The 118,379-nt window shown below is 36.5% G+C and overlaps 3 protein-coding genes and 1 pseudogene across 4 annotated transcripts; 1 reads left to right on the forward strand and 3 right to left on the reverse strand.

Annotated features, from left to right (window-relative positions):
* The first annotated feature begins 12,689 nt into the window (after positions 1-12,689).
* LOC121415589 lies at positions 12,690-17,430 on the forward strand (annotated as a pseudogene).
* Positions 17,431-19,126: 1,696 nt separating this feature from the next.
* LOC121414914 lies at positions 19,127-20,428 on the reverse strand. Its single transcript, XM_041607960.1, has one exon. The coding sequence runs from the start codon at positions 20,426-20,428 to the stop codon at positions 19,127-19,129; it is 1,302 nt and encodes a 433-aa protein (XP_041463894.1).
* A 1,011-nt stretch (positions 20,429-21,439) lies between these two features.
* Positions 21,440-27,843, reverse strand: LOC121414786. The gene is made up of 4 exons (XM_041607843.1): positions 27,536-27,843; positions 25,112-25,262; positions 23,241-23,356; positions 21,440-22,440 (listed from the first exon to the last, which is right to left on the reverse strand). The coding sequence occupies exons 1-4, from the start codon at positions 27,599-27,601 to the stop codon at positions 22,120-22,122; spliced, it is 654 nt and encodes a 217-aa protein (XP_041463777.1). The 5' UTR covers positions 27,602-27,843; the 3' UTR covers positions 21,440-22,119.
* A 2,742-nt stretch (positions 27,844-30,585) lies between these two features.
* LOC121415590 (semaphorin-2A-like) lies at positions 30,586-93,454 on the reverse strand. Of its 2 annotated transcripts, none has more exons than XM_041608858.1 (8): positions 93,189-93,454; positions 70,678-70,819; positions 64,766-64,908; positions 62,350-62,418; positions 56,706-56,819; positions 50,566-50,644; positions 33,417-33,566; positions 30,586-30,755 (listed from the first exon to the last, which is right to left on the reverse strand). In XM_041608858.1, exons 2-8 carry the CDS (start codon positions 70,790-70,792, stop codon positions 30,601-30,603), a joined length of 825 nt encoding a protein of 274 aa, XP_041464792.1. In that variant the 5' UTR covers positions 70,793-70,819; positions 93,189-93,454; the 3' UTR covers positions 30,586-30,600. The 2 variants fall into 2 exon arrangements, with proteins under 2 accessions (XP_041464792.1, XP_041464793.1); XM_041608859.1 differs by lacking the exon at positions 93,189-93,454 and adding an exon at positions 77,722-77,877.
* Positions 93,455-118,379: the final 24,925 nt, after the last annotated feature.

Here is a 118,379-nt window from a genome sequence, read left to right on the forward strand (position 1 = left end):
CAGAATAGAAGTCACAAACATCTCAGATGGGTGTGCGATCTATCAGGACATGTTTTAATATTGTTTTTACGGGTGAACAAGTTAAAATAGATTTGATATATACCTTTCGTTATGATATCTTGTTCTCCGTTAATAAATATTAAATATGTCTTTTCTCGACGATGTTGGAAACGTAAATAAAACAGAATAGAAGTCACAAACATTTCAGATGCGTGTGCGATCTATCAGGACATGTTTTAAAATTGTTTTTACGGGTGAACAAGTTAAAATAGATTTGATATACCTTTCGTTTGATCCCCTGTTCTCAGTAAAGAAATATTAAATACGTCTTTTCTCGACGATGTTCGAAACGTAAATAAAACATAATAGAAGTCATTGACATCTCAGATGCGTGTGCGATCTATCAGGACATGTTTTTATATATTTTTTTAAGGGTGAACAAGTTAAAATAGATTTGATATACCTTTCGTTATGATCCCCTGTTCGTAAAGAAATATTAAATACGTCTTTTCTCGACGATGTTGGAAACGTAAATAAAACATAATAGAAGTCACAAACATCTCAGATGGGTGTGCGATCTTTCAGGACATGTTTTAAAATTGTTTTTACGGGTGAACAAGTTAAAATAGATTTGATATACCTTTCGTTATGATCCCCTGTTCTCCGTAAAGAAATATTAAAGATGCATTTTCTCGACAAAGTTGGAAACGTAGATAAAACAAAGTAAAAGTTGGTAGCATCACATACTTATTTGCGATACATATTTTTCGAGGGGTCAATAAATTAAAATACATTTGATATACCTTTCGTTATGATCTCTTGTTCTCCGTTAAGAAATATTGAATATGTCTTTTCTCGACGATGTTGGAAACGTAAATAAAACATAATAGAAGTCACAAACATCTCAGATGGGTGTGCGATCTATCAGGACATGTTTTAAAATTGTTTTTACGGGTGAACAAGTTAAAATAGATTTTATATAACTTTCGTTATGATCCCCTGTTCGTAAAGAAATATTAAATACGTCTTTTGTCGACGATGTTGGAAACGTAAATAAAACAGAATAGAAGTCACAAACATTTCAGATGCGTGTGCGATCTATCAGGACAAGTTTTAAAATTGTTTTTACGGGTGAACACGTTAAAATAGATTTTATATAACTTTCGTTATGATCCCCTGTTCGTAAAGAAATATTAAATACGTCTTTTGTCGACGATGTTGGAAACGTAAATAAAACAGAATAGAAGTCACAAACATTTCAGATGCGTGTGCGATCTATCAGGACAAGTTTTAAAATTGTTTTTACGGGTGAACACGTTAAAATAGATTTGATATACCTTTCGTTATGATCTCTTGTTCTCCGTTAAGAAATATTAAATACGTCTTTTCTCCACGATGTTCGAAACGTAAATAAAACATAATAGAAGTCACAAACATCTCAGATGGGTGTGCGATCTTTCAGGACATGTTTTAAAATTGTTTTTACGGGTGAACAAGTTAAAATAGATTTTATATACCTTTCGTTATGATCCCCTGTTCTCCGTAAAGAAATATTGAAGATGCATTTTCTCGACAAAGTTGGAAACGTAGATAAAACAAAGTAGAAGTTGGTAGCATCACATACTAATTTGCGATACATATTTTTCGAGGGGTCAATAAATTAAAATACATTTGATATACCTTTCGTTATGATCTCTTGTTCTCCGTTAAGAAATATTGAATATGTCTTTTCTCGACGATGTTGGAAACGTAAATAGAACATAATAGAAGTCACAAACATCTCAGATGGGTGTGCGATCTATCAGGACATGTTTTAAAATTGTTTTTACGGGTGAACAAGTTAAAATACATTTGATATACCTTTCGTTATGATCTCTTGTTCTCCGTTAAGAAATATTGAATATGTCTTTTCTCGACGATGTTGGAAACGTAAATAAAACATAATAGAAGTCACAAACATCTCAGATGGGTGTGCGATCTATCAGGACATGTTTTAAAATTGTTTTTACGGGTGAACAAGTTAAAATACATTTGATATACCTTTCGTTATGATCTCTTGTTCTCCGTTAAGAAATATTAAATATGTCTTTTCTCGACGATGTTCGAAACGTAAATAAAACATAATAGAAGTCACAAACATCTCAGATGGGTGTGCGATCTATCAGGACATGTTTTAAAATTGTTTTTACGGGTGAACAAGTTAAAATAAATTTTATATACCTTTCGTTATGATCCCCTGTTCGTAAAGAAATATTAAATACGTCTTTTCTCGACGATGTTGGAAACGTAAATAAAACATAATAGAAGTCACAAACATCTCAGATGGGTGTGCGATCTATCAGGACATGTTTTAAAATTGTTTTTACGGGTGAACAAGTTAAAATAAATTTTATATACCTTTCGTTATGATCCCCTGTTCGTAAAGAAATATTAAATACGTCTTTTCTCGACGATGTTGGAAACGTAAATAAAACATAATAGAAGTCACAAACATCTCAGATGGGTGTGCGATCTATCAGGACATGTTTTAAAGTTGTTTTTACGGGTGAACAAGTTAAAATTGATTTATATATACCTTTCGTTATGATCCCCTGTTCGTAAAGAAATATTAAAGATGCATTTTCTCGACAAAGTTGGAAACGTAGATAAAACAAAATAGAAGTTGGTAGCATCTCATATTAATGTGCGATACATATTTTTCGAGGGGTCAATAAGTTAAAATACATTTGATATACCTTTCGTTATGATCCCCTGTTCTCAGTAAAGAAATATTAAATACGTCTTTTCTCGACGATGTTGGATCAGGGGCGGATCCAGCTTTCGCCAATAGGAGGAACGAATAATATTTTCATCAACATTTTTCTCGATTGGCTGCTATAATCTGATTTTTTTTTTCAGGGGGTAGTCCTAACTAAAGACTGAAGTTTTAAGTACGTGTTAGTTTTAATTGATATAAACAAGATAAGGGAGCTCATGTGGTCTTGATATATAATGCGAGCGCGAGCTCAAATTCTTTGATATTTTATGTCCTTAGACCTGAAGATTCTGATGAGATTTTATAATCATGAAAAAAAGAAAAATATCCAACAATGCGATCAAGTGCGAAGCGCGAGCCGAAATTTCATTACAACATGAAAAGGGGCTCAATTAGGACTGTGGTTTTCTTTTTAGTGATTAATGAAGAGGATACAAGTATCACCAATTAAATAATGAGAGTGCAAAGCGCGAGCTCAAATTTTTTTGATATTCCGACCTGAAATCTGGAAAAGTCTAAGCGTGTTTTTTATTTAAATAAAGACCAAGCTGTGTGTCTCAAACAATTTAATGCGAGCGCGAAGCACGAGCTTAGTTTTTTATATATACTGACATGATAAAGGAGCATTTTGACAAATTTTGGTTAGAATTTCCAAAGAGGATAGGTAACTCACAAATCAAACAATGCGAGCGCGCAGGGCGAGGTAAATATAAACAATTTGTGTAAAGCAAACAAATTAATAAAAGCTTGATGCGCGAGCTGAAATTTTGTGTGCAAATTGATTTCAGAACTTGATATATAAGCGCCATTTAATCCTCTTGAATGGGATTCATAACACAGGCAATGCAAGCGCAAAGTGCGAGCGATTTTTTTAAATATAAAATCTTTAAGTTCTTCCCCCCACCTTTTTCTTGTTTCCTTTGGGGTCGGGCCGACCGTTACGAGGCAGTAAATTACACATCATGGGTATGATACCTCTTCCTTACTTTTCTTTCAGTTTTTCATAGTTACTATCAAGTTAAAGAGGTTTTTTCTGCAGGTTGTCAAAAATAGGGGGCGGCTCGGCCCCCTCCTGGATCCGCCCCTGTTGATTATACAACAAACTACTTGAAATCCCCTTTTCATGACAGTTTATCAAAAAAAATTGGTTCACGGTTTGCGTTCGCATTAATGGTTAAAATATATTAACTTGATGCATCATATTTATAGTTACAAAGGTGCTTGAAAATGTACAGATTTCAGGCCAATATCATCAGATTTCGAGCCCTCATTATAGGCATTAATGAATAGTTAGATATTTCGGGTGATTTCATGCAACGGTCTAGAGTGGGCCATAATGTACCTGTACTATACATCTATCGGTAGGTCCATGGTTGAAGTCAACGACCCTATATAGCTATAACGACCCCTTGAACCTGACTTGGGTCAATTACGCCGTCTAGCACGTTTTGAGAACAATGGATGAAGGTGTGAAAATCACAAAGTAGCTAACAATAGGAAAATCCGTTCCAATTGAAGTTATGCTATAGATCTACTGCGTATAGCGGTTTGAATGTGAAACCCTGAACATGCTGAATGCCTCATTGTCTGTATGTTATAGACTCTATTATAGTTGCGTGCATGTCTTCTCCAAGTCGATTCATTGCTTGTCGGTGGCTTTAATTCACGTAAAATACAAATGTACATGTAACTCTATAGGTCCCATTATTTATAGGGCATTTTTAACGGAATCGCCGATGAGATAATTTTGACAAAACAAAAATGAATCACACTAATTATGCAGCAGCTATGTTCTTAACATTACCTGATCAAAGAAAAGACACGGGATGATATCTATTAAAATAGTTAATGGCGGCTGGTCTTCATGATAAAAACATAAGTCTATTTTATCTTTAAGACAAGATAAAAAAAATTAAATCAATTAAATAATGTGTGTGTTTTACTTTTTACAAAGTCAATCGAACATGACTACATGAAGAGTGCTGAGGTCCATTACATGATTTATTGGTATTAATGAGTTCTCAAATAATGGTACAAGATTTTAGAAAAGAAGTTTTGAGTGTCATCTCGTGTACATAAAATCTTAGCAAATGTTAAAAAGTTTCTGAAAAGTCAATACTGTGAAAGTATATGCAATTCATTAAACGTGGACATCAGCAGGGTGGTCTCCATAAAAAGGATTTTTTTGCCCTGTCGATGTGTACCTCTCGATGTATGAGGAGGCGAACGAGCTGCACCCTTTCCAAGGAAGAAAGTGATTACTCGAGATGGAGGGGAAAAGGAGGAAGAAGATCTGTAATGGAGGAAGAAACATAAATAGAACGGTAGGGCTGGAAGGAGAGGTTGGCCATATAAAATTATGAAAACATTCAGGTCACTGTATCAAAATCGAGTTCAAGTTTATTTATTCAGTTTAAAAAGAAACATCATATTATAATAAAAATAAATATAGGCATGCATGCGATGTAAATGACTACAGTAAAAGTATGTTATTGTTTTAATGAAATGTACTCTGGCTTCTCTCTTTTTTTCTCTTTTCATTTTCCTGATCACTTCGATCTTATGTAAATATTGGCCTAGTAAATATTATGAATTATCATTAATTGATTTGTAATTTTTAGTGAACATTTGATGTAAAGGATTTGTATGTGATTTGTATGTGATAATAAAACATAAAAAAGTATAGCATAGACAAATCGGTTCAAGGACCACTGCTGCCGATTCGTTATGTCATTCCATTGAAGGGGGGGGGGTCACATCCCTTCAAACATAGATTCACAACGAATTTAAATCGACTCCCATCGACCCCTTTAAAAGCGAGAGCGGGGCGGGCCTGGATTACACAACATAATTAATAACATAAAATACAGGATATGGATGCTAATCTACAAAATCCCCAAAAGAGAGAAAAAAAAGTTGATATAAGGTTAAGAATTCAGACTATACAGAACGGAATACCATTTACAAACACGAAATAGGCTATGCACAACCACGTCAACCCGTATGCAAATATTTTAATGAGGGTCTTCATCCGTCCATGACATGCAAAAAGTACAAAATTTCCCTTTGTGTACTTCCCTTCATTTTGTGGGTACCATTTTAATCCTTTTCCCCCAGTGTTGCAAATCTGGTCCGAACAGTTCGGTGATATTGAGTATTGGCCTGAGAATTTGCGACCCCCCCCCCCCCGGCGGGATGTATACGGGGAAAATAACCAAGGGGTACATTAAGCAAGACTACTCTGTCCATATTTGTATTCTTATGTAGAACGTGTTTTAATCCTGACAAAATGGCTTTATATTCTATTGTATTTTTTACCATGATTGTTCTCAATCTCGGCTATACTCTCTTCCGTCGTTCAGTTTTTTAGTTTCTTTTCAACGTTGACTCTGCCTCTATAGGGGGGGGGGGCAGGTCCGGGGGTACTTAGATTTGGTTTGGACGGGGGTGTGCAGCTGATGCGGGATCAACACCCATACCGATTACGGGTCATTTTGGCTAAAAGGTACCCATTGTTAATGCTTAAAACTTTACCAAAAAAAGGTTATCACCCCAAATTTGAGAATATGGACCCATGTTTAAGGCCATTATCTAAAAATTGGGGGCATGAACCCATGTAACTAAAAACAAGTATCTAAAAATTTGGGCCATGCATGTTTAGTGATTTTCCAGCATAAAACTATACCCCATGTTTAGAGATTTCTTCCAAAAGAGCGACCCATTTCAGCGGCACATGCCCGTATATCTTATTTTGTAGCCCCCCCCCCGGCTCTAAATGTATCAAAAATTTTCTGAACTTTAAGATATTTGACTTGCACGTAATTAATTTCCTCGTATTTTTTTTTTTATTATGGCTCGACTGTATTGATCTTTTATTTTCACTTTGCCGATACCATAATACGACTCGTGAAACGAAAATGAGATTATCCAGTACTGTATCTTAAACTAAGTCAAATCCGACTTGGAGCGAAGGCGAAGCGATTATCACATAAAGGGTCGTAATCAGTCATGCATTAAAGTTTTATATCTACCGGTATTAGAAATATGTATTTGTACCAGACTTTGTTACATTTCTAATGCTGGCTTCTAATCGTAAATTTTGTGAGTGGAATTGTTTTGCACAAGTCCGGCTGCCTCCGACTCGAGCCCCGTCATGCCCGTAGACTACCGGTTGATCCATGGCTAACCGTCGTCTCGACTCCAGTACCAGGACAGGGTCGAGTCACTTGTACAAGAACAAGTTCTGCATTCGCCTGACTTTTGAAAGAGCCTCTATTTTGAGGCTCGGGTTGTGGAGTAGGGATTTTCGTTTATTTGGTTCTCTGGTTATTTTATTATTTTTTCTTTTACGGGTATTATAACTATTCCCTTCTACTAACACAGTGCTCCCCCCCCAAAAAAATATATATATCACTTTGGGGGAAAGACTTAAAATGTTATGGAAGCCAATAAAATCAACTTTCATATGACACCAAAAAGTTGAAATACTATCACGTTTGAGTGAACACTGCCTACTGAAACAAAGCCAAAGGGTATGAAAATTAGGCTGGGCTGGAATTAACCTTCCATTTTTTGGTCAGTTTTTGAGGGGCAAATCATAAGGCTTTGGAACTTGCAATGTTAAGGGCGTTGTGATGAGTTACTGATCAGTCATGACCAGTTATGAATGTTTAAGAAAGTTTCGTAAATTATTAAATCGAACAAAAATTACACATTTTGGGCAACATTTCAACATTATCATGAGGCTCTCGGCAATGTGTTCATTGGAGTCAGGAAAATAGGGGTGAGATTGGGGAGAAGTAGGTTGATGGAATAAGGGTCAACAGAACATTTTAGCCCCTCCCGCCCTCCCCTTCTGTTGAGTTACTGATTTTTATTGTCATGTACGCTTGAAGTCCAGAGCAGAATGTTATAATTTGATTATAATGATAATTGGGGCATCAACTTTTTCAATCAACAATTTATCAATAAATCAACTATTTCAATGGGCAATGTAATAAATCAGGCATTCAGTGTTTCAATAAAGTATTTCATAAATTATAATCAAGTCAATTTCTTGGTAATCATTCAATAAAAAGAATTTTAAAAAATGACTATCAGCCACCGGTCACTTCAGCGGCAAATAAGTTTTGAATAGGCTACCATACTGAAAGTGATAGTGATCTGGGAAATATAGAGGGGGGTGGAGATACACAAGAATTTTTATTTTTAAAATGACAAAAAGAATAGGCTACACTAAATTTACATTTCCTGTTCACTCAACCATCATTCTTACAAGTTTTGAAAATCATATTTGTTGGGGAAAATCCAGCATAAGTGTTGCCTTCCCCTTAAAAATCCCAAACTTACGATTTATTTTAAAGAAGTCACCATGCAATCAAATTTTGCCTCATTGTATTTCAACCCCGGGTGTCAACCATACGATAAATAGACATAAGGAGAAAAATTCGTCTATAATTGACATCGTATATATTATGTTACCTGGTTATTGATCATTCGTTCTCTGTACACGAGATTCATGGGTCGAATCTCGAACCAAATGAAAAGAGTTGCAGCTCCGTAATTAGCTTGAAGTAGAAGTTTGCCTTGGTGAGAAACACTCGATGAAACTGTTCAGTCTACGACCTACCTTTAATTTTCAAATGAAATTCAAGACAAACATGTCCCTTCCCCCCACTGTCATGCCACCACAATCGCCATAATCATAATCATTGTAATCATCAAAACTAGGATTATTATCACAATTAATCTCGGCCCTTCATCACTGTCATTTTAATCTCAGCACCTTCATCACTGTCATTATCACCGTCATCATCATAAAACATTAATAAATCAACCCGGGCGGCGGAGCAGAGGACATATCCTTTGTTCATAGGGTGCATCATTATTGTCCACCACAGCAAAATATTATCCTCTGATCATCACTACTGCTTCCATAATCATCAATCTTGTCGTAATAAACATTCTCGTGATCAATTACGCTCATTATTACCATCACCATTATATCAACATTATAATCATTATTTTTACGATCATTATTACCAACACCATTATATCAACATAATTATTATTATTACGATCATTATTACCATCACCATTATATCAACATTATAATCATTATTATCACCATTCTTGTCATTGCCATCATCGTTGGGATTGCTATCATAATCATCACTATTATCATAATCAGCCATCATTACCTTTCTTTTCGATATCATCATCGCGATCATAATGTCTTGGTTTTTTTTTATTCACACATCAATATGTTTTAAAATTTTAAAACAAACAAAAATGTTATAATCGTTATCATCATTACAACCGCTTTACCCTCATACTCCTTATCCTTCATTATCACCAACATCATTATTACCATCACCATTATATCATCCTCATTCATCATTTCGTTTTCATAATTACTGACTATTTGTAGTAGTTCCGTGATTGGACAATGTGGTTTGGGAGGATTCATTGGGGGTAAAGAAAGCACAATTAGAGATTATCAGAGATCGTTGCGTAACTTCAGTTGAAACGGATTCTTCCTATTGTTAGTTGTTAATTGTGATTTTCACACCTTTGTTCGCAACACGTGCGAGACAGTATAGTTAATCGAACCCATTCAAGTCGCTCCGGGGCATTAACTTCAAAGCTTCAATGGGACTTTATAAGAGTTTTCTTTCCTAAAACGAAGTAAATCAAGTGCATTGGGGTCTTGAGAGTAATTTAAACAAAGTCTTGACCAATACGAACTAGGCTCAAAGAACGAATAACAAAGGAGATTGAGAACTGAACATGACTGGGAAACGGGAATGGATGAGGATTTCAATAAGTTGTATGCATAAATACGAATGCTAGTACCGATGAGTATTGGAGGATCCAGGGGGGGGGGGCACAGTCGGCCCGTGCCCCCCTGGCCTTTTGAGAAACAAAATAAAACTTTGTAATGTAAAAATGCAAGTCAATCTTCATCATTTCATATATATTTTCAAATTAATACTTTTTTCTTCCTCATTTTGAGTTATCTCAAAAAATATACAAGTAATTTGCTCAGCCATTTCATGATATTAAGAGAAGTCATAACAAACATTAAATAATGAACATTACTTTATCCAAGTTTCCATCCTCATAATTTTGCGTTGTAAATGCCTCGGTCATATTTGCTCTACGGCGGCCGTACGGTGAGTCGGAAACGCATGTTTTATCCATTTTTATTCAGACCACTTGTTTGTATAGCTATTACAAAAAAAAATGTTTTTGATGCGCCGTACGGCCGTCACAGAGCAAAAATGACGGAGGTAATGTTGCAGGAGTTCATCCCCCCCCCCCACACACACTTAGATAATTTTTTGCTTGTAATTTTTTTTTGTTATGAAAACACCTAATGAGGGGGGAACCTCTGTCAAATTTTCATTCAACTCGAACTCCACCTCGAGCATACGCTACTGCAAAAGCTATTGGAGATATTGGTACGTAGCGTAAAGAGAATTTTGTTTCATAGCGGCAAAGCTCTGCCTCAAGTTACCTTGTATATATGCTTGCACCTGCGCGCACATGTTATCAAACTGATATTGTTTGAGTGTGCGGGTATACAGCATGAACGATACGGAGTTGTGACTAAACTTTTCTGAGGACTAAATCGGGGCAATCACGGACAAGTGACAATGCTGTCGTATTTGTCAGCGCTTTGGGAATTATTATTAGGCATGGTTGTAATCACATCTGAGCGGACAGAGCTCTGCAAGCTGGTTCAGTGGGTCCAGCTCCTGTAGCGTTGTGCGCGGTCGCCGCGGTTGATCGAATGCTTTGACGGATCGCATTTTACTTCCGATGGTAGCCAAATCAAAATTTATTTCCCTTTCCATCTTTATAAGGAATTTACGAGAATTATACACATATTTTTGGAAGCTCACATCACCAGGTACTAACATTGGTCACATTTGCTCTAGGATGGCCGTACGGCGAGTTGAATACAGCCATTTCATTCATTTTTATACAAACCACATTATGTAGCTCGTACATAAAATGTTAAAACGGCTGCGCAGTTATTGACTCGCCGTACGACCGCCGTATAGCAAATGTGACCAAGGTATAAGCATGAATAAGCAATTCGCCGGACCAAAATTTTTGCGTCCAGGTTCTTGTCCCTTTGAATACTTGTCACGCCTACGCTTCCAACCAATTCATTACGGCACACATCGTCATTCATTATACTAGTAGTTGCACCCTCACAACATTTCACGGCAAACAATTGAGGTAAGGAACTCCTCCACACGCGCCAATAAATTCCTCATGGCTTGCCAGCCCAATGCCCGCGAACAATAGAAGTGCCAGAACGCGACTGCACGGGCTCGTTATGTCACTCCGCGATGATCGTAGGGGTGCTCTATTGATATGCAAATTCAACCTCATTAACTTCGTGGCGTGCAAGCGCGTGCATGAAAAGTAATGAGGGCGTGCAAACCCGTTTGCACACCCCTCCCGGATATTGACGTCACGCCTAAGAAAAGGGGTAATTATAGATAATTTCATCTATTTGATAATTATTAGGGCCTATTTTAAGGTCATCATGAGTGAAGTGGATGAAGGAAAGTTATTGAAATTTCCATGACTGTCACACTGCAATACTCAAAGATTTATGTATTGTATTGAGCTTGAAATGTCTAACTTAGGCCTTAGTAGTAGATCTATACTATATAAGACTTAGATCCAACATATTTCTTTAAAAAAATGGGTTATAAATTATGCCATGAAGCTATTTTAAGTCTTCAAATTACTTGATTGAAGTTGAACTTCGTGCCCTTTTAATTTTTTTGTTACCATGGCCACAGACGATTACCGAGAGTGGCAGTGTCGGCTGCTAGCTGTAGCCCCGCCGCGGGATGTAAAAGTGACGGTAAAGTGCTGTTTACTTATCGTTCATTTGTACAAACCATCGCTATTTTTGCTGTATTTAACCATTCAACCACCGAAATAGATCCAAATATTGACATGGTTTGTAATTCATATCTAGAAATACTACCTTAAATAAACTAAAATACAAAAAAAGTTTGCGATTCCTTATTTTAACGAAAGAACAGACTTGTACTCGGTTTACTTTTCAGGAGGAAAAAATTGATGGTCGTCGTTACGGCCCAGTCCCACACACTCAAAAAAAAGTTGGAACAGCGCATTCGATCACTTATCAAAATCAATCGACGATTGACATATCAATCTCACCTATGACAGCCAATATGTAAAATGAGAATTCTCAGTTAGTTTGTCACTTCATTAAACTGGTTGATGATTTGGGAAAGGGTGTAACCTTCAAATATTCTTTCCTTCCCGACCCGGCACAGCTCAGCTGACGAGTGAGCTCAGCCCTGTTTAATCAAACTACACCATGCATCATGATGGTCATGCATGCACTGAAATTCAGGAATTTTCGGCCAGTGGCAGTAGCTGTGCAAGTGCTATATAGCTAGGGCGCCAGCTCACAAGGGAAATCAATTTTGTGTGGGGGTTTTGTCACGGGTAATTTCAAGTTGACAGAGAATAAAATTGGGGGGGGGGGGGGAATATGAAGAACCATTGAAAGATCTTAAAAAAACATGATTAAAGATCTGTTTATTTCTTTAAAATTGATAACTCCTTGGGATGAAGCTGTCCAAGAACAATGACATACAAAATAAGAGATAGAAAAAGAGGGATAAATTAATAGGGGGTGGGGGTTTGTTTCCTGTGAACCCCCCTTAAAATGTCTCCTGCCCCCCCTAAAATTTAGGTTGATTACCTTTTTTTTGCTTGTCTAATATTTTTTTCATATGTCCATCACAAAATTTCAGGTAGACCCCCCCTAATTTTTTTGGGCATCCACCGACAATGATGACCAGTCAAATAGGGGTCGATGGGGGGGAGGGGGGGTCACCTTTAATTCATTCCAAAATTGTTTCAAAAGTCACACTACCCCTCCTCACTACCATTATCTAAAGTTCATGATAACATTTTGTAAAACCATATTTTCAATTTTTTGTTGCTATAAATTTCTTGGTAAAATTTTTAAAAATATATTTCTGAAATAGGCCTATCCACATTGGTAATTTTCATAAAACATTATAACATCAAAATATGAAACATTGTAAAATAATTACTGTAGAATCAAGTATAATAATTGATAACTGATTTCTCTTGCATAGATATGAAATCAGCTTCATTTTGGGAGATAAGATCCATTATTTTTTAATCTAGTTATTTTTGGCTTCCCAAAGTTCTCAGAACAAGCCTATGCAACCTCTTTGAGAAAATCATTCACAGAACCTTACATTTCAAACTCCCTTAAAACGCCCCTCTATATCCAATACTAAATCATGTAGAAATACCTTCAATATTATTCCCTCTGGAATATACTCCACTTTAATAATTTATGGATTCCATACTCATTCAAGTATTGGAAACTAAATGTAAAATAATTTCTGCTGAAGCTGTAGTTTATAGATCCCTTTTTTCATTTGTACCTTTTCTGCAATGTTATTTTAATTGCATGTAATTTTTTGTTTATAAAGTTTTTCATCATGATGCAATGCCCCTGTGTAAATCAGTTAAGTAACTGAAAGGGCTACCCTGCGCCGAATGAAACTAAAATAGATAATAAATCATAAACTCTCATGTTCCTTGACTCAATTTTCAAAATCATGCAGTCTTCATTTCATTCAGCTCAGCACACATGCACCCCCACTACCCTTAATGTTTTTTTCCCAAAAATTTCATTAAATGTACAGGTGATCAAGTTCCCCCAGTCAATGGAAGACATGAGAGAGCATCAAGTAGGCTTCTATGGACTGGCCCATTTCCTGAATGTGGTTGGTGCTGTGGATGGAACACATGTGAATCTGTTGGGGGCTCCACTTGGCGAGGGACGAGTACCTCTACGTTAACAGAAAGGGTCGCAAATCACTGAATGTTCAGTTAATTTGCGACCACACCTACAAACTACTGAATGTCGTCGCCAGATGGCCAGGAAGCACCCACGACAGCCGCATCTTGAGGGTAATTATATTCAAGAAATGTCCCCCCCCCCACCATCGTATATCAATGCAATATGATAGCTATATATCTATTGTACAGGGGGTGGGGGAATAACAATTCTAAAATGTTTCTTTTATGGGCCACTTACATCAATAAATAAATGTGGTATCGTATTCGTAGTATTTTCATAGAAGGGAGCCAACCTAAATGTGACTTTTTTCTCAATGAAATTAGCCACAACTCAAGACTTCTCTTTCTTAATACTCTCCTTTCTTTTTTGTATACCCATTCTCTCTCCCTTTCTCCTATTTCAAACAATTCAATTCTCAAATAATACATTTAAAATAATTTCATTTGCAATCCAAGATAATACAGGAAACTTATGATTTATTAAGAACAGTTATAAGTGATAGACCAAAGAACTCATTATAAATTTACAACTGAATTTGTAATCAAGTCATATTTTGAATTCAATGGTCACTGTATCAGAGCTGCCAAGTTGTATTTTGCATTTTCAGTATTCTTATCCCCCAAAATCAGTATTTTGACCAAAAAATCTGTATTTTTACCATGAGATAAATATGCATGCATACTGGCAAAGCTCGATCACTTCTTACATTATTTTGCGCCCCACACCGTCGCACACGAGACCGAAAGCTTCAGTCTAGATTTTGGTTGTTCCGCTGAACTGCGTTGGCTGACTCACCAATACATAGACTGAAGAATTTGGAGGCCCGTACGTACAGACAACGTATTAGCAGTAACGTTAGATCTAACATTCGACGGAAACCTGTTTTTTTCCGATCGTATTTTTGCACATAAAATCATAAAATGTCACATTATGAAAAAGAAATTGCATCCATATTTACGGAAAAATGTATGAAATTCAGAAATATCGTACCTTAGACCGCAGTTACGGCTAATTCGTTTCAAATTATGATTGAAACATCGTCATCTTCAATCCTTCCGTCGGACAACGTAAGTTGCCATCTTGGATGACGTCATCATCCTTACAGACGTATTTACCAGTCGCAAAATATCGCGATTTCAGCCGCTGCTTTGCGCTTGTAAACTACGTGCGTGCGCTCGGAACTTGTCACCCGCATTGATTCGCCAGGATATCGAAAATTCTAATCGGAAAGCCTTGATGAAAGCATAACTCATTGAACGTAGAGGGCAGCAACACACGGAATACCTTTTCTTCTCTAACTAATTTGTTTTTTCCCGTATTTTATCATGAAAAAGCGTACTGCCGTATTTTAAATTGATTTCCGTATGAAATACGGAAAAATCATACTACTTGGCAGCTCTGACTGTATCCCTTGTTTGTGTATTGAAATATGTAAGTGAATATTGACAAGGTCCCTTTTCTTTTAAATCAACAGAACAGTGCCATTGGACGACGGTTTGCTGATGGCGAGCTGCAAGGTATCCTGCTGGGTGATGCAGGATATCGCCTGGAGCCATGGCTCATGACACCAGTTCGAGAGCCACAAAACAATGCTGAAAGAGCATATAACAGGTGAATAAATTTTAATAATATTCAAGTATAAAATTATCAATGAATGCTCAGCAATCATGTGTCGTTTTGATAAACACATAGAATGTTTTTAAATTTACATATATACATATATACAGCAGATTAATAAATAAAATTTGGCATAACATATAAATCAGAGATGAATTAATTATTTAAGCACTAAACTGCATTCATCAATACACAAATAAAAGCATTTCTGAAATGATAAATATAATAGCCTATCACCCAACATTGATCAAATTTGCAGCGTAAAGGGCTCTCTCGAAAAGCAGTTTTTATGTACTGAAGAGACCACCCTGTCTAAAGAAAACAGAAATAAATAAATTTTTGCAGCTTAAAGGACAAGTTAACCCCAACAAAAAGCTGATTTGAATATAACGATGGAAATCATGCTTATAACGCTGAAAATTTGATCAGAAACAGATCTAAAATAAGAAATTTATGACATTTAAAAAATTTTGAAAATAAAATCACAAGACAGTTTTATGCACATCAAGGTTTGTATGAAAATAAGGGAACTGATGACATCACCCAATCACCATCTATTGTGTTTTTCGTTACATGAATATGAAATACTTCAATTTTCTACTCATTATCACGTGAAACAAAGTTTCATTCCTCCCTGAACATGGGGAATTCCATTGTCTTGTGTTCTTGTCTTCCATTTTGTGGTTCAAACAAGAGCGTTTTAATTGTCAAATCTGTGAAAAATAGAAATATTGTATAATTTAAATACAATACAAATAAAATAGCAAGCGATTAACATCATCAATTCTTTCATTTGCATAACACTGAGTTGAGCATAGAACTGTTATGTGAAAAATAAGCGAAACTTTAATATGTCACAACTTTCTTATATAATATACAATTTTGACCAAATTTTCAGCGTTATTCTGGTTTGAAATTTCTCTATTGATTTAAATCAACTTTTTTGTGAGTGGACTTGACATTTAAACTGAAGTGTCATGTCTTTCATTTCATTTCAATTTTGCATATACTATATGCAGGATATTGAGAATATTTCATTTTACATTATGTAGGAGGGGAAATCCTCACAAGGAATTTAAATCTGACTTTACATGTAACTTGCTCCCAAATCTACTTTTATTGCACACAGAGCACACTGTAAGACACGGGTTTTCATCGAGCAAGTCAATGGGCAGCTCAAGAATAAATTCAGATGCTTGTTGGGTGGTGGCATCAATATGTCCCCAGAAAGGGCCAGCGACATCATCATCGCTTGTTGTGTTCTCTTTAATATAAGCAAGGAGTTGAAAGAACCAGAACAAGAATACCACATGGAAGTTGATGAAGATGTCAATCCCCACGAGCCAGAAGGAAATGAGCCCACTGGTGCTGCCGTTAGACAGGCAATTATAAACGATTATTTTGCTTGAACCGATTTGGATTAACCATGCACATTTTCCCCATTGTCATTGCTCTGTTTAAGTTGAAAGCCATGTCCTGCTTTCGTTTTATTTTATATTGACATTTTTCAAAATATTTATTGGAAAGGTGTTACAGTTATTGTAACTAGTTTGATGGCATTGTATTTACAATTGCACTTTATTTCTGATTTATATCATTTCACGACAAATCATATTGTTTTGACCAGTTAAAAACTTCTGAATCATAAACCATTGATGTTCAAGGCACCAACTTTACTTCAACTTTGCTCTTAGGTTGTTGGTCTTTTCTAGCATAAGGCAAAACCTCCATATACACAATGATCTAATTATTATTTAACATGTGGTAGAGTTTGGGACTGGCTGAGTGACAAAACCCACACAAGTAAATGTGAATAGATATACATGTGCCTAAGATCTATGAAGAATGAGAGGTTGTAGCCACAAGCAATGCCCCATAATGATTGACAACAAATCTTACCAAAAAGTGCACCTTTGGAGACAATGAAAATAATTGTTATTCATACGTATACAAACATAGATGCATAAATGTTCTTGGAGTATATATATATATATACAGAAAGCACTTTTGCAAATACTGTATCCTTCTATGTCGTCTATTTTGATCCTGATTTTCATGGTGAAAGATTCACACAGTGAGCATCATATTGAATGGTTCTGTTACTGTATTGAATATTCCAATGATAGAGTAAATCATACCTCCAAATGGTTGATTATGAAATTAGGAAAGAAAAACATAAACCTGCATACCTATAAATCATCTTAATATATATTCCTTCATATATGCTGTGAGAATCAGATGCAACAGGCAAGGATCACATGGAATGTGGTCATGAATCCCATGAAAATTGGTTTATGCATCAACTCTAGAATCAATTTAATTCTCTTAGGATAACCCTAGAATATAAAGCATTGGTGTACATGATCAGAAGTAATTTGTGAAACATCACAATATAGCAAGTGTCACCTGGGTTCCTACGATATGCTAAACACAGATATCAAGATTGAGAGTGAAAGGATGGCTAATTTTTACTCACTCTGATTTACTTGAGCTTTTGTCTTGAGTGACACTGAAAATTTGATGCAGTCACACATTTTGGAACAAGATAATGGGAAAAAAAAAACATCAATGATGTTATAATATTGGAGGAAATGTTATTGTACTTGTCACTTCTTTAGTAAAAAAAAATATTTCAGAGTTGAATAATAGAGAAATTTACTAAGATTTGGATTATGAAAATGTATAAGTGAACATTGAACTATTCTTAGAGAGGGATTCTGATAAAGATTTCAGCACCAAAATGTTTGTGTTGCATCGCAAGGCAATGATTCAAATTGAATGAATTGAATGAATAACATTATCTTCTATCTACTGAGAGGAGAATAAAAGTTGAAGTTTAACATTCTCAACTCAGAAGAATGTATTCTTTGTCATTTTTTGTACTCATTTACATAATATTTGCTAAATGTATGTTTTTTTTTAATTTACCAAAGTTCAAGTTGACTTTACTACAAGTTCTAAACAATATTCATCAAGTTTTCAGTCTACTTATTTCTTCCATTGCTACAAAATCTCCAGATAATGAAAACATCTAAGGAAATAATTTCTATATTAATTCCTGAAAAAATGAAGTATTGAAGTTAAGAGTTGATAAGATGAATCATAAATACATTACATAGCACAGGTTAATCGCTAGACGGTATTCATTTGTCTCGCAATCTACTATGGTCAACAAGGAAATTCGTGATCACTCTCGCAAAAAGTGTTCACTGGCTTTCTAGGAAATTTGTGATCACTCTCGCAAAAAGTGTACACTAGCTTACAAGTTCACGAGCTTTCGAGTGCCACTGCAACTCTTTATCAAGTGACGAAAATTATCTGATATCGTACTCTATTTATACTAACCTCCAAGACCGTACAAACGAACGCGAGAACAATAGGTGGGCACTGATCCGTTGTGCGATTGGTCAGGAGTTATGCAAATAAGCCGGGGTATATGCAAATACGCCGTGGGTCGGCAATATGCAAATGAGACCAAAAAATTGGCGGGCTCGCTAGTTTCCTGTGGGCGGGGGTTGACTAGCTGAGCGGTCCCTTGATTGGGGCCGGGAACGATCGGGTCGGCGTGCACTGCCAGGTAAGGGGGTATTGTGCTGTCGGATGGTTCGCATCCAGAAATCGGGGATGTCGATCCCGCTGTCTCTGTTGAAGTTGTTGGGACAAAGATGTATACTAATAGCCTCCTTAATCCTGCGTGTATACCAATGTCTTTCTTTGGCAATGCAATGTACACCCTCCCAATCTGGGTGGTGTTGCTTCTCCCAAGCATGTTCTGCCACCGCGGATGTGTCGGTTCGCTGTAACCGAACATCGCGCTTGTGTTCAGAAATGCGTTCAACTATCGGTCAGGCTGTCTCTCCGATGTAAGACCCGTCACATCCCTGGCAAGGAATGTTGTATACTACGCCATCACGTCTGTGATCAGGGATAGGGTCTTTGGGGTGTACAAGCTGTTTGTGTATGGTGGTGTCCGAGCGGAAAACCGTTCGGATACCGTGACCTTCTAATCGGCGTTTAAGTTGTTGTGAAAGGCCATCTATGTTTTTGAAAACCTTCTGATCCCTTGGTGGTTGTTTTTTCTTGAAAGTGTTCTTGATAAAACGGCGTGGGTAGCCGTTGCTGTATAAGGGGACACGTATGTGTGCTCTTTCTTTCGGGAGTTCAGGCGGGTGAGTTATAATACGTGCTGCTCTGTCGAACAGGCATTTAACAAGACCCTTCTTGACCGATTTGTCGTGATGAGAATCATATGGTATGTATAGGTCTGTATGAGTGGGCTTGCGGTAGACAGAGGTGGAAAGTTTCCCGCCCTCGTGTCTTTGGACTAGCATATCAAGGAATGCTAATTTCCCTCCTTGTTCAGTCTCCAGAGTGAACTGGATGGACGGTTGCTGGCTGTTCATGTATGCGAGTAGGCTGTCTGCTTCGGAATTATTTACAATTATGAAAGTGTCATCGACGTATCTCTTCCACACCCGTGGGCGGCATGTGGAAGGACACTTGGGCAAAGCGTTCTGTTCAAAACCTTCCATATATAGGTTAGCCACAACCGCTGAGACTGGGCTACCCATTGCTGCTCCTTCTGTTTGCTCATAGAAAGAGCCTCTGTACAGAAAATATGTGGATCTGAGGACGAACTTGAGGAGATCGGCTATTTGTTCAGGCATAAGTGTGGTACGTTCTGATAATGTGGGGTCGGATTGCATGCGTTGCAGGGCCGTACTGCATGCGCCCTCTATCGGTACGTTATTGAAGAGGGAGACTACATCAAAAGAGATCATGGATTCTTGTTCGTTAATTGTCTGCTTCGATGTGAATTCAGCGAATTCACTGGAGTTGGAAACCGTGTGTTCTGAGCAGTTAGTGAGAGGGGACAGGATGTCCGCCAGGTACTTTGATAGGTTATAGGCAAATGAACCTATGCATGAAACTATTGGTCTGAGAGGTATCCCGGGTTTGTGTATTTTGGGCAACCCGTAAATTCTAGGTGGCTGTTTCTGTGTGGGCTTTATCTTTTTGTATGTAGCCTCATCTAGAACTTTGTCTTTCTTTAGTGCCAGTAACGTACTGGTCAGTTTGCGACACATTCGATCTGTGGGTCTTTCTTTAGCATTTTTATACAGACCACAGCTCAGAAGCTCGGTCATTTTGTCTTCGTAGGAGGTACTATCTAGAATGATTGTGGCACTGCCCTTATCCGCAGGAAGGATTGTGATGCTATCATCATTCTTGAGTGTCTTAAGAGCATCACGCATCTCGCTTGTGGTAATTCGGTTTCGGAGGACGTGCTCTCTGTAGAATAGAATCTACATCTTTTCGTGCGGCATCGGCCGAAACTGGATCAATAAGCTTGACCGCGGTTTCGACCTTAGCTACTATCTCGGTCATGGGCAATTGTTTGGGTGACACGGCAAAGGCGAGGCCTTTCTTAAGTAATTGCTCCTCGGTGGAGGTGATCTGTCTCGAGGATAGGTTAACAACCCATTTATCCTCATTCGCTAATGAGACGGTGACCTTCTTTGATTTGGGTTGTACCAACTTTTCAAATTTAGCCTGTTGCCTTTTCTTGTATTTAGCGAAAACATCTGCGTAGATATTTTCATTAACCTTCAGAATGTCTGTACTATGTTGGGCTTGCATAGTCTCTTTGATATCGGCTTTCAAAGTTTCGTATTCCGTCTTTGCCGAATCAATCGTGCATCTAGTAAGAAAGATGCGTTCTTTCAGAAAACGGAGGGCGGCCGTTTCTGCTATCTTTCTTGCTCCTTTGGTGTTCATAGGAGGTTTGACCCGCAGGTCTTTGGGAACCACTGACGCTTTAATGCAATGCACAAGAAAGGTCAAGTGGTTGGAAAATCGAGCTTTCTTTTTACTACATCGTTCGTATCTTTGAGTCAACTTTAGGGCGGGGCGCCCATATGTTCGTTCAATAATACTAAATAGGTTCATTATTGCGGATTGAAATAATCGCTAGCTCGTGAAATTGTAAGCTAGTGAACACTTTTTGCGAGAGTGATCACGAATTTCCTAGAAAGCCAGTGAACACTTTTTGCGAGAGTGATCACGAATTTCCTTGTTGACCATAGTAGATTGCGAGACAAATGAATACCCTCTAGCGAATATTTCAATCCGCAATAATGAACCTATTTAGTATAGCACAGGTTATTTTAAAATGTAAGATTTGCTTCTTTATAAAAAGAACAAATATTGTGAGACCAACAATATCCATGTTATGAAGATTGTTGTATGGATTTCTACCAATTAACATTAACATTTTGCATATGATAATACTGTATAGAGCTTTTAGCAGGAGGCCAAGAGAACAGCATAAGAAAAGGTGGAATACCAATAAAATGTTGATGTGTGCTGTAAACTTCAGCAAGAGTAACTCAAAAAACAGGCAAGCTATTGTAGTTGTTAATGGAATCAGTAGTTACATACAAACAAAAATGATTCAAAGACAAAGGCCCAAATTCACAAAGGTAAGTTATAAAACCATCGGATGAACCCATGGTTTACGCAGACTTCCTGTATAAATTACGTTTATTAAAAAAAGGTCCAAGGTTGAGACTCTCTATTGTCACAGTGTGCCAAATTAACGACAGTTGCCATGGTTATCCATGAGTCCACTCTTCAAATAGTGGACTCATGAATAAAAGTAGCGTCCTTAACCATGGTATTTAATTTGGCGCACTGTGACAAAAGCGCACATCAGCATAGAATATTTAGTACTATGCAGGGCAAATAAACATAATTCATACAAGAAACTTGCATCCATGGGTTCAACCGATGGTTTTAAAAACCACCTTTTTAATTTGGGCCTAGTTGTCCAGAATCACTACTGATGTCCATTAACAAACTGCTGCAAACTATTTCTTATGTCTTTAAAAACATCATGGATGTTATTAAATGTTTGCAGCATAGCTTGCTGCGTTCTGAGCGTCTCCTGCTGAACTTGCAACAGACGCTCCTGGTATTCTGTGTGCTGGTCATACCGCACAGAACACCTTCTCTTATGCTGGACGTCTTGGCGTCCTGCATGACCTCCTTGACTCCCCTCCTTGACCACAGTCTCCTCGACCACCTCCTCAACCTCCTCCTCTTCCTCCGGATTCCCCATCTCAGCGAGCATGGCACAGGCTGCCGTATTTTGTGATAGCTGCACATCAAGAAAAGAAAATTAAACTTGACTTAAATTACATATTTAAACATTTCGTATTGAACATTGGAATGGACTATGATTCAACATTTTTTTCATTTCAAAATCTTAACCCAATTCCAAGCTCATATAAATTGGTATTCCAGGATGAATTAATATGATTTGAACAGAGAAAGGAGAAAAATCAGATAAACAAACCCCTCTTTTTCCCCACTTTCTTTCTTCCCTTTATATTCCCCTATTCAGTTTTACACATCAATCCATAAGAACACTGAAATTTATAAAAACAATATCCTAGTGTCTTTCTCACGTTTTGTAAAGGAAAAGAAACACTATTCATATTAAAAATTCAAATAAAATATAGACATTTTATTGGCAAAGTGCATATAATAACTTTTTTTTCCCCTAAAATTTGAATATTTACACAATTAAATCATTATACATCATTTCATCTGGGGAGAAACAAATGCTCTTCTTATCTGAGTGTTTGAAATAACTGTGGTAATCCAGTGCATATGTCCCATTGCAAAAAAAATAAAAAGGTTTTACTATTGGTGACAATTTAAAATGACCTTGAAGCACCACCTTCCCTTTCCTTTCATTGTCCTCTTTAAAATAGATTCTCAAGTAGAGCCATGTGAGAAGAATCGTGGAGAATATCCAATCCAAATATGCTCATTGAATTAATGCCTGAATTCAAGAATAGCTGGAATTAAAATAAATGATCCTTCTTCAAGGCATGTATGTAATTTCACATAATGTCATCTATTTGATTGTTGAATCTTTTCTATTAAACTAACCGGTTTCTCTGATGCCCCTGTCTCGGTCTCCATGCCCCGGATCCCATAAACTGCTTTGTCCTGCATCGCTGCCAAGATCATTTCCATTTTTGGCTTAATTTTGCACGTTCCTCCTCCTGAAGATTTAACAAAAATCAATAACGTTACATAATTATAAATTGTAATTATTTGCTCTCAGATGGAACAAAAATAACCAAAATCAATCAACAAATAAGTAATTTCTGTGAGTTTTGAAAATATATGAATAAATAGCAGATTCAATGAGTTTCAAAATTCTATGTTTAAATTTTGTATCACCACATTGATGCTATCATATAAAGCAAACAAAATTTAAATTGATCAACAAATGAAGAATAAAAAACACTTTTTGTGATTTCTGAATAAATTTTGCATAAATTAGAATAATTTTCCAGATGAAATTTCAAAATTTTGTGTACAAGTTTGGTGAACCCCATGCAGTTCTACCAGATGGAAGAAAAAAAATCAAAATCTGTCAACAAATAAATGAGGCATTTTCTGTGATTTATGAATACATTTCGCATAAATTAGCATAAGTAATTTTCTACTGAAAATTGCAAAAACTGTGTATAAGTTTGGTGAACCTCATAAGGTTCTACAAGATGGAAGAAGAAAAAAAGTAAAAATCGGTCAACAATTGAAGAAGAAAAAGCATTTTATGTGAAATTTTGAAAATATGAATAAATTAATTTCGAATAAATTAGCATAAAAATTGTTCTAGTCAAAATTTCAAAATTCTGCGTACAAGATTGGTAAACCTCATGAAGCTCTACCAGATGGAAGCAAAAAACTCAAAATCAGTCAACAAATAAATAAGTAGCATTTTATGTGAATTTTGAAAAATGCGTATAAATTAGCATATTTAATGACTTTAAAAATTCTGAGTAGAATTTTTGACTGCCCCACCTAGTGCTATCATATAAAGCAAACAGAATTGAAATCGGACTTGAAATGGCGAAGGAGTAGCATTTTGAAATTGTGGACGGACGACAGACGACGGACGCCACGCCACGGCACAAGCTCATCTTGCCCTTTGGGCCGGATGAGCTAAAAATTAGAACTCCTATATACATTTGGCAAGTTTTAAGTTAAATCATTAATATAATAATACTAACTTAGTCTCATTTTATACACAGTAATGGTTTTCATGAAATCCATATTTCATAAACTATATCCATAAACTTTCAAAGTTATGACATCAATTTAACAATTATCCCCAACATGGCCAAAGTTTATTGACCATAGATGACCTTTGACCATTGTCGCTTGAACTGAAATTCACACAGGATGATCAGTGATACTTGATTACTCTATAGTTTTATGAACCAGGCCCATTTACTTTTAAGTTATGATGGTAATTCAACAAATACCCACCCCCATCAAAGTTTATTGACCCTAAATGACCTTTGACCTTAGTCATGTGACCTGAAACTCAGGCAGAATGTTCAGAAATATTTGATTACCCTTATTTCATTTTCATGAACTAGGTCCATATACTATCTAAGTTATGACATTGACATTTCAAAAACTTAACCTTTAACCTTGATATCTCCCATCCCCCCCAAAAAAAAAGACTGCCGGCTATATGCATACTTACAAAAAATTGGAAGTTAAAATTTCTTTTCTTATCACAATAAAGAAATCAACAAGGCCAGAAAAATGAGACAACCCAAAATCCAGCCCGCCTCCCTGCATCCACCTACAATTGACAGAGGCATAAAAATAGCTATTGAATGATTAGCATGACATATCTTCTAAAAAAAATAACTAGATGAACGGTCATAGATCTCTTAAAGCTTAAGTTGATATATTAAACTTAATTCTTTACTTTTAAAATGAATGAAAATACGTACCAGTCTTATTTCTTTGCCTGGCATATTCGTTGGCTTTTTTCTTCAAATCACTCCAGGACTGCCTGAGGTTGGAGGCTGTGCGGCCTGGACAGCCAAGAGCCGCTAGCTGCTCTGACAGCTCCTCCCATGCCTTTCTCCTTGTTTCAGCAACCTTTATTTGAAATGCAAACAGACCAAAAAATAGTTTTTCTTGCAGTAAACTAAATTGACACTCTTAAGTAAATATGTATTTTACAAGTGGAACATGTCAGACTGGCAGTCTCACCTCCAATATGTTACTCACTATACTGTAGCAGCAGTGCTGACTTCAAGGGGCTAGTCCAGGTTTTGCCATTAGGGAAGGGGTGGGGGTGGGGTATTTTACTCGACCAGCCTCACCTATGTTGAGTGAAGCACAATGTAGGTAAATTTCTTGCAGAAGGAAAACATGCCATGGCTGGGAATCAAACCCACATCTTTTAGTACTCAATCAAGATGAAACCATAATAAGGTGAGATTTAAAGGTGAAGTCCACCTCAGAAAAATGTTGATTTGAATCAATAGAGAAAAATCAGACCAGCACAATGCTAAAAATTTCATCGAAATCGGATATAAAATAAGAAAGTTACATTTCAAAGTTTCGCTCATTTTTAACAAAATAGTTATATGAACGAGCCAGCCACATCCAAATGAGAGAGTCGATGATGTCACTCACTCACTATTTCTTTTGATTTTTTATTGTTTGAATTAAACAATTTTTCAATTTCTATGAATTTGATGATTAGGACCTACTTGCCTGAAGCACAAAATGTTAAAATGATGGAATTCCACGTGTTCAGGGAGGAATGAAACTTCATTTCACGTGACAATGACAAGGAAATAAAAAATATTTCATATTTCACATAATAAAATACAAAAGAAATAGTGAGTGATGTCATCAGTTCCCTCATTTGCATAATTATACTTGCTTATATAGCGCTTAATACTTACTTTGTCAGAAGTCTCTAAGCGCTCTATAGTATATGCAGCATAATTACCCTGGCTTTAGCAGTGCAGCTGTTACGCGCACTGCGTTTCAAGGAATACAATCCTGCCAGGTACCAGGCATACTGACTGAGATGTGCATATAACTGTTTTGTGAAATGAAGAGAAACTTTAAAATGCCATAACTTTTTTATTTTAAATCTGATTTTGATGAAATTTTCAGTGTTATGCGTGTTGAATTTTTCTCGTTTCAATCACATTAAGTTGTTGTTGGGGTGGACTTGTCCTTTGATAGCATTTATTTGCCATTACATTCAAGGATGCCAAATATATTATGTTAGGTATAAAAAATAATAAAAGAAAATCTGCTAAGGGAAAGCTTCTTCTCTTTATCACAAATATTCATCAAAATGTGTTACAAAGAGTTGTGATTAATCCAATCAATCACAACTATGGACAGCCAGCAAATTCAGCATTTAAAATGCATGAATGTTCAAAATGTTTTCTAGATATGACAAAAATTACATAAATTCATTGCTTTCTTGACGATTTGGTGTGTTCACATTTGTTTACTAAGGACATTTTGAAAATTTTATGTAGAAATAATTATGATACTGATGGATTTCCATAGAGTTATCATTGATGGGATCAATCGTAACTATTAGTAAGACAGGATCCTGGGCCCTGTTGTACAAATACTCGCGATTGATCCGACCTATCGTAACTCTATGGAAATCCATCAGTGTCATATTTTTTTCTACAGGGAATTTGCAAAATGTCCTTTGTACAACACCCCATATTATCAATAAATCAATGAATTTATGGATATGGATTCATATCTAGAATTTTTTTTAACAAACATGCATTTCATATGTTGACTTTGCTGGCTTTCCATAGTTGTGATGGATTGGATTAATCATAACTCTTTGTACAACAGGGCCCTGAACCCCATCTTACAAAGAGTTGTGATTGATCCGATCGACCGCAATTATGGACAGCCAGCAATGTCGACATCCATTATTCATGTTTGTTCAAAACATTTTCTAGCTATGATGTATATTCAAGCATTCATTGTTTTCGTGAAAATTCACTGCGCTTCTCTTTGTATACAGAGGACATTGTGCACGTTTTTCATAGATTAATTAAGACACTGATGGATTTCCATAGAGTTACGATAGATCAAATCAATCCTAACTCTTTGTAAGACGGGGCCAAGGACTACCAAAAAAAAAAGCAATGAAACCCATCTCTAAATACAAACAAGAGTGTTGCTAAGGTGAACACATAATGCGCCATCCTGCAACATGGAACATGTAGTTACCACGTTACAAGGTAAAGTTAACAGACGGACAACGAGTGTGATACCGTGATACGTCCCGTCTAGGACAGGCATATAATAAAAATGGTAGCAATTAAAATTTGTGCAGTTTTTAAATTTAGCTTCCATACTGTATATCTTACCCTTTCACATGGCGACAAAGGTTGACCAAACAATCGTGTGTGATTGATCCGCACAAAGTCGCACATACATTGCAACTGCTCAAGAGTATATCTTGACTTTTTCAGCTGTAAGAAATTGAATGAGAAAATAATCTATTAGACGATCACAAAATTCCACTTAGAGATAAAGCCATACAAATATTTGCATTTAGTTTTCTTTCAATTTGAATGATTTAATGTTAAGTATTTTCTGTTTGGGGTGACTTTAACCATGGCTTTTATAAAGACTAGTTTGATGGTTGTAAACTTGGATCTAATTGTTGAACTTACATGTATGACCATGATTCAAACAGATAAAAACAATCTCAATGTAAACAAATATTTGCCCATGAAATTACATTTCAGATGATATATTACCTTAAAGGGATTCGTTCATTTCATCAAGGTCATTTTTATATGCTCATCAGTTTGTTTACTGTATTGTTATAATTTAATTTAGCTATAAAATGAGATCAAAATAAAAGGTGCCCTTTTGAAAACCAATGTAACTCATAGTGTCTATTTGACTAATAAAAATAACATTATGTACTTTGTTCCTTTGCAAGAATTTTTGGTGTGTTTTTTGTAAAGGATTTGTAAGAATTGCTAAGATGTACCGTATGGCCTATGGGCACTAGTATTCAACCCGGCATAATTCAAAGATTTTGAAATATTCCCGAAAATATTTAGAAATATGGAATTTATCTTAATTTCATACTTTTGTTATTTCAAGGGTAATCTGTTGTCGGTATTTTCTTTATCAATCTGTGGACTGTATGCGCGGAGGATTGAATTATGCGGCGATGGCCTTTTGCACTGAATGGCACTAATAGTAGTACTAGTAGGCCTACCGGTACCTGTATTCAACCTAGTGAGGATAGATAGCAAATCTCAAATTTTCAAAAGGGTTTAGATTGGTAAATTAGATCTAGATCTATGTAAGTCTCTGGCTTAGATTAATTCCCTGTTTGGTCTCATCTCAAATGGTGTAGTCCATTGTCAGATGGGACAAGGGCAGATTGAGAAACAGGGTCATCTTAAATCACTAGCCTAAAAGTAATGGCGTGCCGACGGATTGAATACTTATAATACTAGGCCTAGTGCCAAAAACCATCGCCAAATAATTTGATCCCCCGCGCACACAGTCGACTGGTTGAAGAAAAAAATAACGGAAAACGAATAACCAGCATTTGCTCTTCGAAATAGGAAGGGTCTGAAATTCAGGTAAATTCTATATTTCTATCTAGGCCTATTTGAGGAAACTCTCCAAAGACCAAACCGTCATTTCCAAACAGTTTAACCATTTCATCAACAATTCAATTTCATTCATTAAAAAAGGTATAGAATCTTTTTTTATGATATCAGTCATAAAGCAGAATATATGATCATAGCAATAGAAATACAGTGGCTAATACAATCAACCGACAGTTTCCAAATCAAATGTGCCGATGCAGACTGCAGAAAACGTAAGCTGCAGCTGCTCGAGCCGCAAGCGCAACCTGCAATCACATTACCATGCCGAAGCCCCATCGCGAGTGCTTGCGACACAAAACAAAACGAAAGAAACTTCTTTCAAAATATCGTGGGTCTAATTATTACGGTACCAATCGTGATTCAAAATAATATACAGATATTTTTGCAAATAATTTATCGACTTGGAATGATCAAATTGATAAATATCAATACATATGAATGAATAAAATAAGTCGTACTTACTTTCACTGGGGTTTCCATTTTTTCTTTAGCAGACAGCATATATGAGCGATATCGATCGCGATATCGGCTGATATCGGCTTGCATCCTCGTCCAAGTTTATTCAGTCTTAAAAAACTCTGGCAAAAGTTTGCCATAGTTTTTTGCCATGAAATTTTGACCGAATTTGAAACTCTGGCAAAAAACTAAGGTTTTTGCCATAGAAAAACTACTGTATGGCAAAAATAAGTCTGACAAAAGTTTTATGCGAAGGGCCCTGAAATGCCTAATTCTGAGAAGATATACTGTACATGGGTCACATAATATACACCACTACAGTGGAGTAACTATAAATCACAAACACACAGAACATCATGGCAACAGGCTGCAACAATACTGTGACATTACAGGCAAATGAATAAGGCAAGAACATTGAGAAATCCTGCATGGAAATTTCATTTCCACAGTTCCACTTGGTTGAATATATCCTATGAGACTTTTACAAATTTAGTTCTTAAACTGTTTAATTGCAAGTCTTTGATTCGATAAATTTCTAATGAATTTCTTTATATCAAATCTAACCCAGGGAACTCCCGCCCGCTACGCGAGCGGGAGCCCAGGACCTTACATGCAATTTGGCATACTCACCTGACAAGCGTGAAGTATGGTCAAAATAATTCTCCGAATAAATAGTTAAAACAGATGTCAAGCACTTACCACGATTATATGGATGATGGTCTAACGAGTGGCAGTTTTTCTGACATGTTGGCACAGACTGGAACCTCAAAAAACGAAAAGTTCTCTCCTACCCCCGTCTCGATCGGCCATTTTTGTTATGAATTGTAACAAAATGGCCGATCGAAACGGGGGTAGGAGAGAACTTTTCGTTTTTTGAGGTTCCAGTCTGTGCCCAGATGTCAGAAAAACTGCCACTCATCAGACCTTCATCCATATAATCGTGGTAAGTGCTTGATTTCTGTTTTAACTATTTATTCAGAGAATTATTTTGACCATACTTCACGCTTGTCAGGTGAGTATGCCTTTACACATAAGATCCTGGGCTCCCGCCCGCATAGCGGGCGGGAGTTCCCTGGGTTGTATCAAATCATGGTCCATCGATCCTCAGAAAATTTCACCTGTGACCTCCAGCATTGGTTGGGCACCAGTGGACCAGGCGTTTTGAATCCGCCCGACTATTCATTATTATAATTAGATGGGGGACCAACCTTAGCCACCTTCTATGACTTAAAAGAAGAACTAGACATAAAGACATTGCTAGATCAATATGCTTCAGAATTAACATGTCAAACCTACTTGGGATAGGACAACCATTTCAAGGTTAGATAACACTGTTTTTAACATAAATACAAAGTATAATCACCTACCTTGCAAACCCTTGCAACTCTGGAGTAGACAATATTCCCAATGTTTGAATATTCTCTGGCTTTCTCACGATAGAAGAAATAAATGAATTCATCATGCTCTATTGATCCCACGAAACTTGTTCGATCTGGTGAGGAATAATTCAATTCACATTTGATGCAAGAACAAGCAACTCAAAATCAGGGGTTAACACGAGAGGAAGTCATTACCACATTATATCAAATGCATGGACAGAACATGTATACAGTTGCTAGCTGAAATCAAACTTTAGAAATGCCATTTTGGATCATAAATCTATGTAATTCAATAGCAAGTGAATTGTACTAATGCCTGGTTTTAACACCAGCACCACTAATGCATGTACATGTATTAACTGAAATATGCTAAAACATAGATTGCACTAGATTTACTTTTTATGTTTTCAGTAAAAAAATCTCTTTGCATTTTATAAATTTAATCAGCATTCAATGCATTTGAGTCATGCTTTAATGAAGGTCAAGACAACACCAGAATAATGTTGATTCGACTCAATAGAGAAAAATCTAACTAGCCAATTGCTGAAAATTTCATCCAAATCGGATGTAAAATAAGAACTAAGTTTTGCTTATTTTTCACAAAATAGTTAGGGGACAAGTCCACCCCAACAAGCATAACACTGAAAATTTCATCAAAATTGGATGTTGTTAAATAAGAAAGTTATGACATTTTAAAATTTTGCTTAATTTCACAAAACAGTTATATGCACATGCTGGTCAGTATGCAAATGAGGAGACTGATGATGTCATCCACTCACTATTTCTTTTGTATTCTATCATATGAATATCAAATTTACTAATTTTCTCTTCATTGTCAAGTGAAACGACGATTAATTCATCCACGAACATGTGGAATTAGCATTGTTAGATACTACTTGTATATGGTTCGGTCAAGTTGGTCCTTATTGTAATGTAAAAAATGAAATATTGTAATTCATACAATAGAAAACAAGAAAAATAGTGAGTGAGGGACATCATCACCTGTCTCATTTGCATGTCACTGAGTTGTGCATATCACTGTTTTGTGAAAAAAATTAAAATGTCATAACTTTCTTCTTTTACACCCGATTTTGATGAAATTTCCAGCATTGTGCTTGTTTGATTTTTCTCTATTTATTCAAATCAACATCAACATTATTCTGGTGTGGACTTGACCAATCAGTGACATGCAAATGAGATAATCGATGTCCCTCACCCAATATTTCATGTTTTATTGTTTGAATCATACAATATTTCAATTTTTTACAAATCTGACAAACTTGACTAAACCACAAAATGCTATAACCATGGTAGTTCCACATACATGTACATGTATACAGGGAGGGATAAAGCTCCTTTCACATGATAGTGAGGAGAAAATTAGTAAATTTCACATTTCATTTAATAAAGTAAAAAAGAAATAGTAATGGATGATGTCATCACTTGCCTCATTTGCATACCGACTAGGATGTGCATTAAAACGAAATTAGAAAATGTCATAATTTTCTTATCTTACATCCGATTTTGACGAAATTTTCAGTGTTATACTTGTTGGATTTTCTCTATTTATTCCAATAAACTTTATGTTTTGAGTGTCCATTAAACAGAAAATTATTGCAAATGTTTCCCGCATCACCAGCAATAATTTAATCAAGCATTTTTCTCAAAATGTACAATGTTTGTCATATGAGCCTTTTAGTATTTAAGACAGAAATGTGCTGTTGTTTGCAAAGACTTCAATGGTCTAGCATGCATCATCATTCAGATCATGATAATAGCAATATGTCTTGTGCAAACAGTAAATTTCACCTGATTATTTTCAATAGCCTGTGAATCCTGGCACATGCGCATTGGCTGTGAATTGCACAAATATTGGCCACACTTTAAGCAACTGGACATTCGCATTTACATGTACATGATGAGGACTTCGCAACAATGATTTACAATTCCATTCTTGCTCAACATATCTTAAAGGAGAACTTCTTTGAACTTTGACAAACCAAGAAGATTCTATGACTGGAGTTCCAACAGGCAACAACTTTATTCAAGCAGCTGTTCATTTCTAAAGAAGCGTAAAAGAAAGAAGGACCTTTTAATGTCCACCTTCGAAGCTGCCAGTTTCAGTGAAGAAAGCAGAGGAGTGAAATTTTACGAATATCCATAAATTTTCCATCTTTCATATTAATAAACAAATTGAAATTTGAATGCATGACATAACATCAATATTAAACCAAACACTGTTACAATAAGATATTTGCCCAGATTATATCAATTAACCTGTAATTAGTGAAAAAGAATTTGACTTTTAATGAAACCAGTTTTTAACACTTTTCTGATCATTTCCGGCGAATGAAATTTAAAATGTGGTCTGTACAATATTGTTGTTCATTACTGTATATGCCAGATGAGTGCCCGCACATGCCCAGTCGAGCAAATTCGAGTCATAGTTTACGACATATTGCTTAGTTTATTTTCGCATGCCTCCGAATTATGTACTTCACATATAACCAGACCAAGATGAGGCGAAAAAGTTATTATCACAAAAGCATATTTCCCTTTATGTATGACCTATAGCTGCAGAGTCATGCGGGAATCATTTGTCTACACAATTGCAAGGGATGTTGAGCAAAGTGCATGCCTGACATACTGTCTGCTGGCGGCTTTTTAACCTTGTTCAAAGAGGTTTGATTTGCTGTTACTCCATCTCATTTGAAACCTCCTTGATTAAACTTCCTTTACACCCGTATCACTCACAAAGTGTGCTTAAAACTTACCCCAGATGTATCTGTCATTTGTAGTATCTGTTTTCACTTCAGCATCATATCTGTTCGCATCAAGGTTGACCTCAACTTTAGAAAATTGATAATCTTTATCATTAAATCTCCTAAGTGATCCAACATAATAGTAATCTGAGTCTATGTCACCTAATGTAGAGGGAAAAAGAGAGTAAAATGCATACTGTATTTTCATTGTAGATAAGGGATTGCTTTTGTAATATCAATGGTGATCTGGGGAGCACTTCATGAAACAAATAGTGATGAGCTCCTAAAATCCTCGAATCTGATTGGCAAAGAACAAACTACCGGTAGTCTATGAAAATCGATGACAATATTAAAACACTCCCCTGAAATACTTGATACCAAGGATTTATTGAAGAAATTTGTGATTTTTACTGACTAATAAGCTTCAAAACAATCACCTGCAAGGATTTCAGGAGCTTTTTAAAGGTGTCAGTGTACATCCAGGTACTACCAGGTATTTCTTTCAGGAAATGTTCAAGAGTACTTTGTCTGAGGAAATTCATTGACCAACTACAAAAAAAAAGTGGAGCGCATTTGGCAGTCTCACCTGCATCACACCATTCAACAAGGCATGAGCGATTTTGTGTCTCGCCCACTAGTGAAAATGACCAGAAATATCGTGATTTGCGAGGGCACGCAACAAAATTGTATCGAAACTTCATTGTGAAATGACTGGGATGATAACACTAGTCATAAGAGCCTTGCACCGTGCAAAGCTGCACGTAAGCTTAAATGTTGACCTGAAAATTACCTTTGATCTTACCATGTGACCTCTGACTGCAGCATAACATGCAAGTCCCCCAAGTCCATCTACCATCCAAGTTTGGTTGAAAAGCGACTTACGGTTGTGGAGTTAGGTGTCATAAGAGAGTCTTGCATGTAAACTTTAACGTTGACCTGAAAATGACCTTTGACCTTACCACATGACCTCAGACTGTAGCCTAACATGCAGGTTGACCAAGTCCATCTACCAACCAAGTTTGGTTGAAAAGCGACTTACGGTTTGGGAGTTATGTGTCATTACAAGTTTGTGACGGGCGGACGCCGGATGACATTTGGATCCCTAAGTCTCGCCTTCACCTCTGGTGGGCGAGACAAAAAAAGGAGCGAGTTTAGTTTTCTATCCTTTCGTTACCCCCCCCCCCAATAAAATGAAGGATGAAGGACAAAAAGAAAGAAGAAAGAAAGAATAAAAGAAAGGAAGGAATGAAGGAAGGAAGAAAGGAAGGAAGAAAAAAGAAGGGTAAAGAAAGGATAGATGTGAAAGAAGGAAAAGGGAAAAGAACTAAAGAAGGAAAGAATACAGAATGAACAAAAGAAAGAAAATAAAGGAAAAAAATTGAGCAAGCAATAAAGAAAGAAAAAAGAACAAGAGACAGAAAGTAGTGAAGGAAAGAAAGAAGCAATAAAAAAGAATAGGTAAAAGGAGAGATGGAAAGAAGGAAAAGGGAAAAAAGGAGAGGAAGGAAGGATTGAAAGAAAGAAGAAAGGAATTATGGAAGAAATAAAGGAAAGGTAAAATGATAGATATAAGGAAAGAAATAAAAAAAGGAAAGAAAGAAAGTAGGCAAGCAATATAAAAAAGAAAATGTAAAAGAATAGATGAAAAGAACAAAAAAGAAAGACCGAGAGACAAAGAAAGGAAGGAATGAAAGAAGAAAGGAGAGAAGAGAAGCAAGCAGTCAGAAAAAAGAAAGAAAGAAAAGGAAAAGGATAGACTGAACAACAGGAAAAAGGAAAGAACAAGACAGATCGAAGAAAGGAAGGAATGAATGAAAGAAAGAGAGAAAGGGATGAAAGAAGGAAGAAATAAAAAACCAAGAAAGGGTAAAGAAATGATGGATGGCAGGAAGAAACAAACAAAGAATGAAGGAAAGGGTAAAAAGAAGAAAGGAAAGAAAGGAGAGCGTGATCGGTTCATCACGGACGGACATTTGATAGATTTTGAAAGTTTTGAAGGCTTGTAAAAAATTAGGAATAAGATGAACAAGGTTCCTTTGTGTTTTATAGTGAAGGGTAGGACAAAATATGTTGAATGATGAAAAAAGTTTGTTGCCATGGTTACGTACAAACATAGGTATCCACTAAATGTGCCATATCACGGACGGACATGATAGAAATGTGGCTTTTAGAATTTTTGTACATTTTTATTGTTTCTATCTAAACAGCTTAACATGGACCAATAATTGTTAATGCAACTAACACTCGGATATGTTAGCTTCTATGTTAAGCATATTGAATTCTTAACCAATATCAAACTTCTGAGAGAATTTGCAAATATTTTTTATCACGGACGGACATCTCGGACGGACATCACAGACGGACACAGTCAAAATACATTGGAAGCACCCTGAAAGAAGTTCTTAATACTTTTTGGGGGGAACAAATGCTATTGTATTGATGATTTGTACATATTTTAATATTATGAAACCGTATTAGTTGCACAATCAAGTTGCTACAGCTTCAATCAAGTTGCTGCAACTTGATTTAAGATGTAGCAACTTGATTTCTATGCTAGACATACAGTATAATCTAGACATATGATTGCTCTAAACCTAAACACAGTTCTTGTCAAAATCGAATGTAAATAATATTGTCTTTTTAAATTGTAGATTACTAGTAGGTTCCAAATTAACAGCTAGTTGATCAATGATCATGTTGATACAAGTATTATTATGATCATGATAATTTTCCAAGAGCAAAAATTTTTTTTTTTAAGGTCCAAAAACTAAATTAAAAAGATCAACAGGTCGCTGATCCTTATGCTTGTTTGTTGGAAAAACACTTGTCAGGGGATCTCTTTAAATCCATCTTTTGCACATATCAAAGTGGAGACACCCCATAATATCAACAGCCCTCATGTATTTAGGCCCTGACCGAATCCAAAATTGAAATTGATATACCAATCCAAAGCTAATTAAAACTTCTAAACACTGCAGTGCAAGCTTTATGCATTTTCAGTTTACCAGATAAGCGATTTGCTTTCAAAATTAGCTCCAAAATGGTCTTCAAAAAAAGGTATTCATTCACAAGCCTCAAGACTGTGATGTCATGTTCTGTTAGAAGCATTGTGAATCCATAGGTTTGTACGTGGAAACATTTATTTTTCTGCTTATCAGATTATGCACTGCATTCTACTTTCTTCTTCTCCATCACTATCTGCAAGCTTGAATTGATGAAATCCACAGCTTTGGACTTGTTCTTGCCATATTCTATTACCTGCTTTTTTTGGCATATACATGTACATGTAGCTTTCCAACTCTATCTGCATTCCAATAATGTTTAACAATTTTTCCTGACAACAATATAGCCCCAAAAACGGCCAAACAAAGATATCCCCAAAATTGTGAAGAGTTGTAGGGTTATTCCATTTGAGTTCTGAATAATTCTCAGAGCCACTTTTCACTGCAATTAAAAGCTAAAATTAAATTCATAATCTGCTCAGCAAAGTTTCTCATTTGCATATAAATGAATCTTTCCACAGTATTTAACTCGTCCGTCCTTGATCATATTTGATTGATTTATTATATGCATAAAATGTATGGATTTTAGCTATGTTCGAATAAATGTCCAGTGAAATACTTCTACACACTTTTATTTCTGTTTCTATTCAAATAAAGAATAAAAAGCTGAATCATTAGACATTATCCTAATGAAAATGATCACGGACGGACATTAATTTCATCACAGATGGATGGAAATGTTAACATCTACAAGGAAAGCTTACTTACCATATTTTTTCCTACTAATTTATGTTTGATGATAGATTAATGTTCAGAGTGCAAGACCATTAAAAAAATTGGAGTAACTGTGAAAACACTAAAACTAGAGTGAATTGAATTTGAGTGAATTAACTTTGTCTGTCCGTGATGAAATAAATGTCCGTCCGTGATAATTTTTTATTGAGTTTATGATATGGATAAAATGTATGGATTTCAGCTATGTTCAAATAAAATGATGTACAGTGTTTAGAGAGATACCTCTACACCTTTTCATTTTTTATTTCTATTCTGATAAAGAATAAAAAAAACTTTTCATCTTTTTTCCATCACGGACGGAAATTTCAAAATGGAAATGTTCAGTTCAGTTCATTTATTTTCATAATCTCAATAAAATCATCAAATACAATCAAAATTTACCAAACAAGTACAAACAAGAGTATTCAAAATTTAAACAATAGCATGAACATAACAATTGAGAGTATGATGGAACTAGCAAAGGCCAAGGGCCTATCACGGGCTAGTCCCCGGAAGGATATCAGTAAAATTATTGAGTTACATGTATGAATTAATATTTTAAAGGAAATAGCAAAACAAAACAGACAAACGAACAAACAAGTAATTCAATATTTTTAGTTGGTTAAAAAAATCATTTAAGTGTATTGTTTTGAGATCGAGAGAAAAGGTACATTTTATAATTACGTTTGAAAGATGATAAAGTGGGCATATTTTTTATATCATTTTGTATGTCATTCCAACATTCCGTTCCTACAAAAGATATAGTTGTACAAGAAAATTGATATTTGTATAACGGCAAGCGTAAATGAATACTGGTCCTTGTACCATTAAAATGGAAAAAACTGTTAAGCCTATAAAAAGATTCATTGAAATTTGAAGGCAAGATGTTTTTAAAATATGAGAACATGAATATAGCAACCTGTAGTTCATACAATTCAGTGATCTTAAGAATCCTTAGATCTTTAAAAAGATTAGCAGTGTGCGAAAATGCTTTTTCATTGCTAATGATACGGACTGTTGTAATTTTAACACCTACCATGGCCTGAACATCCAAGAGGGGAACGACTGATTAATCCTTCTCATACACATATAATTTTTCCCTCAGCTTTTTTTAGATTTTATTAGTTACATTATAGTTTCTGCCTCTACTTTCCTCCCATATCTCATACCAGCTCAGCTCCAATTTTTCCTCCCTTATTCAGGCAATATAATAATTACTATATATTTATTTTTTTTCTCTCCACTCACCTCTTAGATTTACCACTTAATTATTTTGCTTATTTTCAAGCTCAGCTCCAATTTTTCCTCCCTTATTCAGGCAGCATAATAATTATCATATTTTTTTTCTCAACTCACCTCTTAGATTTACCACTTAATTATTTTTGCTTATTTTCATGTTTACTATGGTTTTTTTTCTTTAATAATACACCCCCTCTCTCATACAGCATCAGCTTCTTTTTTTTTTGCTTTTACCCTTTAGGCAATTTGCTTCCCTTCCATATATACAAATTTATTTTTTTTTCTTCTACTATATAGTCTTCTGTTTTTTCCCCTCAAACCCAGCGGATTACAATATCAGTTTACACCATTAGTCCGGGGGCTGGGAGAGTTTATTCAGCTGATCGGGTACAAAAGGTTTGATGGTCCCATCATGTCGGCATGAAGGCAGTGATCAAGGAAAAGTGTTCCTGCCGGGCCATATCCTGTACGGAAGGCCCTGATAGCCCCAAATAGGGGCCCTAAAAATTGGTTTATTCAGCTGAAAAGGTACATGGCTAATTCTTTTTGCAATGGACCGAGTATATTATTGAGATTTCCCAAAATACCCATGCCAGCAACTTTATCCTGTACGGAGACCCAGACAGTAGCCCCAAAGAGCCCATATATCCTGTATATGTCCCACAACTAATTTATTAAGCTAAAAATGTACATGGCTAATTCCTTTTGCAATGGAGGCAGTATACATTAGGATTTTCAAAAATACCCATGCCAGCAGCTTCATCCTGTACGAGGGCCCAGACAGTAGCCCCAAAGTGCCCATATATGTCCCACAACTAATTTATTCAGCTGAAAATGTACACGGATAATTCCTTTTGCAATGGAGGCAGCATACAATGCGATTTAAAAAGAAAACCCATGTCAGCAACTTTATCCTGTATAGGGGCTCAGACAGTAGGCCCAAAGGGCCCCCGAAAATGGGGTTATTTAGCTGAAAAGGCACATGGCTAAATTTTTTTAATGGAATCTGCATATTTTAAGGCTCACAAAACTACCCATGCCAGCAAATTTACCCTGTACGGGGGCCCAGACAGAAGCCCCAAAGTGCCCATATGGCCCACAACTAATTTATTCAGCTAAAAATGCACATGGATAATTCCTTTTGCAATTGAGGCAGTATACAATGGGATTTTCAAAAATACCAATGCCAGCAACTTTATCCTGTACGGGGTCCAGTCAGTAGGCCCGAAAGGCCCCTGAAAATAGGGTTATTCAGCTGAAAAGGTACATGGTCAATTTTTTTTTTAATGGAAACTGCATACTTTAAGGCCAACAAAAATACACATGCCAGCAACTTTATCCTATATTTTAGGCTGAAAACATCATGGATGATTGTTTTTGCAATAAAACTTGCATAAACTTTGGGGGTCATATAAATGTAAATTCCAGCAAATTAACCCTGTATGGGGGCCCAGATAGCAGCCAGTAGGCCTGGGACTTTCGGGTCTTTTTCTCTTCGGGTACCCGTGGTAATTTTCGGGCGGGTATCGGGTACACGAAAATCATGTCGCTCAAAATATGACTGGTGGAAAAACCCTATAAGTGACGTCATCAAGCCAATGCGATGCAAGCCAATTTATGAATGAAAATATAGTAAGCATGCACATTGCAAGCCTCCCATGCCCCACGCAGTATTCCATCAAAACAAGTCTGCAATACTCTGTCACCTCGTACCAAAATCGTCCTAGAATTCCACTTTTCTATATTTCATATGAATTATAAAAGGTATTCTCATAGGATCTGTTTTCTCACCGATACCGCACAGGTAAGAACATTTTTATTACTTCTTGCTTATCCGTCAAAATCTTATGAAGTAGCGTCGATATTACATCGTGTTCGTGAGTTTGTAGAATCTATCGCTACGTGAACAAAGTCAATTGGGTTTCGGAGCGTCAAATGCGCCAGCCAATCACGATCGTTTTACCATTTTCGGTTTATAATAAACTGAAAATGGTATCAAGAACGTGATTGGCTGGCGCCTTGTATGTTCTGAAACCCCCGGAAATCAATTGACTTTGTTCACGTAGCGGTAGATTCTACAAACTCACAAACACGATGCAATATCGACGCTACTTCGTAAGATTTTGACGGAAAAGCAAGAAGTAATAAAATTTGCTTACCTGCGTGGTATCAGTGAGAAAACAGATCCTCTGAGAATACCTTTCATAATTCATATAAAATAAAGGAAAGTGGAATTCTAGGTCAATTTCGGTACGAGGTGACAGAGTATTGGGAGTATTGCAGACTTGTTTTGACGGAATACTGCATGGGGCTGAGGCTTGCAATGCGCATGCTTACTATATTTTCATTCATAAATTTGCTTACGTCGCAGTGGCTGGATGACGTCACTGCGCTGCAAAAGAAACATGGCGACGATTGAACGATCTCAGTCATATCATCATCACTTGAAAAACTAGTATATTTATGGATATTTCGAAGGGTAATTGGTGAGATTCAAAATGAGACTTGTGTACTTTTGTGATGAGTTACAATCATGTCTTGCACTACGCGATACAAATCAAATGTACCTTGTACTGGTGAGCAATTTTTTGGGTATCGGGTATTGATTTTTCTACCCGGGTACTCGAGGCTTCCGGGCGGGACCCGGGTACCCGGGTTTTAGTCCCAGTCCTAGCAGCTAGAAAGGAAACAGATGTCTAACAACCACTTTGTTCGGCAGAAGTGAGGGATGGATATAACTTTTTTGGATGGAATTTGTATGCTCTCTTAACTAAGGTTTCTAAAAAAATACTAATGCCATCAAGTTTATTCGTATTCTGTATGAGGCCCAGACATGCAGTCGACCCCAAAAGCCCCAAGGATAATAAGATGTACATAGATAATTAATTTTCTAATGTAATCAGTATACCTTGGTCCTCATTTCCAGTAATATATGCCTGAAAGGGGCCCAGTGTGCAATATATAGGGTTATATAGTGCATATCAAAAAAAGTTTACACTTTGAAAACGCCCTAGGAATTAAAAAATATTTAACATGTCGGTATTTTTTTACATATAATCTTGGGTTTGGTTCTCGTCTATCCAATGAAAGTAAAAGTTTTGACAGAATGTTACACTTGAGTGAGCACTGTCCAGTTTTGTAAAGCTCGCAGAAATCTGTTTGCGCAGAAATGCTTGTTTTCACGCTGTGTCCAGGGGAAAGGGCAAAATAAAACTTACTCTGCAAAATTTCTCATACATTTCCCTTGCACTTTTAGTCACCTGAAATAAAACGGATACATTCAAGCATTTTGTAACAATTTTGCCACCCAAAGTGAAATTTCAACACTTAGTAAGCACAAACTTTACCCTTTCTTTTATATCAGACATCTCCAGCATTTTTTCACTAAGTTTCTATCATTTAAAGTGGGTTTACATTTCATTTTTCATTTAATACTTATTTCTCCAAACTTTTCCCAAGCTTACAATGATTAACAATATGAAAAACAAGCCTAAGCCATTTCATGTAAATCACAGCTCAGTGTAAAGGAAATATCGTCACGATGGCCGTGGTGTGTGGGGAGTGGGGTGGGGCAAGTGTTTTGGGCAAGGAAACAAGTTAAAAAAGGTTAAAGATATCTTCCAATCAATTTTACTAGCTAAACACCACGTGTTCTTCACGATTAAGGTTTACTTTTATTCGCATAACATTTCAAAGTTCTGCGCAAAATTATTTTTCACTAACTTTTCAAAAGTAAGTGGTGCTCACTCAAGCGGAAATATTTTTCGACAGTTTTATCGTCATTTGCTTAAATGGATCTATACCAATGTTAAAATGTGGAAAAATCTTCAGGATATTAGAAATGTATAATTTCACAGGACTTGTTCAAAGTGTAAACTTTTTTTTGATACGTACTGTAGTTTCAATTGGGGATAACAAATATATGCTTGGAACTGGCGGAAATACCAAACTTAATTTACTGGGCTGAAGACTTAGAGGAGTAAGAATTTACAGAACATTACAGGTGAGGGTTTAGATAAATTGAAACATGCATAATCTTTCTTGAACTGAAATACATGGCAGTAGCAGTAGCGAGCGAAGCGAGTGCGCAGAATGGCGTGTCCCCCAAACCTCTTTCAATTGGTTTGTAATTATCACAAGGGCTATGGATATGGGAGTATATTGCTGTGTGCCTAATACTAACATCTATAACTTTTGATGATTACAGTTAAAGGCCCGAGTATAGTAGAATAGTATTTTGAGTCATTACCCTAAAAGGTGTGATATTTGCCCATTTTCCTCTTCCTCTCATTTTGCTTACTTTTCTTTCCATTTCCACTTCTATGTATATTTTTTAAAAAAATTCCTCCTTTCTTGTTATTTTCCTCTTTTATCCCTCATAATCCTTTGTGTCCCCATGAAAGGTAGGAGGCTGCTTCAGCTTCCCAGATCCAACTACATCTTCCCATGTATTTCCCATTTCATTTTTTTTTATTTTGTACAAGACGGCAAGGGCTTTTGTTTGAAAAAAAATCATTTCTTCCATTTACTATTATCCCTTTCTCTTTCCCTATTATTATGATCGTCTCTATATCCTTCTGTTTCCTTAATCCAGTTTTCCTTTTTCTCATTTTCTCTATCTTTTTTTCTGTTCTTCCTCTATCTCTCTTAGTTTTAATATTTCCACTTTCCCTGCCTTTCCCCTTCTCTCTTTCAATCTCTCCTATTTTTTTCACTCTCCCCTTCCTTTTCTCTCCCTGCTTTTCTCTTTTCCCCTTCCTTTCCCTCCCTATCTATCTTCCCCTTCTTATTTTCTCTTTTACCATCCCTTCTTTTTCTCTCCCCTACCCTGTTCCCTTCTCATTTTCTATTTCCTCCCTTTCTTTCCCAACCCTTCACCATTTTCTCACAGCAAAAAATATGGTGTTAACCGTGTACATAGAGGACCACACCAGTTATTTTACACCGGTGTTAAATTGGTGGTGTTAGTTTTACACCTATAGGTGTTATTACAACACCTTTGGTTGTTAAATTTACACTCTTTGGTGTTATGTTCAATCTTTAGGGTGGAATTTTAACACCTCAGGGTGTGGTCCTCTATCAACACCAATTGATGAGTTTTAACACCAGTTTTTACAGTGCTCTCTTTTCCACCTCCTATCCTTTGCGGCTCTCTCTTTCGCTTCTTCCCCAGTCTCCTTCCCATTTCCATATTCTTCTTTCTATCCCCCCCCCCCTCTTTTTGAGGGGAGGAGGGGGGGGGGGCATCTGGCAAGTGAGGGCAGTTGTGATCATAAAATGTGCATGCAAAGAGGCATGTTGACTATTATACCACAATTAAAGCAATAAATGTTTGGAGAAAATTGGAATAAAAGAACATTTCATTTTGCATTTGGCCCTGCTGCCACCCTCAAGGTCATCCCTAAGTGCTCCTTTCCGGGGGCTGTAATCTTTTTATTACATGATCAACTGGTGTCACCATTTTAATCAGAATGCTCAGTAGTGAGCATATTATTTACTAACAAGCTATACTTACCTATACCATCTCATCAAATTGCTATTCGTTACCGACTCGAATAGCCACCGGTAAAAACTCCCCGAAAGTGGCTAACTGCAATCAGGTAGCCTGGGAAACCCGTCACGGGATAAGACCCATAAAACCGGCTCGCCACATATAAGCCTCCTCTTTCGTTGCCAAGGAGGGGCGAGGTCTGCTGGGGAGGACGGGTGGGGAGCTATAGGTAAGTATAGCTTGTTAGTTAATAATATGCTCACTACTGAGCATTCTGATTTACTACACTGCGCTATACTTACCTATACCATCTCATCAAATTGCTAGAATAGCACGGAAAAACTGGAGGAGGGGCAGAAACGAGACCCTTTCCAGACAAGTTAGCATAACAATGATAAAAAAAGTGATTTACTATAAAATGGAGTAGTCTCCCAACTGGAGAATCTACTCTAGGAATAAAGGGATAAGAATCATCAACCACGTTTATGAAATATATCAACTGGAAATAGCCTAGAAAAAAATTAGTACAAGACAGAACCGCCAAGGCAAAACCTGCGTCTTGGCTATTACATCAGATAAGTAATAAGATACAATGGTATTGGAATTGGTCCAATAGGTTGCCTGGAGGATCTCCTCCAAAGAGGTACCCTGAAAAAGCACCCAAGATGCTGCTATGCCCTGTGTATCATGGGCTCTAAAGGACCCTGATAAAATGGCATTTTCTCCACCCGACCTGATCCCCTGCACTAACCATCGAGAAATTGTAATTGGACTAACAGGGCTGTGAGGTTTTATTGAACAAATGAACAGTTGGTGGGAGGTGCGAATACACTTAGTCCAATCAATGTACCACTTTAAGGCACGTACGGGACAACATAACCTATCTTCGGAATCTGACGAGAGATTGTAAAATCATCTTGTTCACCCCAGGACTTGAACCTGGGACTCCAAGGACGCTAGTCAAGTGCGTTATCCATTCAGCCACGATATCCCCCTAAATGGCTGGAAGAACAACATCACAGGATTTATATGCTTCTTTTTGATTCTTAGCTAGGAAATCAGGTCTAGGGATCGAGCGGACTCTGTCCTTCTCCCAACGAATATGACCCAGTCTCACCGTGAGTGCATGAAGCAAACTACGTCTTTGACCTGAAGCTATAGTCAACAAGAAGGCTGTCTTAATGGAAAGATCAAGAAGGGAGCAATTATGTATGGGTTTCAAAGGGGGATTTGGCTTGGGCCCGAAGGACTCGTGGAAGGTTCCATTTGGGGAAGAGTCTTCGGCTGGGAGGATTCTGTTAAGAAGAAGGATCTTGTTAGTCTGGTAAGGACAACTGAATTGAGGTAGTCTCCCTATCCAGCGCTGCAAGCTGATAGTCCGCTGAGCGGTAACCAGTGCCGCAGAGAGGGTAACAGCCCGATCTAGACTTCCTCGCTCCCGCATCCCCAACACAGAAAGCAACGTTCGGGACTGAAGGGGTGCACAAAAAATTCCTCAAAGTCTTGAGCGGCAAACCGATAATCCTTCGAGACTTCTTTACTGATCGGTTTAAGCCGAGAGTGTTGCTTATCAAGGTCCGGACGTCCCGAAAGCAGGATTTATACGGAGCGTCAATCTTGATCGTCCGAACGATTAATAGAAGAGTTCAGGCGGAAGATTGACTTCTTTCGCTCAGCTCATTATTTCGCTATTGGTACTGTCTTCGGCCCGAAGTTGAGGGCAGTATTTAGTCAAGAGCAAGGCTGACTGATGCCTGTTCCCACTAGTCGCAGTATCGCGTTTGAGTAAGCCAGAACTCTCTCGTACCCCTAATGGTGATTTTCCTCGATCGAATCCCATTTGCTGGGCAGCTTGCAGGGAATGCAAGGAGCTGCTATTAGAATTTGATGGGGAGAAATCGCCCCCAATCTCTTCTGCGAGATGAATCGGGTCGGTGGTAATCGAATTCCGAATCAGATTCTCCCACGATGAAAAACTCCTTTTATCTACGGCTAGTACGAGGCAAGTTATCATTAGCCCCCACTCCGCGACCAGTACGAGGTGATCTAGACCTCTCTCTACGTCTAGAATGAGTCGAGTTTTCATTCGCCCGTTGTCTCGGGCAGCTAAGTCTACTACTTGCCGGCCTGGCGGTAAGCAAGTCCAATGGGTCGGGATGGGTCGATTGCAGCGCCCGCTGGGGGAGGATCGCCTGCAAGGCTTCCAAGATCCAACTACTACAACTATTATTATTATTTTATTTATTTATTTTTTAAACCGCACGTACGTAGAATAGATCTTAATTCCACAGCACTGTATAAATTCCTGCACAATTCTACAAGTACGATGATACACCAACCTGGTGGACTGTACTTTAGATCACGGATGATAATGATGATGATGACCCGTCTCGGCGGGGTCTGGCAATGAATGGACTGACCGGTCACAATCCCGGGCCAGTCGGCTCTTCTTCTGAATTACAGGGGTTGTAGTAGGTCGTTAATTTGAGCCTGATTGTCATTAGAACACGAGTGGTCATTGCGAGGCCTCTTCTTGCCCGCCCTACTCTTTGATGAGGAGCTACCCTGATCGGAAGGAGTGTAAACAGCCTCTTCCGATTTATCCGTACCCTTGTCTACTTCCCGCCTATGGGGTTGGGTGTCTGATTGTGTAGTGTCATTAGCCGGCGTTGTCTTGGCCGAGCTATAAGTGTTAGAGTTCTTGTTCTTCGGCTTCATCTTGGCCTTATCATCTTTGCCGTTATTATTTCTCAGCTTTGTCTTGACTGAGATAATGGCCTTGGCGTTGTCTTGACCGAGTTATTCTCCCCTTTATTGAGATCTATTGGGCTGGGGGAGGCTTGAGAATTATTAGTGTTTATGTCAGTTATTTCTTCAGACATCGTGATTCATAAAACAAGCGTGGTGGCCAAACGTTTCGAGTGTACTCAACGACGTCGCATTAACGAGCTTATATGTAGCGAGCCGGTTTTATGGGTCTCGTCCCGTGACGGGTTTCCCAGGCTACCTGATTGCAGTTAGCCTCTTTCGGGTAGTTTTTTACCGGTGGCTATTCGAGTCAGGGTAACGAATAGCAATTTGATGAGATGGTATAGGTAAGTATAGCGCAGTGTAGTAAATTGGTTGTTTTGAGCAACAAGTAATGATTGATTAATCATGAAGTATATAGACATTAATGAAATATGTACAAACTTCCATTGTTGATAACTAATGGATGATGCTTGATCATTATTATGTTCAACAGATTTAATCAGTCAAACCGGTTTGACTGAAATTATGAGTACAATTAACATTTCTCACCTGAGTTGTGGAAGTCATGATGTACAGTAGTCTTGAAGCACTGACAAGTAGTTCAAGGCAAATCAGAATAGGCGGCTGCTGCTATTACACAATATCAGGCAATGCCAATAAAAGAAGTTCAGGGCGTGGAGCTAGATTAGCCATAATAATCATTTCAGTGGCCATATTGTTTTAGCACATTAGTCGGCCTATCAAACTATTTTGTCTAATTCGACTGGATATTCCTGAACACTCCCATTCCTTACATTATTGTCGATGGAGGCCTCCATGTTCCCCCCCCCAAAAAAAATACATATATATATATATATATATATATATATACATATATTGATAAGGCACCATTCTAATGGGGCCCTGCATGAATTCTGTTTTGGACCCCACACAGGTAAAATGCTGCCCATAGCAGGGTAAAGTTGCTGGCATGGTTAGTTTTGTGAGCCTTAAAATATGCAGATTCCATTTTAAAAAGATTTAGCCATGGACCTTTTCAGCTGAATAACCCCATTTTCGGGGGCCCTTTGGGCCTACTGTCTGGGCCCCTATAAAGGATTTAGTTGCTGGCATGGGTTTGTTTCTTTTTGAATCGCATTGTATACTGCCTCCATTGCAAAAGGAATTATCCATGTACATTTTTGTGGGACATAATACAGGATATATGGGCACTTTGGGGCTACTGTCTGGGCCCCCGTACAGGATAAAATTTGCTGCCATCGGTATTTTGGGAAATCCCAATATATACTCGGTCCATTGAAAAAAAAAATAGTCATGTACCTTTTCAGCTGAATAAACCCATTTTCGGGGGGGGGGGGGGGGCCCTTCGGGCCTACTGTCTGGGCCCCCATACAGGATAAAGTTGCTGGCATGGGTATTTTTGAAAATACTAATGTATACTGCCTCCATTGCAAAAGGAATTATCCATGTACATTTTTAGCTTAATAAATTAGTTGTGGGACATATACAGGATATATGGTCACTTTGGGGCTACTGTCTGGGCCCCCGTACAGGATGAAGTTGCTGGCATGGGTAGTTTTGAAAATACTAATGTATACTGCCTCCATTGCAAAAGGAATTAGCCATGTACATTTTTAGCTTAATAAATTAGTTGTGGGACATATACAGGATATATGGGCACCTACAGGATAAAGTTGCTGGCATGGGTATTTTGGGAAATCTCAATGTATACTCGGTCCATTGCAAAAAGAATTAGCCATGTACCTTTTCAGCTGAATAAACCAATTTTTAGGGCCCCTATTTGGGGCTATCAGGGCCTTCCGTACAGGATATGGCCCGGCAGGAACACTTTTCCTTGATCACTGCCTTCATGCCGACATGATGGGCCCATCAAACCTTTTGTACCAGATCAGCTGAATAAACTCTCCCAGCCTCCAGACTACATATGTAGGGGAAGGCGAGGTAAGTTGAGCATAGGGGCAAGTTAAGCCACCACCCCCAGGCCAATAATGAATGAGTCAGACATTATGGTGGTGTCATGTATTGATGACCTGGCATTATATAACCCTTGACCCCACCACATTGTTTTCAACTTTGAAACAAATAGTACTTTTTTAGAGAGAAAAATGCCAATTTCAGCCAAAAAAGTAAAAAAGGGTATGAAATAGATCAATGCTTTTTTCACGCACACGTCTTTCAAGATAATAAAGAAATAAGAACAATGTTGTTAGTCCAGGTATAGATTCTCATTCTTGTCATGGTCTTTTACAAGACGGATGCATAAAAAATGTGTGGATGTCAAAATATTACATTAAGGTCGGAATGGGGTAAGTTGTGCCAAACAACATGGGGCAAGTTGAGCCATGGTAATTCTCATGGTAATGTATAATAAGAAAAACAAACAAACCTTAAAAAGTCATTGATATGCAGGCAGAAAGAAGCAATTTCACATGCCAGTTCTTTTACTTGAAGAGGATGTTAGTATTTACGGCAAATTAGCAAGTGAAAAGACTTAAAATAAAAAATTACATGCTGGTTCTTCCTGCATAGATTTTGTACATAGTTTTTGTGGCTCAGCTTACCCCACAGGGGGGCACAACTTACCCCATATATGGAGCAAGTTGAACCATTTGACATTGTTTTTTTTTCAAAGGTCACATTGACTTTAAATGCGGGTGTAGAAAGTTATATATTGGTGAAAAATATTTTCCAAGACTCAAATTTAAAGGCAAGGTACTTTTTTCTACAATATTATTGGTCATATCAATTATAACATGCAAAATGCAAAAAGTGTCACAATTTACCCCGCCTTCCCCTATATATTTTTTTATTCATATACATTCCTTTTTGGATATATTTATATACTTTTATACTTACAGATTTATTTTTACACTTACTTTCTTCTCTTAGTTTGTTTAATGCTCTATCATACATATTTTTGTCTTTTGCACATGATCAGTTGTTCCCCATTCTTTCCCTTTTTCCCCTTGCACCAGTTTATTATGCCTTTCTTTGTTACCTGTTTGACCCACCTCTCACTAATTCTCTTGTCATTCATCTCTTCCTCACACCCTCTATCACTGTTTTGTTCCAGATCCTGTTTGATGTTGCCTGCCTCATATCTTAATCCCTCTTGGCTTGAGGTCTTTCTTTGGCCTTACTTACACTAACTTCCCTTTGTGTCTGCCTATTCCTTTTCTTTCATCCCCTTCATTAACCTGATTGGTCATCTCTTCTCACTAATGCCCCTTTTGTCTTCTTGTTTCTAGTGTTGCTGTTGGATGTCTATGGTCTATATTATGGTTGTTCCACTTTATATGTTTGTCATTTTGCCTCCAATGAAGCTTCTGCTAGGATCGAAAGCTTAGGCCCCTTTTGACTCTCTAACCTACCAAAAAAATTACTTCCCAATATTTTTTTCTACTATATTATGTCTGATAATAGAGTAATGTTCAGAGTGCAAGAACACCCAAAACAAATTAGAGTAACTTTAAAAACAATAAAACTAGAGTGAATTTAATCTTAGTAGAAATGGCCGTCCATGATGAGAGGTAGCAGCACCCCCATGAATAAAATGGACTATTCCGGTACTTTCGGAATCATCGATCTTTATGAAACTAAGTTTTTTGAAACCTGAGATACCAAAGATTATTTTAAAAGCAAATTTGATAGAAGTACCTTAAAAAAAAATGTTCACCTCAATGCTAACCCTTAACCGATCATGCTCAGGAAGAAGAGAAGAGATAAGTATAGGATGGATGGACTCAAGAATTAAAGAAAGAAAGAAATCAAAAAAAAAGAAAGAAAAAAAAAGAGAAAAAACATTTTTTAAAAGGATAGAAAAAAAGGTTTAATGCATTATAACAGAAATAAAATATTGGCCTATGAAATATCAATTACTTACCTGCCACAGTCACTGTGAAGTTTGATGTTGGATATCTTGGCATAAAATTTACTACCATCTCCTTTTCACATTGCAGCATCTGGAGTGAAAAAAATTATAATAATAATTAAACAGTCAAGAATATAACACTGTAGCTCAGGTGTAAATATTCACAATTAGGTCTGTTCACACTGCTATACAAACTTAAGGGGTAAGTTCACCCCGAAGAAAAATTTGTTGTAAAAATAGCAGAAAAAATAATGGTGAAGGTTTGAAGAAAACCAATTGAAGATTAAGGTAGTTATTAGAATTTTAAGTTTTGGATATGTGACGTCATAAACGAGCACAGGTTTGCCCCAAATATAAAATGCATGCATGTAAACTTAAAATGGTTCGTGATGACTTATTTTTCTTTTCTTTTTTTAGGAACAGGTGTGAAATTCTTTGTCTATAAATAAACTGAATGTCACATTAAAAACTATTATCATTTTTCTGAGAAAATGGCATTTTTGATTGAGTTTTTATGATATGCAGAGCTGCCAGCCTATAAATTTAGTAAAATAGAGTAATCCAGAAGCTCAAAAATCCTAATTTTGAGATAAAAACAGTAATTTCAAACGTGCTATCATAAATTTTTTTGAGTTTAAGATAAAAAAGGTAATTTCATACGTGCCATGCAGTATAATAAATTTCTTTGAATTGGTATAGATGCAAAATGGAGCTACATGTAACATCTATTTGCAAATTCGTGTCCAGGAAATAGAAATGGCACAAAGGGATATGAACAGATACTTGATTTTAAAAGAAGTATTTTGAAGGATTACCATGTACAGTAGATCTAATGATAAGGCAGGGCCAAGGGCCAGGCCAGGGTGTGGGCTTTGATCGAAAAGCCAAGGTATACTCATGATTTCTTTCCTCAAAAGACTTTCCATTAATTCTTCAACATCACTGACATTAATCATATGGATGCGTGAAAGTTTGACAAACTTACTTCCTTGTCATCAATGCTACTTATTCTCCGTTTTTGGATTGTCCAGAGTAAAATTGCGTCTGTTACTCGCCCCTTTGTTTATGTATCCATTATAAATCCGAGATGAAAATATCAAATGTTCAAGCAAACACGCCATGAAATGCACAACACACAAATGAACCACGAACAACATGAAGCCAGCACACCCAGTCCAATCACGAGGCCGGCAGGTCATCTACGATAGGTACGCACCACAGTGTACAACGCTCATACTTTGCCCTGTCAACTACCAAAATCTTATCTGCTTGAATGGATATTACTCATGTGTAAAAAACAATTCTGTATAGACATTGTCAGCTGCGACTCTGTTTAGAACCAGCCAGTTTGTTGTCATGACAGTGACGTCACACTTCGGTACTCAGTATGTGTACACCACTGAGATCATAGGTGTATACACATGAAAAAATGGCTGCCTGTTTTTACATTCTGAGCTGCATGGTTATAATTTGAACAAGGTAGTAGTATGATTAAAATGACGTTGGCATATAAAACATGTCTATACAAAATAGAATAACATAAGAAGACATCTGTTTGTTTACAACAAAACACAAAATGATCCGGCACTTGGCCTACAAAAATAAACAAAGCAGTCTTCTGCTTTTATCGACTCTTTATGGTATTCAAAATGATGGCTACTTGCCAACATGCTTTTCTAATTTGCATTTTCTTTGTGCTATGGTATGTTCAACAGCTTCCAATGATAAAGGAAAATGAAAAAAGTGGGGGAGAGTAGGGTTTTTTTCATTGCAATGAAATCTAAAAATATATTATTTACCAGACAAGAGCCAAAAAGTTCAAAATGAATAAATTTCTGGGGCTTTGGGGCTTACAGATACCAAAGAGAGCATAGCTTTCTGAGAGGAAATGGGGAAGATCTAGTGAAGCAAAACATGTACCAACATTATTCCAAAATTGATGGACATGGCAAGAGAAAAAAAAAGCACAAAAGTTTCAGGCAAACTTTTCAAAATGCACATAGTGTATCTGTTACCCTGTGAATACGGAATAACCAAACCTTCGTAGGCATCAAATTATTAAGAATCTTAACTTGTAGAGCTTGAAGTCTCGTATATATAGTATAAACAGAGGTAGTTGTAAAAGTTCTCTTACTTCTTCTTGTTGAAAACCATAAGTATCATTTAATCGTGAAATATATTCAGAATTGATGGATTGTTTCCTCCATTAAAATGTGTATAGGATATACTTTGGTACATCTGTTACTTCTCTAGTGATGCCATCAATAGTTAAAAGTTGGGAACAATGAAATTTTATTGACAATGGGAAGAAAGTTTTGAGATAGATTAGAAAGAATGATTTCCATTTTGATGGCATAAACTCGAACAGTCAAGAAGCGAAAAGTATTCAACAAAACTTTATTTTTTTTAAACGCGTGCTAGCATAAATTGGTGTGAAAAGCGTAATAATTATGCTTTTCTTAATGGTTGGCAGCTCTGGATATGGATAAAATGTATGGATTTTTATAGCTATGTTCAAATAAATTGATGTAGTGTCTAGTGTGATACCTCTACACATTTTAATTTTTTATTTCATTCTGATTTTCATCCGGACCTAAATTTCAAAATGGAAATGTTAACCCCTACCAAAAAAATTTACTTCCCAATATTTTTTTGTCTACCAATTTATGTTTGATGATAGATAAATGTTCAGCTCATGCAAGAACATCCAAACTGAATTGGAGTAACTTTGAAAACAACAAGTGGAATGCCTCTGGCCGTCTCACCTGCATCACGTAGTTCAATATAGCAGCAGTGCTGACTTTGAAAACTACTCTTACTCGCACAAGATGTTCAGTGATACATGGTTACTCTTATGTCCACTTTTTATGAACTAGACCAATAAACTTACAGAGATATGATGGCTATTCAACAAAAAAACCCAACATGGCCAAAGTTCATTGACCTTACATGACCTTTGACCTTGATCATGTGACCTGAAACTCGCACAAGATGTTCAGTGATACTTGATTACTCTTATGTCCACCAAGTTTCATGAATCAGATCCATAAACTTTCAAAGTTATGATGGTAATTCAACAGATACACCCAATTCAGCCAAAGTTCATTGACCTTTGACCTTGGTCATGTGACCTGAAATGCGCACAGGATGTTCAGTGATACTTGATTACTCTAATGTCCAAGTTTAACGAACTAGACCAATAAACTTTCAAAGTTATGATGGTAATTCAACAGATACCCTCAATTCAACCAAAGTTCATTGACCCTAAATGACCTTTGACCTTAATCATGAGACCTGAAACTTGCACAAAATGTTCTGTGATGCTTGATTACTATTATGTCCAAGTTTCATGAATCAGATCCATTAACTTTCAAAGTTATGATGGGAATTCAAAAACTTAACCTCAGGTTAAGATTTTGATGTTGATTCCTCCAACATGGTCATTGACCCTAAATGATCTTTGACCTTGGTCATGTGACATGAAACTCTAATAGAATGTTCAGTAATACTTGATTAACCTTATGGCCAAGTTTCATGAACTAGGTCCATACACTTTCTAAGTTATGATGTCATTTCAAAAACTTAACCTTGGGTTAAGATTTGATGTTGACGCCGCCGCCGTCGGAAAAGCGGCGCCTATAGTCTCACTCTGCTATGCAGGTGAGACAATAAAACTAGAGTGAATTGAATTTGATTACAAATGTCCCTCCGTGATGAGAGGTAACAGCACCCCCATGAATAAAATGGTCTATTCCAGTACTTTCAGAATCATCAATCTTCATAAAACTGAAGTCTTTGAAACCCGAGACATCAATTATTTTAAAAGCAATTTTCACCTCAATGTTTAACCCTTAACCGATCATAATCCAGTAACACATTCTTTTAAAATCAGGATGAAAATAAGGCTGTTGTACCAATAGATTCTTTAACCCTTTGAACCCGATAGGCCTGCCAGTAAACACGCATATACCCGATATTCCGGCCTACAGCCATGTGACTTCAAAAACCTGGATTATAAATGTCAGATGATCTTTTAAAATGACGTCATCTATCTAGTACGTGTAGAAATATTTAGTCGATAATTTCAGTCAAGGACGGCAATGATTTCGGAAGGATTTAGCATAAAAAATGGCCAAAATATGCCACTTTTTTGTGGTTGCTCGTGTCATATGTGCAGTAACACACGGTGTAATACGCGGCGAGTCACGTGCTTACTATGGGGAAGCAATTGGTATATCTGACTTTGGTGAAAACAGTGATTTTGAGCCCAAAACAGACACTAAATTTGATATTTCTACTTGTAGACTAGGTCTACAAGAAGCTTAACAACTTCAGCTGGCCCAGTCCAGGTACTACCGGGGGAAGATTCCGCTGGTTCTCGAATCATGGGAGTTTGTAAATGTGTTCGGGGGGATCTCATTTTTATGTGCAAATAATTCAGGGTATAGGTCACCGCTGCCCAATAATTCAGGGTTCAAAGGGTTAAACCTTAAATGAGTCAAATATCTTTTGTTTGGGCTATAGCTGTTTATACCCAACTTCATTATTTTTGTTTAATTCCCTAAATAACATTTTCTGGTTAATGCCTATAAAGTCATATTGGCCAGGGGTAGGACATCCGCGGTAGCCAGCAGGGTGAGCAATTTCTTTTAGCATCAGTCCTCACCAAAAATAATCCTTAACACATAGCAAACACAAATGCCATTGTGCAGAGGCTGTCCATACATCTGAATTTGGGGGGGCCAGGGAGGCGGTGATTAACAGCAGGACATCGACCAGACATCTCATATTAATCCCCAATTATCCCTAAGGTGCTTGTGCGATAGCCAGACAGTGAACCAGACATCGTACGATGCCTGGGTGATTGTTGTTGTGTTGTGTAGTGCACAAACATGCTGAAAGTTGTACATGCAAATGATGCTATTTATAAAGGCCCCCTGATGCATCTGTAATCACCGACTGATGTATGGCCAATGTCAATCACATTGGCCATACATCGATCATACATAAATGTATACCCGTTGGACATCGGTCAGTTAGTGACTAATGTCCGAACAGACATTGGACGACAATTGGCTATAGTCTGACCGATGTCTGCTCTCAAGGACTTGACCTCCGATGCTAGGCATACCAGTTGATTCATGTTCGGACATAGGACGATTCCTAAACACTATGTCAAGGATGGGTGGGCAATTAAAAATATCGGTGGAGACAATCAGAAAATTTTAACTCCTGGTTAACTATGTCCGATCACCCCTGAGTGCCACGGCCATCATAGGATGACCACAGGGGCCTGTTGCATAAAACTTTTTACCTGAGAAAACTCTGGTAAAAACTGAAAACTAAGGTTAGTCTGATTTCTGCCATTGACTTTAACACAGGGCAAAAACTCCGGTAAAATCAACCTGAGTTTTCTCAGGTAAAAGTTTTATGCAATGGGCCCCAGGTGTCCAGCCAGCTACTATTCCAAAATGGCAATAAAAACACATCACAAATACATCGTAAACCTAATCGGACTGGAATGTGACTAAGGTATAGTCAGCGGTGGGATACAAAACTGGAAATTTAAACCAAAATATAACTATGGCATCCATGATGGAATTTTGTAGTAAGAATATTCTGTTGCAACTATTTTTTTTTTCAAACTAAAAATCAAATGTATAAACCGACTTAAATATTGGAATGCGAATGTTGACTATTCATCAATACGTTTATGTAATGTGAAAGTTTTACTACAGTATCGCTAACCCTAAAAAGATTAGGGTATTCTGGACATTGGAAAGATTGACAGGAGGGGGAAGGGTATATTTCCGGTGTTGATCTCACAATTGCAAAATAAGTAACATGCACGTCACCCATGGCCATGTAGTAATCTAAAATTTGTATATATTTGATTGTTCCAAATTCATTCACATTGAAATTCATAATTAATCATGCAAATCTATGCATTAAATTTGGTCTCAAAAGTTATGTAAGACTTCAAAGGAAAAAGCCATGCAGTGACTTGGCACCAACTTTCACATTGCGGATTTATTACAAACAATATCGAGGGTGGCCTATTAGCCACCACCCCAGCTCTTTCAGGGTTCAAATACTTTAGAAAGAATCTCGTAATGACAGCATTTTATACATATAAGGCTTGACATTCTTACCGTTTCGTTACATATCCAACATGTTGGATCAATTTTATTGTAGGTCCCGCACACACGGTATGATGAGCCAATGGGATGTGCGTATGTGATGTAGTTCTTGCACTGGAATTCAGCCTGTACAGGTGAGATTAACAGAAATGCTGAGAAAGCCTGTTTTCCAAGCAATCATCCTACATTAATTTCACGCTCTATTGCTTGTATTCAAGAGATTCAATTTTCCCATTGTCCAAAACCATGCAGATTTCTCATATCATTGCGCTTCAATTCTGTGCCCTTTAGCAAAAGCATGCATTTGTTACTTGGCTTTTCTTAGTGTATGTGATGAAACAAAACAGAATTAAAAATGTCCAAAAATCTGCATAGTACATGATTTTTTACCATGGTGCAAATGAAACCTCTTTTGAGAATACGGGCCAATCACTTTTTCCCCACAACCTAGAACCCCATGTGTCAATCCCAAGGGTACATCAACAGTACAATCCACAGTTTTACCATTTGCAAGATTTCACAACAGTACATGTAATGTATGTCTAGATGCAGAATTCAGAAGTATGGAAATGAAAAGACACTGAATGAATTTCACAATTTAAGCTGCTTTTTACATGTGGCCCAAATTACTCTACAGGTAAAGCCCATCTCACAAAACACGATTTGCAAAGAAAAAATTCAAACAAGCATAGCACAGAAATTATAAAAAAAATCAGAAATAATAAGAAAGCACAGCATTTTAAAATCAACCACTTAACAGTGCATTGTGATTTCATAATTTACAAATAACCTTTATAATGTTCAATTAGTGGTATTCCAATTATGAATATACTTTACTCTCCATGAACATTCAAGCGTATACAGTATGAGTTATCAATTCTGAGGCCCAAGCTTGAGGAAAAATTACTTCATAAAACAAGGCAAAAGCAATTTTGTGTCTCGCCCACTTATGAAAATAACCAGAAATATCGTGATTTCCGAGGGCACGCAAGAGAATTATATAGAGTTTCGTTGAAAAGTGACTTATGGTTGCGGAGTTAGGTGTCATAAGAGTCTTGCATGTAAACTTCAATGTTGACCTGAAATTACCTTTGACCTTCCCATGTGACCTCCGACTGCAGCATAACATGCATGTTCCACAAGTCTATCTAACATCCAAGTTTGGTTGAAAAGTGACTTCCGGTTGCGGAGTTAGGTGTCATAAGAGAATCTTGCATGTAAACTTTAACGTTGACCTGAAAATGACCTTTGAACTTACCATGTGACCTCAGACTGCAGCATAACATTCAGGTCCCCCAAGTCCATCTACCATCAAAGTTTGATTGAAAAGCGACTTACGGTTGCGGAGTTAGGTGTCATAAGAGAGTCTTGCATGTAAACTTTAACGTTGACCTGAAAATGACCTTTGACCTTACCATGTGACCTCAGACTACAGCATAACATGCAGGTCCCCCAAGTCCATCTACTAACTAAGTTTGGTTGAAAAAGCGACTTACGGTTGCGGAGTTAGGTGTCATAAGAGAGTCTTGCATGTGAACTTTAACGTTGACCTGAAAATGACCTTTGACCTTACCATGTGACCTCCGACTGCAGCATAACATGCAGGTCCCCCAAGTCCATCTACCATCCAAGTTTGGTTGAAAAGCAACTTACAGTTGTGGAGTTATGTGTCATTACAGGTTTGTGACGGACGGACGACATTTGGATCCCTAAGTCTCGCCTTCACCTCTGGTGGGCGAGACAATAACACTCTGACCTATGAGACGGCAGATTTGAGAATGTCACCAGCAATTCATTTCTATTTTGGCACTAAAGCAAAATTCAAAAATTTGTTTAATTTGCATGGAAAAATGTTAACAGAAAATTAATGATATAATTTTGAAAGTTTTGTTTAAATAGAAAAGAAAATCACAACGTAAAGAGTAATAAAAATTATTCATTTTAGCCTTGTGATGGCAGTGTTGCTGATTGAGTTGTATAATGAAATACTCGGAAAGGCTACAATTAATTCAGCTCTTGCAGGCCCTTTAGTTGTAGGTTCCAGGTTCTTGTAACAGGTGGAATATAAATTTAACATTCCAAGACCCACCTGAGGTCTAATGATTGTATAGTGCACCTAAATGCTGTGCACAGAAATTAGGATCACCTTGAGAGAGGTTGTGTTCTGAGGAGCAAAGGAGAAATGACCCTCAGTTTTTGTTAATTTTTTCCACCCACAATGGTGGGTCCTTTGGTCAGGGAGCCGTTACCCATGGACAGCCATACATCATTTTACCGACTATGTCATCGGTCTTCAAGGTCATCGGATATCCCCTATTTTAGTCAACTTGTCGCCATTTTCATTGACATCATATGGAATGCATCCATGATTAATTAGGAAAGTCTTTTAATCAAATAAACCCTTAATATTGTCTGGACATTATTTCTCCCAACCATTTTAATACTGAATTTTTTTTTTCCCATTCCAAATTTTCTGAAATTTTCAACCAATAAAATCAAACTTAATTTTTTTCATAATTTGAAAGTAAATGTTGCATTGATTGTGAAATCTTCATTGAAAGAAATCTGATCTTGAAAAAGTGATATAGTTGTGTTATTATGTGTACTTTGACTACATCATGGCTCTCTTCACTTTAAACAAGAGTGTCACTGGGGCGAACACATAATACTCCCACCTGTAACGTGGAAATTCTTTAAAGGTCAAGTCCACCTCAGAAAAATGTTGATTTGAATCAATAGAGAAAAATCAGACAAGCACAATGCTGAAGATTTCATCAAATTCGGATGTAAAATAAGAAAGTTATGACATTTCCAAGTTTCGCTTATTTTTAACAAAATAGTGTTATGAACGAACCAGGTACATTCAAATGAGAGAGTTGATGATGTCACTCACTCACTATTTCTTTTGTTTTTTATTGTTTGAATTATACAATATTTCAATTTTTACGAATTTGACGATTAGGACCTCCTTGCCTGAAGCACAAAATGTTAAAATAATGGAATTCCACGTGTTCAGGGAGGAATGAAACTTCATTTCACATGACAATGACGAGAAAATAAAAATATTTCATATTTCAAACAATAAAAAACAAAAGAAATAGTGAGTGAATGACATCATCGACTCCTTCATTTGGATGTAGCTGGCTCGTTCATATAACTGATTTTGTGAAATGAAGCGAAAATTTGAAATGTCATAACTTTCTTATTTTACGTCCGATTTTGATGAAATTTTCAGTGTTATGCTTGTTGAATTTTTCTCTTTTTAGTCAAATCAAGTTTTTGTTGGGGTAGACTTGTCCTTTAAGCAAGAAAAGTGGAAGCGCTTTCCATTTTCAATCGTCATTTATGAAAATGAATGCATAGACTACAAAAGCTTTTATAATCAAGGGTACTAAATATGAAAATATGCAACTGTGACCTTGACCTTTAACCTTTTGGCCTTTATAAATAATTTTCCAGGGATCCATGCTAGTATCAAACACATCAAATTATATGAGCCTAGGTTACATTAAACTGAAGTTATCGCATTTATAAGGACTTGATAAGGGTAAGATGAAAACTTGTCACTGTGACCTTAACCTTAGACCTTTGAACCGAACAAGTGGAACGCCTCTGGCAGTCTCGCCTGCATTACAAAATGAGATATAGCAGCATTATATTTTCATTTTATATTTTCCTTTAAAAATAGCTAATGAATATTATTCACAGAAGAAAACACTAATATGATAATAAAATATTATTGCCCATTGACCCAAAATGACCTTTGACCATGATCATGTGACCTAAGACATGTGCAAAACAATCATTCATACTTGATTATCCTTATGTCGATGTTTCATGAGCTAGATCCATAAACTTCCTCTAATAGTTATGATGCCAATTCAACATATACTCCCAACATGGTCAGAGTTCATTGACCTTTAAATGACCTTTGATCTTGGCCATGTTCCTGAAATGCATACAGGGGATTTAGGGATACACTGCTGCTCTTATGTCCAAGTTTCATGAACTAGATCCATAGACTTTTAAAGTTAGGATGACAATTCCACAAATAACCCCAACATGGCCAAAGCTCGTTGACCCTAAGTGACCTTTGACATTGGTCATGTGACCTGAAACTCACACATGATATTCAGGATACATGGTTGCTCTTATGTCCAAGTTTCATGAACTAGATCCGTAAAATTTAAAAGTTATGATAACAATTCCTCGAATAGCCTCAACATGGCCAAAGTTCATTGACCGTATGTGACCTTTGATCTTAATCATGTGACCTGAAACTCAGGCAGGATCTTCAGTGATACACTATTACCCTTATAACTACATTTTATGAACTAGGCCCATATACTTTCGAAGTTAAGACAACATTTCAAAAACTTAACCTTGGTTAAGATTTCGATATTGATTCCCCCAACATGGTCTAAGTTCATTGACCCTAAATGACCTTTGACCTTGGTCATGTGACATGAAACTCATGCAGGGTGTTGAGTGATACTTGATTAACCTTATGTACAAGTTTCATGAACTACATGTAGGTCCATATATTTTCTAAGTTATGATGACATTTCAAAAACTTAACCTCAGGTTAAGATTTTGATGTTGATTCCCACAAAATGGCCTAAGTTCATTGACCCTAAATGACCTTTGACCTTGGTCATGTGACATGAAACTCACGTAGGATGTTCAGTAATACTTGATTAACCTTATGGCCAAGTTTCTTGAACTAGGTCCATAAACTTTTTAAGTTATGATGTCATTTCAAAAACTTAACCTTAGGTTAAGATTTGATGTTGACGAAAAGCGGCCCCTATAGTCTCACTCTGCTATGCAGGTGAGACAACAAAAACCCAGGTTTATTCCCTGACAGAGAAAAATGAAAAAACAAATGGTCACATTGATCAAATACATGAAATTATTCAACACATGCAGCACCCTTTGTTTAATGGTTTTCATGACAGGCACAGTTCACACAAAATAGAATTAACAGCTGATGTGTACATGTATGCTCAATTAGAATTCAATGTTCTCAGATCCACCATCAGTTTAGGAAAGCATTAACCATGCTGATTTGTGGATATTTTATAGTAAAAAGAGATACAGTATGCACACTGTTATTCATTGGTTTGGCTGATGACGTCATGTCCCACTTTCCCTTTTTTATGTTATTGCATGAAATCATAGTTCTTTGATATTTTCATACATGAGTACATGATACATGTAGGCCTATGTCTCCCTTAAAGTTGCAGCTATGAATACATGTACCTTACGCATTTATATCAGATATCAATCCATTTTCTTTCATTCTTGGTGGACAAAATTTAAATGAAATTTCATAAAATCAAATAAGTGGGGATATGACACCATCAGCTTTATACTCGTTCGGAATCAGTCGTTCCATATTCATATAAGGACATGCATTTCACTGTTTTACCCAAATAATGCACTGTTTTACCCAAATAATGCAAAGCTTTAATACAATGTCATACTTTTTTATTCTTTCTCCAATTTTGAAGAAATTTTCAGTGTTGTGATTGTCTGATTTTACTTTATCTCTTCAAATCAAATTACATGTCATTTCAGCCTTGACTACCCCTCTAATTAAAAATTCCCTCATTAGTACCAAGTCCCTTTAAAGCAGAGGGGGTAAAATACGAACCTGATCTCCAAAAGTAGTCATACAATCTGTTAGATCAGCTGCAACAATTGGGATGGAATGAATGTATGTCTGAGGAGAGAACACATGTAGACATTTTTTAATGATAATAAAAATATAGTATATCATACACTATGGACCATATTCTGAAGTCTGCTTTAATTTCATAGCCCATGGTGTAACTCTGTACTGAAAATTAGAATAAGCCGAAAATGTACAAAATTTCATTAAAATTGTACCTGATATTTCATTGTGTTCTTTTTCAAAGCTTTAATGGTGAAGAAAATTATTTCATTCATCATTTCCATGTATGAATGAACCAAGCACCGAATGTGCTGTCACACTGATTTTTTTCCTGTTTGAGATTTCTATTATAATTGGCTCTTTACAGCTAACCACAGCTTTGACCAGAGTTTAATTTCAAACCTGAGTTCAGAATACTGACCTATGAAGTTAAGTACATGTATGGAATAAATTTTTCAAAATCATCAGCAAAAAAATAAGAAATAAACAGTATAGATGATCATTCCCAAAGTACATATAAAAGGCATGCATTCATTGGTCACGATGAATGAGTATTGGGCACATAAACACTCACATGCTAGTGTGTCTAACTCATTTCTCAGCTAGCAGGAATCTATGGAATATTTCATTTCATTTATCAAATCACAAACAAGAATATACTGTATAAGAAAATATGAAAACGTACAGTGTATTACAAATTGAAAGAGAGAGAAAAAGCTAAAGTGAACAAGTGGAACGCCTCTGGCAGTCTCGCCTGCATTACAAAATTCGATATAGCAGCAGTGCTTCCTTTGAAACAGCTAATGAATAATTATTCACAGCAGTAAACACCAATATGATAATGAAATATCATGTCCATTGACCCAAAATGACCTTTGACCATGTCATGTGACCTAAGGCATGTGCAAAACAATCATTCATACTTGATTACCTTGATATCGATGTTTCATGGTGCTTGATCCATAAACTTTAAGTTTTGATGCCAATTCAACACATACTCCCAACACGGCCAGATCTCATTGACTTTTAAATTACCTTTTAACTTGGCAATGTCCCTGAAATGCACATTGCTGCTTTTATGTCCAACTTTCATGCACTACATGTAGCTCTATAGACTTTTAAAGTTATAATGGCAATTCCACAAATACCCCAACATTACCAAAGTTTGTGGACCATAAATGACATTTGAGGCTTTGACCTTTGTCATGTGACCTGAAACTAGCACAGGATGTTCAAGGATACTTGTTTGCTCTTACTGTATGTCCAAGTTTCATGAAATATATCCATAAAGTTCAAAGCTATGACAATTCTCCAAATAACCCCAACATGGCCAAAGTTTGTTGACCCTAAGTGACCTTTGACCTTAATCAAGTGACCTCAAACTCAGGCAAGATCTTCAGTGATACACTATTACCCTTATGTCTAGGTTTTATGAACGAGGTCCATATACTTTCGAAGTTATGACAACATTTCAAAAAATTAACCCTGGTTAAGATTTTGTTCTTGATTCCCCCAACATGGCCAAGGTTTATTGACTCTAAGTGACTTTGACCTTGGTCATGTGACCTGAAACTCTGGCAGGATATTCAGTAATACTTGATTACCCTTATGTCCAAGTTTCATGAACTAGGTCCATATACTTACTAAGTTATGATGACATTTAAAAAACTAAACCTCGGTTAAGATTTCAATATTGACGATGCCACCACTATCGGAAAAGCGGCGCCTATAGTCTCGCTCCGCTATGCAGGCGAGACAAAAACTACATAAAAAATAAATATGGTGTAAACACCAAATGCCAGAGGATTTATTGAGGGTATTCCCATGCAATTAGTTATAAAAACAAATTAAACTGTTAAAGATGTCTAAGGTAAAGGAGAAAGAGAGGAAAAAAAGAGAAAAGACAAGGAAATGAAAATGAGATTGGATAGATGACAGATGTATTGATTTTCATTTTGCAAGTATTGAATTTTCTTTTGAATGATGATAAAGTAGGACATGATTGTAATTCAAGTGGTATTTACACTGTATAGAATAAATATGTCTTAAACGATAATTACAGGCTACAATTACCTGGTAATTGTAATATTTCTACTTGACCAAGGAGGCATCGTTACATATTTATGCCAATTGTCAATACTGCATCATCAGTAATAATAATAATAATTGGCATTTATATAGCGCTTTATCAATCTACAACTGTTCAGTATTTTTGTATTTTTCACTATAATATTTGTGATCATACAAATACAGTTCTTGTTTACATTCTTGTGTTATTTTATTTATCTGAGTGGAAACCAAAATTCCATATCAATGTTTACAGAGAGTCAGATGTCAAATGAACAATCTTGTACCTCCAGTTTCCTATTTGTGGGTGTGGGGGTGCCAAACTTACCAGATTCTCATCAAGGAAATACAGACATTCTGTGCTCCCAATGAGAATCCTGTTATCACTTCTGTAAAGCAGCTTGAAGACTTGCTGAAGGTTTGTGTTACAATTGCTGTCATTCATTGCCGTCCATGTAGTATAGTTATTTACTGTAATATTAATATTGAAATCATGAAATTTTGTTTTTACAAAGATACATGTACATGTATGTGGAATTTTACTGAATGGGCTCATTATAGAACTTAACTAACTATAGTAAATGCTGTTACTCACTGATGATTTACAGTGTACACATATTTATTCAGACCAAGTTATGAAAGCTTGCATTTATTTAATAGCATTTTGTACACAATCAGGAACCCAGAGTTCTCATATCCATCACCACTTGTTAAAAGAGCTTACAAACATACAATTTTGCGCTATACAAAACGTTTCATTATCATACCGCAATCCCCCCTTCAAAAACTTACAGCCTTGTAATTATTAGTTTTCTCCAATATATCTTTAAAATAAAAACTTGAATTATGACTTTAATATTAAGACAAATGCAAATAAAATATACAAATTAAAAAAAATCAGATGCATGTACATGTAGTACAGGGCAGGTCCAAGCTATTTGACTTGTGACGTACGGGACATTTAGAGACTTTGAAGTTGTGTAACATAAGAAATAAATGCACAACAGCGAATCTTTTATGGATTTTGGATGGCCAGTCATGCCCTCTTTATTCATGAAAAAAATTAGTGATCTACAATTCCATTAACGATGTAATATTTTAATTAATATGCACTGTGACATACAGGACCAGACGAAAGTTGATTTTTTTGAAAAAAAAGTTTGTCATTAAAACTCTGTGAATTGGAATAAGCTGGAAATCTTTCATTATCATGTTTTCATCTTGTATCTTATCAAGTTTCATTAGCCATAGAACTCATTGGTGTTTTTATGTAATAGCTCAAAATATAAACGACCACGCTGTGACATACGGGACATGTGACGTATGGGACATTTTGTCCATGTGCAAAACGAATGGGGAAAGTGAAATTTCATCAAAATTTATAATTAACTTGATGCAAACCAAAATAAGTTAATTTTTACATGGATTATCATGATTGATATATATTTCTTTAATAGCACACACTGAAATAAAACATAGCGAACACTTTACGACCTTATAAATAGTATGAAAGATATCTTGCAAATAATTCCATGTGTTAAACAAATGTGAAAATTGAAATTTCATCAAAATTTTATTACTGGATGTAAACCGAAGTAAGTAAGTTAAGTAAACCTCTCAGATTACATGGATCATTGTGATTTATATATATTTCTATTATAGTATATGATTAAACAAAACATAAAAACTTTTATTACTGGTCTTATAATTATGAAAGATTTAATTAATAACATAACTAATCAATTCTAATTAATGTTATTTAATACAAATTGTATGTTTATTATCAGCCTTTTACCAATATTCAACCACTGATATAATATTTATCTCAATTTACATTATATTTACTCCTTTATTGAAAAATAACCCTAATTAAATTTACATAGAAATCCCATGGTGTGTCCCGTACGTCACACATTTGTCTCGTACGTCACAAAACTTAATTAGCTGATATAATTAAACATGAAAATAATTAAGTAAATTCACTTTAATTTTTTGGATGTATAGTAATATAAATTAGAACTCTCAAAAGTTTGAAGAAAACTGTTAAACTTTTTCTTAATTAGAATCTAAAAAAAATATGCTAAATCTTGAAGTACGGGACACTGCCTGTTGGACACCAGACAATTAACTTAATTAATTAATTAGTTTTCAAAATAATTTTTTTCTCAAATGTTTGCATGAACTTAGCACAACAAGTCCCCACAGAAATATTTTCAAATATATAGTTTGCATTATCTGCAGATCAAAAAATGTGATGTCCCGTACGTCACGCTAATTAATGATTTCTTGGAATCGTGACCTTGGCATTCATTAACTTTACGTTTTCAGAAGAAAAAGATATAGGGCAAAAAAAATGACATACAATATGCTAGATTTAGGCAAAGATTTAATTTTGGCTTCAGAGGGGACAATAGCTTGGACCTGCCCTACAGCAAAAGTGCATGACTATTTATAGATTACTGGTACATGTATTTTATCAGTGACACCTGGTAAATATTTGTAGCCTTCTCCATGTACAGTAGCATCAGATATTTATAAAGTAATTGCTTGCATAAAAAGAAGTAGAACTAGAAGCTGTTTATAACTTATTTGTACAGTTTTATTTACACAGGGTACATTAAAATTTTGAAGACAATCACAAAGAATGCTTCCATTTTGATAAACTTGAAGGAGTTTTTATCATGTGAAAGTTGAAGGTAATTATGATCCCATATCATTGGTAGTCCGTAAAGCTACGGGAGGCATTAACCACATCTAAAATAGACTATCCTATTTTAAAGCCTCCTTTCTGTTTCTAGATTTCCCTGCCCCCCAAAAAAAAAAAAAAGAAAGAAAGATGTATTTAAGATGCATAAGATGCTTAATTATAGTCTCATTCAAACCATAAACATTTATGGTCTTAATCCAGGTATTGCATGTTTATAAATTAGAATTTAAATAAGTAAAACATGTAAAATCATCAGTATGTTAAAGTGTCAATAAAATAGCATATATCAATGTGTAGCTTATCCGGCATCTCGCAACAAAATTGAACACAATTTTAATTCAGCCCAGTTGACACTATAGTGAATTATACTGGTGACATAAATTGAGGTTATAGAATTAAAATTGATGAAGAAATGACATAGAAGCATATTTTTGTGATCTATGAATAAATTTCATATGAATTAAGTATCAATAATTATCTAGTCAAATTTCTTAACTCTGTGTAGAACCTTGGTGAACCTAATGTAGCTCTCAGATGGAATAAAAATAACCAAAATCAATCAACAAATAAATAAGTAATTTTTGTGAGTTTTGAAAATATATGAATAAATTAGCATATTTAATGAGTTTCAAAATTGTATGTTGAAATTTTGTATCACCACCTCGAGCTATCATATAAAGCAAACAAAATTGAATTGATCAACAAATGAAGAAAAAACATTATTTGTGATTTTTGAATAAATTTTGCATAAATTAGAATAAATAATTTTCCAGACAAAATTACAAAATTTTATGTACAGGTTTGGTGAACCTCGTGCAGCTCTACTATATGGAAGAAAAAATATCTGTCAACAAATAAAGAAGAATGACGGTATTTTCTGTGATTTCTGAATAAATTCGCATAAATTAAGTAATTTTCTACTGAAAATTTCAAAATTCTGTGTAGAAGTTTGGTGAACCCAATAAAGTTCTACAAGCTGGAAGAAGAAAAAAAGTAAAAATCGGTCAACAATTAAAGAAGAAAAAGCATTTTATGTGAATTTTTAAAAATATGCATACATTAATTTCGCATAAATTAGCATAAAAATTGTTCTGCATGTACTCCAAATTTCAAAATTCTGTGAAGATTGGTAAACCCATGAACCTCATTGGTGAACCTGCAGAGCGTTGTGGCCCAGTGGATTAGTCTTCGGACTTTGAAACAGAGGGTAGTGGGTTCAATTCCCAGCCATGGCATAATTTCCTTAAGCAAGAAACTGATCCACAATGTGCTGCACTCAACCCAGCTGAGGTAAATGGGTACCGGTAGGAAGTAATTCCTTAAAAAGCTGTGTGCGCTATGAGCGCCTAGCTTAGCCGGGTAATATAGGAGCCGAGCGCCTTGAACACCTAACAAGGTGGATATGTGCGCAATATAATAATAATAATAATATAGGGTATTTATATTGCGCTCATATCCACCTTGTTACATGTAGGTGCTCAAGGCGCTCCTATATTACCCGGCTAAGCTAGGCGTTCATAGCGCACACAGCTTTTTAAGGAATTACTTCCTACCGGTTCCCATATATATAGGGACAGTGATTTTCCGTTTCAAAAAATTGCCTTTTCCGTTTCAGAAAATCTCAAATTCCGTTTCAGCACGTCAGAAAACGGAAATTCCGTTTCCCCATTGACTTTGTACACACGGAAAAGTGACAATTCCGTTTCCTAATTGAATAGCAAAATGAACGTACACTCGCACTGGTCAAACTTTATATCTGCTACTGTACCAACAACACAATAGAATCCATTCTAATCGGATCTATGCGGGTGTAAATATTATTTTTACAAAGACATTTAGCATGCATACATCCTCACCTCTCACATCATTAGCATTATTTCACGGTGAAATGATTTTTCATCGATAATTTGGGGGGTTTTCTGACATCGTTATCATCAGTCAACGGCTTTTGCCAATCCGCCATCTTGGATTTTAAGACCACGATATCGTGCTGTTACATCTTCAAACGTAGAGGGCAGCAACACACGACCGTGCATAGTTGGAACAATATGTGTACAGTGCAGTGAAGCCCAACCCGGCCGGCGCGGCTGGCCGGGTACGGGCGTGGGATACTGTACAATCGAGTGTGCTGATGTCGGGTGCAGTCATTATTTGTGAATTGTCATGATTGTAGCGAAGTGAGATCGTGTTTTCTGGGGTTTTGTGGCCATTTAATATACTCATTTTGTTGTGATTTTGGAGTAATTTCTGTTGCTATTCTGTGTATTTTGAGGGAAAATGCATTTTCCGTGATTTTCCGTTTGAAATGCCACTTTCCGTTTCAAAAAGCATTTTCCGTGAATTCCGTCCGTTTTCCGCGATCGCGGAAAATCACTGTCCCTATATATATACCCTATATTATTATTATTATATTATTGTTATGAAGCTCTACCAGATGGAAGAAAAAAATCAAAATCGGTCAACAAATAAAGAAGCGTTTTATATGACTTTTTAAAATTATGCATAAATTAATTTCACGTAAATTAGCATAAAAATTGTTCTAGTCAAAATTTCAAAATTCTGTGAAAATTGGTGAACCTCATGAAGCTCTATAGATTGAAGAAAAAAAACAAAATCAGTCAACAAATAAAGAAGAAGCATTTTATGTAAATATTTAAAAATTAATTTCGCATAAACTAGCATAAAAATTGTTTTTTGTCAAAATTTCAAAATTCTGTGTAGAAAATGAATGAACCTCATGAAGCTCTACCAGATGGAAGAAAAAAAATCAAAATCAGTAAACAAATAAAGAAGCATTTTTTGTGAATTCCTTTTTGCGCATGATAAAAGATTCTATGCATGATCAGAGGAAGGTCATTTGTACTAAAGTGACATTGTGGTTTAAAATCTAATGAGATAAGCACCAACTTTGATGATGTCTTGATTATTCATATATTCTTTTGAATAGTGGTATTCCTTTACATCCGCAAAAAAACAACAATGCGTTCACTAACGACAGGTATTTCACAGTTTGCCAAGTACATTGTGCAACTGCATCATACTATGATATGCATTCACTGCAACATACTACATGTATGATATGCATTCAAAGTAGGAATGCAACAAAGACCTTTATAAAGTGTTCATTGGTGTGCTATTCTAGTCACCTGGTCTATTCAATTTCTTCATCCTGCTATGTAAGGCAAGCTTACGTAATATCTTGCTTTGAAATCTGCCTATCCTAATGAAAAGAAATGAAAGGAAATTTGACCAAAATTTTCCAGAAGCAACTACGAACTGGTCTATTAGCATATTTAATGAATTTCAAAATTGTGTGTAGAAGCTTTGAATCCCCCAACTAGTGCTATCATATAAAGCAAACAGAATTGAAATCGGACTTGAAATGGCGAAGTACATGTAGTAGCATTTTGAAATTGTGGATGGATGACGGACGCCACGCCACGGCATAAGCTCATCCAGCCCGAAGGGCCGGATGAGCTTAAAACAAAGAACACTGAATCATGTCAATAACTGTTGAAAAGTGTATTACTTACCATCACTGCAAAAAGTTTCAACTTTTGTTGTAGTACGTATGGCCTTCCAATTGGCATGCACCAAGCACATTAACGTAGCGAAGCCAAGCACTTTTAGTAGCCTTTGACAAACCATGATGTCAACGTCTTTACCTTCTCAGATCTACATGTATATATGGGAATAATGAATTATTATAAAGTTTTATAAAAAAGAACTTTGGCTAATAAAATACAATACCAATTTATGCTTCAAATTTCAAAACAGCTCTTTTTTTCTATGAATACTTTCATCTTCATTGTAATGCGATGAAGGCAATGAATACATACATGTACGTGTACATACAGGTGTTTCGTTGTTCTTTAAGAACATACATGTACATTGTATGAGTATAAAGACTGCATTTTAATGTGGTTAATAAAAATGCATGTATTTTGAACTCTTAATAATAGATCTATCTTATTAGGCAATGTATCCAAGCTAGTGAGTTAACTTATTTTAAGTCGCTCTTTGAGGCCCACTGGACCAATGCTTTTAAAGCGCTGCAATACATGTACATGTGCATGTACAGCAGGACATTAATTTTTAATTGCATTCACAGAAATATGTAAACATCCAAGTCTAAAACTACATCTTCAATCCAAGTTTGGGTGAAAAGTGACTTATGGTTGCAGAGTTACATGTACATGTACATGTAAGTGTCTTAAGAGAGTTTTGCATGTAAACTTTAACGCTGACCTGAAAATGACCTTTGACCTTACCATGTGACCTCCGACTGCAGCATAACATGCAGGTCCCCTAAGTCCATCTACCCTCTAAGTTTGGTTGAAAAGTGACTTACAGTTGTGGAGTTATATTAAAGGTTTGTGAAGGATGGACGATGGACAGCATTTGGATCTGTAAGTCTCGCCTTCCGGTGGGCGAGACAATAAAAGCCCGGGGGGGGGGCCACTTCCATTCACGAGTGGATACCATGCGCGACCATGGGGTCTCAAAAAGCACCCTAAACACGTAATTTCCATATTCTGAAAATGCACCCCTTAACAAGTATTGGCGTGTGAAACCCTACCCTTAACAAGTATTGGAAACAAAACGATTCTCTTTCCAAACGAACCCCTAAACAAGTACAGGAATGTGTTATTGTAACGGGTCCTTCGGTCGTCGGCTTTACCTTATTTGGTTTAGTACGACCCCACCTTCTACACCTCACGCAAATTGTGGACTCTAAACACGAAGTGTTGAGGCAAAAGGACATCCTTTTATAAAACATTTTAATTTTGTTTTATCATCCCCGCAAATTCGACCCTAAACACGTAATTTTCCTAGTGAAATAGATACCCTTTTTTCATTATTTTTGTGTTTTTGACACCCTTATTACGTTACGTACGTAACGTGCCCTATCGTCAAAAAGACATCCTTTTTACATGTTTTTTTGGTCGCGCATGGTATCCACTCGTCAATGTACATGTAAGTGGCCCCTCCGGGAATAAAAGGTGCTGGAATTATCCAGCAACTCATTTTCTCTGATGACATGCATATTTTCCCCCATGACATGAAAGCAGTTTAATCATTTTGTGACACTTTTTGATAAATGAATCTACATTACATACATGTGTACATAAAGCTGTGCTCGCATGCAGTCAACCCTTGTTGATGCACACAAACAAAACTTATGTTCAGTAGCCACCCAGCCCAGCCCCGCCCCCCTCACAAGATCCCTGTTTACACATCTCCGTTCCCCAGCCATGCCTGAATAGTCCAGTGCGAACACCCAAAAGCTTGTAGCACGCATGGCTGAACATCAGAGTTACTTTTTGTAAAAACTCACCATTACCTAATCTATTGCATATTGGTGACATTTCTCTAAAAAAGGACTTGGAAAAAATACAAAAGATACAAAATAATTCTTGATTAAGATTATATAGACTATGAAAATGCACACACAAAATGTGGTTTAGAATGCCTAGAAAGAAGATGGAGTTTGCTAAATCTCTTTTAAAAAACCCTAACTCTAAACTGGCTACCAAAATGGAAAAATGTCTCAATCTCATTAAAGTGTCCCAAACTTTGTTCAGATTAAATGCAAAACAGATCGTTTTAGAAAAAGTGCAATTTCAAATTTCATTGATTTACTAAATTCTGAATAAATTTTTTCTTTCATAGCCTTGAGATCAACTCAATTTTTTGGCATTGTTTTTATAGTCTTCATTTCAATCCAGTAACTAATTGAATTTTTAATTGTCTAATATCCATCACTTTTTGATATTGTATTTACATAGTTTTTTCCATTCTATTTTATTATATTTAATGAATTTTCATGCACACTTGCCCTTTAAATAATATTTATTATCTATGTAAACATTTTATTGTAAACATGCTACATGTACATGTAATTTCAGCCTTTTGGCTGTGTAACATGTATTGTTCTTATACAAAATAAACCATGATTGAATTGAATTGAATTGCATTCCCTCTATACCACAGGCGCGCAGAGGCACAGTCCTAGCACTAGCTTAGCACACATGTACTTATGTAGTAGCACAATCCATTTCAATTGACCATTTTTCACACTGCCCTTATATTTTTAGTTCCCAAGACCCCATTTCATGGTTTTGTGAGGCACACCCAATAATGCCCATATAATTTGGGTGCCCCCCCACACTCCCCCGGAACTGTACTCCTAATATGTATCTAAAATTCAATTCACCTATTACGTTTACCAGTTCTGCCATTGCTTGTTTACATGAATGACCCTCATTCAATAAAGGCATTTTGCCAAAATGATTTCCTTTAATTCTTGTTTATGAATTACAATATACATGTATGCTGTAGGTGATGCATGTAACACCAAGTTTATTACTTGGCTAGCATATACATGTATAAACATAATATAGAAGAAGTCATTATTGTATTGAACTTGTCAAAGACACCATTCTCACAACAGTCTTCCTAAAACTAGTTTACTGGAAATTAGTTTTACGTGTTATGAGAACGGTCGAAGCGATCCTGTATAGCGATCTTCCAAACTTGTTCACAAACCCACCTCGCGATGTAGTTTTCAAGATCGCTTTGCCTAATTAAACTGGTTTTAGCATGAGGATACAACCATTCTTCGGGAAGCGATCTTCGCACATTTTGAGCTAGGGCTGTTATCGATAATTTCTTCATCAATACTTGTCAACAATCACTTGTTTTTTGCCACTTTAGCGATATTGATATCGTTTCTCTCGTCATCAATAATACCTGCTATTGCGTAGGGACACCATGATTTTCCACGATTTCACGGAATTCACAGAAAGTGACTTTTCAAACGGAAAATCATGGAAAACATATTTTTTCTCAAACTGCACAGAACATCAACAGAAATTACTCTAAAATCTCAACAAAATATGAAAGCTTACTAGCCACAAAACACAATCTCATCCCCACTTCCCTATAATCATGACAATCCAAAGATCTTGACTGCACTCCACTCCATTTCGAACGAATCGAAAACATCACAAGCGCAAGCTCAATTTAGCTAAGTACCAACTAAACTTTAGCGTAGATGCCATGTGTTGCTGCCCTCTACGTTATCTGCATTTCAGTAGCCAGCTTCAAAGTTGAGGTGCAGAAAATCCGATTGCGCTAAGACTGCGCTGATTCTTTTTTGACCGCACGTAGAATAGATCTTCCACAGCACTGTACATACATACTCCTGCACAGACTTTACCCAACCCTAAAATAAAGCTAATAACGTGAAAGGTGAGGATACATGTATGTTAAAAGATGTTATGTCATCATTTACGTCCGATGAACGCAGATTTCTAAGCGTTCTTGGTACAGTGGCAGATACAAATTTTGACCAACATATGTGACATCGCTTTAATAATAGAAAAAAAAATGCGCATTATGTTCTTTTGTCGATAGTAATATAGATATCGAGATATTTTTAGCGCGATATATAACGATAACAGCCCTTGAGCGCACTACTCCACACACTGTGTATACACATAGAATGCCTAAGCTGCGGTTTTGAATTTCACGTGAGACGTGGCACCCCGCTGACAGCGTTCCTAAAGCAACAAGACCGCGTTACGAAAACCACTTTCAGGTGATCAAATGGGAACGCTAGCAAAACAATCTTCCAAACTGGTTTTCTCGACCGGTGAACCAGTATTAGAAAGTATAATGAGAACGGTGTCAAAAGCAAAAACCATAACTTCCTTGTTCACATACATGATCCACATACAATATGCATGAAAAATTGAGAGCCATTATTAGCATCAATACAAGCTTGGCAATCTTATTTTGGAGAATTTTTCATTTACATGTTGATGATCTACATGTAGTAATCCTTCACTTTATTTTGGACCACTTTGACTCTCAGAATATTTTCGGATGATGAGGTTGAAACCGTGTGCATGTGCATGCTTTGCAACAACAAAAAAGCATGCTTTACTTTTTTTTGACCCACGTAGACTGATCGAACATATCCGACATTCCATGTTTGGACAAGTCTGTGAAATAATTTTAGATCTCCTTTTTTTCCTCTCCCTCTATAGCTTCTCGCGACCATACGGCAGTCACTTAGTAGCTTTATTCTTGTAAAAGAGCATACATGTAGATACATGTATATCAAATAGCTAAATTTTTTGGAAATTTCATGTAGGCCTACTTTGTCCTGAAAATTGAACATTTTGAGCAATGTGATCCTGAACAAGATGTGTAACAAATAATTACTGTCAGCGTGATCAGCGGAAGCAGAAATCTTTTATACGTGTTCTGACTTGATCGAAAAGGGGCCTGTTATAAGGACTGTTTGCAGAAACTTTACCCATGAAGACGACACACACATGTACATTTATTTCAAAATAAAATAATGCGAGTGCGAAGCGCGAGCTGAAAAGTTTTGACATTCTGACCTAAAAAAATGGACATACATGTAGCACTTTTTTAATCATGAACAGGATAGGTATATACATGTACTATACAATTGATGCGAGAGGAAAACAAACTTGAGATTTCATGCTTAAAACGTAACATTCTAAGCAATTTTCTAATCATGAACTTGATACTGTAGGTATTAACTATACAATCAACAGCCCGCACGAAGCACGAACATGAACAAAAATGAGATTTCAGACCTAAAGGCCACCGCACACCTTACGAACCGACTGGCTTGCGACTGAGTGAGGGGAGATGAGTCGCAAGGCAGTCATAAGCCTCGACACCGCACACCTTGCGATTCGATCTACGACTCACGCATGCGCTTTTTGCTTTTTGGCATAGCATCTGAGAAATTGCGCTTACTACTGCGCATGTGCGTTGTTTGCCATAATATGCGTTATGCAACTCCGCTCTCTGATTGGCTGGAGGTTGGATTGAGCTTGCGATCCAGTCATAAGGATTCGGCATGTCAAATCCTTCCGATTTTCCTTGCGACTTGTCTCTGACCGGCCTGCGACTCTGAAGCCGACAAGCGCTGTGACGTCACCTCTCCCCTCACCCAGTCGCAAGCCAGTCGGAGACCGGTCGGGACGTAAGGTGTGCGGTGGCCTTTAAAACACTGTTTTCATATTTTGTGAATCAGGAAAAGGATAAGTAATTGGGTAGTTTCCTACATTAATAATGTGAGCGCGAGGCGCGAGCAGAAAATCTGTTATATTCTGATCTGAATCTTTATAATTTAAGCATGTTTTTAAAAAACAGCTGTGTATATCAATAAACATGCCTGCATATGTTTAGATTTAATAGACCATAGAATCTAGGCATTCTAAATACATTTTTTTTCATATTATGAAAATATGAAAATCAAATAATGTGAGTCCTATGGGCGGGGCATAAAAAATGGATTCAAACATCACGAGTCATTGAAGTCCAATTCCACCAAACAAGTAGATTTGAATGAAAGAGAAAAATCAAAGCATACAGTATAAATTCAAAATCATAAATTGTCAAGCTTGAGAGTACAAGTAAGAAAGCTGATGCTGCCAGTGCTATTTTTTGTGTATTGTTTTTTTTCAAATTTTGTACAAAAAAAGATTTGACAAGAATGACGCTCTTGAATGAGTCACTGTACATTCCAACAATCACAATTCCTATGTTCACGTATTCATGCATGAAGTGAACATGCACAGGTATGCACATGTTTTATTATGTACAGTAAAAAAAAAAAGCAAGGAAATGTTTGTCTGCAAGGCAACAAGTACAGTACATGTAGACTTGGTTAAAGGAAACCAAAACCCAAGAAGAGAAGTAATCTTATCGGAAAAGATAAAATGAGAGGAACAATAAATTTCATCAAAATCGGTTATGAAATAAGCAAGTTTTTGGAGTTTGAAAACTCTTGTTGGACTTTCTATGGGCATCCTCAAATTGGCAAATGTGCTTCAAAATGGCTGATTTTGTGGACAATTCTCCATTTGTTTTGTACACAAATTTTCAGATTTTCCTCATTATCTTTCAAATTGCATCTTGCCTCCTTCTGAGCACAACATACGTCATGGGAAAATATAATCCACACCATATATGTCAAGGTCAGGAGATAATGTGAAATACGTAAAATAAAGGGGAAAATCTGAAAATATGTGTACATGTACAAAACAAATGGAGAGTTGTCCACAAAATCAGCCATTTTGAAGCACGTTTGCCAATTTGAGGATCCACACAGTAAGTACAACAAGACTTTTTAATCGTCCATAACTTGCTTATTTCATAACCGATTTTGTGAAACTCTTTTTTTTAATTGTTTTAATTGTTCCTCTTATTTTACTCTTTCCAATAAGATTGCTTCTCTTCTTGGGTTTTGGTTTCCTTTATTATTAACACTGACAATGCCAAAGAAATACAGATCTATGGTATTTGGTATAGGCCTACATGTATGACTTTGACATGTACATGTACTTTGGCCAACGCCAGGAGTGTTCAAGGTACAGGGCTCTTTATCATTCTAATCAAATTCAGACAATACTCTTCAAATTCAAACATGTACAGAGAAGCAAACATGTACCTATTAAAAAGAGACTTGAAAGATCACAAAATGCATTTTCGATTGGATGTTAACATCATATATTGAACAGACATACATGTTTCAAGCAAAGCAATCATGATAATGAAGCTCACTGGCTCAAAAAATCCTATTCACACAAGTCTTTGTCCTCACTATGGCGCAGTTGCTATGCAATGCATTCCGTAATGCATTGGGGGTTTCCCCTTTTAGTGTTGTTAGCAGCTTGAACATGTAGTGTACATACAGTAGAGTTCAGTACCAGATCAGAGTACAGTACAGACACACCCATTCTTGACTGACAGGGCTGTATAATACAGATACACTAAAATTGGCACTCAGTCCATATTCAATTCCTATATTTTCCTTTTGGTTTCATCATGGGCTTATCCTACAATTTGGTCTACATGTAGGCCTGCATGTACATGTAATTAGCCAACTAGTTAACCCTACAAAGACTGAGGGGGGCCATCATGGCCCCCAAACACTTCGAGCAAAATTCCTGAAACGGAAAAAATAGTGCTGCGAAATTGTATGACTTTAAAGTCTTGCGCAACTTTTGAGACTAAATTTGCGATATACAGGTATAGCATCGCAATATCACATAACATTTTTCCGAGACAATGTAATGCCGAAAACGGCTTTGTGTATAAAAACAGTTAATACCGTGTTATGCACATCCTGGTCGGTATGCAAATGAGGAGACTGATGATATGATGACATCATCCACTCACTATTTTCTTGTATTTTGTTATATGAAATATTCAAATTTTCTCCTCAGTGTTACATGTAACTACATTGTAAGTGAAGCAATAATTAATTCCTCCCTGAAAATGTAGAATTAGCATTAATACTACATGGTTCAGTAAAGTTGGTCCATATTGTCAAATCTGTAAAAAAATGAAATATTGCACGATTAAAAAAACGAAATAAATAGTGAGGAACATTATCCACTGCCTCTGTCTGATTTGCATACATGTACCTCTGAGTAGTGCATATCACTGTTTTGTGATACATTGTAAATAAGTGAAACTTTTAAATGTCATACCGGTAACTCTCTTATTTTACATCACTGTACATCCAATTTTGATATTTTCAGCATTATGCTCAATTGATTTCTCCCTTTAAAAATCAACATTTTTCTGGGGTGGACTTGACCTTTAAGCTTTACCAAAATAACTATCCCATCCCCCCCAAAAAAGAGATAAAATAGTCGATTGAGCAAGTCATGTCACTTTATAGCATGGCATCACCATCACTTCATAGGATCGAATTTGATCATTGACATGCAAATTACAAGTAACATGTAGTTCAATAATGACGTCAGCAAGTATCACTGGGCCGACAGTGCATGCGCAAATAAAACAGATTTTCAAGCAAAATAAATACTGGTAGACTCGGCCAAATTTGCACATGTGCACTCGGTATATTAATCAGCCAGTTTTGTTTGTAATTTTGAAAACGAGTGAACAAACGCAGCCTTTTTTCCCCTTTTTTTCAGGGTCTGGCTACTGCCTTGATGTCAGGATTTAGACCTTCATCAATACATGTAGAATTGACGTGGGAGCATGATTTCTTCTTTTTCTTTAATTTTGGGTGTTTTTAGTACCCCAACCCGAGGTACATGTACCCATGTATTTTTTACCTGCGGCAGCCTATCATACATGTAGTTACCTTCTGGACTCCGTTCCGTCAAGTGGGCCGGTGCTCTCTGGGTTAATTATTAATTTGACACTGACAGAAAGACTCAGCCCTATAAATGACAGCACCAAGTATTAGAAAAGAAATGTACATGTATGTAAAAGTGTAATGCGAATGACCATGGAATCGCCCATATTCGTTATTATTTTGCATCTGAAAACATAAAATTACACGAGATTACAAGAGGAATCAAAATATCGTTTTCATTCACAGGATTGAAAAAATCAGAAAATGTTTTTTTTTTAAACTCCTCCAAAACAAGCCGATTTTTAAGTCTGATAATAGTAGACGATGAGTGGCCAATGCCGGTCTAATATTGCTTTTTCACTGTCATTGACCTACATTGTAGTCCTAGACCTACATGTAGATGTAGATCCAGAGTAACAGTTACTAGAAAATAGATCTAGATCTAGTACAAATTAATTTTTAGACTAAACTTAGATCTTATTATCCCGTCCAAAATTACGTGCAAAAAATAAAATACAGGTAGATCTACATGTAACTGTTAGGCCTAAACTATCTTTTTTTTATTATAAAGTAAAAACAGATTAATCATGTCAATTTCATTGTGGTCACACAGTTGTAATGAAACCGTCTGTGACTGACACTGACTGTAGGTATGTGACTATCGCGTGATGTGATCTCATCTCAATATCGTGGCAGCGGTTACTTTAAATGGGTGTAGATTTGGAAGGTTCTCGCCAGTTCAGCTTATTTTCACTAATGATGTAGCTGAGAAAAATCCCCTTCTCCTCGATGTCAAATTTTGAAGATCGGATGCATGGAAGTTGGATTTGGCTCATGTGAAAGTCTAATGTTGTCTTTACCATCGTGACCGACCCTGAAGGTAAGCTTTGACAGTTTTTAAGCTTAACAGCTTATTAATTTCATATATTTTTCTTGGTGTGTGGTGAATATAAATCAAATCTAAACATCCCATCATTTATTTTTTACTTCCTCAAAATTGATTTTAGAAATAGCAAACTGCCAAAAGAGCTGCATGATTTTAAGCGACCATCATGATGAGTGCAGTGTCGCCAGGAGCCATGGCATGGGTGCACTGGCTCAGAGGGGTTATGCTAGCAGTTTGTGCATCGCATTGATTGAATTATTATTTGCTTTTGAGATCTAGAGTCTACCGTACTTGTTTATATTTATAATACTACATCCTTTGATGAATATACACATTACACAATTTTAGATTGTTTTCAGACTCTAGTATTTTGTTGTAAGATAATCGCGATGTCATTTATCATTTACTGAGGCAAACTAAAATATACCAAATCAGGATTTAAAAAAAAAATTTGCAGTAGTGAGATTTAAATAGATAACTAATTAATTTGCTAATTGATAATTACTAATCAATACATTTATCAAATACTGCAATACTGAGGTCTTTCTGTAAGTATTCAATGTTTTGTCATTCTTGAAAGTTTTATTTAGATGTGTTGTTGCAGAAGTTCCTGTCAAAAAATTCCAAATAATAAGGAAATAATAACAAGTCTGTATGTTCGGTAATGAATTTATGAACAATTAACTTATCAATTTACTAATTGATAATTACTAATTAAATATTGAATGCATTGATCAATTAAGACAAATATTGATAAATTTGATATCCTTTCTCATCACTTGTTTTTACTCAGTTTTATAGAGTAAAATGGATGATTTGTATAATTTTGTAAAAAAAAAAAATTGGGTGGTCACGGTGGTCACACATTTTGAATGGTCGCAATGGTAAGACAATAATGGCAATAATAAAATCAGATTTTTAATATAAAAAAAATCATAACTCTCTTAATATTTAGCCTAGAGTAATGGTTAACATACCATTTTCAATGGTGTTTCAGCCCTTTCCAATGGACTAGGTTACAATGGTTGATTTGAAGTACGGTGTTCAGTGTTGGTGTTGGTGTTGAGAGCGTGAAAAGGCTGCTGAACAAAGCCCCACTCATTCAATGAACAAGGTTATGATATAACCTTGTTCTCAGTTTACATCTCCATGTGACAAAATAAGGGTGGTAATGTTAGGCTTATTTTCTATTTTTTTATGGGACACATGCTTGATTTTCTTACACTGTCGGTTTTCATTACAGCTATTCATCATATAACTTGGCTCTTATGTAAATTTATTTTTTTTAATTATTTGTTTCTTAATTAAAAATAGAGATTGAAAAATTGAAATTTTCTTGCCACATTACTTTCCACCAATAGAGGGCGTACATAAAAATATGCCCAAAATTAAGTTTTTGAGCGCTCTGGTGAATACAAAAATTATTCCCAAGTTACTAATGAAAAATAAATTGCAACTGTATGGAAATTAGTAATTTTGGTCACAAAAGTGATATTTGAATGAATTTTTAAAGTGTGTGCTCAATACAGCATTGGCATACATGTACCATAGTCATACCTGTAGAACAAGTGCCGAGCCCCAACACCGAGCCGAGTTCAGAGGAAATACAGATCGCGTTATCGATATCCTATGACGTCACGCCTCTGCGCTTTTGATCATCTCAACTTTACGCGAGAAATTCTCAACAAAGAAAGTGAAATCGGGAAGAAATTGCAGTAAAATCTTATCGTACAGAACGCACACGTAGGTTAAAATCACTGCATTAATCTGGGGCCCGTTGCAGAAAGAGTTGCGTTTGAACGCAAACCAAAAATCAATCGCAAGTCCCAAATGCGCGCTGTTGATTGGTTGAAAATCAAGTTGCGCACGATTTTCAGAGTTGCGATTGATTGCAACTCTATCTGCAACTAGCACCAGAAAGCATAAATATTACATTTCATTAAAATGTGTATAACTCTAATGATTTGCGCTCATCTTAACTGTACTAATAGATAATTTTACGGGTGTGTTCGCCTCCTCTTGGTGAACTACAGTTCATCAACACCAACATCAACACCGAACTTGATATCACGATTTTCCCACTTGTTCACTGCTATCATCTGGCCTGTGGTTATTACAGGTAGGACTATGGTATGCCAATGCTGTATTGAGCACACACTTTAAAAAATCATTAAAATATCACTTTTGTGACCAAAATTACTAATTTTCACACAGTTGAAATTTTTTTTCATTAGCAACTTGGGAATATTTTTTGTATTCACCAGAGCGCTCAAAAACTTGAATTTGGGGCATATTTTTGTGTACACCCTCTATTTTCATTTTTCAATCTCTATTTTTAATTAAGAAAAAAATATTTTAAAGAATAAAATTTACATAAGTGCCTAGTTATATGATGAATAGCTGTTATGAAAACTGACAGTGTAAGAAAATAAAGCATTTGTCCCATATAAAAAGAGAAATTAAGCCAAACATTGCCACCATTATTTTGCCACACATGGGGATGTAACTGAGAACAAGGTTATATTATACATGTAACCTTGTTCATTGAATGAGTGGATTTTCCCAATCCCTGGGGTTGGTGTTGGTGAATAGGGAAATTGCACGTAGATCGTCAACACCAGCTGTAATGCTCGGTTCAGCAGATGACATTCAACACCAGAGCTCAACACAAACTGCCCGAAATACGTCATATTTTCCGAGGTCAATCCCAACACCAGCGTGATTTCAAGTACGGTGTTGTAGCTGGTGTTGGTGTTGTCCCAACACCAACACCAGATTTCAACAACGTTCTTGAAATCACCCAATGTAATTCCATGATTTTACTTTTTTTCACATAGGCCTACGTACCTACTGACTGTGTCTGTCACTCTGTGTTGACAAACACACAACATTCACAATCACACTAGTGTTAGTCTGTATCTGTCCTCAGAATTAATCGACCAAGGAAATAAATCTCACTCGTAAACTGCTACATTTATGACAGAATGGCAGATTATTGATTAGACCAAAAGCTTCGGTTTCTGTTATGTTGGTTGTTCAGCTGAACTTCGTTGGCTTCACTCACCAAATACAGAGACCGAAGTTCTAGCGCGATTTGTACAAGGGACTCAATGGCCATATGTTTATGTACTTAAGATCGGATAAAACGGGGAAGTGAATTTGCGCGACAGCCGAGGTAAGTCACTGTTTTTGTTCCTTTTAACTTGTTTTTTCTCTGTTTTTTGGCAATTAATGCTAAGAGGGAATATTAATTTGCATTTTGGTCGCGTTAATTTTCAAAATTTTTATTCATTAAAGACAAAAATTGGAGAGCCCCGAAGGGGGGATTTTGCATTGCAAGTAGGTATGTTGCAAAAAAAATAAATCTCAGAAATAAGATGTTTTCTTCATGGCATCATTTAGAGCTCATCAAGACCTTTAATTTAACACCTTATTTATCTCAATAGCCCCAGAAATAAGAAAGTTATTGCAGTTTTAAGGTCATATAAATCGCCTATTCAATTCTTATGTATTCCTTTGTTTTTTAAGCCAAAAGTTGTGATCTTAACTGGGACCAAGGTGCACTAATAGAAAACAGCAATGCGCATGCATTTGCATATGGAAGTGCCCCAAAACACTCCCAAAAATAACAGACGCCGCCGAAACAGGGACATAAAAAACATCTTTAGCGTCAGTAGATTTCATTCAAATTTCACCACAAGATAGTTTAAATGTTGCTCTATCGGGAAGAATACATTTTAGAGTGGGATGATACCTGTAAATGTGAATAGCAAGAGGTTGAAAGCGAGGCCAAAGTTCCAGTAGCACACAGAGTCGCAAGATCACCAAGTGAGAATTTTTTTCAAGTCTATACAGCTGCCATAAACATTCAACTACGTAAAAACAATGATGCCATGGGGAATAACCTTTCCTTGCACATGCAAAAACAATACAAAGCAATGCCCCCACAGTCGCCCTGCAATTCTAGCCAGCACACTGTTGTTGTTGTTGAATATGATGGCGCTCTTCAATCTCTCCAGATTATACGCGCCAGTCGCTTTCGTAAGTAGGACGTCGTCGGCAAAGGCGATCCATACGACGTCAAACCATTGGTGACGATTATACATGTATGACGTATTAATATAGATTAGTTACCCATCCACCTATTATATTAATAGGTCCTACCAAATTAAACATCTTCGAGGAATAAACATTTTAATACAAATAGAGAAATTAAATATCGCGCGTGCTAAATGATTGTTCGTGAAAAGGGCACAAAAGCTAACCAATCGGCTACTAGCATGACTATATTTAGATACATGTAATTTCTTAAAATCTTCGTTAAATAACAGTTCAATTGTGACATCACATACAATTTCTTGTCCTTCTTATTCTTTTGTTTTGTCTTTTCTTATTAATAAGAAATATCAATCCTTCTTTCATGTCTAATGTTTGAAGAAAAGGACACACACCTAACTGTCAAAACGGTTAGTGGCATATATAAAACATAGTAGTTCCCGTGTATAATCGGGATTAATTAACAATTGTTTAAGATTCGGGTCATTTATCTTAAGTTTATTAAACATGATGCGTCTCTCCTTTACATATTTTGAACAAAATAAAATATAATGTTCAATAGTCTCAAATACATTGCACACCTCACAGAGGCCTGAAGAGTGCTGTTTAATTTGAAACATATAATAGTTTAATTTGCACTTACCTATTGTGATTTGATGAAGGAGGCATTCCTCTTTCCGAGAAAAACCTTTTCTATAAGCCTGCTTAAAGACATTATCATGAATAGCATATAAAAATCTACCATTTCTCGACGCATTCCAATGCCTCATTCAGAATGCACCTAGAGGGCGCTTTTGCAACATATGCTTCTTCTTCTTATATTGGTTTGAGTGGCGATTAGTCATATTTGACTATTGTCGCCATTTACTCTATTAATAAAAAAACTCACTTCTCACATAATAAAATTATTACCAATAATAATTTATACATATGTGAAATATTTTTCATGTGCATCCTTCTAATATGAAAAAGGGATGATTATGGTACAGTTTGCCGTAACTCTAATCAAAATGGCATATAAACAAATCTTCGCCAAAAACAAACCGCTAGCTTCAGCTCAGTTCCAACTAGTTGCGCTTGCCCTGTCCTTTCAAGATGCAATCATACCGGTCAGCACGGTACATTGTGCCGATTTTTCGGACGTAAATGCCTAGGTCACCCATGCATAGACGAGGGGGCGCTAGTGTACCTGTGCTTACAGATGGGTTAAACATTAAAATAATTTATTTCTTCTTTTTTAAACAACAACAACAAGGCGAAAACACTTGTGGGCTTTGTTAGTTATATGTGCAGAACATATTGTATATATTATATCATACATTATTATATATATATATATTTTTTTTTTTCTTTTCACATTAGACTTGTACAATCATATCCTTTCATATTTCTTAATAAACAATACAATATAAAAAATAGTACATCACTCCTTACTAAAACGTTTCGTTCTTGAAACGAAACGTAAAAGTGCTTTCTGTATCCCTGGATCATCTTTTTTTAAATACTCCATTATTTGTCCAGGCTGTGATTCATTCAAATCTACAAGGAGCATTGATCTTTCAATTATATATTTTGGACAATGTAAAAGATAATGTCTGACAGTTTCTACCTCACGACATGTATCACAAAACCCTGTTTGATGGATCCCTAATCTATGTAGATCTTGGTTAAGACCAGCGACTCCAAAACGGAGACGATGGAGTACAGTTTCCTGTCTCCCTAGATTGCATTTATATGAGGGTAACACTGATGGTTGCAACTCTTTCAGTGCTGAGTTAGTTTTATTCCATCTTTCTTGCCAAACTATCTTACAACTTTTTGAAATAAGTTGCATAATCTCTGATAATGTTATTTGATTATGAATTTCTATTTTGTTTGATAAAGCTTTTTTTGCGCAGGAGTCTGCTATTTCATTTCCTTTTATTCCACAGTGACCAGGGATCCACTCTAGGTATATATCTAAACCTTTATATTTAAGTCTTGTAGTAATAGTCAGAATTTCTGTGATAATAGGATCGTCTTTCCGATTCTGTAAAGATAAAAGTGCACTTAATGAATCACTGAAAATAACAACACCTGTATATATATCTAAATGTTCTATCCATTCCAGTGCAAGAATAATCGCAATCAATTCCGCCCTGTAGGAGGAGGTGAAATTAGATAACCTTTTGCCTTGGTAAAAAGAAAAATAAGGTACGCAGAAAGCGGCTGAACTAATTCCCTTTCAGGAGCTTTGGATCCATCAGTGTATATATGGAGTTGGTGTGACCATTTTGTATGTATCAATTCCAAACTCAGTTGTTGCAATTGTATTGGATGGTCCGATTTCTTAATTTGTGAACTTAATTCAGTAGATATAACTGGTGGACAAAATAACCAAGGGGGAAAGGCTGGAGAAATAATATTTTCAATACTAATTTCTTTTCCTATCTTGGATTGAAGCCTATAACCAAACGGTTTACTAACGTTCTTACCTTTAAGATAATCGAACTGCCAACATGGTTTGATACGTGTTATTAATGGGTGATTACTATGTCTTTCTATATTTTGTCTGTACTTGCTTGATAACATTTGCCTTCTTAAATCTAAAGGAGGTTCTCCCATTTCCACCTGCAGAGAAACTAGCGATGTCAACGGCAGCCCGCCAGCACATATTCTGAGTGCTTGATATTGCACCGAGTCTAACAACTTTTTTGTAGTTACTGGAGCACTATCATAAGCTTGACAACCATAATCAAAATTTGATCTAATAATTGCCCTGTAAACCATGAGTAAGGACTTAGATGAACTTCCCCATTTAGTTCCTGTTAAACTTCGCAATATATTTAGTTTCCTTTTACTTCTTGAAACTACGTTCTCTATATGGGGAAGCCAAGACAATTTACTATCAAATATCATTCCTAGGAAACGGTGATTATTTTTATAAGTGAGTATACTCCCTTCAAACTTGACTGTTGGAGGTGTAACGTTTGTAAGCTTAGTGAAAAATACCGGAACAGTCTTCTCAATAGAAAAATTGAATCCCCAGTCTTTAAACCAGGTACATAATATATCTAGATAAGTTTGTATCCTTAATCTAATATTCTCTACATTTTTTCCAGAAAACCATATTGCACAATCATCAGCATATATGGATATTGTCACTTCAGGATCAATTGGAATATCTCTCATCATGACATTATATAAGAGGGGGCTCAGAACACTCCCCTGGGGGAGTCCGTTATGGATTTGGAATGTTCTGGATTCAGTATTTGTAACTCTTACCTGAAAGGTACGTTCTGTTAGATAATTTTCTAAAAATTGTAACATATTTCCTCCTATACCACATTGAGCTAGTTTGTACGGTAATCCATCAATCCAAAGACTGTCATAAGCCTTTTCGACATCCAAAAATACTGCAAGAGTGTGCTCACTGCAATTGATAGATTTTTGAATGTCATTTTCTAATAAAACAATATTGTCAGTTGTACTACGACCTTTTCTAAAACCGCTGATGAAATTAGGCAATAAGTTATTTTTATCTATGTACCACTGCAATCTATTTTTTATCATACGCTCTATAACTTTGGCAAAACAAGATGTAAGTGATATTGGTCTGTAAGAGATAACGTTTTTTGAGTCCTTACCAGATTTCAAGATTGGCACTAAAATTGAGTGTTTTAGAGAACTCGGGATATCCCCGGATTCCCATATTCTATTAATAATGTTCAACATGACTTCTTTTGTGTTTTTTGGCATATTTTCGTATACAATGTATGGAATATTATCTTTTCCTGGAGCAGCAAATTTAGTAGATTTAACTGCTTTCTCAAATTCATTCATCGAGAACGGTTCATTAATGACATGTTCATTTTGGTAGAAAGAGTTTTGTACTTCCTTGGTTAATGTTTTATTGATATCTTGTTTTTTGTGTCCTAAGGATTGGAAAAAAGTTCCAAAAATCTCTACTCTCTCTGGTAAGGACGTAATGGCTTTACCTTTCTCAATCAAAATAGGCATATTTTGTGATTTTTTGACAGGTACGCCATTCAAACGTTTTATACATGACCATATCTTTGTCTCTGGCATGAATCTGTCTAGTCTTCTGCAAAAAGCTTGCCAATATTCTCTTTCCGCTTTCCGGAGAACTCGTTGGGCTTCTGCCTTCTTTTTTTTGTATTCGTTAATTCTATCAAGTGTAATTTTTCTTGATAGATGGTTTCTTATTCTATTTCTTTCTTTAATCTTTTCAGTACATTCCTTGTTCCACCATGGGACAGGATTTTTTCCTGTCTTTCTTTTTTTTGGAATTGCTTCATGAATACATTCTTTCAAGCGTTCCATAAATGTATGAAAAATGTTCTGAATATCATCTTCAGAATTAATTATTTCATTTTTTATAATATTTTCACATTTGTATGCAAATATGGGCCAGTTAACATTCTTAAAAGAGATATGTTCATGAGACATGTTATCTTTGGCCAGATTACTTAGATTTTCATGATTTTTTTCTTTCTTTCCAAGTGTTATTTGAATAATAATTGGAAAATGATCACTCCCAAAAGAATCTTCCATAACCTTCCATATCACCTTACCGGCCAGTAATGGGGAGGAAATACTCAGATCTAAGCACGAAAGCTTTCCAGTACAAGGATCAAGTCTAGTTCCTGTTTTATCATTCAATACTATGAAGTTATTCTCATATATAAATTGCTCAATGGCTTGTCCATTTCTGTCGGTTTTGTCACTGCCCCAGAGGGTACTATGGGCGTTGAAATCACCTAAGATTATTAGGTTATCTGTTTCATTAACATTTTTCAACAATGTGTTTAGAATTGATTCGTTTAATTTTTTGCATGGATTATAAAAGTTGATAATAGATATTATTTTATTGGTGACATATATGTTAACTTGTTGTAATTCTAGACTTGGATCATTGATTGGATCTTCGTACTTAATCCTATCGTGGATATATATTGCACAACCCCCTCTTCGCTGACCTTCCCTATTTCTTGGAAGGCATGTATAATTTGGAATACAAAGTGAACTATTATCATAAAACCACGTTTCTTGAACACAAATTAAATCATATTCTTTATTTGTTTTTAAATGATTAAGTAGCTCTTGTCCGTGCCCTAATAAGCCCTGAGAATTCCATTGAAGGATGGAAAGTAGGGCAAAGAAAGCGTTAGTTCCTGCGTTGTTGAGTTATGATTTCCTTTTTTTGTTGCCGCAATCTTCTTGCAGCAGTTAAAATTAAAGCATTTATTTCTTCTTCTTCTCTACCTTCAGTTAATGACATAATTAATTGACATATAAAAACAACAATTTGTTCATCACTGGCTAAACTTATGAAATTAGGTGTGGTATTCTTTGTCGATGTACCAGCTGACCTGTTAGCCTGATCTTTAACTTCAGACAGTGGTGTATCCCTTTGTTGGGTGTTGACAGGAAAGTTAGTCTCCATAGGTAGTTCGCTCGGAACCGTTGCTACCTGTGGATTTGTAACTTTACTCTGGTTATCTGTTACATATGTTTTTACTCTTACTTTAGGTACTGATTGGGAAAATCCCTTAGCATCATCAGTGACTGTCTGTGTGACTTTTTGTTCACTTTGTGTTTTCCAGACCTGGGATGCTTCAGCATATGTTAGCTTTCTTATTATCTTTATTTCTTGTACTTCTTTTGCTTTTTTGGCCTGCTGGCATCCTTTGAATGCTGCGGAGTGTTCACCTCCACAATTGGCACATATTGGTGTCAATTTCTTCTGGCATTGATCAAAATTATGATGATCTCCACACCTAACACACCTAATCTGAGATCTGCATATGTCAGCAGTGTGACCATACCTTTGACACTTAAAACATCTGGACACAGGAGGGATATATGGTTTTACTGAAAACATCTGGTAGCCTAGATTGATATTCTGAGGGAGATCTGCCAGACTGAAAGTAAGAATCACACTCCTCATAGGAATAAAAATAGGCTGATTATTATCAGCACCTTCTCTTTCTTTGTCATTTTTGTTTCTCTGGTCTTTCTTTACTATTCTTTTTACTGCTGTCACTTTCTGGTCTCTCAATTCTTCAAGAATATCCTCTTCTGATGTTTCAGTTGGGACACCATATATCACTCCTTTAGTTCCCGACCTACTTTCCGTGACCTTTACTGGTATATTGCCTATGTTTTGAATCTGTGAGATGGATTTCATCTGCTTTAGGTTGATACATTTTACCAGCAACCCAGTGCTAATGGGTTTAATAAACTCTACTGGTTGTGAAGTCACATCTCTGATCGCTTTTTTTACTTTTAAGGGATCAATATTCCTTAAATTCAATTTCTTCTGTCTATCTATAGGTGCTATAAATAACTTGAAATCAGACAATCTTTTGGTTGAAGTAAAACCTGGAGTACGATATGATGTATTCGAGTCAGAATCTGACGATGCGTTTTGATTGATATTTTCAATTGTAATATCGTCACTCTTTTCTCTTTTTCTTTTTTCTGGTTGGTACGAAGTGCTTTTTTTTCGACGTGGTCTTTGTATCATCCAGATTTCTTCATCCGTACTCGTTATTGTATGGTCCGGCTCGGATGTCGCCGCCCAGTCGCCATGATTGGCCTTTGGTAAAAGGGCGGGAAATTTGAATGTTAGTACGGTACGTATAGGTGCGACCTACGACATAAAGTAAGTGTGAAGTGCTCAAAAAAGCCCACAAATGCTCGCTTACCCTGTCACTTGACCATAGGAAGGATGTTCCAAATGCACAATTTAGTCTAACAGCGCGATATTGGTAATTTATAGAATTTTTCTGATATTTTCAGAGATAGTGAGTTGCACGTCCTACTCAGGTCAAGCTTCTTCTTCCCAAACCATACCTATTGCAAGTCCCCTAATCATGGTGGCAGCAGAATGTCTGTGTACGAGGAGAAAATCAAATTTTAAAAAATATGTTAAGAACTCCTCGAAACAGACAGCTGCCAGCTGTCTAATTATTGATTAGACCAAAAGCTTCAGTCTCTGTATTTTGGTTGTTCCGCTGAACTGCGTTGGCTCACTCACCAATAGCTTCAGTCTCTGTATTTTGGTTGTTCCGCTGAACTGCGTTGGCTCACTCACCAATACATAGACTGAAAAGCTTGGAGGCCCGTACGTACAGACAACGTATTTTAGCAGTAACATTAGATCTAACAGTGGAAGCCCGATTTTCCGATCGTTTTTTGTACATAAAATGTCATATTATGAAAAAGAAATCACATCCATATTTACGAAAAAATTTTTAAAATTCAGAAATATCGTACCTTAGTCGTTAGACCGCAGTTACCGCGTACCGCTAATTCTTTTGAAATGATCATCGAAACATCGTCATCTTCGATCCTCGTTGATGGCTGCCATATTTTCCTCTCCGGCAGAAAGTCAAAAATAAGGAATAACCCGGGGAATAACTCATCGGTAACGTATAATATATTTTCGAAATATTATAAAATTTATATACATGTAGGTCCTAGTATCAATAGAAAGATTAGAGTCTAACGAAAATAGTGGACCTTCATCCAAGATAATATAATGTCATTTAGAATCTAAAAGAAGTAAAAAATCTGGACAAAACCCATCCGCCGAATTGTCGGACCAGATTACACATGCAGGCTCGTATGGCAGTGTATCCTATTGCCGGACACCTTTATTTCAGTGCTTTAAAAATGACAACTAGAGGAAATACAATGAAGAAAAATGATACCTTGCTATTCCAAATATTCTGAAAATTATGAATATGATGAAATTATTTTATATTTTCCAACCGTTTTCTTTGCACTGCACTTGCCGCATACCCCTCCGCGAAAAACAATTATTTTCGTGCGTGACAAATTACATCATAATTCCGGACGCGCGACGGACGGGTAAAAATGTTCTTGATTATAATGATGTAAGAAAGAGTTGGTGTGATTTTTTCATGATATATCATCTCATGAGTAAATTCTAAGTTTTTGTTTGCTTTCTTATATCGATTTTGAGCAGATCTTTGTAATGAATTGGTGTTTGCTAACTAATTTCATTTTTAAATTTTTTTTTTTGATTGCGTGTTCGATATGGCACTTTTCAGTATTAATGCTTGTTCATATCGTGACCCTCAGTCAAGTTCTATCGATGCGCAGACGATCGTTGACGGCTCTCTATCTACCTCGCGCACGGACGGTCGGGGTATATACCTTGAGAACTAGCCGTCGACGATCTGATCGATGGAGCGGACGAGATTGAAATTCGGCGAATCGGGCCCGAAATTAGGTCCATATTGCCATCAGAAAATAGATCAATCGGGATCAATTGTTATGCAAAACTATGTTATATGATATTTTAAGCGTTTCTGTCATTTTAGAGAAAAATAAGGTAAAAGTTGGATTTTTTCGCCTTGTTTTTGCAAACTTGTTCTTTGAATTGATATGTGAAATTGAACTGCGGAAGTCTTACGGTACGAAATTGATTTCGTACACAGTAATATGCGCGTCCGGAAATATGATAGTGTCCGGTAATACAATACGTTACTATACATGTACGTCGGTGAATGGGGATTGTAGTAAAAATAAAATGTCAGAAATTGTTGAATAAATCCCCAGAAACGACGGTTATTCCTGTCTAATTATTGATGTGCTACTACTCATTGATTTCACTACCCATGGCCATGCTAATTCTAGTCTTAACTCTATTAAAATTAAGCTCCGCAAAGCGCGGGTCTGTCGATTGTCTGGTCAACGTCGCGCCGGCCGGGGTGCCGCCCCAGGCCCAGGCTCCTCCTATCATGGTGCCTCCGTCTCCAACTGTACCGGGGTATTATAAGCCCAGTCTCCAGACAAGACAGAGTCAGGATCAAGATTAAAATTCTGGTGGGTTGACATAACTTTAAGTATTTCCCATTTGGTAGGAATGAAATTTAGGAATAAATCTGGCGATTGATACTCACTTGCAGTAGTTTGTTACATCCAATACTACAGAAATCAAGCAAATAGGAGAGAGAAAACTGTCAACGCTAGCTCAATCTGTATGCTTGTGTGACGTATGTGATGTGAAGCGATATCGAGATCCGGGAAGCATTCCAATGAAAATGAGTTGAATGACGATTGTTATAAGCTACTAAAAAATCAACGCATTTGATTGGATCAGAGCAAATTTTCCACTGGAAATCGATATTAATGTACTTCATGAAACAGTTCCTCGATATGTTTTGTGACCATCATTTCCTCATTATATGAACGATCAATCTAACTTTAGCCGTAATATAATGGAGCTGACCAAAATATGTTCCCATTTATTTCAGGGCCCCGTCTTACAAAGTGTTACAATATTGATTTAATAAACCTTAACCGTGAATCTATGGAAATCCCAGGATCATAATTTTTTTCTACAGGAAATTTGCACCATGACTTTTGTACACAGTGAATTTTCAAGAAAACGATGAATGCATGAATATACATCATAGCTAGAAAATATTTGAACAAAAATGCGTTATAGATGTTGACGTTGCTGGCCGTCCATAGTTGGATCAATTCCCGGGCCCAGAAGGAAAAACCAGTATTTTTTTTACTGGTTTCCAGTCCCGGGGGAGCACTTCCATTCACGAGTGGATACCATGCACGACCATGGGGTCTCGAAAAGCACCCTAAACACGTAATTTCCATATTCTGAAAATGCACCCCTTAACAAAACAAAACGATACTCTTGGCAAATATATATAGGTTTTCCGGTCCAATTTCGTCAAAATTTCAACCGATCATGATGTAATAATTCAATTTGCAGCTAATTTGAATGACCTATGAGATCAGCATTTAAATAGCCAAATACTTAATTTGATTTAATTCTGCTGGCACGCGATTTCATAGTTATTTCATTTAAACACTTATAAAGAACGTTCAAATTAAAATAGCTGAGTCGTGTTTTCAAATTCGCACTGGTACCTTCCTTGCGAACGTTTAGGAATTCAAAATAATTAATATGCAATCGCTTACAAGATATGGACAGTGTTTTTGTTGTTGTTGTTTTTTTTTATTTCTTTTGAATAATTATGGAAATGGGTTTTACTCCTAAATTGGATGTTCAAAATTTTATTGAATTTTACATCCGGACAGACCATCATTGGGACAAAAAATCGTTTTTGTTCCACTTTCATAACTATAGACTGTGGTCAATACCATGATACCCATCCCTTCCCCCAAAACGATTTAATTATATACAATTATGTAAAATAAAAAATAACAAGATGATGAAGAAAAAATACCTACCATTGGCATACTAGGTCATCGACTCACTCAATGGCGGATCCAGGTTAGGACACAGCCGACTCGTGCCCCCCCCCCCCCCCTTTAGAGGCACAATTATTTATTTTTTATCCAGGACGGAATACCCTTATTCTTTGGTAAAACATCCTTTTTTACTCGTCAAATTCCTCCGGAAAATGTGCCCCCTTTTGGGAAATCCTGGATCCGCCCCTGCACCCACTCATCAATCACTAAAAGAATAAGCGTTTACAACCATATCCTATAAGTGTTGCATGAATTACGTCTTTATCAAACATAATGGAATAAAATGATTCTAACTGAAAAGATCCGCAAAAAATAGAAGTATAGGGTAAAGTTTGAAAAAAAAATGAATACAGAAACATGATATCTGAATTTGGAAGTTTAAAGTGCAAATATGTGTGCCGATAAATGAAATTGAAAATGGTGTTTTAGGCGAAATTAAACGATCAGTTCGTCGTCGCGAAATTAAATGACACCTTAGGGCCATTAATTTAAACAAACTTCTCTCTAAATTGAATTTCTACAAAATTCAAAGGAATGATATAGAACGGAATTGAATGCTAAATGAATGAAAATGAACTATGTGTGAAGAGGGTGGACGAAATATTTCGAATTTGAACGTCCTTTCATTAATTTAATTGCAACTCTGATGAAATTGGACGGGAAAACCTATATTACCTGAAATGAACCCCTAAACAAGTACAGGAATATTTTATTGTTACGGGTCCTTCGGTCGTCGGCTTTACCTTATTTGGTTTAGTACGACCCAACGTCCTTCTACACCTCGCGCAAATCGGACTCTACACACGAAGTGTTGGGGCAAAAAGGACATCCTTTATAAAACATTTTAATTTTGTTTTATCATCCCCGCAAATTCGACCCTAAACACGTAATCCTCCTAGCGAAATAGATACCCTTTTTTCATTATTTTTGTGTTTTTGACACCCTTATCACGTTACGTACGTAACGTGCCCTATCGTGAAAAAGAAATCCTTTTTACGTGTTTTTTTTTGGTCGCGCATGGTATCCACTCGGCAATGTAAGTGGCCCCCCGGGTTTCCAGTATATTTTTACTGGGCCAGTTAATTTTTTACTGGACCAGTAAAATTCAACTGGAGACCAGTTCCAACAATTGCATTCCAGTTGAAGCAATTAGTAATACCAGTTAAGTTGCTTTCATTAAACTGTTGTTACTGGTCCAATAAATGGTGTCCAGTACATTTTTACTGGTTTCCAGTATATGTTTACTGGACCAGTTGATTTTTAACTGGACCAGTAAAAATCAACTGCCAGTTCAAACAATCGCATTCTGGTTACTGGTCCAATAAATAATGACTTTATTTCAAGTCAGATCATTTAACAAATTATGAAAAATGAATCTTGCAATTCAGAGTAAGTTATTATCGTTATCATTTATCATTTTTATTGTCATTGCTCCTATAATTATCACAATTATTATTATTATGATTATTATGATCATTGTTGTATTCATTCATATTACTGTTATTATTGTTATTGAATTATTATTCTTAATATTATCCTAAATATCAAGTATTAATATTATCATTAGAATAATTATTTCCTCTCATTAAGATCAAAGTAAGATGTATTCCTCTGATATAGTCAACTGGTCTGAAGTAATTCAATGTTTGAAATTAAACTGGTCAAGACCAGTAATACCAGTAATGCTGATGATGCTGATCACGTGGTTTACCTCATTTGCATATTTCCTGTTTTTTTAAAGAAAAATCAGGATTTATAATGGAATATCCTTGCAATAGCACTCATTGTTTTTTAAAAACCTTCAAAATAAGTGTGTGAACTAATTCACAATGAAAATGTGTTATTTCATACATCACATTCAAAATTACAGCAGAAAGATTAATTCACTATCCATCTTTCCCACCACATTTGATTTCACTGGCCATGGTATATTACAAACCAAATGCATGTAATAAACTGATCCAGTAAGACCAGTACGAGGACCAGTGATACCAGTATGAGGATCAGTGAAACCAGTATGAAGACCAGTGAGACCAGTAACAACCACCAGAAGCAAGACCAGTATAAAATTCCAGTACTTCAAAACCAGTTTAATTTTTAACTGGACCAGTAAGATTTTAACTGGACCAGTATGACCAGTTAGACCAGTAAACCGATGCTCCAATTTCCAGAGTTACCAGTTAAAATTCTGGTCCAGTGGAGCTGGTTTTTCCTTCGGGGGGGGGGGGGCCACTTACATTGACGAGTGGATACCATGCGCGACCAAAAAAACACATAAGAAGGATGTCCTTTTCACGATAGGGCACGTTACGTACGTAACGTGATAAGGGTGTCAAAAACACAAATGAAAAAAACACAAATCAAAAACACATTAATGAAAAAAAACACAAAATTAATCGATTTCGCTAGAAGAATTACGTGTTTAGGGTCGAATTTGCGGGGATGATAAAACAAAATCAAAATGTTTTATAAAGGATGTCATTTTTGCCCCAAGGAGAGTCCGATTTGCGCGAGGTGTAGAAGGTGGGGTCGTACTAAACCAAACTAAGGTAAAGCCGACGACCGAAGGACCCGTAACAATAAAACATTCCTGTACTTGTTTAAGGGTTCTTTCATTTCAAGGAATATTTGCCAAGAACGGTTTTGTTTCCAATACTTGTTAAGGGTAGGGTTTCACACGCCAATACTTGTTAAGGGGTGCATTTTCAGAATATGGAAATTACGTGTTTAGGGTGCTTTTTGAGACCCCATGGTCGCGCATGGTATCCACTCGTGAATGGAAGTGCCCCCCCCGGGATCAATCGCAACTCATTGATCCAATCACTTGTTACTCTTTAGAAATCCATCAATTTCATATTTTTTTCGATCTTTGCATTTTAAAAAGGAATAGCAGAATTTCTTTCTCCTTCCCATGGGGGTCGATTTGTGTTCATGTTTGGGGGGATGACCATGGTCGTCAAGCAGAATATTTTCAACAAAACTCAGTCAAAAGCGAGGGAGCATGAAACTCTTAATTCTTGTAGTCATTGTAATCATGATTATAATACGCATCTCACTAATCTAATATTGCGAGCGCGAAGCGCGAGCTGAAAATTCAGACCCGAAGAGAAGAATTTTAAGGCACGTTTGTAGGAATTTACGTAGTACCATATGTATTTCACTAACAAAATGATGCGAGCGCGAAGCACGATCTCAAAATTTTGGCCCCAAACAGGGACATTTTAAGGAATATTTCTTTTTTAGAATTCCGTATATAGTCATCTAATGCGAATGCTTAGCCGATTGCTGATTTTGTTAGAATCACATCCAAACACATGAAGAGCTTTTTGTAGTCATAGTAATTATACGCATCACTAGCGCAAAGTGCGAGCTATAAGAAATTCAGATCTGAAAAGGGGTATTTTAAGGCTTGTTTGAAGGAAACTACTATTACTCACTAACCAAATGATGCAAGCGCGAAGCGCGAGCTGATTTTTTTTTATATTTAGACTACAAAAAGAGACATTTTAAGGACTGATTTTAGGAATTCATGAAGAGCAGACATATCTCATCAATCCACTAATTCGAACAAGGCAGACATGCATCAATGCATCAATATATATATATATATATATATATATATATATATATATATATATATATAGATATATACATCAAATTCACTCTTTTTGATGCCCCGCATCTGCACGCCAGCGGGGGTAGTCCGTAAGACTACAGTTTTCTGTATTCAAAACATTTTCGGTTTACATTATTTTTACGAGACTAAAATAAGTATTACGTACATGGAGGAGATCAATGCGAGCGCGAAGCGCGAACTGTTTTTTTTCTAAATGACCTGGAAATTAGCATTTTTGAGCAATTTTTGTCGGTTTTCAGGGCTATAACCTTTTTATACACTCTTTTAAATTTTAATTCTCATTTCTTTAAGAATTTCTCTGCTTACTTTACATCACAATTCGGGATAAAAGGATACCGACAAAAAATTAAAGTGAAATTCGAAAGGGTGGTAAAATAAACGGGGCAAGTACACCCCAAGCTGGTTGCTGTGTGGGGAGGGGTAAATTTTAAAAAGATAATACCATGTATATTAGAATAAGATTAACAGGTTTTTCTTTTTCATCCTAGATTTTTGTTTATTTCTCCATTTTGGCTCTATGCAATGTACCGGCTTCTAATGATATCTGAAATGAATGATTCATTCCAAAACAATATACATATGATTGTTTTGGAATGAAACCATTCATATCAGATATCATTAGAAGCCGGTACATTATGTATATTGTTTTGGAATGAAATCATTCATTTCAGATATCATTAGAAGCCAGTACATTGCATAGAGCCAAAATGGAGAAATAAAAAAATCCAGGTAACATTGATTGTCGTATATACGCATGATGATCATTTTCTTTTTGTCTCTGAAAATACTTATTAAGTATTTTCAGAGACAAAAAGAAAATGGTCATCATGCGTATACACGACAATCAATGTTACCATTGCACACACCATTCCCCCACCTGAAATGTGGAGATATATTCCCCACTCTCACCCTCACCCCGTGATCGATATTGATAGGCCTATATCATATGAATGAGTCCCTTATTATGGGAATCGCTATACCATCACGATGATATTCATTATTATCACTATGATGATGATGATAATAATAATAATGATACCATACTACTATACTACTACTACTACTACTACAGGGGCGGATCCAGCCTTCGCCAATAGGGGGGGGGCCGGAATTTTTTTTCAGCCATATTTTCCCCGATCGGCCACTCGAATATGATATTTGCCGGGATGTTTGGTTTCTTTAAAGGGGTAGTCCTATTAGTCACTTCTTAGCTTTATTCTTATGAATAAACATAAATATATAATACCATAATCATTATTTATATAATGCGAGCGCGAAGCGCGAGCTATTTTTGGGGAAATCTTATGTACTTTTTTCTAAAAGTTTTGAACATTCTGGGCAATCCTGAGAAAAAAAAACATGTGTATGCAAGTGAATAATTATTACGAACGTGAAGCGCGAGCAGAAATGAACTGATAGAAAAATGTACTGTTAAGGACTTGCTTGCAGTTAGCCAGGAAGACGTTACATATTTTAAAAATCAAATAATGCGAGCGCGAAGCGCGAGTTGAAATTTTTTGACATTTTTACCTATAAGGAATGGAAATTCTAAGCACTTTTTGTAACTTAACAGAATAGGTATATAACTAAACGATTGGTGCGAGCGCGAAGCGTGAGCAAAAAATTTCGTGATTTAGACTTACTGAACGAGACACTCTATTCAAGTTTTGTAAATCATGAAAAGGATGAGGAAGTGGGGATCTTCCTTACATTAATAGCGCGAGCGGAAAATTTTTATATACGTTTTGAGCTGATCGAAAACGTATTTGTTATGGACTGCTTGAACTTAGCCATGACGACGTTACATATTTCAACATTCAAATATTGCGAGCGCGAAGCGCGAGCTGAAAATTTTTGACATTTCTACCTGAATAATGGAAATTTTAAGCACTTTTTGTAATCGTGGAAAGGATAAGACAAAAACTGAACATTATTGATGCGAGCACGAAGCGCGAGCGGAAAATTCTGGACACTCTATTCATGTTTTGTAAATCATGGAAAGGTTAAGCTATTGGAAATTTTCATACATTAATAATGCGAGCACAAAGCGCGAGCAGACAATTTTTTTATATTGTCATCTGAAACTAGATAATTATTTAAACGGAGAACAAGCTGCGTATCTTAATAAACGTGTGTTTGAGATATCGACCTAGAATTTGGGTATTCTAAATACCTTTTTTATCATGAAAATCAATAAAGCGAGCGCAAAGCGCGAGCTAAAAATATATTGTGACGCGAGCCACCCCAAGGGCTCTCTCTCCACAACTCTAAAGTATTTGCTGCCACCACATGTTTTTAGAGGGACATGACCCCTGGATCAACTGAGGAGTATTCAGTTGATCCCAATTTGAAAGTTAAACTACGTCATAAAACCAAGTGACGTAATAATACAAGACTTTAACAAGAGCGAGAATTCTAATTAATCATATATGCACACGTGACAGAAATGCATACCACTGATTGGCTAAGAGTTTTGCGTGCTTGGGCCTTTAACTTATTCTCCCCAACCATGCTTTCGATCTACAATCTCAAGCCGCTCATCCGTTGTGCTCTACAAGACTGAAGAGAAAATTTACCAAGATTTCCCTTTTAAGTGCAACAAGCTTCATTTAAACTGAGCAAGAGACAATTCAAGACTTCTTGGTAAATATTCTGTACTAAATTAATTGGTATAATTTGTGATAATGGACTTGAATTCATCTCATCATAAATTGCTTTATGTTCTGTCTAATTCCATCGAATGATCATCAATAAGTTCATCTCATTGCCATTCCCTGTCACATTCCTCAGCACCTAGAACCTCTGGTTGTGATGGTGGAGGGGGGGGGGGACTAGTGACACCACCAAGACTATTATACTTGAGAATTTAGTAAGCATAAATAATTTCATTCACAACAAAATTCATATCCATGTAGTAATACAAAATGACCACAGTGTCTATACTTAGAAAATTTCGGTCTATGTAATGACCACAGTGTCTATACTTAGAATATTTTTTATACCATGAATGACCAAGGTGTCCATACTTAGAATATTTCGATCTATGTAATGACCAAAGTGTCTATACTTAGAATAATTTCGATCTATGTAATGACCACAGTGTCTAGACTTGGAATATTATTTTGTACCATGAAATGACCAAGGTGTCCATACTTAGAATAATTTCGATCTATGTAATGACCAAAGTGTCTATACTTAGAATATTTCGATCTATGTAATGACCACAGTGTCTATACTTAGAATATTTCGATCTATGTAATGACCACAGTGTCTATACTTAGAATATTTCGATCTATGTAATGACCACAGTGTCTAGACGGAATATTATTTTGTACCATGAAATGACCAAAGTGTCTATTCTTAGAATATTTTCGATCTATGAAATTACCAAGGTGTCAATACTTAGAATAGTTTGATATATGGTACATTCTATGGTGATTCAAAAAAATTAATTGGTACAAATCATGAATTTAAGGCACTATGAGACACACTCAACTTCAAGGCTTAGCCCAAGACTAAGAGTAAGTAATATATTCAATGTTCAAGATCTATAATTCAAGCCAGAGATATTTGTTAATAATGCCAGGGTCCCAGACCCTACACGTAACTGGTGCTGGAATCATCTTGTTTTTTAGTTGTTGATTCTATAATAAATAATTACATACAATGAATGCAGTGAGTGATTATTATCTATCCATATCCTAAGTAAGAGAACCAAAATAGTGACACTTAGAAAACTTTCGCAATAAAAGTCCAAAATAGTGACACTTAGAAAAATTTTGACTAAAAGGCCAAAGTAGTGACACTTAGAAAATTTTTGACTAAAAGGCCAAAGTAGTGACACTTAGACAATTTTCACCATTGTTCCAATCTAATGACAAAAACAATACAACAATTCAGTGAAAATTATCTCAACATACACATAATAGATCATTTATATTATCTTCATTAGATATTAAAGTACCTCTTGAATGAATTTTCTTACAAAACCCTCATTTTAAAATCCAGGGTGCAAGAATCAATTTTTCCTTCACAAAATCTTTCTTTTATCCTATAATTTCTTTGAAATCAATTTTAGGAAGCAGTTTACATCAACCTCATATTTCTTTCCCCTAAAGAATCATAAATAAGTACTTACAGTGTGAGATGTTCAAGATTGAGATTGAGAGGAAGAGAAAATTGTTTAAAGATGGAGATGACCGTGACCTTTCAAGATGGCGTCTAGAACAAGTTATGCCGAATTTGTGCCTCTCGCTCCCTATTTATACCCCCAAATCCTGTCCCCTGATTGGTCAAAAATACCCCGCCCAACGTGAAACTACTATGACGTCACAATGAATGCGCGTCACTCATTGTCTGCCGACCAAAGGCCGATACCACTATGACGTCACAATCAATTACAACCCTAACTATTACAGGACGTATAAAATGATGATTTCTGATCGAAACTTGTTTGACAATCAGCCAGCTTCCCTGAAATACATTATTACTGGAAAATATCAGAGGTAAGTACTAATTCTTCAGTTTATAATAACAGGGTGACAACTCAACATGACATCTTTACATTGTCATGTACAATAAATAATAGCATTTGATAACAGCATCGTTCATCATAAGATTTTTTTTTTTTTTAGGGGGGGGGGGCCAAAACGTCACATTACCCCCGCCTTTCAAATTTCGCTGTCCTCAGCGAAGGGATATATTAACATTATTAATCTGTAATAGAATACATATATATATATATATATAAAGAGTCCAAGTATTTACAAAAGTGAAAACAACATTATTTTTGAATTATTCTGAATCGGACAGCTCATCGTGGGGGTAAAATTTGCTAATTTTCCTTTCATGCAGAACACTTTGTCCCCTAACATTAATGAAAGTCTCAGTGACAATGGAAACACACTTTAGCATCGTGTTCCCAAGACTTGGTTTTTGAACGAAACAGGTCACTCCAATCTGATCGTCCGTTGAAGGGTGGCGCACAATCATCCTTAGGGGTGGCACCTTCGGCTCCTCAGCCTCCTCTTCAATTTCGCTGCCCCCTTCATCGCTCTATTCATGCACCTCTTCAATTTCGCTGCCCCCTTCATCGCTCTCTACGTGCACCTCTTCATCACTACTGACTTCACTCTCTGAATCTGTGGTGGCGTTCAAACTTATTTCTGCTTCCCGCCTCTTCTTCTCTTCTATCTCTTTCGATATTCTTTTAGCCATTTCCCGTCGTTCTTTCTCCTTTTGACCCTCTCCTTCCTCATTCCTCCGTTCCTCTTCCGTCTCCCTCTTTCCTTCCTCTCTCTTCTCCTGCCTTTCTGCCTCTCTCCTTTCTGCCTCTCTTCTTTCTGCCTCTCTTCTTTCTTGCCTCTCCTTTGCATCTCTCCTCCTTAGATATCTGATCGTTGCTTCGTCATATTTGGAATTTCTCGTTGATGTACCCTTCATGCCATGTTGTCGACGATAATGTCTTAAAAGTGCCTTTTCATCCTCATGCTCAAAGTCATACCTCTTACATTTGTATGTAAGATCTGAATCATGCTCCTTCTGGAGATGACTTCTGAATAGTGCATATCCTTCAAAATCTTTCTTGCATTTCCTACAACGAGGCATCTGTATGATAGAGGGAAGTAAAACATGCATAAAAGTTTGTTATTTTTCACATATGTACCTTCTGGGGGGTCCTCTTAACTCTTTCTGGGTTTCTTCTAGGGGGTAATACATGTAATGTAGTCCAATCCTTCAATGAAGGGCCCTCATATGACTTCAATCTATCTAAGTGTACTACTTTGGCTCGACATTTCCTACTTAGCTGTATCCTATATACTACATCAGATAACTTGTCCATTATTAGATACGGCCCTGTCCATTTCGGCATGAACTTGGGACATACTCCTCTCTTCCTATGTACCCCACTCAACCACACCCAGTCCCCTTTTTGGAAACTTCTTAGTTGAGTGTTCCTGTCATATGTCCTTGCTTGACGTTCTGCACTTATGCGTAATTTCTCTCTTGCAGCCTCATGTACATCTTGCAGCTTTTTACGTAACTCATATGTGTAATCTGTTTCTTCAATCCTTTCAGGAGTTGGAGATTGAACCAAGACATCCAGTGGAAGGGGAATCTCTCTGCCCATCATCATCATAGCTGGAGTTTCCCCAGTTGATTCCTGAACAGATGATCTATATGCCATCATCGCTAGAGGTACTTTCTCATCCCAATCTTTCTGATTCCGGTCTGGCTCAAGAATGGAAGCAACAGTGTGTACCAAGGTATGATTGAATCGTTCCACAAATCCATCTCCTCTTGGGTGTAATGGGCATGTCTTAGTTTTCTTTATCCCTAATATCTTGCATACTTCTGTCATGACATTAGATTCGAAATTGCGGCCCTGATCAGTGTGCAATTCTTTAGGTACTCCAAATCTTGAAATAAACTCTTGAACCAATACTCTAGTTATTGTGATAGCCTCTTGGTTCGGCAGTGGATATGCTTCTACCCACTTAGTAAAATAATCTCCCACTACTAGAATATATCTATTTCCTCTCTCTGTTATGGGCAAGGGGCCTAATATGTCAGCTGCCACCCTCTCCAGTGGGGCTCCAACACGATATTGTTGGAGAGGGGCTCTCGCCTTCTTCGGTGGATTCTTCAGTTTTGCACAAATATTACATCTTCTAACCATTGATCGTACATCTGCTGTTAATCCAACCCAATAATAACGTTGCTGGGCTTTGTGCAACAATTTATTCATTCCCAAATGACATCCAGTATTAGAACTGTGTAGTTCAAGCAGAACTTTGTGTCTCAAAGCACGTGGGAGAACGATTTTCCAATTGACCTCTTTTCCATCGTTTGATTCCCATCTCCGGGTCAGCACATTATCCTTGACTTCTAATAAGTCCCAATTTATCCAATATTTCTTTGTAGCAGAAGAGAGGGTGGAAACATCTTCCCAGTCAGGCCTTTGTTCTCTCTGCTCCTTCCAGAGTAATATGTGTTTAATATCAGAATCCTGTAATTGTGCTGCTCTTATGTTGTGGTATGTAATAGTGGGGGTCAATGTGATTGCTTGTATCTTATCAACAAGTTCGTCCTCCATATTCATCGCTGCCATAATTGTCCAGGTAAAGTTAACATGGTAAACCACCTAAATATGTACACATACAAATAGGAAATATGAATTCATAAAATACACAATATCTCAAGAAGCTAATCAATGAATTTCTTATTCATTATTACAGACATCTTCAGCTTGTCCACATTGACGGCAAGGGCGGCGTGACAGTCCATCAGCATTGCAGTGTTGTCTTCCTGCCCGGTGCACGAGGGTGAGTTTATATTGACTAATAACCTCTAACCAACGTGCTAATTGTCCCTCTGGATTTTTGAAGTTTAACAGCCATCTCAATGCTCCATGATCAGTACGAACTGTCACCTCTTGACCATATAAATAAGGTCTGAAATGTTTTAGGAAGTAGACTATAGCAAGCAGCTCTCTCCTCGTTACACAGTAATTCTGCTCCGCTTTGCTGAGAGTTGTGCTGGCATACCCAACTACTCTTTCTCTTCCATCCTCCTCCTGCGAAAGCACAGCTCCAATAGCATCTTTGCTTGCATCAGTGTCTAACAGGAATCCTTTCCCTATGCGTGGATATGCCAAGATTGGTGCAGTGGTCAGTTTAAGTTTTAGTGCTTGGAAAGCAGCTTCACATTGCTCCGTCCAGATAAAAGGTTTATCCTTCCTAGTTAGTTCTGTCATAGGTTTGGCTACATCAGAGAATTTGTGGATGAATCGGCGATAGTAGGATGCTAACCCAAGAAAACTCACATCAGTGACAGAAGTTGGGGTAGGCCAATTTCTTACTGCCTCCGTTTTAGATGGGTCCGTGCTCACTCCCTTCGACGACACAACATGACCAAGGTACAAGACTTCAAGTTGAAAAAGGTGACATTTCCTGGGCTTCAATTTCAACTTTGCCTCTCTAAGTCGAATGAATACAACCTCTAATCTCTCCACTACCTCTTCCACTGTTGAACCAAATACTATGACGTCATCTAGATAGATTAGTACACTTTTCCACTGGAGTCCAACTAGTACGGTTTCCATTAGACGCTCAAAGGTTGAAGGGGCATTACACAGTCCAAATGGCATCACCTCGAATTGAAAGAGTCCACCCGGCACCACAAAAGCTGATTTGAGTTTTGCATCATCGTCAAGTGGTACTTGCCAATATCCAGCTGCTAAATCCAAAGTGCAAAAATATTTTGCACCTGCTAGGCAATCAATTGACTCATCAATTCTTGGAAGAGGAAAAGAGTCCCGGATTGTTTGTTTATTCAATTCTCTGTAATCCACACAAAGGGTGCGTTTATTCGACACTTTTTTACCCTAGAATCATGATTAGAATCATGATTCAAATCACGATTCTGCAGAATCACAATTGCGTTTAGTCGAAAGTGGAAATAAACGTCTTTCAAATCACAAACATGAAACACGGAAAAAGGGGCGTTTGGAAAGACGTTTCTGTAGAATCACGAACGAAAAGGGTCGTATAAACGATATCGTGATTTGAATCATGATTCTATGACGTCATTGTGTCGTGCTTCTTCCGGGTTGCGCGTTTCCGTTTTACACCCTGGCGAAGGCATTTTCCGGAAAAGAAGCCAAAAAGCGACTAGTGAAGAGTCTACACACGTCGCTGGGTTGCATGCAGCGTGCGACACAGGCGAGTCCACCACCGCATGCAATTTGCAGTTACTGATCAGAGTTCCTCGGCACTTCATGTACAGAGAGAGCGGCAGTCAGGAGTGAAATCCGAACATGCTTTTGCAGACGCGTTGTTTATGATAGTTTTTTTTTTCTAAAAATAAATTATTAACTAAATGAATAGAATGACAGACAAAATCAAAATAAACAGATACTTATAATGGAAAGACAAATTTAAGTTTGATGGATTGATACACTTAGAAGCTGCCGAAAGATAGATATAGAAGACTGATAAATAGATAGAAACAAGATAGAAACAAGATAGACAGATAGATAGATAGAAATAGAGAAAGAGAGAGAGAGAGAGAGGTGGATAGATAGAAAGAGAGAGAAAGAGGGAGAGATGGATGGATAGATAGAGAGAGGGGGAGAGACAGAGAGGTCGAAATATAGAGGGAGAGGGGGAGAGAGAGAAAGAGAGAGAGAAGGATAGATAGAGAGAGAGAGAGAGAGATGTTGTAGATAGAAATATGGACGGACAAAGAGAAAGAGAGAAAAAAGACAGACAGATGCTAGAGAAGGAGAGAGATAGAGAATTTGAGAGACAGATAGATAGATGTTAGATAGATAGAAAGATAAAGAATGAGAGAGACAGAGAAGATAGACAAATTAACAGATAGATATATAGATAGAGAGAAATAGAGAAAGACAGACAGATGGATAGATAGAGATAGATAGATGAGAGATAGATAGATGTTAGATAGATAAAGAGGGAGAGAGACAAAGAATATTAACAGATAGATAAGTTAAAAAATAGATAGATAAATAGATAGAGAGAATAAGAGAAAGACAGACAGATGGATAGATAGATAGAGAGAGATATTAAATAGATAATTAAAGAATGAGAGAGACAGAGAAGATTATTAACAAATTAACAGATAGATAGATACTCTAGTTAAAAATAGATAAATAGATAGAGAGAAATAGAGAAAGACAGACAGATGGATAGATAGATGGATAGAGAGATAGATAGAGAATTTGAGAGATAGATAGATGTCAGATAGATCAAGAATGAGAGTAGAGCGACAAATTAACAGATAGATACTGTAGTTACATAGGTAGGTAGAGAGAGAGAAATAGAGAAAGACAGACAGATGGATGGATAGAGAGAGAGAGATAGAGAATTTGAGATAGATAGATGTTAGATAAAGAATGAGAGAGACAGAGAAGATTATTAGATAGATAGATACTGCAGTTACATAGATAGAGATAGAATTTGAGAGATAGATATATAGACAGATAGAGAGAAAGACAGACATCAGCAAATCGGCAAGGCAAATGATCAAGGCAAACATTCGTATTGAACCTGGAAAGTATAAGCTCAGCTGCGGATAACTTCGGTGCGGACTTTGGATCGCGCGCCCAGCTGATAATGTAAACAAACGTAGACTCTTCACTAGTCGCTTTTTGGCTACTTTTCCGGAAAATGCCTTCGCCAGGGTGTAAAACGGAAACGCGATTCCGGGTTCGACTCAAAGGCGCGCGCTGTGTTTCGTGCAGGTTAATTTTCGTGTAGCAGATTGCCAGTGTACTAGTACCGGTATATGCCAATTGTCATGTGCATTTAGGAATTATCATTCTGTGTATTGTACCCCGGGGTTGTACTGTAGCGTCATTTGTATATTTCACTCAGGGTGACCAGATTTCACAAAATGAAATACGGGACAATTGACAAACGAAGATCAACAAAGAAGCCCACACAAAGTGTGGGCTTCTGAGAATCCATAGTATAATAATAAGACTTTTGAAAAAAATATAAAGAATTAGAAGGAAAGGTGAACGAAAGAATGAAGGAGAGAAAGAAAAGAGATGATTGGGAAGGAAAGAAAATAAAGGAAAACAGAAAAAATAACAGAAAGTTAGAATAAAAGGATGAAAGAAATAATAAAAGAGATAAAAAAAGGTTTCCGTCATTCTTTGAAATGAATATAGAAAGAAAGAAAGGAAGGGAAGATTAATAAATGTCTCGCAAAATAAAGGAGACAATTAAAGGGGGAAAGGTGAGAAAAAGAAGGAGGAAAGAAAGAATGAAGGAAATAAACATGTTTCCTTCATTCTTTGAAAGAAAGAAACAAAAGAAAGAAAATAAAAATAAGGAAAAGAATAAGAAGGGAAAAATGAAGAAAGGAATAAAGAATGGAAGGGAAGAATGAAGGGGAAGAGAACGAAAAAATAGAAAATAATGGAAGGAGAGAAAGAACGAAAAGAAACAGGAGACGAAGAGAGAAGGAAGCCAAGGTAATTATAAGGAAAGAAAGAATGAAGGAAAAAAAAGTATATTGGATAAAGAAGGAAAGAAAGAAAAATGAACAGAGAGAGAGAGAGAGAGAGAAAAGAAAATGTCGAGGAAAGAAAGATAGGAAATAAAGATAGATGGAACAAAAAAGGGCAAGCAGAAAGGATAGGGTGTACATAAAATAAAGAAAAGGGAAAAGTTCAAACTTCAAGTAAACAAAAAATCCAATCAACTAATAAAAATCATAACTTTATTTGGTGTTTTTTTAAATGTATTTTTAAAATTTTAAACATAAAATGTTTTAGAAATGAATAAAATTTCAAAGTGAAACATATTGTCAAACTTAAAAATTAGATGAAACATCGCGGCATCGTGCACACCAAGACTCAAAACGAAAGCTGAAACAACTAGATCTATGAAAAGTCAATAACATTTTCCTCCGATTACATCTCCAAATCATTAAACTGAGAATCCATAGTATAATTATAAGAATTTCCCGCCGATTTTGTGATTATTTTGGTGGAAAAACTGTTTATCATGTGAGGTGTTTGCACCATTGAGAATTTGCTTCGATCCTCCATGCCTAGCTAGTAGCCTGCCACACACAGGCAGGAGGCCAGTTCGTTTGCAATGTATTAGCAAGAAATCATCGCAGAACTTGCAAAAGTTTACAGTTATCGATTTAATTGTTGTCCCTGCTTCGTCAGCTGTTGGTTATTTAATGAAAATTCGTCACTTTTAAATGTATTAACTACATTTTGTTCAATATTCTGAAATACGGGACAATCCCGGGAAATACGGGACGTCTGGTCACCCTGATTTCACTGTTTTCATCAATCATGTCTTCAAATTGGACTGACGACGAACTCAGGGCTCTGCTTGTGCTTTGGGCTCAGCCTGAAGCACAAGCATCCCTTACCGGGATTCACAGAAATATAAGACGATCTACGAGTCCCTTTCAGCGGCGCTTGCAAGGGAGGGATTTCAACGGAGATGTGGCACCGCCTGTCGAGACAAAATTAACAGAATTCGTGCCCAGTACTACGGCTACCGAACACCATTTTTGATGAACCGACAAGATTGAATACAAGTAAACAAAAACAATACGAGGTACAATACACGGAATTCTGGAAGTAAAAGATTTATTTTTCGGAAGCCGAGTTGCACTTGCACAAACGATCGCGCGTTAGCTCCGGTGGCAGCAAAAATCTAGCAGCCGACGTGAAGTTAGAAACACGCGCGAAAATGTTGACCTATACTTCCTGGGTCAAACTGCGCACTGTGATGCGCACTGGATCGGCCCGAATTTAGGGAGAAACAGCGTTAGAAAGATGGTCGTATAAACGCTGATTCTGTCGGATCGTGATTCATGTTGCTGTTTTGAATCATGATTCAAATCGTGATTCCAATCATGATTCTGGGTTGAGGTCGCATAAACGCAGCCTTATCTACCAATACTATGGGTGACGACCATGGGCTTGCTGATGCTTTGATTATGCCTCTATCTAACATATCCTGCACCTGCTTCTCTATCTCCTCCCTCTGTCCCATGGGTGGGCGTCTAGGTCGTTGTCTGATAGGGGCTGCGCAGGTTGTATGTATTGAATGGGTAATCTTGTCTGTCCTCCCCAGATCATGATCGCCCTTGCTAAATACATCTTCATACTCTGTCAGCAGTTTGACTAGTTTAGGTTGATCCGACTTATCAATGTTTGTCTTTGATCTACTCAGTAAATCATCCAGAAATTCTGGTACTTCTTTGACTACATCAACATGTCTCACTTGGGAACATTCACCCTTCCTAATACAATGAATTGGCTCCCCTTTGCAGTTCATCTCAAACTTGTCACAATCGATAATACTTCCAGTCATTGTAAGAACATCTAATCCAAGAATGCCTTCATTCTCAATGTCAGCTACCACAAGTTCAGCCTCTAGATGGGTGCGACCAATTTCCACTTCTGTGTTGAGACTTCCATGTACTCTTATAGGCGTACCGTCTGCTTGCTGTAGCTTAACATGAGTTGACTGTAATTCAGTTTTGACTTCTGACAGTCTTCTGTACACTTGATTATTCAAAACGGTAACCATGGCTCCCGTATCAATAAGAAATAACACCGTAACTCCAAAAATTCTAATGGGAACAAACATGCCAATTGAATTTCATTTATGGTACAAATTGCATTAGGCAAGGTCACTTCCAAGTTATCATTTATGCCCTGGGACCATTTTGCGGGCGTGGCCGTCCCATGGCCCACTGGGAAGGCCTGTTGTCGTTTCCCTGAGCTCGGTTTTTGTTAGGGCAATCTCTCACAATGTGTCCTGGTTCTTGGCAGAAATAACAAACTACAGGTTTCACTGCCAACTTCTCAATCATTGTCGTAAGTTGTTGCAAACTTGACTTTAATTCTTGAATCTCTCTCTTTGTATTTCCGTCTACAGGGACTGGTTCAACCTTGCTCTCCATTGAGCGAATCTGACGGGTTGGCTTAAAACGATCTCTCACTCTCTCTGACTTCATGAAAGACTCCGTCGCGAGGGCAGCACGGATAGCTCCATCAAGAGTGCTAGGAAGTGCTCGGAATATTCCTCCACGGATTTCCTGCTCTTCAATCGCATCAGAAAAATGCCCTCTAGCCAAGCGTTCTCTTGCATCGCTGTTTAATTCTGGATAAGCAAGTCCTGTCAAATCACGGATGCTTTGCCCCAGCTCCTGCAGAGATTCATCCTTACGACGTCTTCTCATTCTTAATTCGATGAGGAAGTTTTCAGAGTTTTCTCCGGGACCAAATCTTTGCTCCAGACGTTTTGCTAATTTGCTGTAAGTAATCCTCTCATTCACAGCAAAACTACTAAGTACTTTCAGTGCTGGGCCGTGAAGTCTAGTAGCCAAGTACTGTCCTGCTTCTAAATCATTCCAGCCGTTCAGATTCATGCAAACATCAAAGTGGCGTCGATAATCCTGCCATGGCGTTTTACCACCAAACTTCTCGGGTAGTACATCTCTTCGTGAGGATATTCCACTTGGGCGTCCAACCACTTCCGTATGGTCTGTACTGTCCACATACTGAGCATTTAGCCTGAACTCCTGTGACGTATACTCTCGTCGACCCTCTACTGGTATGGAGTCGCCAAATTCTCCAACACGAACTACCACCTCTGGGTCAGCCACATCATTAACCCAACGCTTTGGACTGTCGTCTCTACTCGCGTTCTCAGTTTGAGGATTTGCAGGAATATTTGTATTTTCTAAGTCCATTATGACCTAGATGAAAGAGAAAATAATTTTCTCTTTCTTTCAATATTTGTTTCCAAATATTTTTTTTTTATGTAGCATTTTGCTAGTCAAGTGTGTCTCGTACATTGTATAGAGATAAGATTTCTTATTTGTGCCTTATTTAGACTTCAAGTCTAATAGATATATATAGTATATATAAAAAAAAATAGTTAAGTACATCTTAATTCTACTCCGATTATTTGTCCACTGTAAAGCAATGCCTGACCAATGCTAATTCTAATATTCAAACGTGACTAAAAGGAAGCATTAAACATTATTTAGCCATCCCACCGCTCAGCCACCAATGTGACGCGAGCCACCCCAAGGGCTCTCTCTCTACAACTCTAAAAGTATTTGCTGCCACCACATGTTTTTAGAGGGACATGACCCCTGGATCAACTGAGGAGTATTCAGTTGATCCCAATTTGAAAGTTAAACTACGTCATAAAACCAAGTGACGTAATAATACAAGACTTTAACAAGAGCGAGAATTCTAATTAATCATATATGCACACGTGACAGAAATGCATACCACTGATTGGCTAAGAGTTTTGCGTGCCTGGGCCTTTAACTCATTTTCCCCAACCATGCTTTCGAACTACAATCTCAAGCCGCTCATCCGTTGTGCTCTACAAGACTGAAGAGAAAATTTACCAAGATTTCCCTTTTAAGTGCAACAAGCTTCATTTAAACTGAGCAAGAGACAATTCAAGACTTCTTGGTAAATATTCTGTACTAAATTAATTGGTATAATTTGTGATAATGGACTTGAATTCATCTCAGTCATAAATTGCTTTATGTTCTGTCTAATTCCATCGAATGATCATCAATAAGTTCATCTCATTGCCATTCCCTGTCACATTCCTCAGCACCTAGAACCTCTGGTTGTGATGGTGGAGGGGGGGGGGGACTAGTGACACCACCAAGACTATTATACTTGAGAATTTAGTAAGCATAAATAATTTCATTCACAACAAAATTCATATCCATGTAGTAATACAAAATGACCACAGTGTCTATACTTAAAATAGTTTTTATATCATGAATGACCAAGGTGTCCATACTTAGAATATTTCGATCTATGTAATGACCAAAGTGTCTATACTTAGAATATTTCGATCTATGTAATGACCACAGTGTCTATACTTAGAATATTTTTTATACCATGAATGACCAAGGTGTCCATACTTAGAATAATTTCGATCTATGTAATGACCAAAGTGTCTATACTTAGAATATTTCGATCTATGTAATGACCACAGTGTCTATACTTAGAATATTTCGATCTATGTAATGACCACAGTGTCTATACTTAGAATATTTCGATCTATGTAATGACCACAGTGTCTATACTTAGAATATTTTTTATACCATGAATGACCAAGGTGTCCATACTTAGATTATTTTCGATCTATGAAATTACCAAGGTGTCAATACTTAGAATAGTTTGATATATGGTACATTCTATGGTGATTCAAAAAAATTAATTGGTACAAATCATGAATTTAAGGCACTATGAGACACACTCAACTTCAAGGCTTAGCCCAAGACTAAGAGTAAGTAATATATTCAATGTTCAAGATCTATAATTCAAGCCAGAGATATTTGTTAATAATGCCAGGGTCCCAGACCCTACACGTAACTGGTGCTGGAATCATCTTGTTTTTTAGTTGTTGATTCTATAATAAATAATTACATACAATGAATGCAGTGAGTGATTATTATCTATCCATATCCTAAGTAAGAGAACCAAAATAGTGACACTTAGAAAACTTTCGCAATAAAAGTCCAGAATAGTGACACTTAGAAAATTTTTGACTAGAAGGCCAAAATAGTGACACTTAGAAAATTTTTGACTAAAAGGCCAAAGTAGTGACACTTAGACAATTTTCACCATTGTTCCAATCTAATGACAAAAACAATACAACAATTCAGTGAAAATTATCTCAACATACACATAATAGATCATTTATATTATCTTCATTAGATATTAAAGTACCTCTTGAATGAATTTTCTTACAAAACCCTCATTTTAAAATCCAGGGTGCAAGAATCAATTTTTCCTTCACAAAATCTTTCTTTTATCCTATAATTTCTTTAAAATCAATTTTAGGAAGCAGTTTACATCAACCTCATATTTCTTTCCCCTAAAGAATCATAATTAAGTACTTACAGTGTGAGATGTTCAAGATTGAGATTGAGAGGAAGAGAAAATTGTTTAAAGATGGAGATGACCGTGACCTTTCAAGATGGCGTCTAGAACAAATTATGCCAAATTTGTGCCTCCCGCTCCCTATTTATACCCCCAAATCCTGTCCCCTGATTGGTCAAAAATACCCCGCCCAACGTGAAACTACTATGACGTCACAATGAATGCGCGTCACTCATTGTCTGCCGACCAAAGGCCGATACCACTATGACGTCACAATCAATTACAACCCTAACTATTACAGGACGTATAAAATGATGATTTCTGATCGAAACTTGTTTGACAATCAGCCAGCTTCCCTGAAATACATTATTACTGGAAAATATCAGAGGTAAGTACTAATTCTTCAGTTTATAATAACAGGGTGACAACTCAACATGACATCTTTACATTGTCATGTACAATAAATAATAGCATTTGATAACAGCATCGTTCATCATAAGATTTTTTTTTTTTTTTTAGGGGGGGGGCCAAAACGTCACAATATGATATTCAGATCTGAAAAGGGGTCACTTTAAGCTCTGTATTGCAAGCACTTTGTGGAATAATTGTGAGGTGAAAAAGGATCACAGTTAAAACAGAGCTGATACTTTCAATTACTTTGAGTTTTGACGTAGGACCGGGATATTCTATAAGGACATTATGTCATCATAAGAAAATGAAGACTATCTTCCTATTTCTCTTCCAAAGCATGAGAGCGCAAATATATGGCATGAAAACTGGACATTTAAAGCACTTTATGCATAAGATGCATGAGTTTAAAAATTTTCAATGCGAGCGCAAATCGCGAGCAGAAATTTATGATTAATTGTCATCAAATGGTGATTTTAGGTAGTTTGTTTTATAATTAATATTGAGATATACATAACTCACTAATCAAAATGCGAGCGTGCAGCGCTAGCTGATACGTTTTGACAATCCGACCTAAATAGGGATATTTTGAGAACTTCATGGAATACAGGGGCCCGTTGCATAAAACTTTTTTACCTGAGAAAACTCAGGTTATTTTCACCGGAGTTTTTGCCCTGTGTTAAAGTCAATGGCAGAAATCAGATTAACCTTAGTTTTCAGTTTTTACCAGAGTTTTCTCAGGTAAAAAGTTTTCTGCAACAGGCCCCAGGAAAATAATAGGTACCTGACAAATCAAATTTTGCGAGCGCGCAGCGCAAGCAGAAATTGTTAATGTTCAGACCATAAAACAGAAATTTTTACACTTTTAAATAATCAATTTGTAAATAAAACAAAATAATGAAAGTTCAATTTCCCAGCTGAAATATGTTTTGTATTTTGACTTCAGAATTTGATATTTTAAGGTCCATATTGAGCAAGATATCACCTAAAAGGCAATGCGAGCGCAAAGCGCGAGCGAAAATTTTTATATCCCGACATGAAAGATTAAAAAAAATTAATTTCCAAGTCTTCCCCTTATCTTATTTTATTCACTCATCTTCCTCCTCTTATGCTTGCCTTCCTTCTTTTCTCCTCTCTTTTCCCTTTTTCTTTTTTCCTTTCTTTTCCCCTTTTTTTTCTTTTTTTTGCTCCGCCAATAGGGGGGGGGGGGGGGCCCGGGCCCCTCGGCCCCCCTGGATCCGCCTATGTACTACTACTACTACTACTACTACTACTACTACTACTACTACTACTACTACTACTACTACTACTACTACTACTACTACTACTACTACTACTACTACTACGACTACTAGTACTACTACTACTACTACTTACTACTATGACTACTACTAATAAAAATGATAATAATAATAATAATAGTATTGATCAAACTTGTCATGATTATGATTCATTGTACTAAGATATGATATTCGACCTTAACTTATTGGGGGGGGGTGATAACACAGGTCATCCCCCCACGTGAAATATATAATGGGGTTTTCCCCCCCCTGGGATCGACACCCATGCTGCTTCCCCTTTTGGGGCATTTGTCGTAAATTCATAATAACTTATATTTTGAGCTCGAGAAAAGTCTAACTTTGATTTGAAATTGATTAAACATCAAAGGGAGAAACATCCCCCGAACCTACTGTCCCCAACAAAAGACAAGGTCTGAATAACTTTCATCATTATCAAGAAAAAAAACTTAGTGTTCACCTGCACCCAGTGGCGTAACTACGGGAACCACGCGGGGGCATGTGCCCTCCCCCCTCCTCCCATCGGCTGGAAAAAAAACGGGGGGGGGGGAGAAAACGAGAGAGAAAGAAAGAGAAACGTAGTGGGGAGGGGAGAAGAAATTATTGTAGACTGTATTAAAATTTTGTTACTTTATACTTACATACGTGTTTTTATTTTAGAACTTTATGAAACATAATTTTGCTTATATATAGGGCTTCTGAGTTCATCATCCCTGGTGCTCGCATTGTCTGTTTAAATAGATAATCGTTTTGTACTAAAAATATCCAGTTTTCAAGTCAATATACACCAAATATATTTCCTCGCACTTATATATATATATATATATATATATATATATATATATATATATATATATATATATATATATATATATATATATATATATATATATATATATATAAACAAAATATGCTGAAGATAAATGGTAATGCTTTCAATGCCAATATAGTTTTTATTCTTTACTCGAATTTTTTTAGAGAAGCCAATACTTGAAACTTTAAGATATATATATATATATATATATATATATATATACTTGGAAGACAAATAAATAGACGAGTGAGACGTAGCTCTCTTATTTCCTTTTATTTACGAGCTTTCGGCCATCATCGGCCTTCGTCAGGCCTAACAAACAGAATGAGATAGACGGGGAGATAGAACGAACATAACATAATTTGGTACGATTATCATATATGTATATAACTTGGGTATATAGTGTTACATTTGTTTATAATGTTGCAGAATTACGTTTAAGAGGTTTGCATAAGATTAAGATTATTCAAAATATTTACCGTGATATATATATATATATTTCCTCGCACTTAGTAATTATTGTTATATGTTGTGACACATACTTGACTATTAAAATGGTTGCCCAGTCTTAAGATCCGAATATAAAACATTTTCAATCTGAGCTTACGTTAGATGAGTATTGGTCGTCGGACATCGGTAATCGGTACTGATATCTGTCGGTAATCAAGGTCCTCCCCCCCCCCTGGAAAAGGCCTAGCTATATACCCTGCACATTCCTCTGGTTATTACCGTCACCCTTTCTATCCTATTATGTACCGATCCCTTCGTCCGCCTCTGATCTCTTTCTCCAATTTCAATTCCCTCAACCTTCTGACATTCCTTCCAGTGAGTGAGTGATTTCCCCCATATCTAGTGATATATCACGCTAATGTCGCATACATTTTCACATTCATATGGATGCATTTATTTTTTGTTTTGTATATGGAAATAAAACAAATGAAAATCAATACATGAATATACAACTCGGATTTCAATGTCAAAAGCCTCTTTTATAACGTCTCCAAATGAGCAGAATAGGGAATATAATGTAAACACCTTCAAAGAGGAATAAAAGAAGTATCTTGAAATAAACACTGCAATTACCACTTGATTATATCGATCACGATCCAATAATTCATTTCTGGAATGATATACTAAAACAGAATTAATTCCGACAATCACCCGATCGCAAATATCAGTAGTAGCAAGATCCCATAATGTTTTATTGAGCACCCCCTGAATAACCTTTCCCACCTTCAGTGCCACTTCCAGACCTACACATCCAAACGT

Source organism: Lytechinus variegatus, chromosome 5 (genome assembly GCF_018143015.1).
Source record: "Lytechinus variegatus isolate NC3 chromosome 5, Lvar_3.0, whole genome shotgun sequence".
Classification (NCBI taxonomy): domain Eukaryota; kingdom Metazoa; phylum Echinodermata; class Echinoidea; order Temnopleuroida; family Toxopneustidae; genus Lytechinus; species Lytechinus variegatus.

Excerpts from the sequence above, each read along its gene's own strand:
- LOC121414914 (XM_041607960.1), bottom strand. The coding sequence starts at position 20,428 with ATGACCGAGCTTCTGAGCTGTGGTCTGTATAAAAATGCTAAAGAAAGA.
- LOC121414786 (XM_041607843.1), bottom strand. The coding sequence starts at position 27,601 with ATGTGCGACTTTGTGCGGATCAATCACACACGATTGTTTGGTCAACCT. Across the intron at positions 25,263-27,535 it reads CTTTGTCGCCATGTGAAAGG|GTTGCTGAAACAAGGAGAAA; the intron begins GTAAGATATACA and ends TTTCAAATAAAG. Across the intron at positions 23,357-25,111 it reads CAGGCAAAGAAATAAGACTG|GAGGAGGAACGTGCAAAATT; the intron begins GTACGTATTTTC and ends TTAAATCTTCAG.
- LOC121415590 (XM_041608858.1), bottom strand. The coding sequence starts at position 70,792 with ATGGTTTGTCAAAGGCTACTAAAAGTGCTTGGCTTCGCTACGTTAATG. Across the intron at positions 56,820-62,349 it reads TGACTACTTTTGGAGATCAG|GCTGAATTCCAGTGCAAGAA; the intron begins GTTCGTATTTTA and ends TCACCTGTACAG. Across the intron at positions 30,756-33,416 it reads AAATGACAGATACATCTGGG|ATCGAACAAGTTTCGTGGGA; the intron begins GTAAGTTTTAAG and ends ATTCCTCACCAG.